Here is a 144,179-nt window from a genome sequence, read left to right on the forward strand (position 1 = left end):
TGAGCAGCCACAGGTTTCGCGTACGAGGTCGGGTAGGCCCTGCCATATGCAGCTCTGCCAAACAATGATGCTATCTTGTTTACAGTACTTGCCGAGTTCGGATTTTTCAATGATATCTGCTTTAAGCTTTTGTCCGTCGTCATGGATGATTGGGCAATCGTGATGGCCTTGCTCAAATCACCACCAGTAGCTTCCGCAGGATCACCTTGTGGTTGATGCCGATTACAAAGAAGTCCCGCAGCATATCTGCCAACGCAGTTTTGAACTTACACGATCCAGCTAGACGTCTTAGGTCGGCAACGAATTCCGATACATCCTGGCCCTCAGAACGAACGTGCGTATAGAATCGATATCTTGAGATGATGATGCCTTCATCTGGTTTGAGATGGTCACGTACCAGAGCATACAATGTTTCATAGTCCTTGTCCGTTGAACTTAAGGGCGAGAGAAGATTTTTCAATGAGTCCATAGATTTTCGGACCGCAAACCGTGAGGAGGACCGCCCAGCACTGAACTGCGTCTGCCTCTTTCTCCATTTTGTTGGCCACGAAGTACTGGTTCAAGTGGGCTACAAAGTCTGCCCAATCTTCTCCCTCCACAAATCGCTCCAGAATTCCAATTGTGCTCATTTTTGCATGTGAAGGTTCTTGTTACCTCATCACCAAATGTTGTGTTTGCAATAACTCAATAACTGAATACTGTAAACTCCGAACAGGTACAAACCTGGCTCTACTTTATTCGGGCCCAAAGTAATTACATTACAAGATGGGTGGCCTTTTATACCTGGGCCGCACACACGTGCGCACAGCCCAATGACCTCCGACAGTGGCGCCACCTGGTGGCTAGTAAACCCAAGCATACATACATGACACTGTTAAAGTGCATCCTGTGGATAGTACACACTGCTGCCACTTGTCAGCCCAAGCCTGTCTGTTGTAGACTGGTTTGGTCTGCTTCCTTATCGGAAGAGTTGTCAATTGTCAACAAATAGCCCCACTCCTGATCGTATGATGCAGGGAAGTTTATTGATGAAACAATTACGAAGGGCTGAGCCAAAGGACTTATGGAGCTTAACACTGCTATGGTGGAGATACCAAATAGAAGTGGTTATACTACATATTTTTGAAAACTGAGAATAAGAACAGCAATGAGGCAGATAGCATGTGCTGTACTTATTTGATTTGTATTTAACTTATAAAGCAACTCCCAAAGGAGTTTTTCATTAACTGTCGCGGGAGATATCCATCAGTGCGAGACAGTCCTACAGTAAGGAGGGTATCCGCCAGCAACATTCAATCTGGCTGCATTTAATAATATTACTGCTAAAGACCAGTGTTGGCATGGTAATGGGCCTTACTCTATGTCATAGGAACCCAATTTGCATGGATTAGTGAGGTATCCACCCGATTCAGGCGGAAGGTCAGAGTTGAAATGGCAGCGGAGCGGGAATAGACCGGTAAATTGATATCCTTGATCAACTACCATCCCGTTTCCTCCAAGTGGAGGGAAAGCAAGATGTGAGAAGGGCAAAGAGTCTGCAAAGGGATATCGATAGGTTAAGTGAGTGGGCAGAAATTTGGCAGATGGAGTATAATGTGGGTAAATGTGAGGTTATCCACTTTGGTAGGAAGAATAGAAAAGCAGAATATTATTTAAATGGAGAGTCTACAGAATGCTGCAGTACAGAGGGATCTGGGTGTCCTTGTACATGAAACACAAAAAGTTAGTATGCAGGTACAACAAGTAATCAGGAAGGCAAATGGAATGTTGGCCTTTACTGCAAGGGGGATAGAGTATAAAAGCAGGAAGTCCTGCTGCAACTGTACAGGGTATTGGTGAGACCACACCTAGAGTACTGCGTACAGTTTGGGTCTCCTTATTTAAGGAGGGATATATTTGCATTGGAGGCAGTTCAGAGAAGGTTCACTAAGTCAATTCCTGGGATGAAAGGGTTGTCTTATGAGGAAAGGTTGAGCAGGTTGGGCCTATATTCATTGGAATTTAGAAGAATGAGAAGTGATCTTATTGAAACATATAAGATTCTGAGGGGGCTTGACAGGGTAGATGCTGAGAGAATGTTTCCCCTCGTGAGGGAATCTAAAACTAGGGGGCATAGTTTTAGAATAAGGGGTCGTCCATTTAAGACGGAGATGAGGAGGAATTTCATCTCTCAGCGGGTCTTGAATCTTTGGAATTCTCTACCCCAGAGAGCTATGGAGGTTGGATCATTGAATATACACAGATTCTTGAACTATACGGGAGACAAGGGCTATGGGGAACGGGCACTCAAGTGGAGTTGAGCCTAAGATCAGATCAGCCATGAACTTATTGAATGGTGAAGGAAGCTCGAGGCACCAGATGGTCTATTCCTGCTCCTATTTCTTATGTTCTTACACAAAATGCTGGCACCAATCTGTCATAGATCTCACGCACAGCTAATTGATTAAAAAAAATCTCAGTCTTAAAAAAAACCCAATGATAATTATAATTAAACCACATCCTAACCGCTGGTACATGAGCAGGTAGAGTGCGATCTCCAGTAGCAGCTCGAGAGGGCCACTTCCTCCAGGTGACTGCCTCAGCTTATGATCTGTAATTCAGCAGTGGAATGATCAGTTACACAATTTAAACAGAAACAGGGACTCTCCCTACAGTGGGAGCCTGGGGGCTTATTATACAGGACGAGTCCAAAACTTCTTCCGACTGTTCCAATAGGACTCTGTCCACAGGTTAGAATGCAGTTGACATGATGATCTCGACTGTGTTTTGTGGGATCGTCCCATTTGGAGATACCCGGAGCGGTGTGTTTCTCCAGAGCTTTCTGTTCTTGAATTCCTCGTTGATTTCGAGCGGTGTCTTCCCCCTCGTTTCCAGGACAATGAAATATGTCAGGATGGTGAGCACCAAGCAGACTCCGCAGAATATCAGGAAGCACAGGTAGCCCAGGCTTTCCTGCAACAGAAAGAGACACAAGCAGTGACAACAGAAATCACAGGGCGGAGGATGCATCAGTGAGGGTCAGAGGGTCAGTGAGGGTCGGTGAGAGTCAGTGAGGATGGGTCAGTGAGGGAGGATCAGTGAGGGTCAGTGAGGGTGGGTCGGTGAGGGAGGGTCAGTGAGGGAGGGTCAGTGAGGGTCAGTGAGGGAGGGTGAGTGAGGGAGGGTCAGTGAAGGAGGGTCAGTGAGTGAGGGTCAGTGAGGGTCAGCGAGGGAGGGTCAGTGAGGGAGGGACAGTGAGGGTCGGTGAGGGTTAGGGAGGGTCGGTGAGGGAGGGTCGGTGAGGGTCAGTGAGGGTGAGGGTCAGTGAGGGTGAGGGAGGGTCGGTGAGGGAGGGTCGGTGAGGGTCAGTGAGGGTGAGGGTCAGTGAGGGTGAGGGAGGGTCGGTGAGGGAGGGTCGGCGAGGGAGGGTTGGTGAGGGAGGGTTGGTGAGGGTCAGTGAGGGTGAGGGAGGGTCGGTGAGGGAGGGTCGATGAGGGTCAGTGAGGGTGAGGGAGGGTCGGTGAGGGAGGGTGGGTGAGGGTCAGTGAGGGAGAGTCAATGACAGAGACATTGGCGGGGAGCGAGGACAGGTATTCTGGTAGGGTGGGAGTAGGTTTATGAAGGAACTGGTGCAAAGGAGTGATGGGAAGTTTTCAGTGAATGTCTATCTGAAAGTGCTGACGGTACTTACAACCATGAAAGAGAAAACCATTCCGACGAGGAAAAGACCGAGCCAGTTGAGGAAGCCGTTCATAACGTAGCCAGCTGGCCGGTCGGATTGGAGAAATATTTCCGAGGGTAATACGATGGTTACTCCACCTGGAAAGGGAAAGGAACTATTTCAATTACAAATCTCCTTAAAAAGGTTCACTATAAGCAACAATCGACCCTTCACCTTTAACTAGGGCTGCCACCCTGTTGGATTGTCCTGGAGTCTCAGTGCTGTGGAAGAAAATCATAGACAAATATTGGCGATGGGAGAAGAGTCCGTTTGCTGTGCAGTTGTTGGGAAGCCATTGTTGCTCGAGGTTGGACGTGTCCAGAGGTTAATGGCGGGAGCGTGGTGCCGGGCGGGGCAGATAGAGGGGGGAGGTGGTGTGATCGAACCTCCTGGAATACATCCAACCTTACCTGTAAAGACCGGTTAGTGTGTGTGTAGGGCCAGTTTAGGACAGATGCCAGAAAGCAGAATCTTAATACGGAGGCTGATTAAACAGCTGGACCAGCAGCCAAGGAGGGGTGTTGGGACTGGGGCCTTTTTTTAATCTGGCGGTGTTTCGGTTGTGATTCGGGAAGACCAGTGCCCTGAGCTGACTCCCCGGTGTTTCCACTGCCAAATCCGGCTCTTGTATTCCGGTGGCAGATTTGTAGCCGGACAAAGAACCAGGTCTACCACTCTGTCACCGAGATTAAGAGCTGGATTTTTGCCGTGTCAACGGCAAGAGTTGAGTCGTAGTCTATTTGGAATTCAAACTAAAACGGCAGCAATATAAGAGCAGCTATGAAGGAGCCGGATACCATTCTAGGAAGAGGGTGGATTGGCATTCTCAAAGAATGAGATTGAATGGGCCAAGGAGCCGCCTTCAGCTCAATGGATTGGAAGAGAAAAGGTTGTAAGAATTCATAAGAAATCTCTATTTCAGATTTCCACTAACTAACATGGACACAATGAAATAAGAATTATTAGTTACAGTTTTAAGTTTGCATTCGAAACATAGAAACATAGAAAATAGGTGCAGGAGCAGGCCATGCGGCCCTTCGAGCCTGCACCACCATTCACTATGATCATGGCTGATCATGCAACTTCAGTACCCCGCTCCCACTTTCTTTCCATACCTCCTGATCCCCTTAGCCGTAAAGTCCACATCGAACTCCCTCTTGAATATATCCAACGAACTGGACTCCACAACTTTCTGTGGTAGAGAATTCCACAGGTTCACCACTCTCTGGGTGAAAAAGTTTCTCCTCATCTCAGTCCTATATGGCTTACCTCTTATCCTTAGACTGTGACCCCCGGTTCTGGACTTCCCCAACATCGGGAACATTCTTCCTACATCTAACCTGTCCAGTCCCATCATAATTTTATATGTTTCTATGACATCCCTGCTAATTCTTTTAAATTCCAGTGAGTATAAGCCTAGCCAATCCAGTCTTTCTTCATATGTCAGTCCTACCATCCCGGGAATTAGTCTGGTGAACCTTCGCTACGCTCCCTCAATAGCAAGCACGTCCTTCCTCAGATTAGGGGACCAAAACTGCACACAATGCTCAAGGTGAGGTCTCACCAAGGCCCTGTACAACTGCAGTAAGACCTCCCTGCTCCTATACTCAGATCCTCTCGCTATGAAGGCCAGCATGCCATTTACTTTCCATACTGCCTACTGTACCTGCATGCCTACCTTCAGTGACTGATACACCATGACACCCAGGTCTCTTTGCACCTCCCCTTTTACTAATCTGTCACCATTCAGATAATAATCTGCATTCCTGTTTTTGCCACCAAAGTGGATAACCTCTCACTTATCCACATTATACTGCATCTGCCATGCATTTGTCTACTCACCTAACCTGTACAAGTCACCCTGTAGCCTCTTAGCATCCTCCTCACAGCTCACACCGCCACCCAGCTTAGTGTCATCTGCAAACTTGGAGATATTACCTTCAATTCCTACGTCTAAATCATTAATGTATATTGTAAATAGCTGGAGTCCCAGCACTGAACCTTGCGGCACCCCACTAGTCACTGCCTGCCATTCTGAAAAGGACCCATTTATTCCCACTCTTTGCTTCCTGTCTGCCAACCAGTTCTCTATCCATGTCAAAACATTACCCCCAATACCATGTGCCTTAATTTTGCATAATAATCTCTTGTGTGGGACCTTGTCAAAAGCCTTTTGAAAGTCCAAATACACCACATCCACTGGTTCGCCCTTATCCACTCTACTAGTTACATCCTCAAAAAACTCTGGAAGATTTGTCAAGCATGATTTCCCTTTCATAAATCCATGCTGACTTGGACCGATCCTGTCACTGCTTTCCAAATGCTCTGCTATTACATCTTTAATAATTGATTCCAGCATTTTCCCCACCACCGATGTCAGGCCGACCAGTCTATAATTCCCTGTTTACTCTCTCCCTCCTTTTTTTAAAAGTGGGGTTACATTAGCTACCCTCCAAACCAAAAGGTACTGATCCAGAGTCCATGGAATTCTGGAAAATGACCACTAATGCATCTACTATTTCTAGGGCCACTTCCTTAAGTACTCTGGGATGCAGACTATCAGGCCCTGGGGATTTATCGGCCTTCAATCCCTTCAATTTCCTTAACACCATTTCCTGACTAATAAAGATTTCCCTCAGTTCCTCCTTCCTGCTAGACCCTCAGTCCCCTAGTATTTTCCGGAGGTTATTCGTGTCTTCCTCAGTGAAGACAGAACCAAAGTATTTGTTCAATTGGTCTGCCATTTCCTTGTTCCCCATTATGAATTCACCTGATTTTGACTGCAAGGAGCCTACATTAGTCTTCACTAATCTTTTTCTCTTCACATATCTATAGGAGCTTTTGCAGTCAGTTTTTATATTCCCGCCAAGCTTTCTCTCAAACTCTATTTCCCCCTCCTAATTAGACCCTTAGTCCTCCTCTGCTGAATTTAAAATTTCTCCCAGTCCTCAGGTTTGCTGCTTTTTCTGGCCGATTTATATATCTCTTCCTTGGATTTAACACTATCACTAATTTCCCTTGTTAGCCACAGTTGAGCCACCTTTCCTGTTTTATTTTTACGCCAGACAGGGATGTACAATAGTTGTAATTCATCCAAGAGATCTTTAAATGTCTGCCATTACCTATCCACCGTCAACCCTTTAAGTATCATTCGCCAGTCTATCCTAGCCAAATCACATCTCATACATTTCTTTAAGTTCAGGACCCTAGTCTCTGAGTTGACTGTGTCACTCTCCATCTTAATGAAGAATTCTACTATATTATGGTCACTCTTCCCCAAGGGCCCACGCACGACCAGATTGCTAATTAATCCTCTCTCGTTACACAAGACCCAGTCGAGGATGGCCTGCTCTCTAGTTAGTTCCTCGACATATTGGTCTAGAAAACCATCCCAAGAAATCCTCCTCCACAGTATTGCTACCAGTTTGGTTAGCCCAATCAATATGTAAAGTCACCCATGATAACTGCTGTACCCTTATTGCACGCATATCTAATTTACTGTTTGATGCCATCCCCAACCTCCCTACTACTGTTTGGTGGTCTGTACACAACCCCAACTAACGTTTTCTGCCCTTTGGTGTTTCACAGCTCTACCCATATAGATTCCATATCATCCAAGCTAATGTCCTTCCTTACTATGCATTAACTTCCTCTTTAACTATTAATGCTACCTCACCTCCTTTTCCTTCCTGTCTATCCTTCCTGAATATTGAATAGCCCTGGATGTTGAGTTCCCAGCCTTGGTTAACCTGGAGCCATGTCTCCGTAATCCCAATTACATCATATCCGTTAACAGCTATCTGCGCAGTTAATTCATCCATCTTATTACGAATGCCCCTCACATTGAAACTCAGAGCCTTCAGGCTTGTTTTTTTTCACACTCTGTGTCCTTTTAGAATTACGTTGTAATGTGGCCCTTTTTGATTTTTGTCCTTGATTTCCCTGCCCTCCACTTTTGCTTTTCTCCTTCCTACCTTTTGCTTCTACCCCCTTTTTACTTCCCTCTGCCTCCCTGCATAGGTTCCTACCCCCTGCCGTATTAGTTTAACAGCACTAGCAAACACTCCGCCTAGGACATAGGTTCCGGTCCTGCCCAGGTGCAGACCGTCTGGTTTGTACTGGTCCCACCTCCCCCAGAACCGGTTCCAATGCCCCAGGAATTTGAATACCTCCTCCTTGCATCATTCCTTAAGCCACGTATTCATCTGAACTATCCTGCAATTCCAACTCTGACTAGCACATGGCACTGGTAGCAGTCCTGAGATTACTACCTTTGAGGTCCTACTTTTTAATTTAACTCCTAGCTCCCTAAATTCAGCTTGTAGGACCTCATCCCGTTTTTTTACCTATATCGTTGGTACCTATATGCACCATGACTGCTGGCTGTTCCCCCTCCCTCTCCCCCTCCAGAATGCGCTGCAGCTGCTCCGAGACATCCTTGACCCTTGCACTAGGGAGGCAACATACCATCCTGGAGTCTCGTTTGCAGCCGCAGAAACACCTATCTGTTCCCCTTACAATGGAATCCCCTACCACTATAGCTCTCCCACTCTTTTTCCTGCCCTCCTGTGCAGCAGAGCCACCCATGATGCCATGAACTTGACTGCTGCTGCCTACCCCTGATGAGTCATCTCCCCCAACAGTACCCAAAATGGTGCTTTTTTTTTGGAGGGAGTTGTCCGAAGGGGACCCCTGCACTACCTTCCTTCCACTGCTCTGCCTGATGGTCACCCATTCGCTATCTGCCTGAGTAACCTTTACATGCGGTGTGACCAACTCACTAAACATGCTATTCACGACATCCTCATCATCGCGGATGCTCCAGAGTGAGTCCATGCACAGCTCCGATGCCGCAATGCGGTCAGTCAGGAGCTGCAACTGGATACACTTCCTGCACATGTACTTGTCAGGGTCACTGGTAACTGTTGGTCAATGCACGCCGATTCTTGAATAGTCATGCTTTTAATCTCATGTAATGTGCCTTGGGTGGACCCAGTTAGATTTTAACATGGAAGACAGAGTCGTTGAGCCCGCTTGACCAAATATTAAAAATGCAGACTTCAACAATCCTTGTTAGCAAAGCAACGGTCAGCATGTGAGAAAAGCTGAGAGAAAGAATGGAATTCCAGAGACTGAGATAAGAGGAAGGGACTGTAAGATTGCTACGAATTACGTTAGTTGATTTTTTGAATGCTCATTATAATATCTTAGAATCATTAATATCTTATAATCATCAGTAATAAATCTATAATCATGTGTAAGGATTAAATGTAGGAGTTTGTAACCATCAACTGCATACAAGTATAACCTGAATTTTGTTTAAAATGTAACCCTTTTTCTTATGCTTAAAAGTCTGCGAGTGAGATGTAACCAGAGAAGGGGGTGAGGAAGAGATTGCCGAATAGACTGCAGCTAGCCTGGGAACCAAGGTTAGCTGCAGTTACCATCGAGCTGGAATGTTCTGATATCCGCAGTGAATTATAAACACAAAGGCCAACAGCAGGGGCCGTATCTTACCCTATGGAGACATGTTCCCTTTGTATTGCCATAGCTACCTCAGATATGAGATTTGATGGTCAAAAACAGACGATGTAAGAGTGTCATCAGACCAAAAACCTGCATAATCCAGTGTGCTACGAACGTGGCATCTTTATGATTGGATTTGGGGTTTGGGTGTCAGGCAGTGAATGGTTCAGGAGTACTCCATAGGTTTTGAATGAGAGTAAGGGTATAAAAAGGGGTCGTAACAGCCTCAAAGTGTAGAAGATTTCAGGAGCAGAAGATTTCAGGAGCAGAAGTTTACAGAGAATAATTGAGACTTATATTACCCTGTTATCCTCTGGGTAGAAGCCGCAACTGTGAACAGGCTGCACCTTTTGTCTCTTGTCTGTCTTTCTCTCTCTCTCTCTCTCTCTCTCCTTGATTCGTCCTGAAATCTTCTACACTTTGAGGCTGTTAAGACCCCCTTCTTATACCCTTACTCTCATTCAAAACCTATGGCGTGCTCCTGAACCAATCACTGGCTGACACTCAAACCCAAAATCCAAACATGGCGGAGGTCATGTGATGAAACCTCCAGGAATACGTCCAATCAGAGTTGGCGACCCTAAGGTAGATGCAGAAACACGGGCTTGGGAATTGGTCAGGGTGTTCTCCCAGTCTCCACAGTAACCATGGTGGAATTCTCAGGGAAATGGCTGTTTCCAAGTGGCTGAGCCATTTCTCTGGCGATTCTGTCGATCTCCCACCAAACTGATGAGAATCCCCCACACCCTCCATGGAATTTTAGGGCCAAGATGTTTTGAAGTGGATCCCAGTACCACCCTGCACCCGCTCCCCCCTCCCCCCCACCGCAATACTGATTTCAGTATTGCCTCTCTGCCCATACAGGGTGCCTTGGACGGCGGCAGTGGTGTATTTCAGTGTTCAGTTTTGCAAGATCAAGTGAAGTGTGTTTCAAGAATGGGACGGCTACTTAGAAGAAAGGGTACCTGTACAATTCGGCTCACCTGGGCCTAGTCCATAGCTGAAGACGTAAGCAAAGATGATGAATAAGCTGCAATACGGCATCCAGCTAACAAGGTGCTGCAGGGAAAAGACAGGATTAGGTGCCAGTTTTGTGAACTGGAACATCCACCAACAATCGCACCCGCCCCCCCCCCCCCCACAAACACACACACACACACACACACACACACACAGTGCCCTTCAATCACTTCATCTCTCTAAAGACCCCTGTGGGGAAACAAGAATATAAGGTGAGTAAAGGCCATTCGGCCCCGCAAAGCTCATTCCTCTAGCATATTAACTCTGCCACCATGCGTATTTTGAATGACCCCTGATACGTCCTTACAACACAGTATAAATGCACACGAGGCCCATGCTTGAGAGAAGGTCAGTCTGTGACCTGTCCTTTATTCCTTAGCATTCAAAATGATGAAGGTGGATGGAGCTTCCCCTTTTATACCTGAAGGCCCAGGTTAGGAGTGTCTCCCACCTAGTGGTCATTGTTCTCACAGTGTACAACTTAGGTCAGATTATACATGGGTTACAATGCTGGTTGAATACATGACATCACCTCCCCCCCCAAAGTCTTATTGGGATCACAGGTTGAGTCTCTCTGGTGGTTTACGCTCCCTTGTAGAGCGCCTGAGTTGGGGCTCCGGTTGTTAGGCGCTGGCCCGAGTGTCTGCTGTTTGTGGTGCTTCAGGCCTATCCAGACTGCCCACAGTGATTGGGCTCTCCTCCCTTTGGTTCCGGTGTTCGGTCACCTGTGGTGGAGTGAACTCTACATCGTGTTCTTCTCTGCTTCTTCTATGGGGTTGCTGAACCTCCTTTTTGTTTGATCTATGTGTTTGCGGCAGATTTGTCCATTGGTAAGTTTAACTACCAGAATCCTATTTCCCTCTTTGGCAATCACAATGCCTGCGAGCCATTTGGGCCCTGCAGCATAGTTGAGGACAAAAACAGGATCATTTACATCAATACATCGCGCCCTCGCATTCCTGTCATGGTAGTCATATTCTGGCTGGCGCCTGCTCTCGACAATTTCTTTCATGGTGGGGTGTATAAGGGATAACCGTGTTTTAAGCGTCCTTTTCATTAGCAGCTCTGCGGGTGGAACCCCTGTGAGCGAGTGTGGTTGGGATCTATAGGTCAACAGGAGGCACGATAAGCGTCTTTGTAGGGAACCCCCTTGGATTCTGAGCATCCCCTGTTTGATTATCTGCACTGCTCGTTCTGACTGGCCGTTTGAGGCCGGCTTGAACGGTGCCGTTCTGACATGGTTAATTCCATTGCCTGCCATGAAGTCCTGGAATTCAGTGCTTGTGAAGCACGGGCCATTGTCGCTGACCAAGACGTCCAGCAGACCGTGGGCGGCGAACATTGCCCGTAGACTTTCTACTGTAGCAGAGGATGTGCTTGAATTTAAAATGTTGCACTCGATCCATTTAGAGTAGGCGTCTACGACAACCAAAAACATTTTTCCCATGAAAGGACCTGCGTAGTCCACATGGATGCGTGACCAAGGCTTGGCGGGCCATGGCCAGGGGCTAAAGGGGGCTTCTCTGGGCGCATTGCCCAGCTGGGCACACGTGTTGCACCTGCGAACACAAAGTTCCAGATCTGCGTCTATCCCTGGCCACCAAACGTGTGACCTGGCAATTGCCTTCATCATGACAATGCCCAGGTGCTCATTGTGGAGTTCTCTGATGAACATTTCTCTGCCCATCTGAGACATGACTACGTGGTTTCCCCACAGTAGGCAATCAGCCTGAATCGAGAGTTCATCCCTGCGCCTGTGAAATGGTTTAAATTCCTCAGGGCATACCCTGTGCGTGGCTGCCCAGTCCCCATTCAGGACACATTTCTTGACTAGAGACAATAGCGGGTCTCTATTTGTCCAGACTTTAATCTGACAGGCTGTCACGGGTGAGCCTTTGCTTCTGAAAGCTTCAACAGCCATGACCATCTCAGCAGCATGCTCGGTAGCCCCTTCAGTGGTGGCTAGTGGGAGCCTGCTGAGTGCATCGGCGCAGTTTTCGGTGCCCGGTCTGTGCCAAATTGTATAGTCATAGGCGGCTAACGTGAGTGCCCACCTCTGTATGCGGGCCGATGTGTTTGCATTTATGGCCTTGTTGTCTGCCAAAAGGGACGTTAGGGGTTTGTGATCTGTCTCCAGCTCAAATTTCCTGCCAAACAGGTACTGGTGCATTTTCTTTACAGCATATACACATGCAAGCGCCTCCTTTTCTACCATCCTGTAACCCCTTTCTGCCTGGGACAGACTCCTGGAGGCATAAGCTACCGGCTGTAACTGACCCTTGGCATTAACATGCTGCAACACACACCCGACACCATAGGATGATGCATCGCATGTTAACACAAGTTTCTTACATGGGTCTTAGTGTTAACAGATTGTTGGAACATAAAAAATTGCGTGCTCTATTAAAAGCCCTTTCCTGGCTGTCCCCCCAGACCCATTCGCGACCTTTGTGTAGGAGCATGTGTAGCGGCTCTAGCAGCGTGCTCAATTTGGGAAGAAAGTTACCAAAATAGTTCAGGAGCCCCAGGAACGAACGCAGCTCCGTCGTGTTACCGGGTCTGAGTGCTCTCTGGATCGCTTCCATCTTGGACGCAGTAGGGCTGATCCCGTCTGCTGCTCCCCTCATCTCCAGGAATTCTACCTCTGGAGCTAGGAAGACGCACTTCGCCTTTTTCAGTCGCAGCCCTACCCGGTCCAGTCTGCGTAGCACCTCCTCCAGGTTGTGAAGGTATTCTTCAGTATTGTAACCCGTGATGAGGATGTCGTCCTGAAAAACCACCATCCCTGGAATCGACTTGAGGAGGTTTTCCATATTTCGTTGGAAGATCGCGGCGGCCGATCGAATCCCGAACGGACATCTGTTGTACTCAAACAACCCCTTGTGTGTCGTGATGGTGGTCATGTAAGCTGAGGTCAGGTCCAATTTTGAAAATAGTTTGCCACCGGATAGCGTCGCAAAGAGGTCCTCCGCTCTCGGTAGCGGGTACTGGTCTTGGAGTGACACCCGATTGATGGTGGCCTTGTAATCACCACATATCCTGACCGACCCATCTGCCTTGAGCACCGGCACGATCGGGCTCGCCCAGTCATTGAATTCAACTGGCGAGATGATGCCTTCCCTCAGCAGGCGGTCCAATTCGCCTTCTATCTTTTCCCGCATCACGTACGGCACCGCTCTGGCCTTGTGGTGTACTGGCCTGGGTTTATGTGAATCACTACCATGGCCCCCATGAAAGTGCTGATGCCGGGTTGAAATAATGAGTCAAATTTGTCCAGGATCTGTGAGCATGATACTCGCTCCACAGAAGAAATTGCATTGACATCGCCCCATTTCCAGTTCATGACAGCAAGACAACTCCTCCCCAGTAGTGCGGGACCGTTCCCTGGGACAATCCAGAGTGGCAACCTGTTCTCCGAATCTTTGTGGATCACGACTACCGTTGCGCTGCCTAGCACCGGAATGATCTCCTTTGTGTAAGTTCGTAGCTGTGCGTTAATCGGCAATAATTTTGGCCTCCTGGCCTTGGACGCCCACAACTTTTCGAACTGTTTGATACCCATCAAGGACTGGCTGGCCCCCGTTTCTAGCTCCATTGATACTGGGATGCCATTGAGGAGCACTTTCATCATTATCGGTGGCGTCCTGGTGTATGAACTGTATACGTGCTCCACATGAACTCGCTGAACTTCAGCTTCCAGCGATTTCCCCCAGCATTCATTTCTGCAATTTCTGCAGGTATTTTGCTCATCTCTGCAAACTCCGGCTGAGTGTGTGCCTCCACACCTCCAACATGAGCTGTTATTGGAAACAAAAGGTCCCTTGCCAGTCGATCGTCCCTGACTGCCCCTGTTATTATCCTTGAGTGCGCCATTAACAGGTGTTGACGGCCCCATTACTGGCCGCATTGTCCCTTGCAATGGTGTGAATCGCCGTTCGGCTTGCCATTGTCTCTGTCGAACTCCCCCTCTGGGTTCGACTACATGTTGGGGCATGCCCGATTGCCCCTGTCTGCCTGGAGAACTGTGACTCAGTGGATAACACACTTGCCTCGGAGTCAGAAGATTGTGGGTTCAAGTCCCACTCCAAGAACATGAACACATTATTCTAGGCTGACACTCCAACGCAGTGCTGAGGGAGTGCTACACTGTCAGGAGGTGCCGTCATTCGGAAGAGACGTTAAACCGAGGCCCCGTTCAGCTGGACATAAAAGATCCCATAGCAATATTTTGAAGAAGAGCAGGGGGAGTTATCCCCGGTGTCCTGGCCAATATGTATCCCTCTATCAACATAACAAAGAAAAAGATTATCTGATCATTATCACATTGCTGTTTGCGGGAGCTTGCTGTGCGCAAGTTGGCTGCCGCGTTTTCCACATTACAACAGTGACTACGACATGGACCATGTACAGTAGGCACATCAAAGCACTGGAGAAGTGCTGCCTCCACAAAATCCTGCAAATTCATTGGCAGGATAGGCGCACCAACATCAGCATTCTCTCTCAGGCCCGAGGCATTGACCGCGCTCGATCAGCTTCGATGGGTGGGCCACATTGTCTGCATGCCTGATACTAGACTCCCGAAACAAGTACTCTACTCCGAGCTATGTCACGGCAGGCGAGCCCCAGGAGGGCAGAAAAAACATGTCAAGGACACCCTCAAAGACTCCTTGAATCCCTGGCCCTAGACTGCTCAAAGTGGAGGAGAAGCATGCGAGAAGGCACCGAACACTTCGAGTCTCTTTGCCGGGAGCATGCGGAAACCAAGCACAAACAGCGGAAGGAGCATATGACAAATCAAGCACCCCACCCACCCATCCCTTCAACCATCGTCTGCCCCACCTGTGACAGAGACTGTAGATCCTGCACTGGTCTTAACAGTCACCTTCGAACTCATTTTAGTGTGCCTAAGAAGAAGAGGAGACAACAGTGACTACACTCCAAAAAGTACTTAATTGGCTGTAAGGCGCTTTGAGACGTCCGGTGGTCGTGAAAGATGCTATATAAATGCAAGTCTTTCTTTCTTTTACAACACAGCAAAAGGTGGCTATTCGGCCCGTCGTGTCCGTGCCGGCTCTTTGAAAGAGCTATCCAATTGGTCTCACTCCCCTGTTCTTTCCCCATTAGCCCTGAAAATATTTCCTTTTCAATTATTTATCCAATTCCCTTTTGAAAGTGGCTGTTGAATCTGCTCCCATCACCCGTTCAGGCAGTGCATTCCAGATCATAACAACTCGCTGCGTAAAAAAATTCTTATCTCATCTCTGTTTTTTTGGCAATGACCTTAAATCTGTATCCTCTAGTTACCGACCCTCCTTCCAGTGGAAATAGTTTCTTCCTTTCTACTCTATCAACACCATTCATAATTTTGAACACTTGTATTAAATCTCCCCTAACCTTGTCTGCTCTAAGGAGAGCAACCCCAGTTTCTCCAGCTTCTCCAGATAACTGAAGTCTCTTATCCCTGGTACATCCCTAGTAAATCTCCTCTGCACCCTCGCCAAGTCCTTGACCTCCCGTGATTAACCTATTTTAATTAAGACATTAAACAGTTTAATTTTCTGCAGAAATAACCAGATTGGCAAAAAACAGAATCACATAAAGTCCCATTTGATTATCCCCCTGTTGGGTGGTTGGTGCAGGATTGAGTGGCCCCTGGGGATTACCGCCGAAATCTTGGTAATGGCACCTCCTGCAGCCTCTCTGTCACTGCCCCGCTCTCCGCTGCCCCGCTTGCTCCATTAACACTGATTTTAAAATAATGAGAGCATGCAACAGGCCCAAACCTCTCATGTGGAAAGAATCCTGGATGCTGTGGAGTCTCAAGAATCAAAATTCAATACGAAAGAACGTGCATTTCTATAGCGCCTTTCACTGCCTCAGGACGTCCCAAAATGCTTTACAGTCAATGAAGTACTTTTGGAGTGTAATCACTGCTGTGATGTAGGAAATATGGCAGTCATTTTGCGCACAGAAAGCTCCCACAAACTGAACTCAGATAATGACCAGATAATGGGGGGAAAATTCCGATCGGAGGCTTCCTTCAGACGAATGCCTCCGACCGAAAAATTTTTACGGAAATACTTGGTGGTCCCGGAAGCACCTTCAATTCCAGTGGGATGCCTTCATTCCATGTGTAGCATATAGGGACAGAACTTACCTGTATGTACAGAAATACTGGAGTCACATGGACCTGGACCACCAATCACGATGCAGTATTCTCATTGATAAAAATTAGAACTCTGTTTTTACGTGTTCCTGTAACTATCAATGAGAATTAAAATAAACTTGCCTCCTAAAACAAGAAACACAACATAATACATTAATAAAACACCTCACATATTTAAAATTAATTAAAATGAAAGTTAATTAAATGTTTTAGAAAAAAGTATATATTTTTGGAATTTTTTAAAAATGTGTTTTAATAGGGTTTAAAATAAACTTGCCTTAATAGACAGGGTTTTTACTATAAAAATGTGTATTCAAATTTAATTTTTATATGGAATTGAATGTTTTAAAACTCTTACGCTGGGAAAAGTAAGCTATGCGCCTGCTTTTACCAGGCGTAAAAGTTTGAAGGACATTCGCTGGGCATGAGTTGGGCAAATAGCCCAATCTCTCCCGTGTGGGTGTCCTTCTCCCGGGGATGCGCATCGCACCCTGAAAACGGCTTTTGCGAGGCCTCGCCGGGTCCGTGTGCACTCCGCATAGTCCCAGCAAGGCCGGAATTTAGGCCCATTCTCCTTTAGTGATGTTTGTTGAGGGATGAATATTGGCCAGGACACCGGGGATAACTCCCTGCTCTTCTTCAAAATAGTGACATCGGAACTTTACGTGGTTTAACATCTCATCTGAAAGACGGCACCTCCGACAGTGCAGCGCTCCCTCCCTCAGCACTAGAGTCAGCCTGAATTTTGTGCACAGGTCTCTGGAGTGGAATGTGCATCTGCAGTTTAATTTACAGAGCCTGTGTAACTATCTGTGCTCACATGTTGTAGGTCTGGGGCTGTTCCTGAACTTTTCCAGGGAACGAGTCACTTTCTTTTGAAGCTGTTGGTCAGCTTTTGCTAGCTTTCTAGGTTGGTAGGTGAGCTGATATGATTTGACACCATTTATCTCATTGGATCCAGGGTTTGGGATGTGGGAGGTCATTTTCAAAGAACATGGAGAACCTCAGTGGATTTCGGAAAACCATGGATGCACTGCCCGTAAATGCTTGTGGTGAGCTGGCACCAACACAGCAATGGAAAATTAGTGTGATGTCTTTTCTCTTTGTTTTTCACGAAGAGAGTGGGTGAGGGCTGTTAAAATCAGTGCCAGTGCCTGCATGGTGATCAGACGACGGCATGAAAGAAACCCAGTGCGCAAGATGAAAGCTGGGTGACACAGTGTCCCCACACTGCAAATAATTATCAACATCTCTGAAACACTGTGTACTCTGATGCTCAGGCTGTTTGTACAGAGCTCAAGCCAGCATGCCACAAATCAGAATCATCCTGTTTATACGACAGGAAGTGTTGTGGCAACGTTGGCCCATTGGGTAATTTGTTGCGGCAGCTGCTGTTCATCGGCATGTGCGGCCCTTGGGAAAAGGAAACCAAATGTAATCAAAGACTGGCAAGAAGTGGAATTATTTTCCTGATTCCCTCTCCATAACACAGTTCACAAACTGCTGCCCTTAGTATCCGGGAGACACGTAGGTCACAGCAACAAAGCCAGCGAAAATTTATTTAAATTGACTTCCCATTTTAAGGCCTGTTAATTCCATAACATCCAGAAGCCCCCCACACTGAACCTCATCAGGAAGGGGAACGTACAACTTCAGAACTTCCCGGGATGAGAGTCCTGAACCTGGAGCTAATTTCCAGGATACCAGTCCTGAGTGTGGTGAATGTGGGTTGCAGCGTGATGAATTGTTTACCACCAGTAGATGCCGTTCCACTGGTGTATCAGAAGCTGGGTGAATTGGCACACTGTAGTACCCCTCGAATAATATGCAGCAGCCTGTGCCCATCCATATTTATTGAGCATCTCCTGAATGATGGCACAGCATCTTGGCCCTGGACTGAAGACTGTGCTGTGAATGGTGAGGCCTCAACTCTACTTTTGAAATTGACAGTAACCATGAGAGAGTCACATGTTCAATGTAGGTACACGTGTAGGCCATTCTGACCCTCAACTGTGTGCTGCCATTCCAATAGATCATGGCTGATCTGTACTTCAATTCCATTAACCTGCCATTGATACCCTTTCCTAACACAAATCTATTGACCTCAGTGTTGAAAGCTTCAATTCACCCAGCATCCACAGCCATTTTTGAGGAGAGAGTTCCAGATTTCTATTACAATTTGTGTGAAAAGATGTTTCCTGATTTCAGTCCTGAATGGCCTGGCTCTAATGTTAAGATTACGCCTTTGTTCTCTATTCCCACCAGAGGAAATAGATTCTCTTTATCTGTCCTATCGAATCATTTTAGCATTTCAAAAACCTCCGTTCGACCACCTTTGTTATGCAACCCATCCTCATCATTGAACCCTTTCCTCCGATAAGTGAGTTCTATTACCTGATTCTTCTGAACTTATTCCCATAAGGCATGGAACTGTTCTTGACACTCTTTCAACCCTTCACTAATGTTGACAGTTCTTGTCTTTTCAACAGAGAGGGTAACAAACACAGTCCTGTGTAATTATTAATGCCAGTTTAAAAGAATGTTGTCAACAATGGCGGCTCCCTTCCCCTTGGTCCCACTCAGATAACACTCACCTGCAGTGAAAAGGTAACTGTCAACAGTGCTGTCCACAGACTCATAAACCCTAATCCTCCACAGAGGAGGGTTTTTCTCCCAGCTCGTTCAACGAAGAATCCCTGTGCAACAAGATTCATAAAAGAAAACATTCAGCAACAGTGAAGCTCTGCTATTGGAAGTCATTGACTTGAGGAGAAGCTGAGATACATTCAGTAAAGGAGCTCCAATGTGCGTTAAAAGAACTGCTCATTGGGTCCATGAGTCTCTAATAGTGGCTTTTGGTTATAAACTCAAGTCAAGAGGACCCAGTTAATAGCAGAGTGCATGATGGCATCATAGAGGTGTCTGGGTATCACTGAGTTTCATGCACCATCATGCCCTGTGAAACTCTCAGTACCTATTGGTACATGCCAGAGAATCCTGGTCAGGTAAGTAACATGGGGCAGCTCTTGAATCTGCTCTCAGCTCTTCTAACTAGGCATTATTGAACTAAAGTGCAATATATCCTTAGTCAGCAAATGGAATAGAAATTTCCTGAGCTTGCTACAGTTGTCCAGTCTCTGGGTACTGTGTACAGTTGCAGCACTGTGTCAGATTGTGCCGGGACCGAGTATTTTGGCTGTGAACACAGCACATTAGTCACCAAGATTCAAGATCTGAGATACAAACTGATTCCGCTATAGTTTTAAACATTTATTTCCCTTTAAAGAGGCAGTAAGACCTCTGCAATGCAGATTGTGGGTGTCACAGTGTGATGAAGCAGATGCATTAGTGTAATGATATCCGACATCTCTGACACAATTTCCTTCCATGCTGCACTTGCAGACCCAGGCGAGTTAGAGTGTCACTCTTTAGATCACTGTCACAGCAGTCTGAACAGTGGCAAAGTGGTGTGGGACCAGTCTGATTGGCAGATAGGAGCTCGTCTGAACTCAATGGGACTGAGAGAGCTGCAGCTCTTTACACACAATAGATACTGTGCATGACCTCAGGCAGCCTGCGAGGATTCAGCCTTCAATAGCTATACCCATTGATAAAAAAACAAGTCACAAACAGGAGGGAGCCCAGCCTGGAGAAAGCAGCTTTTGAACTAACTAACCACAGCTAACTAACCAAGACCTGAAGCTCCTGTAATCTGTGGCTTCTATTCTCCATCACCAATAATCCAGTTCAACATTGTACCTACACAGATCAGCAAGGTGAAAAATTCAATCAGTCCTGTTCCAATGGAAACATATGGTATTGTCTCATGTGGAATTCCTACTGCATGGAAAATCTCAAAAGCATAAGAATAGATCTGGAAAACAAAATTTGTATAAAGGTACTTTGAGAATGGAAGTTTTGTTTAATAATGCATGATCATACAGTGTACAATATTCACTGTTCCTCCTAAACTATCCAACACGTTCCTTCATTGAATCATAGAATGATACAGCACAGAAGGAGACCATTCGGCTCAGCGTGCCTGTGCCAGCTCTTTGAAAGTGATATCCAATTAGTCCCATTCCCCCGCTCTTTCCCCATAGCACTTTAAATGTTTTTTTTTTTAAGTATATGTCAAATTCTCCTCCCTGCCACCACAATGCATTGAAATTAAGAACCATGATGCCTCTTACTCTAACTAAAAACTGTGGAGCTACTTACCTCCCTCAACTGTTCCTTCTCCCTACAATCCGCAGCAGTGACGGGATGTCCAATCCTAAATATGCTCAAAGTGTCAGAGTCACGAATTACAAATAAACAAAACTAGAGAAAGGGAATTAAAAAAATCTGTAACTGTGCCACATTATTCGCAGGCAACCTGAGCTGCTTCCATGGCAGGCCGCACCAGAATGTGCTCACATGAAACTTGCAGGGCTTATCCCTTTGATGACATGGAGCCAACCTCACACAGCTTTTGGAATAAGAAGATCAAAGGCCAGAAACTGAGGGAGAGAGAGCCTGGAATGGGGAGACACAGAGCCTGGAATGGGAGGAGAAAAACCGTGGTGCATGGAACATAGGACCAGGCGGAGGCCATTCAGCCCCTCATTCCATTCAATTAGATTATGGCTGACCTGTACCTTAACTCCATCTCCTTGCCTTGGTCCAGTAACCCTTAATACCCTTTCCTAACAAAAATATAACAATCTCAGTTTTGACATTTTCAATTGACCCCCAGCCTCAACAGCTTTTTAGGAGAGGGCCACAATCCTTTAGTGTGAAGGTGCTTCCTGATTTCACGCCCGAACGTCCTGGCTCTAATTTTAAGGTTATGCTCCCTTGCTCTGGACTCCCCCACTAGAGGAAATTGTTTCTATCTATCTACCCTATCAACTCCTTTGATCACCCTAAATACCTCAATTAGATCACCCCTGAGAGACAAAGCGAGTGTAGGAGTTAAGGGAAGTTTCTCAGACTGGCAGAAAGGGGCCAGGATATCCTGCAGGGATCCGTGTCATGACCACAGTCGTTCACCATATACCTGGAAGCAGATGGTATCAAATAGATAAAAATGTGAAAGACTGCACCAAAAATACAGAAAGACATCAGCAGTTCATTATAGGAGAAGGAATAGGGAGGCCACCTACTCCTTAGAAGTTTAAAAAACAAAATGGAGTAGAGGAGCAAAGAGATCTAGGACTGCAGATTCATAAATTGCTAAAAGTAGCAATACAAGTTGATAAGCACATAATGGTAGATTTTGACTTTGTGCAACAGTGTAAAAAGGGTCAGCATGAGTGGGCAACTGTTTTACATCTCTTTCAACGGAGTTCAATGGAAAAAACGGGCTGTCGATTCGCGATCACTCATTTTACACTATCGCACAAAGTCAAGCTCTACCCCAATGAGTGCACACAAAGTGCTGAAGGTTCCTATCTAAAGGAATGGAATATGAAAGCAGAGAGGTCATGCTAAATTTATATCAAACTTTGGTTAGATTACACTTGGAGTATTGTGTGCAGTTTTGGTCTTCATTGAAGAAAGTGCAGAACAGATTTATAAAAATGTTAGCAGGACTGAGTGGATGCAGTTATTAGCAACGATTGAGCAAGCCTTTCTCTGGGAAAGAGACTAAGAGGAGACCTGATAGAGGTCTTTAAAATTATGAAGGGGTTTGATGGGGTTGCATATATAGAGAAATTGTTTCCACTTGTGGCTGAGTCCAGAACAAATTCAGGAACGAATTTAGTCAGAATTGCTTTACACAGAGGGTGATGAGAACGTAGAACTCATTGCCACAGGGAGTGGTGAAGCAGAGAGCATTAATGCATTTAAAGGGAGACTTGACGATTATATGAGGACAAAGGCAAAAGAGGGATATGGAGGCAGGGTAGGAATTAGAATTACAGAAGGTTTGTGTGGAACATAAACACCGGCATAGACCAGTTAATAATAATAACTTTTATTTATATAGCACCTTTAACAATGTCAAACATCCCAAGGTGCTTCACAGCAGTGTCAACAAGACAAAACAGATAAATGTGGCACCAAGACACAAAAGAAGAAATTAAGCCAAATGACCAAAAGCTTGGTTAAATGGTTAGCTTTTAACATAAGAACATAAGAAATAGGAGCAGGAGTAGGCCATATGGCCCCTCAAGCGTCTTAAAGGAGGAAAGACAAGTAGAGAGGCGGAGAGGTTTAAGGAGGGAGTTCCAGAGCTTAGGGCCCAGGCAGCTGAAGGCATGGCCACCAATGGTTGAGCAGTTATAATGGCAGATGTTCAAGAGGGCAGAATTTGAGGAGCACAGACATCTTGTGGGGTTGTGCAGCTGAAAAAGATTACAGAGATAGGGAGGGGCAAGGCCATGGAGTGATTTGTAAACAAGGATGAGAATTTTGAAATCGAGGCGTTGTTTAACCGGGAGAAATCACAGGCGTGCTGGGTGATCGGGACTTGGTGCGAGTTAGGACACGGGCTGCTGAGTTTTGGATGACCTCAAGTTTACGTTGTGTAGAATGTGGGAGGCCAGCCAGGAGTGAGTTGGAGTAGTCAAGTCTAGAGGTAACAAAGGCATGAATGAGGATTTCAGCAGCAGATGAGCTGAGGCAGGAGCGGAGGCGGGCGATGTTACGGAGGTGGAAAAAGGCGGTATTAGTTATGTCGTGGATGTGTGGCTGGAAACTCATTTCAGGGTCAAATATGACACCTAGGTTGCGAACAGTCTTGTTCACCCTCAGATTGATGCTAGGGAGAGGGATGGAGTCAGTGGTTAGGGAACGCAGTTTGTGGCGGGGACCAAAGATAATAGGTTTCGGTCTTCCCAATATTTAATTGGAGAAAATTTCTGTTCATCCAGTACTGGATGTCGGACAGGCAATCCGACAATTTAGATACCAAACAGGGGTCGAGAGACGTGATGGAGAGGTAGAGCTGGGTGGTCGAATGGCTTGTTACTGTGCTGTAGATTCTATATAATATGTGAAAAAGGGACTGAATTATGTCTGCATTTCCTCTTCGAATTGTCCCTCGCCTTTTAGACCCACTTCACCCGAAGACTGCACTTGATCTTGTCTCCCCCCCACCGTCCTGTATGCAATGTCCACGGATGATCAACAAGTATATATCAACAATTTTGTGTAAGTATTCATGCCCTGTCCAACTTTCTGTTGTCTTGATTTTTGATCATGCTTTTCTGTCAACATTTAACTTCGAAACTGAGTATATAAATCTTGTAGGCAAGCCGTAGCCTGCAGTAGTTGCAGACGTTTGCCAGTAGGTGGTGGTGTGGAGCAAGTTTCCAGGGCCATTGCAGGGAGCAGCGTGCGGTGGCCCAGCTCAGAAATCAGCACGGTCCCGGCCTGCAAGACCATCAGCAGGCCGGGCCCATTACAGGGAGCAGCGTGCAGTGGCATACCACTGCAGGGAGCAGCGCGTGCTGCTGCAGGAGGGCCATGGCTGCAAAGCCAGGTCGCTGATTGCAGTGCGGGCAGGTACAGCAGGAGGGGCGAAGGAGGGGTAAGAGTCCATAGAGGGAAGTGACCGGGGCCCAGGAGAGGCGTGAATCTGGGGCCCAGAAGAGGCGAAGGTCCAGGAGCAGCACAGGCCAGCCCACACTGCGATATGTGTGTGCGCTTGGCCTGTGCAGCAGAGCTGGTCTCCAGTTAGTCTTGGGTAATCCTTGCCACTGGACCAAGACCTTGGATTTAAAAAAAATCCAAGCACAGACATCTTCCATCCTCCAAGATGTAGTTCGGGATCTGGAATATTAGGTCTTTCATTGAAACACCTGTGAACTCATCCCTTTTTGGCGATGAAGCAAGTCATCCTCGCTTCGAGGGACTGCCTATGATGATGATGATGATGATGATGGAGCGAGTTTACGAAATCTCTCCCCAATCCCATCGCTATCTCGTATGTACAAAAAAACATATTTGTCAACTAGCCATGTACAATGTCACAGGAAATCTATTAGTATTAAATAATTGAAAGTATCCAATGTCCAAATTTCCATTTAGAAAACATTTCTGAGTAACAGCAGTTTTTCAAAATGAGTGCAGTTTCCTTAATCTGGAAGTTAAAACAAATCTATTGATTGATTCAACCATGTAGTGATTTGACTCAATTGTCATATTCTGATTGGGTCATAAAATACTAACTTAAAAATGTCTGATTAAAATAGCATGTAAATCTATCAGTCATTTTATATTAACCACCTGCCCCTATTTCTGTCTGTGACTATCAATGATATCAGCTACTGTTGAAAATGCCAGCACTGATGTACATAAAGGAAGTGCCATTGTAGTAGTGAGGGTGAATAAACATGGTTACTATATCTGCAACGGCTTCTCTTCCCGCTCCCGCATCGTTACCTCTGGTATCCCCTAAGGATCTATTCTTGGCCCCCTCCTATTTCTCATCTACATGTTGCCCCTTGGCGACACCATCCGGAAACACAGCGTCAGTTTCCACATGTACACTGATGTCACCCAGCTCTACCTCACTACCACTTCTTTCCACGGTCTCTAAGGTCAGACTGCTTGTCCGACATCCAGTTCTGGATGAGCAAAAATGTTCTCCAATTGAGTATTGGGAAGACTGAAGCCATTGTTTTCGCTCCCCGCTTCAAACTCCATTCCCTAGCCACTGACTCCATCCCTCTCCCCAACTCCTGTCTGAGGCTGAACCAGACTGTTCACAACCTTAGTGTCATATTTGACCCTGAAGTGAGCTTTCGACCACATATCCACAGCACAACTTAGACCGTCTAGTTCTACCTCCATAACATTGCCCGTCCCTTGTCTCAGCTCATCCGCTGCTGAAGTCCTCATCCATGCCTTCATTACCTCTCGACTTGACTATTCCGGCGCACTCCTGGCTGGCCTCCCACATTCCACCCTATGTAAACTAGAGGTGATTCAAAACTCGGCTTCCTGTGTCCTAACTCACACCAAGTCCCGCTCACCCATCACCCCTGTGCTCGCTGACCTACATTGGTTCCCGGTTAAGCAAAATTCTTATACTTGTTTTCAAATCCCTCCATGGCCTCGCACCTCCCTATCTCTGTAATTACCTCCAGCCCCACAACCCCCCCCCCCCCGAGATGTCTGCGCTCCTCTAATTCTGCCCTCCTGAGCATCCCTGATTATAATCGTTCCACCATAGATGGCCGTGCATCCGTTGCCTAGACCCCAAACTCTGGAACTCCCAGCCTAAGCCACTCCGCCGCAGATCAGAATTCCCTATTAACAACAACTTGCATTTATATAGCAGCTTTAATATAGCAAAACGTCCCAAGGTGCTTCACAGGAGCATTATAGTTAAAGCATTTTTGACACCGAGGCACAGAAATTGTAAAATGTGTTTTAATAAGGGACCAGCAAGCATTTTGGGGGCCAGGCAGAAACTGTACATACAGTGATAACACCATTTTTGTGAGCATTCCTCGCTAATCCAACCCAACCTACCTACCCAACCTGCATGTACCTATAGGTGTGAATTTGTAGGGGACTGCGTTGGACTGGGAAGCCTTCAGTACATGCTCACATCCTGGAGTGCAGCTTAACCCCATGATGTTTTTACCCGCATGAAATAGTTGTACAAACTATGAGGAGAGGAGAATGTAGGTAAATGCAAGGGCATCAGAAAGAAAGAACTTACCTTTATGCAGCGCCTTTCACAACCTCAGAGTGTCCAAAAGCACTTCACAGCCAATTAAGTACTTAAAACAATAAGACAAGTACGGTAGCATAGTGGTTAAGTTACTGGACTAGTAATCTTGAGCTGGTCTCCAGTTAATCTTGGGTAACCCTTGCCACTGGACCAAGACCTAGCTCTGTCAAGCCCGTGTGGTGGCTGGTGTGCAACAGCCACCACACGTTAAAACAATCCACGCACAGGCATCTTCCACCCTTCACGATGTAGTTCGGGATCCGTAATATTAGGTCCTTCATTGAAACACCTGTGAACTCATCCCTTTTTGGCGTGGAAGCAAGTCATCCTTGCTTCGAGGGACCACCTATTATGAGTAATCCAGAGGCCTGGACTAATAATCTGGGGGCATGAGTTCAAATCCCACCAAGGCAGCTGGGGAATTTAAGTTCAATTAATTTTTTTAAAAATCTGGCTAGTATTAGTAATGGGGACCATGGAACTACTGGACTGTCATACAAACCCATCTGGTTCACTAATATCCTTTAGGGAAGGAAATCTGCCGTCCTTACCTGGTCTGGCCTATATGTGACTCCAGACTCACAGCAATGTGGTTCACTCTTAACTGCCCTCTGAAATGGCAGCTCATCATCACCTTCTCAAGGGCAATGAGGGATGGGCAATAAATGCTGGCCTTGCCAGCAACGCCCACAACCCATGAACAATTTTTTTTAAAAGTTGCTATAAAATAAAAACTGGAAATACTCAACAGGTCAGGCAGCAGAGAGAAACAGAGTTAATGTTTGGAGTTTTGGGTGAAAGGTCATCGAACTAAAACCGCTGAGTGTTTTCCAGCATATTCTGTTTTCATTTCAGATTTCCAGCATCTGCAGTGATTTATTTTTGCTTCAGCTGTTATAAAATACCCAGTCACTTCCTCTATGTAAGTCCTGCAACAACCACTAGGGTGTGTTCTAAAGTCAGACTCTTATGGGGAGGCTGACTTTTTCTCCCTGACTATGGAAAGTTTGGTTTTTCCCTTGACAACATTCCTGAGGATGGAAGCTCAATATATGTGCGCACCAATCTACGTCCTACTCCTTTGCGCTTTACCAGTCATCTGTCAATACTTACAGCATTGATTCCACTGAGCTGTATAAAAAGCGACATCATCATGTTGATGACAAGTTGGCTTCGTACGGAGGGGTCCCTGCACAGCTCCCACACACTCCTTGCCCTTTCACCCCTTATCGCTGTCCGTTCAGCCTGCATTTCCTCAAGCTCTTGACTAAAATCACGCTTGCCCCATAGTCTTTGAAGTGCTGTGAGTAAAACAAATGGAAGCAAGGAAGATGTAAGCTTAGTGTAGGGAAACACGTAGAGGTGCATTGTGTTTGCCTGCTGCTCTAAGGCACTGTTTGTATTTCAAGAGGCCATGAAAGTAGACAGAGGTCTCCTTTCAATCACAGCTGGATATGCTCGCAGCAAAATCTTAATGTGACCTTCATGAGTTGAAGATGGTTAACTGGTTTAGCAGGCCCAGTCCTGTGCATCTTGAACGTATTAGGACTGAATTGTTGGAGTTATTCTATTTCAAGCCCTTTCCCAACACACTAACAACCAGTTCAGCTTCTGTTATCGGAGTTTGCCCAGAGGGTCTGGGCCAATCAAAAACCAACAGCGGCTCCTGTCAGTATCGCTATGACCAAGCAAATTGGAGCTAAAAGCCTCTAAGGTCTACAATTAAGGGCCAAGTAATTGATAGAGGTGCTTTTTTAATCACAACTATATTCTGCACAGCACAGGGAGAATTCATCCTGAAATTACAACACCATTTAGAAACATCTTGGGAAAAGCATCATTGTAAGAAAGGTTTCTTATTAAATAGGACCTTAGAGTTTGACTCATTAGCAGACATGGGTATCACAACAAAGAGTGTTGTTCCAATATGAGGCGTTTAATCTATTCAACAGTCCCAATACAGTTCAAGTGCATTATGGAACGATACAACGGAGCCCAATTATACTGCTATCATCCATGTAGAGCAGAATGGCCAGTAATTACTCCCATTATTCTTCTTCGTGGAAGGCCACAGTGGCCTACTTCTTCTGTCAATGCAAGAGGACTGCATGGCTGTGTGAATTGAGTACACAATCAGTCATGGCACTCTGCAAACCTTTTATCCAATGACTGGCTACTCAATGTACGACTGCAGACCAGACCAAGGCTGAAATTTCAGATGTCTACTTTCCTGAACTGTCCACTCCCGATAAACACATACCAGCTTGAAGCACTGAATTGCAATGGACCAATCCTCTTCCAATTACTTAAGCCTTCTTGGCAACTAGTACCATGGTTACCCGGATTCAACTGTACTGTTGAGTGTTACAAATAATTGGCTCTTTATGTCCACATTATAGCTACAGAAATTGACTAAAACTTTAAAGTATCACCCAGGAGATAAACTGTTGTCACTTGCCATTCATGGACAAAGCCCTGTTTCCTTTGTCAATCAGGAGGTATCTGGGGCTCTCGGGAAACCAGGGCAGGGTAACAAGCTGTATAAAGGCAGGTATGGCATTGAAGGCCATCAGTAAAGGCCATGAACTTTCACTGCCTAAAATCTCTCTGCAGAAACAAAAAGAGCACATAACACAAAGAGTCGAGATATAGTTAATAATTCTAAAAGTTTTTCAGATACATTTATATCTAGAAAAAATCGGCCTGTTCAAGTCAAACCAATCTTGCAGTTCGGATGGAACATTAAATTTACCAGCTAGCCTGGAGTGAGATACTCTCCAGGCCGGAATGATACACCCTCCAAGCCAGAGTGAGATACCCTCTAGTCTGGTGTGAGATAAAAGTGCAACATATGAGCAAACTGATCCCTCCATCTTTACTCCTTCATTGTTGCTTTCCGTCGCTAAACCGGTCAGGGAAATTGAATCCTAAACAGGCACATGGTGTCCAATATGGCGGCAGGAAGCACAGTGTCATTAGGAGCCAGAACTGTGCTACCCGCCACAATGGATCGGGCTTCTCTGTAGGTGCCAGGGCACTCACCAGAACTACTTAAAGGAATAAATAATGTTTGTAAATAAGGGTCCTAAGCTTGTTGTAGGACCCTTTTGTGATATTGGACTGTCCCAGTGCCTGACTCGCCACATGATAAACTTGCCCAGCAACTCCTGGCACTAACAGGCAGGAAGGACTCTTCCCCGGCGTGGTTTAAATGGATCATGCAGTACTTACAGGTTTGCTAATTTGTTACTTCAGACTGCGGGTTAACCTTGCCAGTTTTTTGGCCTGTTTTCTGACTCTGGAAGATTAACTTCGACTGCTGAGGAGAAGATTTTGCTGGTGTTGCACTGTTTATGGCTGCCTTCTAAACAATTTGACTGCAGAGTTTTGGGGGCAAATATTTGGGGTGCTGAAGCATTACTTCAGGTGCTTGCAATGTTCCAGGGAGTCCTTATACATTCCCCACTGAAGTGCCTAAAATCATTAGAGCGAGCTGCATGTCGCATTGGACAGAGGTCTCACAACGGACTTCATTGAGACAGCAGGAAGACATTATGGAGCAGGAGGCAAACAGTGCTTTTGCTTCTTCTGCTGAGTGCTGCAGATGTTGAACTTAGATATCTGAGGCTTCACTTTCTGCTTAACAAAATGATGGCACGATGTGACATGTAGTTGGAATTATTTTTATTTACAATTTCTTTGGATACAGTGCCAAAGTGTACATGTTGTATTTGTTCAATTTCCTACTGTCCCTTTCAGGACAGTCGTGGGCTTCTGCACAAGATTGAGATTCCTGGTCCTGGTACACTTGGCCCTCTCGATGACGGTCCAGAAGAGTTGGGTGTCTGCGGCGTCAAAGTGCTACGTGTGTAAGAAACACGGGCTGATTCCATAGTCAGGCACTCTCAGTATGGAATGGCGTCCAAAGGGATCGCAAACTGGGAAATCCTGGGCCAGCAGTGCCTGATTTCCCCTCTGTTGATTTAAGTAGCAGGGGATCTCAATGAGATTTTGGAATCCCTCTGTGCTTGTTCGGGCGGAGTCTAAAACGAGCTGCAGGTTCACTATTGCCCCTTTTGCACTATTGCCTGAGATAACTTTATACCCCAGTGTCTCGTGTTACTGTGGTGACCACTGTAATGGCAATAAATGCTGCTCCCTCATCTGTGGCAGACTGCTGGTCATCCATCTCAGAGGTCTGTAAGGGGCTTCTCGATGTAGTGCACGTGCTCAGTAAGCCATTGCTGGGGTGCAGATGTTGGTGAGCAATTGCATCCTAATAAACGTCATCAGGTCACTCAGCAAGCCTGACATCCACCCTCCTGGCTGCTCATGAATGGTGTCAGCTGTGGTTCAGTTGGTGAGTAGCACCCTCACTTCTGAGTCATAAGGTTGTGGGTTCAAGTACCACTCCAGAGACTTGGGGGGGGCCCGAAATTCCCTTTTGTGCGCCTCCTGTTAGCACCTCCGGGGGCGCTAACGGGGCACAAAACTGCTTTTGCCCAGGCGGAGGGTGTGGGGGAGAGGGGGGGCACTACCGACTCCTGTGAAATTGGGTGGGGGTTAGCGGGGGTGTGAATGCAGTAGCATCACGCCCCGCTGGTAGCTCCGGGCCGCCGTGCGGGCGATGATGACGAACCGCGGTGGCTCCTTTCCGCACCAGTCTCGCGGGTCGCGAACTGGTCCACACAGCCACCATGGGGCGAAAGTTAAAGGGGAGGTGCGCTGCGCCGCCCGCCGCCATCTTTTTCCTCAGCCACTCACCGGTCGGGCCGTTGTGCATCGATGTCGCGGGGTCCGGACCCGCCATCGTGCAGCCCCGCATTCCGTCTCTGGGCCGGGCTGCGGCCACGGCACCTCACGTCCCTGGTGGCCCAGTGGAGGCCATCAAAGGGGCCTGCTGAGCTCGCAGCATCCCTCCCCTTTAACGGAAGGGGAGGGAGTGCTTGAAACACGTTAGTGCTCTGCGATGCGCCCAGGTAGCATCCGCGATCACGCCCCAAAAGGATTGCGCTCCACTTCCTGTGAGGGGCGGTACCGCGAGTTTCGCTTCCGGGGCGGGACTTCTGTGTCGGGCGTAGAACGTCTGACCTCGGAGAGATTACTGCCCCCAACTGGGGCAAAGGCCAATTTCGCCCCCTTGATCTGTCGGAGGTGCCATCTTTCAGATGGGACGTTAACCTGAGGCCCTGTCTGTTCCCTTAGGTGAATGTAAAAGATCCCATGGCACTATTTCGAAGGAAAGCAAGGGGGTTCTACCCAGTGTCATGGCAAATATTTATCCCCCAATCAACATCACAAAAACAGATTATCTGGTCATTATCTCATTGATGTTTGTGGGACCTTGCTGTGTGCAAATTGGCAGCTGTGTTTCCTACATTACAACAGTGACTACACTTCAAAAATGTACTTCATTGGCTGTGAGTGACTTAGGACATCCTGAGGTCATGAAAGGTGCTATATAAATGTCAGTTCTTCTTTTTCAACACCTTTCTGCCCCTCATCACCACTGTGTCAGAGTAAAGCCAAGTGATCCCTTATGTCCCTCATTATCTATGAGCTTCGAGATGTTTGAATATGGGCTGGCATTCAGTGTAGGTGTGAATGGTGACATGTGGTGCTTTGGCACAAGGTGCTCTTCAGTTTATGATGCAGATCCTGTTATCCTCCATCTGTAATGAGAGCACGGGCTACATTTCTGAGCACGTAGCGGACTTCTCTTTGAATGTGACAAACTGTAAAACTGGTAAACACACCCCGTGGGTATGTTGCCTGCTTGGCAGACCTGAGGAGAAAGCATGAATTTGGTTCATTCCTGCTCCTCCCTCCCACCTCCTACTTGAAGAATGCTCGGGTCCTCTGTATGGACAGTCTGTCACTAGTGCAAACCCTCGTCCTATAACCTACGAACACGAGTACAGATTTCTGACTAACCATCTGTATGTAAATAATGAAAAGCTGCAACTTGTCTCCCTTGAATCTTCTTTTCTCCATTGAAAATGTTAAATTTTATGCATCTCTCCTCACAACTCAAGGCCCCAAGTCCCAGAATAACTCTCGTCACTCTTCTCTGAAGCCTCTCCAATGTATCTTTAACCTTTTGAGGCTAGGATGCTCCAAAACTGTGTCCAGGGGAGAAGATTGCCTCACTATCTGAAAAACATGTCTAGCACATAGAGCAAATCTTTTCCCATATTCCAAGTGTGGCTTCGTCAAGATTAGAATAATTTGTCTTGATTTATAGTGAAATGCCCTTGAGTTGCACCCAGCACATGGTTAACTCTGTTGACAGTAGATTCACCACGGACAATAAAAGGACAATAATGACATCCAGGTTTGTTTCCACCTGTGCTTCAGGATATTCCTTTATTGCAATGTCATAGGTTTGTTTGCTGTAGCAATCATCTCTCTTGTTGATGGGACTTGAGACTCTTCCAAACCCACCATAGTCAGCTGAAGCTATACTGAGGATAACATCAGGGCGCCACCTAGTGGAGCTGTGGCTAATATGCCAGTCCAATCTGAGGGTGACTCAGCGGCGACCTCCATATCGTATTCCTCTGAAAGCTGATGTGAGTCATCTGTAAATGTACCGACAATATTTAGCATTATTAAAAGTTGCTTTTATAATCCTATCATGTATCTATCTCACAGATTTTGTTCTACAGCCACATTTGAAGTTTAAAGTTGCACTAATCTATACTATAGTACTTTAAAATAATGTTACTGCATTCAAGTGCTGATAGGTGCCATTTAAACTTACCAATTAGGTAGCGAATACAATATTGTTTAGCTTTCATGACATTTGCAATCTAAATATTTTTCTACTTATCATAAGAATGTTTCCAGTTTTGTGGAATAAAAGTATTTTTTTAATATAAGAGATCACTTCGTTGTCCTGTACCTGCTTTTCTTCACCCAGCGGAACTTTCCTCTTAAATTCAGACAAAGTACGAGATGAGTCCTCACTGGGCCATGTAATCGGAAGCTTAGCTGTCGAAGACTTCCTGCGAATCAGCATCCTCAAACTGCCCCACTTTCCCCACTGGGTTCGGTCTTTATTTACACATTAACATGGCGCGTGGTTCCCACTGCCCCATACAGGCCGCTTTAATCACACATTTTCTGAAGGGCATCTGCAACGATCTGTCTCCAGGTAACAAAATACTGAGATGCAATTGTGTTGTGACCTATCAGCACTCACCTGTGGAGGCCAGGGACAAGGGTCCAGGGACATGGGTTTCCTGCTGTAAGTGTTTGTAATGGAGGAATTATGTTAAACAATATTATGAATGTAACATCTGAGAAGATTCTCTATTGCTGGGCGACAGTGCTTTCATTGTAGTGAAACATATTTATCATGAGCGAGTCCAAGGTAAGGTTGGGGGCAGCATAGAATCCATTTACCAGGTCTATGAGTGACAGGACTAGAGATGAAGCCCCTTACTGGGGTAACTTTCTCCTTCACCGCCCATTATAGAACATGCCCAAATTTCATTTCCATTGACGATTCACTAGCGCTTGTTTTACGCTATAGCACAGCGTCGATATTAACCCCAGGGTCCCAGCTGATGAATTTACTAATTTCATCCAGATTGGCAGTAGGGACACTACAGTTGGATTCGCCTCTGAGTTACGGAGCAGAAGAATTGGCCAGTGTTCCTCATCACTATCCAATGAGCCTTGTAGGAAGTGCTTTGTGTGAATATTGGGCAAGGACACGAGCAAGCTAGGTAGCGATGTCCTGCACGAACACATTGTCACCATTTACTATCTGTGGTCACACATGAAGAGGTACCAGACAGCAACTGTACCCTGCAAGGAGTCAACATCTACAGAGAGCAGAGGAAAGAAAATTGGCGGAATAAGGAGGGAAAGTGTTTTGATAAAAGCATCAGTGGTGGATATCAGTTATCAGATACATAGACTGTAAATCCCTCTTCAAGGGGAGGCCTATTTGATAGCTCAGTGACCACTGTAGAAGCAGCACCTTGGAGGGAGAGGATGCAGGTTTGATTCATCACTCCACTCAGCTGTGTATCTGAGCTGTGGTGTACATTGAGACACTGAAGCAGGGGAAGAGGCAGCAAAACCCACTGACATGTCCTCAATGGGCATGACCCTGGAGCATATCTTGGATCAAGCCACCCACCAATGACAGCATGACCTCTGACAGGAATAAAAATGGTAATGAATTGCAAAAAAAGTGGGGAATTTAAGCACTCCAGTCACCATACAATCCTGAATGCTCGAAAAGGAGGTATCTGTACATTTGCTGAGGCACCTCAATCCTCTCTTTGTCCCATATTTTATGCCTGAGAACAGATAGTTTCCTGTAGTGACATTGTGAAGTATCACTGTGGAATGGAAAGGACTGCCTGCAGCTCTCTCGCTCCTGAATGAGCTCCACTCCCACACTGGTGGTCACACTGTGACAATGTAAGCCTCCATGTGTGATTGTCGTACACATTGCAAATAGACTGACCTGAGTCCAATGATCTGTCCTAAGCATTTACCAACAGAAATGAATATTGCTGTGGTGATGGTCACAACCCCTCGCAACTTCTTCGGCGAACACTCCATGAGGTACATGCAGTGAATATTCATACCAATCCCTTCAAACAGAAAGGAAATAAAATACCAATGTTAATTGTTACATTTGTTGGAAGATTGAAGGAACATGAGGTACAATTCTCCTTCAGTACAATTCTCTCTTTAAACAGAGTTACAGTTCTGTTTAGTGGACAGGAAATGGACTGACCCAGGACAGGTAGGGGACTGACCCAGGACAGGAAATGGACTGACCCCAGACAGTTAGGGGACTGACCCTGGACAGGAAAGAGACTGACCCTGGACAGGTAGGGGACTGACCCTGGAGAAAAATGTTTGAAAAATTATACTTCTAATCACCTTGAAAGAAAATGTTGCAGTAACTAGAGGCGCGCGAGAGACACCAATAAACATAGAAACATAGAAACACAGAAAATAGGTGCAGGAGTAGGCTATTCGGCCCTCGAGCCTGCACCACCTTTCAAGAAGATCATGGCTGATCATTCACCTCAGTACCCTTTCCTGCTTTCTCTCCATACTCCTTGATCCCTTTAGCCATAAGGGCCATATCTAACTCGTTCTTGAATATATCTAACGAACTGGCATCAACAACTCTCTGCGGTAGGGAATTCCACAGGTTAACAACTCTGAGTGAAAAGGTTTCTCCTCATCTCGGTCCTAAATGGCTTACCTCTTATCCTTAGACTTTGTCCCCTGGTTCTGGACTTCCCCAACATCGGGAACATTCTTCCTGCATCTAACCTGTCCAGTCCTGTCAGAATTTTATATGTTTCTATGAGATCCCTCTCATTCTTCTAAACTCCAGGCCCAGTCGATCCAGTCTCTCCTCATAGTCAGCCCAGCCATCCCGGGAAGCAGTCTAGTGAATTTTCGCTGCACTCCCTCAATAGAAAGAACATCATTCCTCAGATTAGGAGACCAAAACTGAACACAATATTCCAGGTGAGGCCTCACCAAGGCCCTGTACAACTGCAGTAAGACTTCCCTGCTCCTATACTCAAATCCCCTAGCTATGAAGTCCAACATACCATTTGCCTTCTTCACCGCCTGCTGCACCTGCATGCCAACTTTCAATGACTGATGTACCATGACACCCAGGTCTCGTTGCACCTCCCCTTTTCCTAATCTGCTGCCATTCAGACAATATTCTGCCTTCGTGTTTTTGCCACCAAAGTGGATAACCTCACATTTATCCACATTATACTGCATCTGCCATGCATTTGCCCACTCACTTAACTTGTCCAAGTCACCCTGCAGCCTCTTAGCATCCTCCTCACAGCTCACACCGCCACCCAGCTTATTGTCATCTGCAAACTTGAAGATATTACACTCAATTCCTTCATCTAAATCATTAATGTATATTGTAAATAGCTGGGGTCCCAGCACTGATCCCTGCGGCACCCCACTAGTCACTGCCTGCCATTCTGAAAAGGACCCGTTTATCCCGACTCTCTGCTTCCTGTCTGCCAACCAGTTCTCTATCCACGTCAATATATTACCCCCAATACCATGTGCGTTAATTTTGCACGCCAATCTCTTATGTGGGACCTCGTCAAAAGCCTTTTGAAAGTCCAAATATACCACATCCACTGGTTCTCCCTTGTCTACTCTACTAGTTGCATCCTCAAAAAATTCTAGAAGAGTTGTCAAGCAGGATTTCCCTTTCATAGATCCTTGCTGACTTGGACCGATCCTGTCACTGCTTTCCAAATGCGCTGCTATTTCATCTTTAATAATTGATTCCAACATTTTCCCCACTACTGATGTCAGGCTAACTGGTCTATAATTACTGGTTTTCTCTCTCCCTCCTTTTTTAAAAGTGGTGTTACATTAGCTACCCTAGGAACTGATCCAGAGTTGATAGACTGTTGGAAAATGATCACCGATGCATCCACTATTTCTAGGGCCACTTCCTTAAGTACTCTGGGATGCAGACTATCACGTCCTGGGGATTTATCGGCCTTTAATCCCATCAATTTCCCTAACACAATTTCCTGGCTAATAAGGATTTCCTTCAGTTTCTCCTTCTCGCTAGACCCTCGGTCCCCTAGTATTTCCGGAAGTTTATTTGTGCCTTCCTTCGTGAAGACAGAACCAAAGTATTTGTTCAATTGGTCTGCCATTTCTTTGTTCCCCATTATAAATTCACCTGATTCTGACTGCAAGGAACCTATGTTTGTCTTCACTAATCTTTTTCTCTTCACATATCTATAGAAGCTTTTGCAGTCAGTTTTTATGTTCCCAGCAAGTTTCCTCTCATACTCTATTTTCCCCCTCCTAATTAAACCTTTTGTCCTCCTGTGCTGAATTCTAAATTTCTCCCATTCCTCAGGTTTGCTGCTTTTTCTGGCCAGTTTCTATGCCTCTTCCTTGGATTTAACTCTATCCCTAATTTCCCTTGTTAGCCACGGTTGAGCCACCTTCCCCATTTTATTTTTACTCCAGACAGGGATGTACAATTGTTGAAGTTCATCCATGTGATCTTTAAATGTTTGCCATTGCCTATCCACCGTCAACCCTTTAAGTATCATTCGCCAGTCTATTCAGTCAATAAATATTTAACAGTTAGAATTCAATGCCAATAAAGTCACAGGAGGAAGGAGTTTAATGTCACAGGAGGGGGGAGTTTAATGTCACAGGAGGTGGGGTGAGTTTCACACATTTGCCTGCTGCCTCTCATCAAATGTTTCAGTAACTAGGGGAAGCCAGGAGATAGCGATAAGTGTACAGGTATTTAACAGTTAAGGCAGATTGTACATCGCCTTTTGTTTCTACGGGGTCAGATTTGCTCTGGTCACTAAAAATGCATTGCAACATCTTAAACACAGCACAGCATTGCCTTTGATCCCTATTCCTAGAGAAATCAGGGATACCCTGGGGTTTTATCCCATGCAATAACAACTGTATCAGAAATAGCAAATAATCAAAATCTTTCACCAACACTTACAAAGTCCAAGAAACATTCCTCGTACCTGCATTTACTCCATAGAGGAACCTTGCCATCAGGATCATCTCAAAGGATCTAGCCATCCTGCTGAAACCCACTATCAAAGCCGCCACTATTACCAATATATTGTTGAACACCAGACAGTTCTTCCTAAAACACAACACATTTGATTTGAACGGATCCATTCACAGAATTGAATGCACCATGATGGGTTATCTTGGGGTGAGAGGGGAAGGGGTTAACTAGTACTCTTTGAGGTTGAGGTAGCTTCAAGATGATGTGGCCGGTGATGAAAGTTCAGAATCAAGTCATCACATTTTGGTGGACCAGGTACCGGAGCCAGACAGGTCCGCGGTAATCTATGGTGCTGTTGATAACTGAACAGCCAGTCTGGCTCATAAAACTTGAAAGTATGGTGAACAGTGAAGAGGATAGTGATACACTTTGAAAGGACATAGACAGGCTGGTGGAATAAGCGGACATGTAGCAGATGAAGTTTACACGAAAAGTGCAAAGTGATACATTTTGGTATGAAGAATGCGGAGGCAATATAAACTAAAGGGTACAATTCTAAAGGGGATTCAGGAACAGAGAGACCTGGGGATATATCTGTACAAATCATTGAAGTTGGCAAGGCAGGTTGAGAAAAGGATTAAAAAAGCATGCAGGATCCTGGGCTTCATAAGTAGAGACATGAGTAGAAAAGCTAGTACGTTATAATGAACCTTTATAAAACACTGGTTCGACCTCAACTGGAGTATTGTGTCCAATTCTGGGCACCGCACTTTCGGAAGGCTTTAGAGAGGGTGCAGTAAAGATTTACAAGAATGGTTTCAGGGATGAGGGACTTCAGTTACATGGATAGGCGGGAGAAGCTGTGGTAGTTCTCCTTAGAGCAGAGAAGGTCGAGAAGAGATTTGATAGAGGTGTTCAAAATCATGAAGGGTTTGACAGAGTAGAGAAACTGTTCCCATTGGTGGAAGGGTCACAGACGTCACAGATTTAAGGTGATTGGCAGGAGAACCAAAGGTGAAATGAGGAAAAACTTTTTTATGCAGCGAATGGTTAGGATCTGGAATGCACTGCCTGAAAGAGTGGTGGAGGCAGATTCAATCAAGGCTTTCAAAAGGGAGTTGGATAAGGACCTGAAGGGAAAAAAAATTGCAGGGCTATGGGAAAATGGAGGGGGAGTGGAACTAGTTGAAGTGCTCTTGCAGAGAGCTGGCACAGGTTCGACAGGATGAATGGCCTCCTACTGTGCTATAACCATTCTATAATTCTATTCTATAAATTGGAACCTGGAGATGTAGACCTATCATTGGGGCTTGGGATTGTTCCCACTCAGCTTCCGATGACCTTGCCAGGCAATGCCCAATGGATACGGTGGTCCTAGTTGGACAACCAGTACACAATTTACCAGTTCTCTGGGCTGCACTGTTTTACTGGTTAAACATGTGCATCACCTCAACACACAGTTGGAGATCCCTAAAACTCAGGTCTGTAACTCTGTGCCTCAGCATTCTGGATTTTGGTAAGTGGGCTGTGTCCTTATGGATAAACACCAGAAGATTGAGAATTTTTTAGAAACTAGCAAAGGATGACTAAAAATATAATAAAGATGGAGAAAATAGATTTTACAGTAAACTTATAAGAAATATAAAAACAAACTATAAGAGCTTCTACAAGTATATAAAAAGGAAGAGAGTAGCTAAAGTAAACATTGGACCCTTAGAGAATGAGACTGGGGAATTAATAATGGGAAACAAGGAAATATTTCAACAAATATTTTGTATTTGTCTTCAAGGTAGAAGACATTAAAAGCATCCCAATAACAGTGGAACATCAGGGGGCAAAAGGGAGGGAGGGAGGAACTTAAAACAATTATTATCACTAGAGAAAAAGTACTGTGCAAACTAATGGGACTAAAGGCCCTCTTTTCTTCAGAAAAATGATTGGGGCGGTGTTTGGGGCGGCAGAAGGGTGGAAGCAAGTCGGGAACGGGGCAGAAGGCAGGCGGTGTCGTCAGTGCCCTCACTTAAAAAGGAGGGATGCTGCAAGGCCTATTGGTGCCCATTGGGCCACCAGGGATGGCTTTATCTGGGGTAAGTGGGCCGGCACCCAAGAGGGGGGTGCCGAACCTGTTGCCACCATTCTCGGGCCAACTGCAGAGTCGGCCGACAATTAAAATAAAATGGCGGCCGCGGCAGTGCCCTTTAAGGGTGGACGCGCCACCCAACCATTAGCAGCTTCCCGCCACATGAAGCTGTCGGGAACACCGACAAGCGGCCGATCGATTATTTGAGGGCAATGTCGCTTCCGGGTGGGGATTAGATGGTGCAGGAGCGGGGCAGATACCCTCTCCGCCTCAAAAAGTCAGGATGGCAATGTCCCAATCATCGGAGAGTCTGCCGCGTTACCGCCTCTTTGGATAGGGGTGGAGAAAGCACGACTGAATTGGTGAGTGCACCTACTTTATGGTCGGGGGGCAATTTTGGCCCCAAGTTATGTTCTTATGGATCCCCTTGACTTTTAGTTTTCTCTCTCAATACTCTCCTTTTGATATAGCACTGGAACAATGTTTTTGGCAATATATTATTCTGCCAGCAACATCTTCCAAGTTTTCTGATCACCGTTTTATGATACTTGTATTAATAGCACTTGCATGTAAATACCACCATGTTATGTTGCAAGGTCTCAAATACTTCCTGCAATGAATTATTTTTGATGTGTAATAACTGTTATGTAGCCAAAGACAGCTGCCATTCAGCACCAACCTTCTACCAAAAGCCATGAGATGAATGGCCAGCTCTTGCTTCCCAGTTAAAAGCTGGACAGAGAAACAAGGGGTGGCGGGGAGGGAGGGTGGGCGCGAGGGGGCGAGAAATCTGACTTGCTCCCAAAACTGGTGCACTGATGCTGGCGAGCTGCAGGGTCCACACAGGCCAGGTCTGTGGGGGAGGCGATCCCGAAAAGGGTCTCGAATGGATCGGAGTTTGTTTGTGGGCCCAGGAGGTGCACTCCCGCTTCTCTGGGCCCACACAAATAAAAACTGAAAGTTTCCTGGGCCTTTGTTTTGAGCAGCCGCCAGTGGTCCCTTTAACGATGCCTGGTTCGTTCGACCACTCAACCAATCAACACTTCGTATAACTAGGCGGAGCAAGCACGAGCCAAGCTCTTCCCATGTGCACCTGAATTTCACATTCGTCTTCCTACAGGACCCCCAATTTGCACATTTAAGGAGCCCACCGCTTATCTCAAGCGGAAACCTTGCATGACTAAAGGTCGTCGGAACCAACATGACAACCGGCATATTTTCGGTACAATTCGAGAAGGCAAAATTCAGAGGTCTAACACAGATTTTACAGCAGATAATCGGGCGGTTGTGAGCTGTATTTCTGCCACAAGAACATCAAAGCCTGAATGATTCTCCTTTCACAAATTTATGTGCTCTTACAGTCATGTATCCTACATGTTTACTGCTTGTACTATTACATATGATGTGTCACCAGAGGGCACTAAAATGGGAGACTTGTAGGTTACCTGTACAGGTGTTCCAGGCCTAGTATAAAAGGCAGGCCACCAGGTGTGATCCTCACTCTGGAGATACATTAAATGGATTAAGGTCAAGTACAACACATTGCCTCGTGGAGTCATTATCAGGGCCTCCAAAGACATAACATTTACCTTCCATATTTTACTGAGAGATGTCCAGCGATCGGTGCTCCAAACACAGCTCCAACTGGATACATTGACACAATGACCGTCCAGATCACTTTTATTGTCTGTTCCTCCATCGCTGTGCCGTGACGCTCCACCCACGTCTCATTGATAAAATACTTAATGTACTGGAATTAGAAAGTGTAGTGTTAAAATCAATATTTGTGGTGGGAGGTTTCTTTGTGCTGAGGGTAAACTGTATTCTACACTCGCCCAACTTCCTGTTTCTGTTGCCTGCCCTGTTCTAATGCAACATCCCTGGCCGGGCAAGCAGCCTGTTCCAAGGCCTTTATCAATGTTTTTCTCAAACCGCTCGCTAGAAGAACAACCCAAGGGGTGATTTGCCAATTTTTTTATGTGAATTGCCAGGTCTCAATGTATGGAGCATTATAAGCACAGATCCACACCCTCCCCCTCTGTTGTGCTATTATGCAGCCCCATTCCCTACACACACATTTTAAAATTGTTTCTTTATTTTCTTTGCCTTATTTTCTCGCCTATGCTTTGTCCTTTTGTTTCTCGGCACTCGAATTGTGCACCACTCTCCAACCAAGGGAGCGAGTGGGTGACCTGTGCACTGAATTCTATCAGCGTGATTCCCTTCAGCCGCTGTGAGGGAAAGAAAAAGGACTTGGATATATAGAACACATTTCACCCCCTCAGGATGTCCCAAAGTGCTTTACTGCCAATGAAGTACTTTGCTGAAGTGTAGTCACTGTTGTAATGTAGGGAACGCGGCAACCAATTTATACACAGCAAGATCCCACAAACAGCAATGTAATAATGGCCAGATAATCTGATGTTGATTGAGGGATAAATATTGGCCAGGACCCCGCGGATAACTGCCCTACTCTTCTTTGAAACAGTGCTGTGGGATCTTTCATGTCCATCCGAAAGGCTTAAAATCTCATCTGAAAGACGCTGCCTCCAACAATGCAGAACTCCCTCAGTGCTGCACTGGAGTGTCAGCCTGGATTATGTGCTCCAGTCTCTGGAGTGGGACTTGAACCCACCACCTTCTGACTCAGTGGTGCAAGTGCTACCCACTGAGCTATGGCTGACACCTATGCACAGATTCAGCGTGCAGATTCGGTCTCAGCCATGTCCTCAGGGGCAGCATCCTATCACCATTCATTGCCTCTTCAACACAGCATGAACCAAAGTCGTCATCCTACAATCATATCGACACCTCACCATTTGGTGACCAACAAAGATGTTCTATATTTAAATTCCCAGAAAGCAGCAGACCTCTGGAACACATTGCCGGCTGGTGTGGTGAGCGCTGACTCTCTGTATGTCTTCACAAGGGAGCTGGACCGGTTCTTGACGAGACAGAGATCGCATCATATTGAAGGCATTTGTCTTTATACACAATACTTAGTCTGTGTGATATCTTAGACTGGTTTCAATCGTCTGAGGTGATCAGAGACAAATTATCTGGAGTATTTTTTCCTTTATTGGCCCTGGATTTTTTCTCTGGGTTTTAACCTTTCCCGGGAGATTGTATGGCGTGGCAGAGTGGAGTGAGGAAGTATTTAGTCGTGATGCTCCAGCCATCATTATGAAGGGGAAGTCATGTTTGACAAATTTGCTGGAGTTCTTTGAGGTTGTAACAAACAGGGTGGATAAAGGGGAACCAGTGGATGTGGTGTATTTGGACTTCCAGAAGGAATTTGACAAGGTGCCACATAAAAGGTTACTGCACAAGATAAAAGTTCACGGGGTTGGGGTAATATATTAGCATGGATAGAGGATTGGCTAATTAACAGAGGACAGAGAGTCGGGATAAATGGTTCATTCTCTGGTTGGCAACCAGTAACTAGTGGGGTGCCGCAGGGATCAGTGCTGGGACCCCAACTATTTACAATCTATATTAACGACTTGGAAGAAGGGACTGAGTGTAACGTAACCAAGTTTGCTGACGATACAAAGATGGGAGGAAAAGCAATGTGTGAGGAGGACACAAAAAATCTGCAAAAGGACATAGACAGGCTAAGTGAGTGGGCAAAAATTTGGCAGATGGAGTATAATGTTGAAAAGTGTGAGGTCATGCACTTTGGCAGAAAAAATCAAAGAGCAAGTTATTATTTAAATGGAGAAAGATTGCAAAATGCTGCAGTATAGCAGGACCTGGGGGTACTTGTGCATGAAACACAAAAGGTACAGCAAGGCCAATGGTATCTTGGCCTTTATTGCAAAGGGGATGGAGTATAAAAGCAGGGAAGTCTTATTACAGCTATATAAGGTATTGCTGAGGTCACATCTGGAATACTGCGTGCAATTTTGGTTTCCATATTTATGAAAGGATATACTTGCTTTGGAGGCAGTTCAGAGAAGGTTCACTAGGTTGATTCCAGGGATGAGGGGGTTGACTTATGAGGAAAGGTTGAGTAGGTTGGGCCTCTACTCATTGGAATTCAGAAGAATGAGAGGTGATCTTATCGGAAACGTATAAGATTATGAGGGGGCTTGACAAGGTGGATGCAGAGAGGATGTTTCCACTGATAGGGGAGACTAGAACTAGAGGGCACGATCTTAGAATAAGGGGCCGCCCATTTAAAACAGAGATGAGGAGAAATTTCTATTCTCAGAGTGTTGTGAATCTGTGAAATTCGCTGCCTCAGAGAGCTGTAGAAGCTGGGACGTTGAATAAATTTAAGACAGAAATAGACAGTTCCTTAAACCATCTGCTGTATGTGGTAAGGGGATACGGGATTATGGGGAGCGGGCGGGGAAGTGGAGCTGAGTCCATGATCAGATCAGCCATGATCTTATTGAATGGCAGAGCAGGCTCAAGGGGCCGTATGTCCTACTCCTGTTCCTATTTCTTATGTTGTTATGTTATTTTTCCTGGTTTCCCTGTTACTTGGCTGAAGGCTACCTACTACTTGGCCTCTACTGATGCTTTCAGCAATCAACTGTTGGGACACATGGAGGAGAGGCCTGGATGTCCAACAAGTCCTCTTTCCATTTGCACAGAAGTGTTTGGTTTCTACCCAGCACTGCTCCCTGTGAGCAATCGTGGACACAAGCCCACATGATGCTCCTTCATGGCACAGCGCTTCAGTCCTCCAACTTACAGACCTCCAACTCACCACTGATCTTATTGAATGGCGAAGCAGGCTCGAGGGGCCATATAGCCTACTCCTGTTCCTATTTCTTATGTTCTTATGTTCTTATGTGTGGGACAGGCTTGATGGACCAGTTGGTCTTTTCCTGCCCAGCAATTTTGGAGGTTCATATGTTGACACAATTCAACAAATGGAGACTTGGACTTAAACGGTGTCATGTTCCACTTGGGGTTATTTTGATGTTCCTTCACCAGACAGAAAATGGCTGCTTGTTGTAAGCCCACCATCATGGTTGGTATTTGCACTGGATTGCAAATTGCAACATACGTTTAATATAGGTACAACGTCTCAAATCCGGCAACTTCAGGACCAAGACCGTGCCGGTTTTCGGATATTTCCGGATTTCGGACAAGAAAAGCAATTAAAATCAGTAGCCTATCTTAGGCTTATTTGAATGGATAAGAGAAACAAGGAACACATGAAGTAGAATAAAGTCTATTATTGTAAGGTAAATATAAGGATAAAATAATATGCATTTAAAGTAAATTAAATGGCAAACAACACAAATTCACAATAAATCACGATAAACACCAGAGTGTCCGAAGAGCGTATGTATGCTACCGAGACAGACAAAGTACTCATGGTGGCATGGGTCAGGTCGGATCGGGCCGGGTCGAGGGTCATTCGGTAAGGCTCGGCAAGGCTCGGCAAGGCTCGGACCGATCGCACGCCATTCAAAACACAGAGGCAAAGCCGATAACTAGTCTGGCCCGCCGGTTTTTGGACAATAATTCTGGATTTTATTTTACTTAATATCAAATGGGATTTTCTCAAAAATGTCCGGTTTTGGGACAATTCCGATTTTCGGACAGCTGGGTTTGAGACGATGTACCTGTATGGTGATAAAATCTTATGCCCAGGGAGCTATTCAACAATCCCTTCCAGAACCATGATCTCTACTGCCAACAGCGCTGTGGGAGTACCTTCACCACACAGATTGCAGTGGTTCAAGAAGGTGGCTCACCACCATCTTCTCAAGGACAATTATTGATGGGCGATAACTGCTGGCCCTGCCAGCGACGCCCACATCCCGTGAACGAAAAAAAAAAGAAGAGCTGCAATGTTCTGGGAACTCCATCACCTCTAAGTTCTCCTCCAAGTCACACACCATCCTGACTTGGACCCATATCACTGTTCCTTCATCATCGCTGGGTCAAAATCCAGGAACTCCCTATCTTAACACCATCATGGGAGCACTATCATCGCAAGGACTGTAGTGGATCAAGGAGAACACCCACCATCTTCTCAGGGCAACTAGGAATGACCAAAAAATGAGGCTTTGCCAACTTCACCCACATCCCAAGAGCAAATCATTAAAAAATATTATTGGGGGAAAGGACAGAAGAATCCAGCTAAATTCAGCAACTCTAACTTCCAATTAATGTGCACTGTAAGCTGTGACATTTGTTGAACTTTAATGGGGGTTTTTGCTGACATATTTTATGCATAAGTTCAACCTTCTGGAAGAGGGAGCATTATTTTGGTCTCAAGAGAAGCATCATTTATAAACTTTCCTAGTAAAATAAAATGTAGATCTGTCTCCTTCTGGACTACATTTTGCACCATCACCTCCGGTGGCACATGACATCAGTTGCTTGTTGGAAGCAATGTTCCTGCTTGAATGCTGAATGAAGACACTCACCATCACTCAAATCTATAAGGACATTAATGTTGGCCTCTATCACCCCAAAAATAAACCTCACTATAAACCGTATCATTTTCTTAACGTCTCAATAATAGAGCATTTTAAAGGTATCCGTTACTTACAGCTGATGGTGCATTAATGAGAGACATATTGAGTCCATGCTGGAGTGTTCCTCCCATTCCCGAGACAATGATCAGCAGCAAAAGAACCTTCAGGTGGAACTGTATTTGGAGAAAATGTTACTGTTCATAAATACAGCCAGTGCTCTATATTATAGTTACTATTTGTTAAGATCACAAGTCCAAGATCAGATCACCCATAAATGGCAGTGCAGGCTCAAGGGGCCAAATGGCCTATTCCTGCTCCTATTTCTTAAGTTCTTATGTTCAGCTGAAGGAGGACATGGGGGTTCTTTTGATCTGAAATTTGCAGAATACCGACCCTTCCTATTACAGCACCTAGCTGTTTCTTAAATGAGTCTTGTATCCTGGCCATAGCCACACTTCCTGGCATCAAGTCCCAGATGTTGATCAACCTCTATGTAAATAAATGATTCCTGGTGTATAGTTCCAGGCTTACTTTATCTATAAAGTCCCCTCTGGATTTTTTTTGAGGCAGTAGAGCTCTAGTTCATTTTGCTGTTCCCTCAAGGTCTACCTTTCAACACTGTTTCTCTCCTGTCTGGCACCTCTTGGGACTGAATGATCCCCTTAGAAACATTAGAACAGGAGTAGGTCATTCAGCAACTCAAGCCTGCTCAGTCATTCAATTAGATCAGGCTGATCTATATCTCAACTCAATTTACCCATCTTAGCGCCATATTCCTTGATAAGCTTACCTAACAAAACTCTATCCTTTACAGACTTGAAAGCTTCAATTGACCCAGCATCCACAATCTTTTTGGGGAGAGAATTCCAGATTTCCGCTACTCTTTGTGTGAAAAAATGCTTCCTGATTTAACTCCTAAACGGCCTAGCTTTAATTCTAAGATTTGACAGCATTATGTCATGGTGATTAGAACTGTATTCAGTGCTTCATGTATGGCCAATGTACAGCTTGTGGAGAATAATGGATTATCAAGCAATGAATGTCTTAAGTTGTAGATAGTCCTTCACACACATACATACAACTCTAAATTCACAGCAGGAAGAACGTCCCTTTGCCCCTTGATCCTACTATTTTTGTGCTCATCAAAGTTGAAAGAGAGGAACATTATTGCTGAGATATGGAATATTTTGCCACTCCTTTCAGTGTCAGTTGGCATTCAGCACTTCTAGTCAGGTGCAGCACAGGTTATCTGTGGAATAAAGTTCTCTCTGCACTGCTCTATCAATGACTCCCAGGTCAGGTACAACACAGATAAGGTACAGAATGAAACTCCCTCTGTTCCCTCGATGAATTAATCTGTGGACGACTCAGATACAGGGACCAGGAAAAATTACAACTTCAATCCCAACTCAGTGCTGAGATAGCTGATCTCAACTGGGAGGCAAGAGGGTTGCTACAATTGGTATAAAGACCCATGTACTAGGGAGGGGAATAATCAGTCCTGTTCTCAATCCTCTCTACTGTTCAGTCCCTGAAATATGTGGATTCAGGTAAGGACATAACTGGGCAAGGCTGTGATAAAATATCCTGCCAATGCTTGCTACAAGTCTCACAAATAAATAATGATGCATTAATATTGATTCAAAATTTTGAACACCTCTATTAAATCTCTCCTTAACCGTCTATGCTCTAAGGAGAATAATTCCAGCTTCTCTAGTCTTCCCCAAAAACTGAAGTCACTCATCTCTGGTACCATTCTACTAAATCTCTTCTGCACCCTCTCTAGGGCCTTGACATCCTTCCTAAAGTGCGGTGCACAGAATTGCACACAATACTCCAACTGAGGTCTAACCAGTGAATTATGGTTAATATTAAATTATGAAAATATGCCTATCACTCAGCCCCAGGCGTTATTAAATAATTGTCAGCTGCAATGTAGAATGAAAATGCTGCATTGCAAAGAGCACGTTTAATTATCTCGAAATTATCTGTGTTTGTTTATTACTAGTAGACACACAGTAACAAATACCTTTGCTGTGGCATGGCATCGGCTGTTAGTTAGACTTGCCCTTGCACATTTAGGTGTTCACATTTTTTGCATGGCAAGTTGCTGAAAGTGTGAGCTAATAATGTCACAGCAACAGAAACTGGGCATTTGGGACCTGAGTGAACAGGAAAAGCAACTATGCATCTCCCTAACCAATCAGATTGAAGGATTGAGAGCTAAACAGAGGAAGGACAGAGGTGTAGGTGTAGGTGAATTTAATGCCAAATCAGGTACAGAAAGAGGAAGAAAGAGAGGGAACAAAAGATTGAATTAAGAGAGAAAAAAGAGACAAAAAGGAAAAGTAACAAAAATTCATTTTTAAATTTTACTGCTGCGAAATTGGGTGGTATAACACCACCCGTTAAGGCCGGTTTTGCTGAAAAATGGCGGCTGCCTTGCTTCCACCCACGTCGGCCACCATTTTGGGCAGGTCAGCTGCCATTGCCTGCCTCGCCGCCCAAATGTAAATGATGCAAATCGTGACGTCAATCGATGTGCAACGCCTGAATTGACACACGATCCGTGATTTTGGACATCCCGCTCTTGATATCGCCCTCTTCAAACCATGCACGAAAGAACATGCATGCAGCAGTACAACAGAAACGCTGCCAAAGCTTGTTAAAAGGGACACATACATCTTACAGGTAAGTTTAGAGTTTAGCTTTTGGACTGTTTTTTTCATATTTTATTGGAGTAGTGGTTTGGTGCAACGCATTAAAAAGGTTGTTAAAGTATGCAAGGAGTGCTGCTGGACATTTGCAAGGCTTCGGATGTTAAAGGAAGGCTTCTGACAACATCACATGGGGGTGACGCAGAGGCAGCAAGGGGGACAAGCGGAAGGGAGGAGGCAACCCAGACACCCCTTCTTGACTGGAATATCCCGGGATCAATTCATCCGCCTGTGATACCCGTGAACAGTCCTCAATTCCCCTTTCAACATTTGCCCCACACCTTACTTCCCTGTTACTGATCATCACAGTGGCCTCTTGGCCAGAATGTTGAAATAAAAGCCCCCACAAAGCAACCTTTCCGATCCAACTTTATCCATACACGCGTCCAATGCATCAAAAAATCAACTAATCATCCTTGTGTATTTCTTTAATGACTGTCTTGCTTGTGCCTTTGCCTATCTTCGTGATGTTATGCAGTGCTACCCCAGCAGCTGCAGCATGGCTGGTGGAAGACTGCTAGCTTTCAGTGGGGGACACTGCAGATGGCCTTACAGAATGACTTCGAGGAGCTGGTGGTTGGGAGTGTTAAATCGAGTAACGGTGTTTCTTTATCTTCTTCACTCTCCTCTCCCTCTTCTTGCTCAACCACTGGCTGGACAGGCTGGATTTCTTGGGTGTCTGAAATGAGGAAGGCACAAGGATAGGGTTGTGGTGAGGGATGGGGATTAAAGCAAGAGGTGTATGTTTACACCCTGTGCAGCTTGTAAATCAGAAGATATTGTGTGATGAGGGAGAAGTGTGATGTGAGGAGGAGGATAATGTATGAGGATAGCGGCATCTTGTATTCTTTCAGCCCTACCACTGGCCAAGGGCTCAGCCATGCCCCTGCCAAGAATGGCCAGTGTCCTCCAAGAGGGGGAGGTGAAGCTAGGATTGTGAGGTGTGCCTCATGTTTGGTACAGATTATTGATAGGTGAGTGATAGGGGGGATTGTGCATTGAGCAGTGTGTGAGGCTTGTGGTGTAGTTGGTAGAAGACAGATTTTGAAGATGCGTTCATTGACCTTGACCACATGTCTGAGGTCATGAAACTTCTCTGAGCACTGGAATCAGGTCCTGGCGGGGGGGAGGGGCCACACTGCTGTCAGTGATGGCATCGGCTATCTAGTCCCACATCCTTCTTTCTAAAGGGCCTCCTGGTGCCCTGTTGGTAGTGGACCTCTCTTTCAGTGTTGGACCCTGCACAAAGCTGGAGTGCTGCGTCTGAGACCCTGGGTGCCCTTTCACTGGCCTGTTGAGCCATTTGAATTAGTGCTGAAGCAATTTTAGCATTTTTTATGTGCAAATCAGCCTAAAGAGTTGCAGATCGCCTAGTTCTGAAGGATTTTTAATTTTATCTTTTGCAGAAGGCAGTTCAGCTTTTAGAGCTGCAGAATGCCTAGTGCTGAAGGATTTAAATTTTTTTGCAGAAAGCAGTTCAGCTTTTAGAGCTGGAGACTGCCTTGTAAAGGAGCAGGCTAGCTGTAAGTAAAGCCATGCTCGTTCCAGTGACGCAAACTTAGGCCCCTGTGGAGTGCACAGTCTGTCTTCAGCGCGTTGTGCGCTACAATCATGATAATTAGCAGGCAGCACCAAATTGATGTGCTGCCTGCACTTTCTGAATGGACGTGCCCGTTTTCAAACCTTATCGAATTTCAGCCCCTACATTTATAAAATTTCCAACAACAATTAATGCCTGAAAGAATGAGACTACACACTTATAATAGTTAATTTTCAGTGACAGAGAGGTTGTTTGGCAGTAATTAACAATTATCATGTCAGTCAGATTGAAATGGACAATACTTAATTTTCTAGGGCACGTTTAATTCGTATCTACCGCGCAAATACAGCTATTCAATGCATTTCAATGGTGAGGCACACAGTAAGATGCGGTTTTCGTGAAGCTAACTGCGGAGAAACTGAGGCAGCAACTTTTGGATATCCGCATTTAATCGCGCATCTGCCTATAGCCTGAAGCTGTTGTACCATCTGCCTATCGCCCGAAGTTGCTGTACCATTTGCGCATAAATAACAGCAAGTGCGAGTATCCTTGCCATTATTTTGATCTAATTACAGTGTCAGACTGAGATTCTACATTTACAAGTTTAGGAGCTGCCATGATACCGTCTCGTGTTAGTTGCATATCACTCAGGTAAGTGGATCCCAGGCTCCTTGCGACCCGGAGTTGACTCACGCTATCCAATATTTATTTCTGAAATAGCGCAATCCGAGGGGATGCAGCAGTATGTCGCCCTAGATGTACAAACTGGATTTGTGTCTTTCAGACATTCCCCCTCCCCGTGACTCTCCAATCTTTTCAAAGGCAGATGGAGAAAACAACTAGTGGCCAGAAACAAATAATTGAACTACTTTACTTCACAGACAGCAAGGGAATGCACAGAGCAAGTTATGATCTCACTTAAGTACAACAACATAATGACCACGCCACGCTTCCCCAAATCATTGACTTGAACAAAATGACTTCTAGCTACTTTCTTGTACTCTAACCTTCTTGCGGCCTTTACTGGGCCTGACTGCCCTGGCAGCAGATATCAGTTTCACAAAAACCTGACAGTGTATATTTCTGGCCCTGCCAAGGCTCGCTCAGTCCTGCCCTGTGAGTCCGGTGGAACCCCCAGAGAAAAATGGCATTATCTTCCTGTGTTCACCACCCGAGGGAAGGTCCTATGTCAGACACCCTGTTGCCGAGCGGCTAGGAGCAGGGACCTCCGAACACAATGGGACGTCCGTTATAGAAACCGCCTAATTTTCATTTCTAATGATATGAAGGGAAAGGAAAATCAGGCGGTTACTATAACGAGCAGCTCAGCTGCAAAACCTGTATTACATCCGACTGGCAAGTTAAAAAACCCACCCCAATGGGTGTGAGATGTTTATTGATTACCAGGACAGCTTAACATGAAAATCAGCGTTTAAAACCCCTTTCGTCTCACTGCCTTTTTTTTTAGTATCATTTACGCAAATATAAATTACCTTGGAACACGATCCTTCAAAATGTGCTCTTGCTGGAAAAACATAAAATGACAGATAATTCAGCAGGTAATCGGACCTGTTTCAAATACTACGGTATTAAGTCATATCTTATTGAGGAGCTGACAAATATCAGAATTCCTGCAGGCAGAGAAGGCCTGAAAACTCCGGATGGTCTTCAGTTTGCGACAGGTGAAGACAAGATGTTCTTGCCAAGAAAGAAAGGAAGAACTTGCATTTATATTCACGACCTCGGGAAGTCCTAAAGCACTTTATTAAGTATTTTTGAAGTGTAGCCACTGTTGTAACGCGGCTGCTAATTTGTGCACAGCAAGGATCCACAAACAGCAATGGAATAAATATTGGCCAGGACACTAGAGAGAACTCCCCTGCTCTTCTTCGAAAAAGTGCCATGGGATCTTTTACATCCACCCGAGGGGGCAGACGGGGCTTCTGTTTAATAACTCATTCGAAGGACGGCATCTCCGACGTGCAGCGACTCCCTCAGTACTGCACTGGAGTGTCAGTTTAGATTTTGTGAAAGTTTATGAACACTGGAGTAGATCTTCACTCTAACCACCTGGGCGGAACACTGAATGGAAAATCTGGTATGGATAATCGCATATTCCCCAAAAAATGACCGGATTTACTTCCCATTGAAATGAAATAAATGGAAAGAAAACCGTGAGTTTTGTTACGGCTGGACGATCCTTTGTGCCAGATTTTCCTCTCTGCTCTCCACCCAGGAGAAGGGGTAGAGACATCTTCAACAATGTGGATCAGGCAAATAGGGTCACATGCAGTGGGCCTCCGTATTCTTAATCACAGCCTGCCATCAGAGGCTATGGTGGAAAGCCAATCAGAGACACAACAGTTATTAACACTGTGGCACTGTTACAAGAAGCAAAAGTAATATCGAAAGCTTTTACCGACATATGTGAATCTCGTGAATCGGACAGGAAAGCTACCAAAAGAAATAAGTCTCTGGGAGGAAATGCAGCAACAAGCAAAGGTAAAGGAGAAGGGGATGGGGGGCCTAAGTTTCCAAAAGCTGTCGAACTGATTGTGAATGAAATTACGTCAAACAGACAGAAACTTGTCCTGTGTAGGGTCAGAAGTACATGTTTTGAACAGAACCATTTCTCAGGCAAATGTCTGAAGCCAATCTCTCAGAACAGAAGCTGACAGTGGCTATATACTATAAACTGAAGCTGCTGGGGGCTCGGACGGACACCACATCCTCTTGCCTGAAGTTGTTACATCAGTATTCGGGTACGGCAGTGCAGTGGATTGGTAATCCAGAGGTCTGGAGTTAATAATCTAGAGAGCGTAAGGTCAAATCTCACCATAGCTGTTTGAGAATTTGTATCAGTTTTTGTAACTAAACAACTGGTATCAGTAAAAGTGGCCATGAAGCTGTCGGATTGTTATAAAAACCCAACTGATTCATTAATGTCCTTTAGGGAAGGAAACCTGCCGCCCTTACCCAGTCTGAGTCACGTGGTTGGCTCTTAACTGCTGTCTGAAGTGGTCAGGCAAGCCATTTAGTCGGATCAGGATAACTAGGGAATGGGCAATAAATGCCGACATTGCCAGCGATACCCATATTATACCAGTAAACTGTAGGCAGCGTATTCAGAAACACTAAGTCAGACTTCAGCTCGACTGTGGTGCTATAGTTAATGTTTTATCTCAGAGCCAACACCTCTGTCTGATGATCCAATTGCCAGAAAGCTACAGGTCTTTTAACAGTTCACTGCTCATGTTCAACAAAACAAAGATGACATCAGCAGGGAATTGAGACAATCGTGTCAGAACACCAGGCACCACGCAAAGTACAGCATAGCCTTTGATATAGTGTCAGGTGGGCATAGACCAATTCTAGGTGTCCAAGTCACTTAAACATAGAAACATAGAAAATAGGTGCAGGAGTAGGCCATTCGGCCCTTCGAGCCTGCACCGCCATTCAATAAGATCATGGCTGATCATTCCTTCAGTACCCCTTTCCTGCTTTCTCTCGATACCCCTTGATCCCCTTAACCGTAAGGGCCATATCTAACTCCCTTTTGAATATATCCAATGAACTGGCATCAACAACTCTCTGCGGCAGGGAAGTCCACAGGTTAACAACCCTCTGAGTGAAGAAGTTTCTCCTCATCTCAGTCCTAAATGGCCTACCCCTTATCCTAAGACTATGTCCCCTGGTTCTGGACTTCTTCAACATCAGGAACATTCTTCCTGCATCTAACCTGTCCAGTCCCATCAGAATCTTATAACTTTCTATGAGATCCCCTCTCATCCTTCTAAACTCATGATTAAAGGCCAAGTTGATCCAGTCTCTCCTCATATGACAGCCCAGTCATCCCTGGAATCAGTCTGGTGAACCTTCGCTGCACTCCCTCAATAGCAAGAACATCCTTCCTCAGACTAGGAGACCAAAACTGAACACAATATTCCAGGTGAGGCCTCACTAAGGCCCTGTACAACTGCAGTAAGACCTCCCTGCTTCTATATTCAAGTCCCCTAGCTATGAAGACCAACATACCATTTGCCTTCTTTACCGCCTGCTGTACCTGCGTGCCCACTTTCAGTGATTGGTGAACCATGACACCCAGATCTCGTTGCACCTCCCCTTTTCCTAGTCTACCGCCATTCAGATAATATTCTGCCTTCATGTTTTTGCCCCCAAAATGGATAACCTCACATTTATCCACATTATATTGCATCTGCCATGCATTTGCCCACTCACCTAACCTGTCCAAGTCACCCTGCAGCCTCTTAGCGTCCTCCTCACAGCTCACACCACCACCCACTTTAGTGTCATCTGCAAACTTGGAGATATTACACTCTATCCCTTCATCCAAATCGTTAATGTATATTATAAAGAGCTGGGGTCCCAGCACTGAGCCCTGTGGCACTCCACTAGTCACTGCCTGCCATTCTGAAAAAGATCCGTTTATCCCAACTCTCTGCTTCCTGTCTGCCAACCAGTTCTCTATCCACGTTAGTATATTTCCCCCCCTATACTATGTGCTTTGATTTTGCACAACAATCTCTTGTGCGGGGCCTTGTCAAAAGCCTTTTGAAAGCCCAAATACACCACATCCACTGGTTCTCCCTTGTCCACTCTGCTCGTTACATCCTCAAAAAATTCCAGAAGATTCGTCAAGCATGATTTCCCTTTCATAAATCCATGCTGACTTGGTCCGATCCTGTCACCGCTTTCCAAATGCGCTGCTATTTCATCCTTCATGATCGATTCCAACATTTTCCGCACTACTGATGTCAAGCCAACCGGTCTATAATTACCCGTTTTCTCTCTCCCTCCTTTTTAAAAAAGTGGTGTTACATTAGCTACCCTCCAGTCCATGGGAACTGATCCAGAGTTGATAGACTGTTGGAAAATGATCACCAATGCATCCACTATTTCTAGGGCCACTTCCTTGAGCACTCTGGGATACAGACTATTAGGCCCCGGGGATTTATCGGCCTTCAATTCCATCAATTTTCCTAACACAATTTCCCATCTAATAAGGATATTCTTCAGTTTCTCCTTCTCACTAGACCCACTGTCCCCTAGTATCTTCGGAAGATTATTTGTATCTTCCTTCGTGAAGACAGAACCAAAGTATTTGTTCAATTGGTCTGCCATTTCTTTGTTCCCCACTACAAATTCACCTGAATCCGACTGCAAGGAACCCACGCTCATCTTCACCAATCTTTTTCTCTTCACATATTTATAGAAGCTTTTGCAGTCAGTTTTATATTCCCTGCAAGCTTCCTCTCGTACTCTATTTTCCCCCTCTTAATTAAACCCTTAGTCCTCCTCTGTTGAATTCTAAATTTCTCCCAGTCCTCAGGTTTGTTGCTTTTTCTAGCCAATTTATATGCCTCTTCCTTGGCTTTAACACTATCCTGAATTTCCTTTGTTTGCCATGGTTGAGCCACCTTCCCAGTTTTATTTTTACTCCAGACAGGGATGTACATTTGCTGAAGTTCATCCATGTGATCTTTAAATGTTTGCCATTGCTTATCCATCCACCGTCAACCCTTTGAGTATCGTTTGCCAGTCTATTGTAGCCAATTCACGCCTCATACCGTTGAAGTTACCTTTCCTTAAGTTCAGGACCCTAGTTTCCGAATTAACTTTGTCACTCTCCATCTTAATAAGGAATTCTACCATATTATGGTCACTTTTCCCCAAGGGGCCTCGCACAATAAGATTGCTCATTTGTCCCTTCTCATTACACATCATCCAGTCTAGGATGGCCAGCTCCCTGGTTGGTTCCTCGACATATTGGCCTAGAAAACCATCCCTAATACACTCCAGGAAATCCACCTCCACCGCATTGCTACCATTTAGGTTAGCCCAATCAATGTGTAGATTAAAGTCGCCCATGATTACTGCTGTACCTTTATTGCACACATCCCTTATTTCATGTTTGATGCTGTCCCCAACCTCACTACCACTATTTGGTGGTCTCTACACAACTCCCACTAGCATTTTCTGCCCTTTGGAATTCCGCAGCTCCACCCATACCGATTCCACATCATCCAGGCTAATGTCCTTCCTTACAATTGCATTGATTTCATCTTTATTTTGCTGTAATGTGGCCCTTTTTGTTTTTTGCCTTGGGTTTCTCTGCCCTCTCTAACTATTCTCCTTTCTATATTTTGCTTCTGACTCCATTTTATTTCCCTCGGTCTCCCTGCATAGGTTCCCAACCCCCTGCCATATTAGTTTAACTCCTCCCCAACAGCACTAGCAAACACTCCCCCTAGGACATTGGTTCCGGTCCTTAAAGTTTACTAACTTGCGACAGTGAGTCACAAGATGAATAAAACAAGGTTACAGGCCAAATACTAGAAACTCAACAGAATTAGAAAGTGCCCTGTTAACCTTTAAGTTAACCGTAAAGCCTCACAGATGCCATTCAGAGACTGAGCTTTATTGTTGAATAACTCACCAAGAAGCATATTAACAAACTATGGAAAGCTTTGCATCGGTCATTGTCCCTGGTTCTCTTCGGTGGTGATAAATGGGAATGATAAAGTGCACCTGTGCATTGATCCAAAGGCAATTAACGCTCTCCAAAATAATGGGCTGGATAGTGGCTCAGGGGAGGCGGGGGTGGGTGGGTGGGGAGGGAGAAGGAGAGGAGGAGTGGGGGCAGGGGCTGGATTGAGGAAACCCAGAAGAACTGGTCTCCCTCAGGTCCTACCGTCAGGTAAAGAAGATGGGGATTCCTGAACCGGGGAGATGGGGAGGCCTTGGAGGGAAGAAGATGGGGAATCCTGAGCTGAGATCGATCAGAGGCCAGGGTGATCGAAGTCCGGAGGCCACAAGGGAGATCGGAGGGCAGAGTAGGTGGGAGATCGGAAGGATCCAGGGAGCGTGTCCACTTGCAGAGGTTGGGTGAAGCAGGTAAGTTGGATCCAGCAGATAAGTAGAAAGGCACTTACCTCCTGGATCCAGCAGATCCTCACCTCCCTTTAGCCACTGAGTTTCTCGAGCCTCGGGAAACCGGCCGGCCAGGGTTAAATTTAAAATGGTGGTTAAATGTGTGGCTCCCAGCCTCAATCTAAGATGTAAATTGTCAATCCGCAATCTGGGAGCAGGTTGGTCGCCCACCCATTGGGGTTGGGGTTGGGATTCAGATTTTTTACATTTTAACATCCCATCGGACCCCAACCCGCCTGTTTTTGGGAGTTCAAAGCTCCCCCCCCCCCCCCCATAATGGTTTTGTTCGCCTGCCCGTAGGGCTGGGACAGGAAGCTTCTGGGCACTGCTGCCAGCTCTGTGATGACGCCAACTGCTGCCGCTGAGAAGCGGGCCCTGCCTCAGGGTGACTGGAAATGAAACGGACTGGAGCAGAAACAATGGGGAGCATTAGGGAAGAAGAGAGATGGAGCGGGGTCCACCGAGGTCGGAGAGAGGTGGGGTCTGTTAAAAGTGGCATTGACTGAGAAGCTTGACTGCACCTTGAACAATACAGAGGGACTCTGGCTGTAGTTACAGGGGCTCAGTTATTGGGTTACTATTAGTCACAGGTAGAATATTGGGGCAATACATCTATTACAACCTGTTACATATAGACTTTCAGGGAGTTATTGTGTTCCTGTTACTAGTAAGGGGAATCGGAGTGTCACCAGTATTACTATTAGTTTCCAGTTCAATTTCAGTGAGTTACTATTCATTACTGGTGGAACCAAAGTTCCTTCCAACTCTGGTTCCCCCTCTGTGAATCGTTCCCCCACCTTCAGTTTTTCCTCTTCTCTGCTCTCGGTTTCCTTCTTTGCCTGCTTGCCGGTAGCTCCTGGTTCCGCCCTCTATCTGTTCTGTGTGGATTGGAGCTGAGGTGCCAGAGATGAAACCCACCATTTTCCATAGAAGGAGAGTGAAGGTCAAGCTGGTGCTCCCTCCACGGAGCGATGTGACTCCGTTCTCTTCTATCCATAGGAATGTCGCTTGTGGAATGCAGCAAGACTGGGTAATGTTAGGTTGATACTCTGCCATTTTACTCTGTTACCTTCAGGTAAGAGATTGCGGAGTTGTCTCTACTAGAATTATTTTCTCTGCAGATATTCACTTTCCTCAGGAGAATAAGTAAGTGGTTAAGTTACAGGACTAGTAATCCAGAGGCCTAGACTAATGATGCGGAGATGTGAGTTCATGGGGAATGTAAATTCCGTCAGTTAAATGAATCTGGAATAAAAAGCTAATATCAGTAACGGTGACCATGAAACTATCGGATTGCTGTAAAAACCCAGCTGGTTCACTAATGTCCTTTAGGGAAGGAAGTCTGCTGCCCTTACCCGGTCTGGTCTATATGCTACTCCAGACAAACAGCAATGTGGTTGACTTTTAACTTCCCTCTGAAATGGCCTAGCAACCAAACTGCTACTGTGGGAGTAGCTTCACCACAAGGACTGCAACAGCTCAAGGCGGCGGATCACCATCACCTTCTCAAGGGAAATTAGGGATGGGAAATAAATGCTGGCTTTGCCAGTGACGCCCACATCCCATGAACGTATAAATAAATAAAAAAGTTTCAAAACTTGATGTATAAATTGTACATGATCTGTGCAAGAAGCAAATCAATGGAATTGATATTCCAACTCATTTTTCATGGATGGACTTGTGCATGAGAAGTGTTTTGGTGTAGGACAAAAGGAAAAAAATGCAGGACTATGGGGAAACAGCGGAGGAGTGGGACTAATTGGATAACTCTTTCAGAGAGCCAGCACAGGCACGAGGGGCCAAATGGCCTCCTTCTGCGCTGTATTATTCTATGATTCCATGATATGCCTGATTCCAATTGTAACACAGGTCCAGTTTCCAAGATATTAAGTACAATCCAAGTTTAATCAGAAGCAATCAGTAACATTACATATTGTGGTCACAAATCTGGAAAAAATATCAGCTCACATAAGTATGGAATCCACCAAACCTGGAAACCATGGAAGGTTGTTTCTTTTTTCACGAAATAGTTTTTGTGAAATCAACATGTTACAGAACATGAATGTCTCTCGAATATAAACACTAATTGTCCTCACTTGCACACGTTGTCAGGGATGATGCACTGGGCAGTGCAGGTTAATAATCAAGGCATGGGTAGGAGGGTGAGGCACTGTCACCAATAGCTACTGCCTGCTTATTCACCTCACTGCCCTCAGTGACAGGGGCTGAGTGATATCCAACAGGTTGAACATTTTCAATTAATAATTCCTTCGAAGGAGGATTATCCTGAAAGGTGACTGCGGATAATTTGGTAGGTCCAAAGTCTTACTCAACTTTCATAATTAACCATTAAATGATCAGCCGGTTGAAAATAAACAAATACTTAAGGCCGACATGCATCGCAGATGTAACCATCTGAGCAACTAACTTGCTTTAGATAACAAGAGCAGACGGATTAAAGATTAAATTAATACACTGTGAAATTTAATACTTGTCTGGAATTGGCCAACAAAATAGAATAGTAAGAGAAGTAGCTGAGGTTTTACAAGATCAAAGTGCAACCAAATGCTTTAACATTCAGCTCTTTTACCCAACAGTACACACACACACACACACACACACACATACACACACACGTTTGTACACACAGGTACACAGACACACATACAGACATACAGCTCATGACAAGAAATTCAAAATTTAGAGCAGAGGTTTTACATAGGAACTGGGGCTCAGTTAGCCAAATTTCTTATCAGAAAGACAAGATTTAATGGTGATTCTAATAGCATTGATGGAGGAGTGCAGTCAGCTGCCCGGATGGAACAAGAATAGATTGAGAAAGAATAATGAGGTTGAATTTTGCGATGTGACCCCCACTGTATATTTTGCACTATTCCTGGCTGGCATTTCACCTTGCACCCTCTGTAAATCTGAGTTCATCCAAAACTCGCTGCTCGCATCCTAACTTGCACCAAGTCCTGTTCACCCATCACTCCTGTGCTCACTGACCTACTTTGGCTCCCAGTCTGGCAACGCCTTGATTTTAAAATTCTCATTCTTGTGTTCAAATCCCTCCATGGTCTCACGCCCCCCTATCTCTGTAAGCTCCTAAGTTGGGTCGCCAACACTGGTCGGGCAAATGTCTGGAGGATTCATCACATGACCGCCCACCTCCAACCAGTCAAACATTCTTTTTCCCAATCTCCAACATTGTGCCAACTAATAAATGAAAGTGTTCAATTTTGTTTAACGCCCTATGATTACTGCAAGCAACTGGTTGGAACAGTGTCCAGGAGACCAATCTTTCATTCCTGGAGACACCAGCATAATTCTGGAGGGCTGGTAACCCTATACCTGAGTGGGAAGTTTTTGAGCCACTTATGGCTGCACTGCCCCAGCGCCTGGTACAAACCTTACAATTGGAGTCAAGAATAGCCAAGCAGCTCGCTCCTGTCTGCGAACATGGTTCTTTACCATTGTGCTGGAACAAGGCTTTCAGGAAAGCTCCCGTCGCTGAGGGAGATAGTCAGTCAGTGATGCGCACTTGTTTTAAATTCAATCTGGTTACCTTAGAAACACGCCTACTGTAGGGTTGCCAACCCTCAGGATTGTCCTGGAGTCTGCAGGAATTAAAGATTAATCTCCTGGACACTGATTCCAGCGATCCTGGAGAAAAATTATTCGGGACATTAAACTTAAAAAAAAACATTCTTTTTGAACACTTTCTTTTATTAGTTATAAAATTATTGGAGATGGGCTAAAAGACAGTCAAGAATGATACAATCAGGAAAAGGAGAGTCTGTTCACTTTCCAATTGGCCATGGGAATGCGATGTGTGGTGAGGTTGGTTGTGTCGGGGAATATATCCAATCAGAGTTGGCAGCCCTCAGCTTCAATGAGTGAACGGCATGGGTTTTAGAGCACCCGGACATATAAGCCTTGAGATTACTGGTTCCCGATATTAGCTGCCCAATGCTTAACCTCTTGGCATGATATTGGGCCGAAAATAGCGGCCTCTCCGGGTGCGTACAAAGTGCGCATGCACCCGAAGAGGCCTCACAAATGCCGGATCTCAGCACGCGATGCGTGTGCACCGAAAACCAGCTATTGGTACTATACAGTCATTAGAGGTTAGCTTAGGGCACAGGTTTGCACTGGGTGATGCACAGGGGCCTAGCAGGCCGCAGCACGGTCAAGCGGAAAGCGAAGCTCAGGAGCCATCTCCCTGGAGGGTGCGTTTGCACGTATGTTCTGCTGCACAAGACTTGGATGAGTACCTCGAAGGGCAAACATTCACGCAAGGGTGCCCGAGAGCCTGTCGCAATTGGTAAGGAATGTGGAGGAATCTGGCTCCCGCATTGTAGACAGCTCTGTGCACAACATGGAGCCCAGCATGGCCAATGTGCGAACGATGGTAGACTCACAGACAGACCGTGCAGATCCAGACCGCATGACGTATCATGGGCGATGTGGCAGCTTACATTGCGGCACAGGCGGAAACGACGCAACATCTTGGTGCTGCAATAGAGTCAATGGCTGCTCGCATGGATGCTCACACTGCTCTCATGCAGTCTCAGCTTGATGCTACGCAATGTCATGGTGATGTATGCAGTCGCCGTGCAAGCCCCGACTGCTGCCATCGCCGCTGGCTTCACCAGTTGACCGGGGATCACACAGTGTTGCAGCAGCCCAGCAATCTGTGCTGCATCAGACTGGTGGGGATGCCGAGGTGCTGCCCTGGGGGAGTGACACTGAGAGAACCTGCTGTCCTTACTCAGGATGACAGCATTCCTGATCTCACCACTGCCGCTCCATCATTGCACTTGTCTATGCCTGTCACCCAGCCAGTCTAGACTGCTGCCACCCAGGCTGAGGTGGTGCAGTCTGTAGCCGGGCCTTCCAGGCCCAGAGGTGGTCGAGGGAGCCCTACAAGTCCCTCTGTAATCTCTGGGGCTGACACACACCAGCCATGCTACAGCCACAGGGAAAAACACTGCGGAGAAGTTGTAGAATAGGTGGAGGACAAAGAGGTGTAGTCAGGCCTGCAGGAAGAATGCATTTAACTTAAAGTAAGTCGACAGTTAAAGGGTTAACAGGCTGTACTGTAAAGGCAGCTTTGTAAATTGACCAGTGTCGTATGAATTTTTACAAACAAGCTGTCAGCAGGAACGAAATGCAGGAGGCGATTACTCAGACAGAGACACAGACACGATTGATTGCCTTTATCGGATCACACAATGAATGTGTTTGTTTAAATCTAAAGGACTACCTGTCGATTGACTTCCCTGGTGAGGCTGTTGACAAGTCCGGACAGGTGATGATCACGGTCTGGAGTCAATGGGCGCTCACATGGTCACCTCACCCTTTTGAAAAGCTAATATCAACCTTGTTGCAGGAGTGAAAAACTAATTTGCCATGTTGCTGGACCCGAAACTCCCCATCAAAACAATAGTGTGATAATCATTGAACATCAAACAGAAGGAGAACATTTCTTTGTGACAATGGACTATACACTGACCCAGGATGGGGAGGTGATCAAGTGGTGCATCAAAGGGGGGGATTGCGTCATTCATTGTCACGGGCAGGATCTTTGTATTATAAACAGGGTGCGTTTAGGGATAAAGTTCAGCAACATGCAAGTGTACTATGGGCGGAGTTGATCAACCACACATATGGAAACATGCTCCTCTGAATGGGTGAGTGTTGTTTGAAGTTAGAGAGAGTTACTGTTAGAAGTTAAAGGGAACAGTGAAGTAATGTTTGTTATCCATAGTATAATAAACAGTTAAAAGAATACTGAGTTGTGAGCCTTGACCATTTTTATCCCACCCAGACGGGTTCAGGTCAGATTCTGGAATTAGAGGACAGAGAAAGGTGTCTTCAAAAATAGCACCCACAGGGACTTGATAGGGGAACAATGGAAAATAGGGTAGAGCAGTATTTGGGTAAAAAATTAATGTTGAAAGATGGATGGATACAAGTCATCGCTTTCTGCATCCGATCCTCTAAAAGAAGCTGAGGAATGGGAGGAACAGTATAGTCTATTGCTGGCTGAATTGGAATAAGTGATATGAAGGTAGATGTTATTGTGAGCATAGTGAACTTGGGAATAATGTAACAGGAAAGAGTGTGAGTAAAGAAGAAGTAAACCATCAAAGCATAATAATGTATCAGCTAAAAACGGCACCAAAGAATACAGTGGTAGGAATAGTATTGAAATTCCTTCTCATAACTCCAAACCATCAGGGATAGCTCCTGTTTAGAGTAGAAAACATTGGACATGTATTGTATAGGACGCAAATAGTAACGGAGCACTGAGACAATGCTCCTTATGTAGCTTATAATGCCTCCGTGGGTGGAGCAGATAGGTGGATTCCCACAGACCTGGTGGGATGTCAGCAAATGGGAGAGACAGTAATTTATCCCTATAGACTACATGACCATGAAGGATTAGCATGTGGATTCTCTGGGAAGAGGGAAAATTGTACCATGCAATCTACATCAGGAGTGGTTAACTCTGCTTATAGAGGGAATGGAATGTATTGTGTAACCACAGCTGTAAAATCTTTTATATACGGAAATAATTTGACGTGGGTGCAGTCAATGGCACCCTGCACCATGGGGAAGCCCGCTATCCGGGCAAAGCCACATGCCGCTCATGCTGCTTCTCCCTGCTCATGGGAAAGGAGATGTAGTCCCTACTCCTTCTGTAGCATCTGTGACCTCGCGGATGGTGCAATGGACACCAAACTGGTTGGAGATGTCTACTGTTGCTCCCTGGAAAGATCCATTGGCATTGATATTGAGAGCGATGGTGACCTTGACTGCCAGAGAGAGCCGTCCTCACCTTGGTGTGAGGCTCGAGGTCTGGTGGCAGCAGATGGCAGACACTGTGACCATGTCCTTCCTGAAATATGGCCTTCACACACTGATGTAGGAGAGCTGCTGCCAGAATACCCTGGGAGAGTAAGGCCTTCTGTTGCCAGCCCTGTGGTGCCTTCTTCCCCTGGCACCATCGTGATGTGCTTGTCCCTGTGCTGGATGTGCTTGTCTGTGCCTGTCCCAGTGTCTGTCCCTTTCCCTTTGTCTTTCCCTCACCCTTTTCCTCTCCCTTTCCCTCTCCTTGTGCCTCTCCCTGTGGCATGCTCCATGGGCTTACCAATAAGCTTCTCCATGGACCTCTCCCTGTGCCTCTCCCTGTGAAGCATCCTCTGGCGGTGAAGTCAAAACAGGCAGTCGAGTGCCAGCACAGACCCCACGAAGCAACAGAAATGATAAAACGTCGAAAGTGCTGTGAATGATACCGGGGAAAGGGTAGGAGGCAGAAGAATCTATAAGCATAAAATCGCTGCTATCGGTCCACCAGCCACTCTGCTTAACTGTTGGAACCCAGAAACAAGTAATGGGCGACAGAAAAAACTTTTCAAGATGGTGCCTTTAAAAAGCGCTGCCGCATCCAGTTCCCGACTGCAACACGAGAGCTCAAGCCGTCGTTGTCATCATCAGGTGCTGGTAGGTTGCGCGGGGCAATTTCACTTCTGGGGCGGTAAGGGGGCGATGCGCACGGTGATGATATCATCACAGTGCGCCGCCTCGCAGGGCACTCCCTGCAGGAGTGTGCCTCCGCAAAACCCACGGGGGGAGAATTTTGTGCCGCGCCCGGCCGAATTCTATTTTGCAGCCCATTATCACCTCCCGGGGCACTAACGGCCGTCGCTAAAAGGGGCAATTTTGTGTGTCTGTGTATGTGTGTGCAGTTATCTGTGTCTGTATTTACATGCTCATATGTATAAGCATGTGTCTATATGTGTGTGTGTGTGTAAAAGCCCCACCACGGTGGCATTACTTACTGTACAAATGATTGCTGCTTGATCGACACCTTTTTTGGCCAAGACTCCAACCACCATCATCTTTTGCTGATTTCATTATGGGTTTGCCAATTACTTAACAGCTCTGCTTATTACCACTTGCGTGCTGATCATCTTGCGCTCATTAAAACATAAAGCATTATTGCTACTATCCTCTTTCTTTTTTCCTTTCTCTTCATTGATTCTACATTCCTCTGTTGCTTTAATGATTCCACTTTCCAGTCTCATAAGGACATAAGGGCATAAGAAATAGGAACAGGAGTAGGCCACCTGGCCCCACAAGCCTGCTCCGCCATTTAATAAGATCATGGCTGATCTGATCATGGACTCAGCTCCACTTCCCTGCCCGCTCCCCATAACCCTTTACTCCCTTATCGATCCAAAATCTGTTTTATCTCAGCCTTAAATATATTCAATGACCCAGCCTCCACAGCTCTCTGGGGCAGAGAATGCCATAGATTTACAACCCTCTGAGAGAAGAAATTCCTCCGTATCTCTGTTTTAAATGGGCGGCCCCTTATTCTGAGACTATGTCCCCTAGTTTTAGTTTCCCCTATGAGTGGAAATATCCTCTCTGGATCCACCTCGTCTAGCCCCCACATTATCTTATATGTTTCGATAAGATCACCTCTCATTCTTCTGAACTCCAATGAGTATAGGCCCAACCTACTCAATCTATCTTCATAAGCCAACCTCCTCATCTCCGGAATCAACCTAGTGAACCTTCTCTGAACAGCCTCCAATGCAAGTATATCCTTTCTTAAATACAGAAACCAAAACTGCATGCAGTACTCCAAGTGTGTCCTCACCAATACCATGTACAGTTGTAGCAGGATGTTCCTGCTTTAATACTCTATCCCCCTTGTAATAAAGGCCAACATTCCATTTGCCTTCCTGATTACTTCAGCATCTGCATACTCACTTTTTGTGTTTCATGCAAAGGACTTCCAGGCCCCTCTGTACTGCAGCACTTTGCAATTTTTCTCCATTTAAATTGTAATTTGCTTTTTTATTTTTTTCAGCCAAAGTGGATAACCTCACATTTTCCCACATTATACTCCATCTGCCAAATTTTTGCCCACTCACTTAGCCTGTCTATATCCCTTTGTAGTTTTTTCGTGTCTTCACAATTTGCTTTCCCACCCATCTTTGTATCATCAGCAAACTTGGCTACATTACATTCAGTCCCTTCATCCAAGTCATTAATATAGATTGTAAATAGTTGAGGACCCAGCACCGATCCCTGCAGCACTCCACTAGTTACAGTTTGCCAACCGGAAAATAACCCATTTATCCCGACTCTCTGATTTCCGCTAGTTAGCCAATCCTCTATCCATGCTAATATATTATCCCCAACCCCGTGAACTTTTATCTTGTGCAGTAACCTTTTATGTGGCACCTTATCGAATGTCTTCTGGAAAGCCAAATACACCACATCCACTGGTTCCCCCTTATCCACCCTGCTCGTTATTCAAAGAACTCCAGCAAATTTGTCAAACATGATTTCCCTTTCATAAAACCATGCTGACCCTGCTTAATTGAATTATGCTTTTCCAAATGTCTCGCTACTGCTTCCTTAGTAATGGACTCCAGCATTTTCCCAATGACAGATGTTAGGTTAACTGGTCTATAATTTCCTGATTTTTGTCTGCCTTCTTTTTTAAATAACTCTTTATTCCCGTATCACTCAAAAATCTGCTATCTCTGTCTTAAATGTATTCAATGTCCCAGCCTCCACAGCTCTATGGGGAAGAAAATTCCACAGATTTACAACCCTCTGAGAGAAGAAATTCCTCCTCTTCTCAGTTTTAAATCGGCATCCCCTTATTCTGAGACTATGCCCCCTAGTTTTAGTTTCCGCTATGAGTGGAAATATCCTCTCTGCATCCACCTTGTTGAGCCCTCGCATTATCTTATACGTTTCAATAAGATCACCTCTAATTCTTCTGAGTTCCAATGTGTATAGTCTCAACCTATCTTCATAAGTCAGCCCCCTCATCTCTGGAATCAACCCAGTGAACCTTCTCTGAACAGCCTCCAATGCAAGTATATCCTTCCTTAAATACGGAGACCAAAACTGTACGCAGTACTCCAGGTGTGGCCTCACCAGTACCCTGTACAGTTGTAGCAGGACTTCCTGCTTTTATACTCTATCCTCCTTGCAATAAAGGCCAACATTCCATTTGCTTTCCTGATTACTTGCTTTACTGTACTTTCTTTTATTTTCTATTTTGACTGCCAATCCTCTACCTTTTATTGATTTCTGTACTGTCCTTTCTTTCCTGGCTCTGTGTGTTTGTATATTCCTGGCACTGAGCTGTGATTTTCACCAACCCTTTACTAATGCAGTTCTTTTTCATATTTACTGGCCCTCTACCTGTCCCTATCTGCTGGTTCTATGCCTTGCTCCATTTACCATCCCTGTGTTTCTCTCCCTATTTTATACACTCTCTATTCACACTCTGTTCTTCCTTCTCGCTATTTTCACACACTCTGCTTCTCTCTCTGTTCACACACTCTGTATTTCTCTCTATTCGCACATTCTGGGCTGTTTTCTATCGCTCCATTTGTAATATATTTTAAACACGCTCACACAAGATGACTCCTGAACCAGAACTGTGTCATATGACCTTGCCACATGAAATTTATTGTTATTACATCAGTAGTTGTTATGACATTAGTAGTCCACTAGCTAGAGCTATATTACACTTCTCCCTCCTTGTTGAAGAAGTTAATCATAACAAAATAATCATTATACATAACTTGGATGTTATACACAACAAAATATATTAATTTATTTTTCCATATTTATAACTCAAATTTAGCCACTTGCTTTCTGTTTCGAAGAGGATACCTTCATTCTTGAACAGAACTTTCCACTCATGTTGTAGAACTTAGATTCATTCTAGGCTGAACCTGAGAGAGTTTTTCACCAAGGGCTGACCTGGATCTACATTTTGACTCTCTACACCTTCAGACTGTTTGTCTGCCTGACTCGGACTCAGATTTAAATTCTGACTTTCTCTAGGACTTGTTTCTAGTACATCTGATGTAGGATTTGCTACTGGTACTCAGTCTGGTTACAGGTAGTCTGACTTATCAGAATAAATTAAACCATCCCAACATTCAAATCCTTCCACATCTGTAGGTAAAATACGATCAATGTGAACAAACCTAACCTTTCCATGATCAAACTTCTCGAGAAAATATGTGTGAGGGCCACATATCATCACTAAACTTCCTGGTAACCACTTTAGTTATTTATGATGATGGTTCTTCAATCTAACCTTCTGATTCAATTTCACACTTTCTCTCATACTCTACCTCTATCATGACTCTATTCTGCCTTGATTGTGCCAAGTTTGGCTTTAACAATGACAACCTGGTTTGTGGCTGTCGTTTGAGACACAACTTTGCTGGTGTTCTACCAGTAGTTGTATGAGGAGTATTCTGATAAGTAATCAGACAATTTACCAGTTTGCGATCCAACATTTGCTTGCTGAGGGCACGTTTCACAATTTGTACTGTGCGCTCTGCTGCAACATTTGAAGCAGGGGTATGGTGGAACCTTAGTATGTTTCACATTGTTTATGCTCATGAACTGTGCAAATTCTTCTGAACAAAATTGTGGCCCATTATCAGACACAATTTCTTCTGTGAGTCCATATGAAGAAAACTATCTTCGCAAATTGTCTAGTGTTTTACTTGTTGTTACTTTCCGCATTGGTAACACCTCTATCCACTTCAAATGATTATCTATCACTATGAACAATTGATGTCCTTCTAGCTCAGCAAAATCTACATGTAGCCTTTGCCACTCTCTGGGAGGCCATTTCCATGGCTGTAAAGGTACAAATTGTGGTTTCTTGCTCACCGAATCACATATTGTACACTGACTGACGATGTGCTCTATATCTTTATCTAAACCTGGCCACCATAAGTAACTGCGTGCAAAACCCTTGGTCAGGCACATTCCCAGGTGCTGGTCATGAAGATCTCCTAACAATTCAGACCTGAACTTATTTGGGATAACCACTCTTGCTCCCCAGATGATACAATCTTTATCCACTGACAACTCATTCCTATGAACGAAGTATGGATAAATATTTTCCTCTGATACCTGGTTTAGCCATCTATTTGCTATATAATCATACACCTTTGACATAACTGGGTCATGTTTGGTTGCTTTACCAATCTCTTCAGCTATAACTGGCAGCTCATCAATGTATGAAAAATAGAACGCATCTTCCCTATTGGGTGTAACTTGTGGTGAAGATGGTAACCTGGACATAGCATCAGCATTAGTGTAATCAGCTGATCATCTGTTCTCAATGTCATACATATATGCTGACAAAATCAAAGCCCATCTCTGCATTCGGTTTACGGTTACTTTCCAATCACCACACAACTTTACCTTACCATCTGACATAGGTACAACAACAATGGGTGTAGCCCAATTACTTAGTTCTACCTTAGAGATAATGTTCTCAGTTTCTAGTCTTTTGAGTTCTTGCTCAACGTTCTTGAGTGCGTATGGTACGGGACGTGGCTTGCAGTAAACAGGTCTTGCGTACTTCTGCACTCTGACACTCACCTTGAAGTCTTGCATCGGATTGCCTGTTTCGCGGAACACCTTCGGATACTGCTTGATGATGTCATCTTTCAATGCAAATCCCGTTTCTACACAAAAAGTCTCATCCCAATCCAGCTTCAGTAATCCCAACCAATTTCTAGCTATCAAGGTAGGTTTGTCTCCTGCCACAACTATGAGAGGCAAACTCTGAAACTGCTCCTTGTATTTCAATGTTATGGTCATACTTCCTACAACATGGATTTGCTCTCCTGAATAGCTCTATCTTCAATTTCTCCAATTGTAAATCATGCAACTTGTCGAGATATAGCGATTCCGATACTATGCTTACTGATGCACTGGTGTCGATTTCCATGGGTATCCTGCTTCCTGCAACGTCTACTTGGATGACAATACTTTGCGAATCGCTGTCAGATACCTTTGTGCTCCTGGTGATGTATAACTCCAGAACCTCGTTGTCCTGTTGCTTCTTTTCAATGCCAAGTAGTGTCTGCCGATTTCTACTTCTAGCATTGAAAGTCAGTTTACTCTTCAGTTGGCACGCTTTTGCACAATGCCTTGATTGCTTGCAGTAGAAACATGCTGCCTTCATATATGGACAGCTTTGAGCAATGTGCTGTCCCAGGTACTGATAGCATGACTTCAATGCCCTGCTACCTTGCCAGCTGTAGAGGCCTTGTGGCCAAATTGTCTTTTACTTTTAGTCTGCAGCTGATTCACTTCGGTTGTCTGACGACTGGAAATGGCGTGAAATTCTCGGGAGTATTGGTCGGTCATATCCATCGACATAGCAGTCTGACAAGCTAAATCAAAAGTCAAGTTAGGGGTTGTCAACAATTTCCTTCTGATTCCTTAATTTTTCAACCCACAAACAAAGCGGTAACACAATCCTCGGTCCTGAATGTTTCCAAAATGAGTGTGAAAGGATAGCTTTTTTAAAGCTACAATGTACTCACTGATACCCTCATCATTTAATTGATATTGTGTTCCAAAATGATAACTTTCAGCAATTTCCAGGGACTCAGGACAGTAGTGCTGTCTAACTTGGTTAGAATCTCCATTAGTGGCGTGTCCTTTGGCTTGGTGGGAACAAGCACATTTTACAGGGTTTACAGAAACCTTGGGACTTGCTTCAGTCAAGAAAATAGCTCGTTTCCTTACTAAAACCATCCAGTTACGGCTTAGATAATTAGGGACTTCAATGATACTATTCGCAGTGAAAAACATTTCTAGCCGCTCCACATACGCTTCGAAAGTCTCTCGGTTACGAAAGAACTCACCCAAGCGCCCTATTATTTCTATCGGTGCGGCCATCTGGACTCTGGAAATGTCGACAGTTCAAAGTGTGCTTGAAATTTACCTTGGATTTTTTTTTAGCTGTTCTGCAAAACAAATAATCTCTCAAAATCTTTCCGTTGGTTGGCAGTATTATCCACCAACAAAAATATCAGCTAGGGAATCCAACAACCTGATCCTCGTCACCAATCTGTTGTATCTTTAAGACACCACTTACAACCACAAACACACAAGATAACTCCTTAACAAGAACTGTGTCATATGACCTTGCCACAAGTCCTTTTATTGTTATTACACCAGTAGTTGTTATTATGTCAGTAGTCCACTAGGTGGAGCTTATTTACACTACTCACACACTGTGCATTTATTTCTCTATTCACACACTCTGTATTTCTCGCTCTCTACACACTCTGTGCTACTCTCTCTATGCACACACTCTGTGCTACTCTCTCTATACATACACTCTGCTTCTCTCTCTCTCTATTCACACTCTGTTCATCATTCTTTCCATTCATACACTCTGTCATCCTCTCACTCTATTCACAAACTTTCTGCTCCTCTCTCTCTACTCACACACTTTTTGCTTTTCCCACTCTATTCACACACTATGTTCTCTCTCTCCTTTCACACACACTGTCCTCTCTCTCTCTATTCAGACATTGTGCTTCTCTCCCTCCATTCACATGCGCTGTGTTTTTCTCTCTATTCACGCACTCTCTGCCTCTCTATCTCTCTATTCACACACTGTGCATCTCTCTCTATGCACACACATTGCATCTCTCTCTCTCTCTCTATTCACATATCCTGTGCTTCTTTCTTGCTCTATTCACACACACTGTTATTCTCTTTCTATTCAAACACTCTGCCTCTCTATCCCTCTATTCACACACTCTGTGCTTCATTCTATCTATTCACACACCCTGTGCTTCATTCTATCTATTCACACACCCTGCGCTTCTGTTGCTCTCTCTCTATCTTCATACATTCTGTCCTTCTCTCTCTTTATTCACACAAACTGTTCTTTTCTCTCTCTATTCACACATTCTGTGCTTCTCGCTCTCTACTCACATTCTGTGCTTCTCTCTCTCTATTCACACACTCTGTTTTCTCTCTCTATACATACACACACTCATTGCTTCTCTCTCTATTCACGCACTCTGTTTCTCTCTCTCTATTCACATATCCTGTCCTCGTTCTCTATTCACACACTCTTTGCTTCATTCTATCTATTCACACACCCTGTGCTTCATTCTATCTATTCACACACCCTGCGCTTCTGTTGCTCTCTCTCTATCTTCATACATTCTGTCCTTCTCTCTCTTTATTCACACAAACTGTTCTTTTCTCTCTCTATTCACACATTCTGTGCTTCTCGCTCTCACTCTACTCACATTCTGTGCTTCTCTCTCTCTATTCACACACTCTGTTTTCTCTCTCTATACACACACACTCATTGCTTCTCTCTCTATTCACGCACTCTGTTTCTCTCTCTCTATTCACATATCCTGTCCTCGCTCTCTATTCACACACTCTTTGCTTGTCTCTCTATTCACACTCTGTGAATAGAGAGAGAGAGAGAAAACACAGTCTCTGCTCTCTCTCTCTCTATTCACACACTGTTCTTCTTTCTTTCCATTCACACACTTTTTTCTCACTATTCACTTACACACTGTTTTCTGCCTCTCTATCTCTCTATTCACACACTCTGTGTTTTTCCCTCTTCACACACTCTGCTTCTCCCCCTTGCTATTCACACACTCTGTTCTCTCTCTCCATTCACGCACAGTCATTCTCTCTCTCACTCTCTCTCTATTCACACACTGTTTTCTCTATCCCTATTCACACACTCTGCTTCTCTCTCTCTATTCACACACTCTGCTTCTCTCTCTCTATTCACAAACTCTGTTCTTCTCTCCCTCTCTCTCTATTCACACGCTCCGTGCTTCTCTCCCTCTATTTACACATCCTGTGCTTCTCTCTCACTCTATTCACACATTGTCTTTCTCTCTCTATTCACACAACATCTCTCTCCCTCTCTCTATTCACACACCCTATCCTCTCTCTCTATTCACAGTCTTTGCTTCTCATCCTCGCTCTATTCTCACACTCCCCGATTCTCTCTTTATTCTCACACTCCCCGATTCTCTCTCATTCTCAATTCACACTGTTCTCTCTCTCTCTATAAACACATTGTGCTTCTCCCTCTCTATTCACACACTCTGTTCTTCTCTCTCTCTCTTCACACATTTTGTTTTCTGCCTCTATTCACGCACTCTCTGCCTCTCTATCTCTCTATTCTCACACTTGATGTTTCTCTCTCTCTCTATTCATACATTCTGTGCTTCTCTCTCTCTATTTACTTGCTCTGACTCTATTCACACACACTGTCCTTCACTCTCTCTCTCTCTATTCACACATCCTGTGCTTCTCGCTGGCTCTATTCACACATTGTTCTTCTCTCTCTTTACTCACACACTCTCTGCCTCTCTCTCGCTCTCTATTCACACACTCGGTGCTTCTCACTCTCTCTCTATTCACACACTCTGTTTTCTCTTTCCTTCTCTCTCTCTATACACACATTCTGTTGTTCTCTCTCTCTATTCACACACCCTGTCCTCTCTCTATTCACACACTCTGTGCATCTCTCTGTCTGTTCATGTACTGTGTTTCTCTCTCCCTATTCACACACTGTGCTTCTCTCTCTCTATTCACATACCCTGTGTTTCTATCGCTCTCTCTCTATTCACACATTCTGTCCTTCTCTCTCTCAAATTACACACTCTATTCCTCGCTCCCTCTATTCACATACTCTTTCCTCTCTCTCTATTCACACACTCTGTGCATCTCTCTCTCTGTTCACATGCTCTGTGCGTTTCTCTCTCTCTATTCACACACTCTGTTCTTTTCTCTCTCTATTCACACACACTGTTCTCTCTAATCGCACACTCTTTTCCTCACTCTCTCTCTATTCACACACTTGATCCTGCTATCTCTCTATTTACACACTCTGTGCATCTCTCTCTCACTCTACTCACACACTCTGTTCGGCTTTCTCTCTCTCTCTATTCACATACTCTGTTCTTCTCTCTCTCTCTCTATTCACACACTTTGTCCTTCATTCTCTCTATGCACACACTGTTTTCTCTCTTTCAATTCACACATTCTCTGCTTCTCTCTCTCCATTCACACACTCTGTTCTTCTCTCGCTTTATTCACACACTCTGTTCTTCTCTCTCTCTCTATTCACACACTTTGTCCTTCACTCTCTATGCACACACTTTGTCCTTCACTCCCTCTATGCACACACTGTTTTCTCTCTTTCTATTCACACATTCTCTGCTTCTCTCTCTCCATTCACGCACTCTGTTCTTCTCTCGCTTTATTCACACACTCTGCTTCTCTCTCTCTATTCACACACTCTGTGCTTCTCTCTCTCTAGTCACACACTCTGTGCTTCTCTCTCTCTAGTCACACACTCTGTGCTTCTCTCTCTCTAGTCACACACGCTGTGCTTCTCCCCTCTCTCTAATCACACACTCCATTCTTCGCTCTCTCTATTCGCACACTCTGATCTCTTTCTCTCTCTCATAGCAAAATAGAAACATAGAAACATAGAAAATAGGTGCAGGAGTAGGCCATTTGGCCCTTCGAGCCTGCACCACCATTCAATAAGATCATGGCTGATCATTCCCTCAGTACCCCTTTCCTGCTTTCTCTCCATACCCCTTGATCCCTTTAGCCGTAGGGCCATATCTAACTCCCTCTTGAATATATCCAATGAATCTGCATCAACAACTCTCTGCAGTAGGGAATTCCACAGGTTAACAACTCTCTGAGTGAAGAAGTTTCTTCTCATCTCAGTCCTAAATGGCCTACCCCTTATCCTAAGACTGAGTCCCCTGGTTCTGGACTTCCCCAACATCGGGAACATTCTTCCCGCATCTAACCTGTCCAGTCCCGTCAGAATCTTATAACTTTCTATGAGATCCCCTCTCATCCTTCTAAACTCCAGTGTATAAAGGCCCAGTTGATCCAGTCTCTCCTCATGTCAGTCCAGCCATCCCTGGAATCAGTCTGGTGAACCTTCGCTGCACTCCCTCAATAGCAAGAACGTCCTTCCTCAGATTAGGAGACCGAAACTGAACACAATATTCCAGGTGGGGCCTCACCAAGGCCCTGTATAACTGCAGTAAGACTTCTCTGCTCCTTTACTCAAATCCCCTAGCTATGAAGGCCAACATACCATTTGCCTTCTTCACCGCTTGCTGTACCTGCATGCCAACTTTCAATGACTGATGAACTATGACACCCAGGTCTCGTTGCACCTCCCCTTTTTCTAATCTGCCGCCATTCAGATAATATTCTGCCTTCGTGTTTTTGTCCCCAAAGTGGATAACCTCACATTTATCCACATTATACTGCATCTGCCATGCATTTGCCCACACACCTAACCTGTCCAAGTCACCCTGCAGCCTCTTAGCGTCCTCCTCACAGCTCACACCGTCACACACTCTGTTCTTGTCTCTATCTCTAAATCACACTCTCTCTCTTCACACACTCTGTGCTTCTCTCTCTCTCTTCACACACACTTCTCTCTCTCTCTACTCACACACTCCGTTCTTCTCTCTCTCTCTATTCACATACTCTGTGCTTCTTTCTTTCTCTATTCACACACTTCGTTCTTCTCTCTCTCTATTCGCACATTCTGTTCTACTTTCTCGCTCTATTCACACACTCTGTTCTCTCTCTCTAGTTACACATTCTGTCCTTCTCTATCTCTTTCAGACACTCTGTTCTCTCTCTCTCTTCACACACTCTGTTCTTCTCTCTCTCTATTCACACACTTCGTTCTTCTCCCTCTCTATTCACACATTCTGTGCTTCTCACTCTCTTTTCCCACAATCCATTCTTCTCACTCTCAACTTCACACACTCTGTCCTCCTCTATCTCTTTCAGGCACTCTGTTCTTCTCTCTCTCTTCACACACTCTATTCTTCTCTCTCTTTCTTCATATACACTGTTCTCTCTCTTTCTCTCTCTTCACACATTCTGTGCTTCTCACTCTCTCTTTTCTCACACTCCATTCTTCTCTCTCTCTTCACATACTCTGTCCTTCTCTCACTCTATTCACACATTCCATTTTCCGTCTCTCTATTCTCACCCTGCGTCCTCCTATTTCTCTATCTGTGATTCTCTCTCTCTATTCACACACTCTGTGCTTCTCTCTCTCTCTCTATTCACACACTCTGTCCCTCTCTCTCTTTTCACACACTTCGTTCTCTCTCTCTCTCTCTTCGAAAATTCTGTTCTTTTCTCTCCCTCTCTATTCACACACTGTTCTTCTCTCTCTATTCACAAGCTCTGTCCTCCCGTCTCTCTATTCACACACACTGTGCTTCTCTCTCTCTCTCTATTCACACACTTTGTTCTTCTCCCTTTCTATTCGCACATTCTGTTCTTCTCTCTCCCTCGCCATTCACACACACTGTCCTTCTCTTCTCTACTCACTCTATTCTTCTCTCTCTCTCTACTCACACACTCTGTGCTTCTCTCTCTCTATTCACACACTCTGTGCTTCTCTCTCTCTATTCACACACTCTGTGCTTCTCTCTCTCTCTATTCACACACTCTGTCCTTCTCTATCTCTTTCAGAAACTCTGTTCTTCTCCCTCTCTATTCACACATTCTGTGCTTCTCACTCTCTTTTCCCACACTCCATTCTTCTCTCTCTCCCTTCACATAGTCTGTCCTTCTCTCACTCTATTCACACATTCCATTTTTCATCTCTCTATTCTCACTGTCTGTCCTTCTATCTCTCTATCTGTGATTCTCTCTCTCTCTATTCAGACACTCTGTGCTTCTCTCTCTCCCTCTCTATTCACACACTATCCTTCTCTCTCTCTTTTCACAACTGTGCTTCTCTTTCTCTATTCACACACTTCGTTCTTCTCTCTCTCTATTTGCACATTCTGTTCTTCCCTCTCCTCTCTATTCACACACTGTTCTCTCTCTCTCTCTATTCACACACTCTGTCCTTCCATATCTATTTCAGACACTCCGTTCTTCTCCCTCTCTATTCGCACATTCTGTTTTTCTCTCTTTTCACACACTGTTCTTCTCTCTCTCGCTCTTCACACACTCTATTCACAGTCCGTTCTTCTCTTCTCTATTCACACACTCTGTTTCTCTTTCTGTCTATTCACACACTCTGTGCTTCTATGTCTCTATTCGTGCAGTGTTCTCTCTCCCTCTCTCTATTCACACACTGTTCTTCCCTCTCTCTCTACGCACACACTCCATTCTTCTCTCGCTCTCTCTTCACATACTCTGTCCTTCTCTCACTCTACTCACACACTCCATTCTTCTCTCTCTCTATTCACACATTCTGTGCTTCTCTCTCTCTATTCACACTCTCTGTGCTTCTCTCTCTCTCTATTCACGCACTCTGTCCTTCTCTATCTCTTTCAGACACTGTTCTTCTCCCTTTCTATTCACACATTCTGTGCTTCTCACTCTCTTTTCCCACACTCCATTCTTCTCTCACTCTCTCTTCACATACTCTGTCCTTCTCTCACTCTATTCACACATTCCATTTTTTTGTCTCTCTATTCTCACCCTCTGTCCTTCTATCTCTCTATCTGTGATTCTCTCTCTCTATTCAGACACTCTGTGCTTCTCTCTCTGGTCACACACTCGGTTCTTCTCTCTCCCTCTCCATTCACACACTCTGTTCTTCTCTCTCTCTATTCACACACTTCGTTCTTCTCTCTCTCTATTTGCATTCTGTTCTTCTCTCTCTCTCTCTATTCACACACTGTTCTTCTCTCTCTCTCTTTTCACACACACTCTGCTTCTCTCTCTCTATTCACACACTTCGTTCTTCTCTCTCTCTGTTTGCATTCTGTTCTTCTCTCTCTCTCTATTCACACACTCTATCCTTCCCTATCTCTTTCCGTTCTTCTCTCTCTCACTATTCACACACTGTCCTTCCCTATCTCTTTCCGTTCTTCTCTCTATCGCTATTCATACACTCTGTCCTTCCCTATCTCTTTCCGACATTCTGTTCTTCTCCCTCTCTATTCACACACTATGTGCTTCTATCTCTCTATTCGTGCACTGTTCCCTCTCCCTCTCTCTATTCATACACCCTGTTCTTCTCTCTGTCTACTTACACACTCCATTCTTCTCTCACTCTCTCTTCATATACTGTCCTCTCACTCTATTCACACATTCCATTTTTCGCTCTCTCTTCACACACTCTTCTCTCTCTCTCTCTCTATTCACGCACTCCATTCTTCTCTCTCTATTCACACACTGTCCTCCTTTCACTCTCTGTGATTCTCTCTCTCTATTCACACACTCTGTTCTTCTCTCTCTCTATTCACACATTCTGTGCTTCTCACTCTCTTTTCCTACACTCCATTCTTCTCTCTCTCTCTCCCTTCACATACTCTGTCCTTCTCTCACTCTATTCACAAATTCCATTTTTCGTCTCTCTATTCTCACCCTCTGTCCTTCTATCTCTGATTCTCTCTCTCTATTCAGACACACTGTCCTGCTCTCTCTCTCTCTCCATTCACACATTCTGTTCTTCTCTCTCTCTATTTGCACACTCTGTGCTTCTCTCTGTTTTTTCCCACTCTGTCCTTCTCTCTTTCTATTCATCCACTCTGTTCTTCTCTCTCTCTGTTTTTCTATCTCTCTATTCACTGACTCTGTGATTCTCTCTCTCCATTCAGACACTCTGTGTTCTCACCTCAAGTTGCTGGAGAAATAACACCAGCGATGTCTCCGTAGATCCTGCAAATCCCCTGGGAGGACAGGCACACCAACATTAGCGTCCTCGTCCAGGCCAACAGCTGCAGCATTGAAGCACTGACCACACTTGATCAGCTCCGCTGGGCAGGCCACATAGTCCACATGCCAGACACGAGACTCCCAAAGCAAGCGCTCTACTCGGAACTCATCCACGGCAAACGGGCCAAAGGAGGGCAGAGGAAACATTGCAAGGACAATCTCAAAGCCTCCCTGATAAAGTGCGACATCCCCACTGACACCTAGGAGTCCTTGGCCATAGGTTGCCCTAAGTGGAGGAAGTGCATTCGGGAGGGCACTGAGCTCCTCGAGTATTGTCACCGAGAGCATGCAGAAATCAAGCGCAGGCAGCGGAAGGAGCGTGCGGCAAACCAGGCTCCCTGCCCACCCTTTCCCTCAATGACTGTTTGTCCCACCTGTGACAGAGACTGTGGTTCTCATATTGGACTGTACAGCCACCTATGAACTCATGCTAAGAGTGGAAGCAAGTCTTCCTCGATTCCAAGGGACTGCCTATGATGATGATGCTTCTCTCTCTCTCTCTCTATTTGCACACTCTGTCCTTCTCTCTCTTTTCACACACACTGTGCTTCTCTCGCTTTCTATTCACACACTTTGTTCTTCTCTCACTCTAGTCACACATTCTGTTCTTCTCTCCCCCTCTCTATTCACACACTTTCCTCTTCTCTCTCTCTCTCTCTCTCTCTATTCACACACTCTGTCCTCCTCTTTCTCTATTCACTCATTCTGCGATTCTCTCTCTCTATTCAGACACTTCGTTCTTCTCTCTCTCTCTCTATTCACACACTCCGTTCTTCTCTCTCTCTCTATTCACACATTCTGTCCTTCCCTATCTCTTTCTGACACTCGGTTCTTCTCTCTCTCTCTTTTCACACACTCTGTGCTTCTATCTCTCTATTCATGCACTGTTCTCTCTCCCTCTATTCACACACTCGGTTCTTCCCTCTCTGTCTACTCACATACTCCATTCTTCTCTCTCTCTCTATTCACACATTCTGTGCTTCTCACTTTCTTTTCCCACACTCCATTCTTCACTCTCACTCTCTCTCTCTTCACATACTCTGTCCTTCTCTCATTCTATTCCATTTTTCGTCTCTCTATTCTCACCCTCTGTCCTTCTATCTCTCTATCTATGATTCTCTCTCTCTATTCACACACACTGTTCTTCTCCCTCTCTAGTCACACACTGTGTTCTACTGTCCATTCACACATTCTGTTCTCTCTCTCTATTCGCACACTGTGCTTCTCTCTGTTTCTTCCCACTCAGTCCTTCTCTTTCTCTCTAGTCACACATTCTGTTCTTCTCTCTTTCTATTCACACACACTGTCCTCCTCTCTCGCTATTCACTCACTTTGTGATTCTCTCTTTCTATTCACACAATCCATGCTTCTCTCTCTCTCTCTATTCTCACCCTCTGTGCTTCTCTCTTTTGACACACTCTGTGCTTCTCTCTCTCCATTCACACACACTGTTCTTCTCCCTCTCTATTCACACATTCTGTGCTTCTCACTCTCTCTTTTCCCACACTCCATTCTTCTCTCTCTCTCTCTCTCTCTTCACATACTCTGTCCTTCTCTCACTCTATTCACACATTCCATTTTTTGTCTCTATTCTCACATTCTGTCCTTCTATCTCTCTATCTGTAATTCTCTCTCTCTCTATTCAGACACACTGTGCTTCTCTCTCCCTCTACATTCATACACTCCGTTCTTCTCTTCTCTATTCACACACGGTTCCTCTTTCTCTCTATTCACACACTCTGTCCTTCTCTCTCTCTATTCACACTGTGCTTCTCTGCCTCTATTCACACACTCTGTTCTTCTCTTTCTCTCTACTCACACACACTGTTCTTCTCTCCCTCAACTCACACACTCTGTTTTTATCTCTCTCTATTCACACACTCTGTTCTTCTCTATCTCTTTCAGACACTCTGTTCTTCTCTTTCTCTATTCCCACATTCTGTGCTTCTCACTCTCTTTTCCCACACTCCATTTTTCTCTCTCGCTCTCTCTTCACATACTCTGTCCTTCTATCTCTCTATCTGTGATTCTCTCTCTCTATTCAGACACTCTGTACTTCTCTCTCTCTCTCTATTCACACACTCTGTCCTTCTCTATCTCTTTCAGACTCTGTCCTTCTCTATCTCTCTCCATTCACACACTCCGTTCTTCTCTTCTCTATTCACACACTCTGTCCTTCTCTCTACTCACACACTCAGTCCTTCTCTCTCTCTCGATTCACGCTGTTCTTCTCTCTCTATTCACACACTCTGTCCTTCTCTCTACTTACACACTCTGTCCTTCTCTCTCTCTCTCTCTCGATTCACGCTGTTCTTCTCTCTCTATTCACATACTCTGTTCTTCTCTCTCTCTTTCTATTCACACACTCTATGCTATTATCTCTATTTGTGCACTGTTCTCTCTACCTCTCTCTCTATTCACACACTCTGTTCTTCCCTCTCCGTCTACTCACACACTCCATTCTTCTCTCTCTCTATTCACACATTCTGTGCTTTTCACTCTCTTTGCCCACACTTCATTCTTCTCTCGCTTTCTATTCACACACTCCATCCTTCGCTCTCTCTATTCACACACTTCGTGCATCTCTCTCTCTATTCACACACTCTGTGCATCTCTCTCTCTCTCTATTCACACACTCTGTCCTTCTCTCTCTCTATTCACACTGTGCTTCTCTGCCTCTATTCACACACTCTGTTCTTCTCTTTCTCTCTACTCACACACACTGTTCTTCTCTCCCTCAACTCACACACTCTGTTCTTATCTCTCTCTATTCACACACTCTGTTCTTCTCTCTCTCTCTATTCACACACTCTGTCCTTCTCTATCTCTTTCAGACACTCTGTTCTTCTCTCTCTCTATTCCCACATTCTGTGCTTCTCACTCTCTCTTTTCCCACACTCCATTCTTCTCTTTCGCTCTCTCTTCACATACTCTGTCCTTCTATCTCTCTATCTGTGATTCTCTCTCTCTATTCAGACACTCTGTACTTCTCTCTCTCTCTCTATTCACAAACTCTGTCCTTCTCTCTACTCACACACTCTGTCCTTCTCTCTCTCTCGATTCACGCTGTTCTTCTCTCTCTATTCACATACTCTGTTCTTCTCTCTCTCTTTCTATTCACACACTCTATGCTATTATCTCTATTTGTGCACTGTTCTCTCTACCTCTCTCTCTATTCACACATTCTGTTCTTCCCTCTCCGTCTACTCACACACTCCATTATTCTCTCTCTCTATTCACACATCCTGTGCTTCTCACTCTCTTTTCCCACACTTCATTCTTCTCTCGCTTTCTATTCACACACTCCATCCTTCGCTCTCTCTATTCACACACTTCGTGCATCTCTCTCTCTATTCACACACTCTGTGCATCTCTCTCTCTCTCTATTCACACACTCTGTGCTTCTATCTCTCTATTCACACACTCTGTGCTTCTATCTCTCTATTCACACACTCTGTGCTTCTCTCACTCTCTATTCACACACTCTGTGCTTCTCTCTCCCTTTCTATTCACACTGTTCTTCTCTCTCTATTCACGCTCTGTCCTTCCCTATCTCTTTCAGACACTCTGTTCTTCTCTCTCTCTCTCCATTCACACACTCTGTCCTCCCGTCTCTCTATTCACTCATTCTGTGATTCTCTCTCTCTATTCACACACTCTGTTCTTCTCTCTCTCTCTCTATTCACACACTCCATTTTTCTCTTCTCTATTCACACACTCCATTTTTCTCTTCTCTATTCACACACTCCATTTTTCTCTCTCTCTACTCACACACTCTGTCCTCCTCTCACTCTATCTGTGATTCTCTTTCTCTATTCAGACACTGTTCTTCTGTCTCTCTCTATTCACACACTCTGTCCTTCTCTCTCTTCACACATTCTGTTCTTCTCTCTCCCTCTCCATCGACACACTCTGTTCTTCTCTCTCTCTCTGTCTCTCTACTCACACACTCTATTCTTCCCCCTTTCTATTCACACACTGTTCTTCTCTCTCTATTCACACACTGTGTGCTTCTCTCTCTATTCACACATTCTGTTATTCTCCCCCTCTCTATTCACACACTCCGTTCTTCTCTCTCTCTCTACTCAAACATTCCATTCTTCTTTCTTTTTTCACACACTCTGCTTCTCTCTCTCTCTTTATTCACACACTGTTTCTCGCTCTCTATTCATACACTCTGTTCTTCTCATTCTCTATTCACACACTCCGCTCTTCTCCCTCTTTCTATTCACACACTCCGCTCTTCTCCCTCTCTCTATTCACACACTCCGCTCTTCTCTCTCTCTATTCACACACTCTGTCCTTCTCTCTCTCTCCATACATTCTGTTCCTCTCTCTCTTCACACTCTGTTCTTCTCTCTCTATTCACACACTATGTTCTTCTCTCTCTCTATTCACACACTCTGTTCTTCTCTCTCTTTATTCACACACTCTGTTCTTCTCTCTCTCTATTAACACACTCCGTGCTTCTCTCTCTCTATTCATGCTCTCTGTTCGCTCTTTCCATTAACACATTTCGTTCTTCTCTCTCTCTATTCACACACTCCGTGGTTCTCTCTCTCTATTCACACACACTGTCCTCCTCTCTCTCCATTCACACACTGTCCTCCTCGCTCTATTCAGGCACTCTGCGTTCTCTCTCTTTATTCGCATTCTGTGCTTGTCTCTCTCTCTCTATTCACACACTCTATTCTTCTCTCTCTCTCTCTCTATTCACACACTCCATTCTTCTCTCTCTCTCTCCCTCCCTCTCTATTCACACACCATTCTCTCTCTCTCTCTCTATTCACACAATCTGTTCTCTCTCAATTCACACTGTTCTTCTCTCTCTCTCTCTATTCACACACTCTTTCCCCCACTCTCTCTCTGTTCACACACTGTTCTCTCTCTCTCTCTGTTCACACACTGGTCTCTCTCTCTCTGTTCACACACTATGTTCTCCGCGCTCTCTCTATTCGCACAATCTGTTCCTTTCTCCCTTGATTCATTAATGTATATTGTAAATAGCTGGGGTCCCAGCAGTGAGCCCTGCGGCACCCCACTAGTCACTGGCTGCCATTCTGAAAAGGACGCTTTTATCCCGACTCTCTGCTTCCTGTCTGCCAACCAGTTCCCTATCCACGTCAGTACATTACCTCTAATACCATGTGCTTTGATTTTGCACACCAATCTCTGGTGTGGGACCTTTTGAAAGTCCAAATACACCACATCCACTGGTTCTCCCTTGTCCACTCTACTAGTTACATCCTCAAAAAATTCCAGAAGATTTGTCAAGCATGATTTCCCTTTCACAAATCCATGCTGACTTGGACCGATCCTGTCACTGCTTTCCAAATCGCTGCTATTTCATCTTTAATAATTGATTCCAACATTTTCCCCACTACTGATGTCAAGCTAACCACTCTATAATTACCCTTTTTCTCTCTCCCTCCTTTTTTAAAAAAGTGGTGTTACATTAGCTACCCTCCAGTCCATAGGAACTGATCCAGAGTTGATAGAATGTTGGAAAATGATCACCAATGCATCCACTATTTCTAGGGCCACTGCCTTCAGTACTCTGGGATGCAGACTATCAGGCCCCGGGAATCTATCGGCCTTCAATCCCATCAATTTCCCGAACACAATTTCCTGCCTAATAAGGATATCCTTCAGTTCCTTCTTCTCACTAGACCTTAGTACTTCCAGAAGGTTATTTGTGTCTTCCTTCGTGAAGACAGAACCAAAGTATTTGCTTAACTGGTCTGCCATTTCTTTGTTCCCCATTATAAATTCACCTGAATCTGACTGCAAAGGACCAACGTTTGTCTTCACTAATCTTTTACTCTTCACATATCTATAGCAGCTTTTGCAGATGACACTAAACTGGGTGGCAGTGTGAGCTGTGAGGAGGACACTAAAAGGCTGCAGGGTGACTTGGACAGATTAGGTGAGTGGGCAAATACATGGCAGATGCAGTACAATGTGGATAAATGTGAAGTTATCCACTTTGGGGGCAAAAACACGAAGGCAGAATATTATCTGAATGGCGGCAGATTAGGAAAAGGGGAGGTGCAACGAGACCTGGGTGTCATGGTTTAGCAGTCATTGAAAGTTGGCATGCAGGTACAGCAGGCAGTGAAGAAGGCAAATGGTATGTTGGCCTTCATAGTTAAGGGATTTGAGTATAGGAGCAGGGAGGTCTTACTGCAGTTGTACAGGGCCTTGATGAGGCCTCACCTGGAATATTGTGTTCCGTTTTGGTCTCATAATCTGAGGAAGGACATTCTTGCTATTGAGGGAGTGCAACGAAGATTCACCAGACTGATTCCCGGGATGGCAGGACTGACATATGAGGAGAGACTGGATCAACTGGGCCTTTATACACTGGAGTTTAGAAGGATGAGAGGGGATCTCATAGAAACATATACGATTCTGACGGGACTGGACAGGTTAGATGCGGGAAGAATGTTCCCGATGTTGGGGAAGTCCAGAACCGGTGTCACAGTCTTAGGATAAGGGGTAGGCCATTTAGGACTAAGATGAGAAGAAACTTCTTTACTCAGAGAGTTGTTAGCCTGTGGAATTCCCTACCGCAGAGAGTTGTTGATGCCAGTTCATTGGGTATATTCAAGAAGGAGTTGGATATGGCCCTTATGGCTAAAGGGATCAAGAGTTATGGAGAGAAAGCAGGAACGGGGTACTGAGGGAACGATCAGCCATGATCATATTGAATGGTGGTGCAGGCTCGAAGGGCCAAATGGCCTACTCCTGCACCTATTTTCTATGTTTCTATGTTTCACATTCTATGCTTATCTCGCTCTTTTCACACATTCTGTGTTTCTCTGTTTCTATTCGCATAATCTCTGTTTCTCTCTCCCTCTATCTCACTATTCACACACTCAGGAGGGTGTGACTACAATTGTGGCAGGTATGGGGACATGTAGTGATGGAGCAGCCTCAGCTCTTGAACTTGTCGGAAAAATACAAAGTTTTTGCTCCCTGTGTGGACGAGAGCAAGGACTGCAGGGAGGCTGATCAAACTGACCACAGCACCGTAATACAAGGGCTATTCAAGTTTGGGGTGTAAAAAGAAATGTGGTAGTTGTAGGGGTATAATATTTAAGGGGATACTGTTCTCTGCAGCCAAGAGCGTGAGTCCCGAAAGCCATGTTGTCTGCCCGGTGCCAGTGATAAGGACATCTCCTCTGGGATGGAGAGGAACTTGGAGCCCGAAATTGGTGAAGGCCCCCGCCCGCCCAACTGCCGCCCAAAGGTCCGCCGATGGCCGCTGTGGTACCTGACGGTACTTTGGGCGGGATATTCATCGTGAAGGTTCTTCAAAGTTCAGTGGGCAGAAAATTAGGGGTTTACGCTGCCAATCTGGGCGGCAGCGGGAGGGAACTCTCATTCTCGGTGGCAAAGGTGCTTGCCACCCAATTGCCACCGAGGATGGAGACGGTCCCACGGAGGGTCGAAGATTTTCAAAAAATGCATCAGGAAAGAAACAAACCATCGGAAGACCTTCAGGGGACCCCATTGAGGTAAGTCGCTGTGGAATAAATACGTAAAAGATGTTTGCTAACCTTTTTTTCAACACCTTAATACTTACCGACAGGGACAGACCAGCCTCCAGCCAGCGGTCCTTCCCCGTTCTGGCACCGACTCTCGCCCGCACCAATCTGGCATCTCGCCGGAGGGAGGTCAGTTGCGCCATTAGGCCATCCGTTGATGTCAGCGGGCGGTTCCTGGCAGCTCTCCTCTCCCGCCCACTCCAGCCCGCCTCGAAAGTGGCACTGGGCAGATCTTCCAGAGGAATGTTGGCGGCAGTGGGCGGCAGTCGGCAGCATTGGGCCGTGCGTTCATCAATTTTGGGCCCTTGGAATGGGAGGGGAAAGATCCAGTTGTCGTGGTTCATGAAGGTACCAACGACATAACAAAGAAAGTGGTTCTGCTGATGGCGTATGAGCAGCGAGGGGCTAAATTAAAAAGCAGAACCACAAAGGTAATAATAATCTCTGGATTACGACCTGAGCCACGAGTAAATTTGCATAAGGTAAATAAGATCAGAGAGTTAAACACGTGGCTCAAAGACTGGTGTGGGATTAATGAGCTTCAATTCATGGGGCACTGGCACCAGTACTAGGATAGGAGGAAGCTGTTCCGTCCGGATGGGCTTCACTTGAACCAAGCTGGGGCCAGTGTCCTGGTGAATCAAATAACTAAGGCTATAGATAGGGCTATAAACTAAATAGTGGGGGGGAGAAGGGATCCGGTGAGCGGAAATTTAAAAAGTCAAAGAGAAAGGAGAAGGCAAAAGTGCAGGGTAGCAATAGGGACAATAGGGGTAATGATAACCAGAGTGTGACAAGAAGGGACAGAGCGTATACACACAAGACAAAATTAAAAGCTCTATATCTGAATGCATGCAGCATTCGTAACAAGATAGATGAGTTGATGACACAAATAGAAATAAATGGGTATGATCTGATTGGTGACTAAGGCTGGGAACGGAATATTCGGGGGTATTTGCCATTTCGTAAGGATAGGCAGAAAGGAAAAGGTGGTGGGGTAGCTCTGTTAATAAGGGATAAGATCAGTGCAGCAGTGAGAAATGATATTGGCTCAGAAGATTAAGATGTAGAATCATTTTGAGTGGAAATAAGCAATAATAAGGGAAAGAAGTCACTGGTGGGAGTGGTCTACAGGCCCCCAAACAGTAGCTACACTGTGGGACAGAGTATAATTCAAGAAATGATGGAGTCTTGTAAGAAAGATATGGCAATAACCTTGGGTGATTTTAATCTTCATTTGATTTGTTCAATCAAATTGGCCAAGGTAGCCTTGAGGAAGAGTTCATAGAGTGAATGCAGGATGGTTTCTTGGAACAATACGTTGTGGAACCAACCAGGGAGCAGACTATTTTAGATCTGGTAATGTGTAACGAGTCTGGATTAATTAACAATCTCGTAGTGAAGTGACCATAGCATAGTAGAATTTCAAATTCAATTTAAGGGTGAGAAAGCTAGGTTTCAAACTAGTGTCCTGAAATTAAATAAAGGTAAATACAAAAGTATGAAGGCAGAATTGGTTAAAGTGGACTGGGAAAATATACTAAAGCGTAAAACTATAGAAAAGCAGTGGCAAACATTTAAGGAGATATTTTATAACTCTCAGCAAAGATATATTCCAGTGAGAAAGAAAGACTAAGAGAAGGATGAACCATTCCTGGCTAACTAAGGAAGTAAAGGATGGTATCAAATTGAAAACAAAGGCATACAATGTTGCGAAAGACAGCCCAAGGCCAGAAGATTGGGAAATTTTTAGAAACCAGCAAAGGATGACTAAAAAAAGGATTAAGAGAGAGAAGATAGCTTATGAGAGTAAACTAGCAAGAAATATAAAAACACAGTAAGAGCTTCTACAGGTATATAAAAAGGAAGAGAGATGCTAAAGTAAACGTTGGTCCCTTAGAGGATGAGACTGGGGAATTAATAATGGGGAAACAGGGAAATGGTGGTGACTTTGAACAAATATTTTGTATCGGTCTTCACGGCAGAAGACACTAAAAGCATCCCAATAATTGATAATCAAGGGGCTATTCGGGGGACAGAGAAACTTAAAACAATCACTATCACTAGAGAAAAAGTACTAGGCAAACTAATGGGACTAAAGGTAGACAAGTCCCCTGGACCTGATGACCTGCATCCTAGGGTCTTAAAATAAATGGCTGCAGAGATAGTGGATGCATTGGTTGTAATCTACCAAAATTCCCTGGATTCTGGAAAGGTTCCAGCGGACTGAAAAACCGCAAATGTAACTGCCCTACTTAAGAAAGGACGGAGACAGTAAGCAGGAAACTATAGACCGCTAATATAAAAGCAAAATACGGCTCCCTCTCCACAGATGCTGCCTGACCCGCTGAGATTTCCAGCATCTTCAGTTTTTATTCCAGATTCCAGCATCCGCAGTATTTTGTTTTTGTATTAGTGTTTAATTCACTGCCACTTCTTTTCTAAGAATGCTCACCTTGAAGAAGTTCTGCTCTTCCCTCAGATGGGATTTCCGTTTGTCTCTTTTATCTTGTTCATTTTCTTTGTTTTCTGTTTCCCTTCTCGTGTTTGATCAATTATCTGCCAAGACTCGCTTTCACAGCCACATCTCTTTCCTCAGTATCTGTCTTCGCCTCCACCTTAATCCATGTGGATTCCAACTGAAATTCCACCCTTCATGTTTTGGATCCACCCAGGATTACAGATATCTCCGAGATATTCAGCGTTCCTCCAAACACTGCTCTCGCCACATCCTGGGATCCACACTCAACGCTATGCACCACCACACACACACTCTCGACCTCTCTCTTCAGCAGCACCGACTCACTCTATCTCTAAGCTGTCCTGGTCCACAGCTCCATTTCATCCTTCACCTCATCCGGCGCTTTAACCAAAAACTTTTTTCCTTCCTTTCAGATGTCAAGGATCGTAAACTTCAACAACTCTTGGACACCAACGCCCCTCCGGAACCTTCTTCCCCCACAATTCCCTCTGATCCCATCCCTTCTTCCAATTTCACCCCCTGACCTTTCCCTCTCTGACCCCAAACGATCAGTTCTCAGCAAAGGCCTGAGCTTCATCCCCTTATGCCCCCACCTCAATAAATTTCGAGCTCGGCACGATGCTGAGCTCTTTTTCCGCCGCCTTTGCTTCCGTGCCCACTTCTTCAGACAGAAGTCTCCCCCCCACCCCCCTCCCACTCTCCTGCACAGCTGACCCTTCTCCCATTTTCAGAATTCTCGCTCTACCTGCACCCCTTCCTCTGGCCTCTTACTCTCTCTAGACCTCTTCATTGCAAACTGCCGACAGGACATCGGGCGTGTTAATTTCTCTGCTCCCCTCACTCACTCAAACATACCTCCCTGTGAACTTGCAGCACTCCGCTCGCTCAGATCCATCCCTAACCTTGTCATCAAACCTGCTGGCAAAGGTGGCACTGTTGTTGTTTGGCGAACCGATGCAGAGGCTGATTGCCAACTCTGTGACACCTCCTCCTACCTCCCCCTGGACCATGACTCCACCACTGAACATGAAGCCATCATTTCCCAGACTGTCACTGACCTCATCTTCTCTGGAGATCTTCCCTCCACAGCCATCAACCTCATAGTTCCCCAACCCCCCACAGACCACTTCTACCTCCTTCCCAAGATCCACAAACAGGACTGCCCCGGTAGACCCATCGTTTCAGCCTGTTCTTGCCCCACGGAACTTATTTCTTCCTATCTCAACTCTATTTTTTCTCCCCTTGTCCACTCTCTTCCCACCTGCATCTGCAACTCCTCCGACGCCCTCCATCACTTTAATAGTTTCCAGTTTCCCAGCCTCAACCGTCTCTCTTTCACCATGGACGTCCAATCCCTCTACACTTCCATCCCCCACCAGGATGGCCTGAGGGCACTCCGCTTCTTCCTCAAGCAGAGGCCCATCCTCCATCACCCTCCTCCGCCTGGCTGAACTTGTTCTCACATTGATTAACTTCTCCTTTATCTTCGCTCACTTCCTCCAAATTAAAGGTGTTGCTATGGGAACCCGCATGGGTCCTAGCTATACTTGCCTTTTCGTGGGATGCGGAACATTCTTTGTTCCAGTCCTACTCAGGTCCCCTTCCTCACCTCTTTTTCTGATACATTGATGACTGTATCGGTGCCGTTTCCTGCTTTCGTCCTGAACTTGAAAATTTCATTCACTTTGCATCCAATTTCCATCCTTCCCTCACCTTCACATGGTCCATCTCGGACTCTTCCCTTCCCTTCCTCGACTTTTCTGTCTCCATCTCTGAGGATAGGCTTTCGACCAGTATCCACTATAAGCCCACTGATTCCCACCCCGCATTCTGTAAAGACTCCATTCCATTCTCCCAATTTCTCCCGTCTCCATCGCATCTGCTCTGACGACGCCACCTTTCACACTAGTGCCCCTGACATGTCTTCTTTTTTCCTCAACAGAGGATTCCCCTCCGCTGTGTTTAACATGGCCCTCGACCGTGTCTGTTCTATTTCCCGCGCCTCTGCTCTCAGAACCATGACAGGATTCCCCTTGTCCTCACCTTTCACCCCACTAGCCTCCACATTCAACGGATCATCCTCCGCCATTTCCACCACCTCCAGCGTGATTCCACCACCAAACACATCTTCCCTTTCCCTCCCCTCTCAGCATTCTGAAAGGACCGCTCCCTCCGCAACACCCTGTTCCATACAGCATCCCCTCCCCTTCCCATGGCACCTTCCTGTGCAAGCGCAGGAGATGCAACACCTGCCCTTTTACCTCCTCCCATCCCACTTCCAGGGCTCCAAATATTCCTTCCAGGTGAAACAGCGATTTACTTGTACTAATTTCAATTTAGTTCACTGTATTTGCTGCTCACGATGTGGTCTCCTCTACATTGGGGAGACCAAGCATAGATTGGGTGACCGCTTTGCGGAGCACCTCCGTTCAGTCTGCAAGTGTGACCCTGAGCTTCCGGTCGTCTGTCACTTTAATTCTCCACTGCATTCCCACTCTGACCTCTCCTATACTGTTCCAACAAAGCTCGACATAAGCTCGAGGAACAGCACCTCATCTTTTGTTTAGGCACTTTACAGCCTTCTGGACTCAACATCGAGTTCAAAAATGTCAGAATGTAACCACTGCCAATCTTTGGCTCCCTTCACCCTTCCCCCCTCAGAGCCTGTTTCTTTCTTTTCTCTCCTTGTCTCTAATGGCATCTGGTCATAATCCCATCATCCACACCCTATCTTGACTAATGTTTTTCTAACTCCTGGCATTACCATTTGAATTCGGCCCATCATCCCTTTTGTCTCTCTAATCTCTCCTGTCTTCCAACCTATCACAGACCTTCCCTTTTGTTCTTTCTTCCCCTCCCGCTTTCAGTGCTTGTTAAGAATCTGTTCTTTCCGAACACTCTCCCGTTCTGATGAAGGGTCATCGACCCGAAACGTTAACTCTGTTTCTCTCTCCACAGATGCTGCCTGACCTGCTGAGATTTCCAGCATTTTCTGTTTTTAAACTATAGACCAGTTCGACTAACATCTGTCATTGGGAAAATGCTGGAGTCAATCATTAAGGAAGTAGTAGCAGGATATTTAGAAAATCATAATGCAGTCCAGCAGAGTCAGCATGGTTTTATGAAAGGGAAATCATGTTTGACAAATTTTCTGGAGCTCTTTGAGGATGTAACGAGCAGGGTGGATAAGGGGGAACCAGTGGATGTGATGTATTTGGCTTTCCAGAAGACATAAAAGGTTACTGCACAAGATAAAAGCTCACGGGGTTGAGGGTAATAGGTCAGCATGGATAGAGGATTGGCTAACTAACAGAAAACAGAGAGTCGGGATAAATGGGTCATTTTCAGGTTGGCAAACAGTGACTAGTGGGGTGCCACAGGGATCAGTGCTGGGTCCTCAACTATTTACAATTTATATTAATGACTTGGATGAAGGGAGCAAGTGTATTGTAGCCAAATTTGGTGATGATATAAAGATAGGTGGGAAAGCAGGTGTGAGGAGGACACAAAGAATCTGCAAAGGGATTTAGATAGGCTCAGTGAGTGGGCTAAAATTTGGCAAAAGGAGTATAATGCAGGAAAATGTGAGGTTATCCACTTTGGTAGGAAAAATAAAAAAGCAAATTATTATTTAAATGGGGAGAGATTACAAAATGCTATGATATAGAGGGACCTGGGGGAACTTGTGCATGAAACACAAAAAGTTAGCCTGCAGGTCCAGCAAATAATTAGGAAGGCAAATGGAATGTTGGCCTTTATTGCAAAGGAGATGGAGTATAACAGCAGAGAAGTCCTGCTATACTGTACAGGGTATTGGTGAGGCCACACCTAGAGTATTGCGTACAGTTTTGGTCTCCTTATTTAAGGAGGGATATACTTGCATTGGAGGCAGCTCAGAGAAGGTTCACTCGGTTGATTCCTGAGATGAGGGGGTTGTCTTATGAAGAAAAGTTGAGCAGGTTAGGCCTGTACTCATGGGGTTCAGAAGAATGAGAGGTGATTTTATTGAAACATATAAGATAATGAGGGGGCTCAACAAGGTAGATGCAGAGAGGATGTTTCCACTCATGGAGGAATCAAGAACTAGGGGGCATAGTCTCAGAATAAGGGGTCGCCAATTTAAAACTGAGATGAGGAGGAATTTCTTCTCTGAGGGTTGCAAATCTATGGAATTCTCTGCCTCAGAGAGCTGTGGAGGCTGGGTCATTGAATATATTTAAGGTGGAGATAGACAGATTTTTGAGCGATAAGGGAGTAAAGGGGTTATGGGGAGCGGGCAGGGAAGTGGAGCTGAGCCCAAAATCAGATTAGCCATGATCTTATTGAATGCCGGAGCAAGCTCGAGGGGCCAAATGGCCTACCCCTGCTCCTATTTCTTATGTTCTTATTTTTTAGTGACCACTCGGTTTTGGTTCTTAGAATTAGGAACAGCAGAGTTAAGATCAGTCCAGGAGTATGGATTTTAAACAATCAGTACCTGAAAGAAATTGCTTATAAAGAAAGGATTTTAAATATAATAAAGAATGCTCGTAAGGAACCTTTATTCTTGAAACAAAAAAAGAGTTTGGTGGGAGAATTTCAAATATGAGGTAAGGTTTTTTTCAGTACGTTATGGGAAAGAAAGGGCAACAGCTAACCGGCATCAAGAAGAGAATATAAACAGAAGATTTACAGATATCTGTAAAGCAGTTGACAGAGGGGATAAGGGAGCAGAGACTAAATGGAAGGTTTTAAAGGAAGAGTGGGAATTATTGCAAGCTGAAAAATGCAAAGGCTAAAGATGCGTTAAAGAGAGAAATTAGAGAGAGAGATTAGAGCAAGAGAAGTTGCGACAAAGGTTATCATTAATTGGAGAGTTGAAGGTTGGGGAAACTATCATTAATGAAAGCGGGGAGATTATGGAGGCGGCTAGTAGCTTGTATCAAGAGTTATATACAAAAGAAGACATTTCCAAATTGGCGATGGAGAAGGTTAGTGTTTTTATTGAAGATGGTTTAAAGGAGGTTGAGAGAAGCATGTATGACAAAGAAGTAGGAATAGCGGAAATAAAAGTAGCAATAAGTGGAATGAAGGGGTGGAAAAGCCCAGGGTCTGATGGACTAAGTGCAGAATTTTATGAAGAATTTTTAGAGATTTTAAGTTCATTGCTCTTAAGAGGTTTTTAAGGAGATTAAAACTGAGGGAAGCCTGGCCCCATCTATGAGGAGAGGTATCAAAGAATAGCTTATAAAAATAAAGGGGATAGAAGAGATCTGAAAAATTGGAGGCCCATCACATTATTAAATGTGGATTCTAAGATCTTGGCACGGGTTATAGCAAATCATATGAAGGAGGTGATGCCACAGATAGTTTCGCCCTCTCAGTCCTATGGAGTCATAGGCCGGGACATCGCTGACTCTGTGGTCTCAATCTGAGATGTGATAGAGCTCATGGAAGAGAGTGGGAGGGAAGCTTATGTGCTAAAGATAGATCAAGAGAAAGCCTTTGATAGAGTCTCTCGTGAGTTGTTGTTGATGCTTTTGGAAGCATTTGGTTTTGGGGAAAATTTAATTGAGTAGATAAGGATTTTTTATTCAAACATATTTAGCTGTGTTAAATGTAATGCTTTTCTATCGAAGTATTTTCCAATATAGAGATCAGTGAGACAGGGTTGTCCCTTGTCCCCATTGTTGTACACATTGGTAGCAGAACCATTAAGTTACATGATGCGAAAGGAACAAGGCGTCATCGGGATTGCGGTTCACAGTTCAGGGCAGGTGTCGGTAATACACAGATGACACGTTGAGAGATGGGGAGTCAGTGAGAAAAGCTATGGGAGGAGTGGAGGAGTATTGTAGAGCTTCAGGAGCCAGAGTAAATTATAGTAAGGAGTAGGGGGGAGTGGTTGGAGGAAAGCCCTTTTAAGATGGTGGAGGTTTTGGAAGTTCTGGGGGTGCATATGGGGTGTAAGAAGGATCGGGATCAAATGGATCGATGAAATTGGGAACCGAAGGTTGTGAAATTTAAAAAGATTTGGGAAAGAAGATGATTGAAAGTGCAAGGAAGAGCGACAGTGGTGTCAGCTCTCCTGCTATCTAAACTATGGTACTTATTGACTGTGGAGGACATTACTGAGTGGGCAGAAAAGTCCATTTGAGAAGCTTGTGTGAGGTTTTTATGGGAAGGGAAACCAGCCTTGGTTGCTTACAATACCATCATTGGATGGAGAAATCAGGGAGGACTCAATGTCCCAGATATTGCTTTGAAGATCCTTTAGAATCGAATGGATGAAGAGATTTCTTCAGAAGCCAAATACTAGTTTTTAGAGAAGTTGTTTTGAGCATTTTTTTTTAATTAAGTGGGATGGGAGAACACGGGTATTTTATATGGAATACAATAATATGTTTTTGAAATCGTTTAACCCGCTCCCTAGGTTTTATAAGGGGGTTGTAGAGACTTGGGCCCAATTTTTTTTTTTAAGTTTGCAGTTTATGCCCAAAGGGGCTGATGAACTTTTAGAACAGCCCTTAATTTTGAACAGGTGGATCAACATTGAAGGAGAGGTAACTGTGTGAAAGATATATTATTTGAGATAATTCCAGGTTGGTTGCCAGAAGCGGTAGTGAGAGATATGGTTTGGGAGGAGGATCAGGAAATAGAGGAAAAAGCAATTATAATCATGTATGAGAAGTTTGTGAGGATAATGCCACAGGATTGGATGGAAGAAATAAATGTGCAAATCTCCAAAGGAGCTATAATGCGTCCCGCTTTTCCAAGCTTTCTGCTGGAGAAAGGGGAGGAGTTGGTCCAACTTGCAAACTGTAATACTCGAAATTTCTATGGGATATTTAGAGAATGCAGATTCAAGACACCTGCTGGTCAGGAGTTTTGGCAGAGTATATACCCACAATTGGACTTCAACACGATTTGAAAGAGAGTGTGGGCAAATTTTAAATATCTAGAGTGGATTGAACTGGATTTCAAATTGATTCATAAACATGATAGTCTTACATAAGATTGGGCGAGTAGAGGTGTCAATATGCCCAGTGTGTGGGACGCGGGATGAGACTCTGTCCCATTTACTGGTGTTATGTCCACAGTTAAAGGATTTTACAGACTATGTTCGACAGTTGTGTGAGATTTTCTTGCTGGGTGAAGACCGAAGAGTGAGTATGAGAATCCCGTGGGACTCAATTTTGAGATGGGGATTGCAGGAGAGTCTGCCCGAGTCTAGTGGAGCAGCAATTAATATAATGGCCCTGAAATTCTGGCCTCCCCGGGTCCGTACGGAGTTTCTACAGACCCGGGAAGCATCAGAAAATCTGGTTTTCAGTGCACAATGTGCAATGAGCTTGACAGATCTCACTCATATCGGGAGCGAGGACATTTGCAAGGACAAGATTGTGGTATTTACCCATATCTTGCCCAGCAAATGTCCTCAAAGTTCTTGCGCCTGATAAAAGCAGGCACATAGCCAACTGTTACAGGCGTAAGAGTTTTAAAATATACAAAAATATAATTAAATTACATTAAAAAAACACATTGGCCCTGAAATTCCGTTCGACCTCTTCCCGCGGGGAAAAGACCAGAAAGGGCAGAAAGATATGCACTTACCTGCTGCTGCTGCGACTGTCCGAACTTCCGAGCCTGAGGCCCAGAGGTGACTACGCACGCAGCTCGTGCATGTGGGGACGTGCGCAGGCCGGGATCTAGTGACAGCAGCCAATCAGGTACAGTATAGTTTCTCATTCACAGCAATAGGAGTTCTGTAAGTACAGAACTCCTATTGCTAGGAATGAGAACCCCCTCCCCCGCCCCAAACACTTAAAAACCAATAAAAAATAGAAAATAAAGTACACAATTAACATGCATTTAAATAAAAGTTGTTATTTTAAAAAATTGTTTTCCGACTTGAAAAAACATTTTTTTTATTAACACTTAAAATAAACTTACCGTAATGGGGAGGGTTTTTAAACGTAAAAAGTGCTCTTCTAACTTTATTTTTTATTTGTATGTGTATTTTTAAAACAGTTGCGCCTGTAAAAGTAGGCTATACGCCTGCTTTTTCAAGCGCAGGATTTTAAAGGACGTTTGCGGGGCAAGATATTCGTAAATATCGGAAATCTTGCCCTGCAAGTGTCCTCACTCCAGAGATGCGACCATCTGTCAAGACCAAAAACTTGACAGATCGGAAATGTCGATTTCCAGCGCATGCGCATTGCGTGCTGGAAACCAGCTTTTCCGATGCCTTCCGGGGTCCGTAGGAACTTCTTACAGACCCGGAACATCGGAATTTCAGGGCCAATATTTTTTAAAACCCTATATTTATTTTTAACCATAATTTAAAAACTTTTTAAAAACTCACGAAAAAATGTTTTCTCTCAGATATTTATTAACTTTAATTTCAATTAATTTTAATTATGTGAGGTGTGTTTTTTATTTTTTATTACGTGTATAGTGTCTTTTGTTTTTTTTCTTATTAATAGCAATGAGAACTGGTAGATATGGAGTTCGCATTTCTATTAATGAGAAAGCTGTGGAATACTGTACCTGATTGGCTGAGCAGTCACACAGTCGCACCTTCTGCGTGGGAACCTGGAGGACGGGAGCACGCTTCGCAGCGCGGGAAGAGAAGGCCTCCCCACCGGAATCACAGGCTTCTCCTGGACCACCGGATAAATTCGTAGAAATGTTTCAGGTCGGAGGCAATTGCCCGCGGGAAGCCTCCGACCACAATTTCAGGGCCAATGTTCAGATTGGCTAGGTTTGTGATTGTGCAAAGAAATACTCTGTTTTTTATGGGGAGGAAAATAATCCTAAAAGAGTATTTTAAAAATAATCTAAAAGATTATAAGGCTGTGTGGCTGTTTTATTCAGAAAAGTATTTAAAGATAGTATTTTATAACCAATTTTTAAAGTAGAATAGATTAATATGTTACAGGAGCCAAATTAAACATCAGGTTTTAATGTTAATATGTGCATAGGGGTGAAATGGATTTGTATGACACAATGGGATGATCATAATATTGTAAATGTTTTTAATGTTCAATAAATATATATATTTTTTTAAAAGGTGGGTAGCACTCTTGTCTCTGAGTCAGAAGGTTGTGGGTTCAAGTCCAGCACTGAGGGAACACAGCACTGTCGGAGGTGCCATTTTCGGATGAGACATTAAACCGAGGCCACGTCTGCTCTCTGAAGTGGACGTCAACAACATAACAAAAAACGGATTATCTGGCCATTATCACATTGCTGTTTGTGGGTGCTTGCTTGTGTCAAATTGGCTGCCGCGTTTCCTACATTACAACAGTGACTACACTCCAAAAGTACTTCATTGGCTGTAAAGTGCTTTAATGCATCCGGTGGTCGTGAAAGGTGCTCTATAAAACCAAGTCTTTTCTTTTTCTATTCGCACACGCTGTGCTTCTCTCTCTCTATTCACACACTCGGTGCTTCTCTCTCTCTCTCATTGAAACATACAAGATTCTGAAGGCGATTGACAGGGTAGATGCTGAGAGGTTGTTTCCCCTGACTGGAGTGTCTAGAACTAGGAAGCACAGTCTCAGGATAAGGGGTAGGCCATTTAAGACAGAGATGTGGAGGAATTTCTTCACTCAGAGGGTTGTGAATCTTTGGCATTCTCTGCCCCACACACTCTACTCTCTCTCTATTCACACACTTGGTGCTTCTCTCTCTCTATTCACACACTCTCTGCTTCTCTCTCTCTATTCACACACTCTCTGCTTCTCTCTATTCACACACTCTCTGCTTCTCTTTCTCTCTCTCTCTATTAACACACTGCATCTCTCTCTATTCACACACACTCTATGCATCTCGCTCTATTCACACACACTATGCTTCTCTCTCTATTGACACCTTCTCTGCTTCTCTCTCTTCATTGACACGTTCTGTGCTTCTCTCTCTCTCTATTCACACGCTATGTGCTTCTCTCTCTCTCTATTCACACACTCTACTACTCTCTCTATTCACACTGTGTTTCTCTCTCTCTCTATTAACTACTTCTCTCTCTCTATTCCCACGCTCTGTGCTTCTCTCTATTTGTTACCAACTGTGATGTCTGTTGCAGAATGCTGAATACTTTGTTCTAGTACAGTAAAGTACTCTTCTGAGGCTGGAGTTAACATGCATTTCCCCTGGAATTACTTTTTTTCAATAATAATGTCGGAAGGTTACCACCCTTGGGGGAGATTCTTTTGTCCACCACTAACCTGTCTGAAGTAATAACAGACTATTGTTAGGAAGAGTGTGCTGGGAACTTTACTTGCTCTTAACCTGTGCAGTACCTGACCTGATGGGTGAGTAGAGGGGGTTTTCCCCAGCATGGAACCCATGCTATACCTGACCTGATAACCTAGTGATATACTGCTCCATTCCCATCATGCTCATCCTGATGAGCAGAAAAAAAAAGTCACCAAAGAATATGAATTAAAGTCAGAAAAAGCCTCGCAATCAGGAGAATGACAAAATTACAAAACTTTTTACTTGCTGTTAACCGTTCTCTTACAGTCGTTCCCTCTGTGCTGAATGACACTGTCTGGTAGACAGTTTAAATTAAGTTCCCAAGCACTGTGGGGGCAGTTATGCTCCTGAGCCAGTTCCCCAGCAAAGTCGTTAGCTCTCGTGAGTTAAAGAAAAATATATAAGAAAACGGGCAAAGCAAAATGGAAGGATGTTAATTGGAATTGTGTCGAAGCATTGTACAAAGAAGGAGGCCCGGCAGAGTTTCCGCAGATACGAAGTCCCAATCTCTCTCTAAAGACAAATGGCTGCCAGTGTTCGAAGGTCTATGCCCATCGCCCAATCGACACTGAAACCATCTGCACCAGTGTCCGCTGTGGAGCAAATTTTGGAGAGTGAATTGGTTTCCACTATTAATCAACTTTCTATCGCCTGCTTCTCTTGTCTTCTGGTGGATAATTAAGTGGTCAATGTGTGAGTCTGCGCTGCCGAGAGAATCCAGAAAGCGTGCGCCGAGGTTTCCCGTGAGCTCTGCCCCTGGGTGAGGCTCCCCACGGACAGCACAGCCTGGCAAAATGGCCCCATGGTTTTATCACTAGATTGCTTCTGCTGAATAACAATATAAGCTACAAATTACAAAATGACCACCAATAACAACAGCACAAATTATACATACACAGTATTAAAATTCAGTTAATAAACTGGAGAAGATGTAACAGGTTCATACCAGCTCCTTCAGGATATTTTCCATTAGATGTTTGATCCCAAATCACTCCCTACTCCCAATTTCTGCAACGCTACGAAAAGTTACAAAGGGAGCAAAGCCTGGACAAGTTTAAATTGAATGACAGAAGGGAACTGAGGAGCACTGGGAGTCCAATGCTGTCTCGTTCCAGGAGGGGTCTCATATATAGTTTGTGCAAGAACAGCACCGTTCCAGAATATCTCTTCATGGTCTGTTAATTATCCTAAAAATACCTGAATTGCATTTTCTTCATATTCATGATGAGAAGTCCAATTGACCTTTAGAAGAACTGAACTTTCTTAATGACAGTGCTGTCCAGGTGACGGTGACGCAGCAATCGCCCTTCCATTGAAATCTATGTGTGTGTTCTACATTGGACAGGTTGGAAATCACAACCGATGCCTCCAAAGTCCCAGAGGTGTCTTTGGTGGGCCCCACAAGAGATTCTATATTGTGGGCACCACAGTGGCATAATGCAATGTGCTGCGGTGCGACCTCCCCATGGTCATGAACCCAGTTCTCTGACCCCCACTTCCCCCAGTTGATGAGTTCTTAACCTCAGCCATGGTGTGCGAAGTAGGGACAAGATGAAAGTAAAACAAATGCCATGATTGCCATCTAGTTGTCACGTGACAGCTTTGGGTCAGTGTCATGTATTCAACTGTCATTGTAATCCATGTATAAACTGACCTAAGTTGTACACCGTGAGAACACTGACCACTAGGTGGTGAATTTATGGGAGACACTCCTAACCTGGACTTTCAGGTATAAAAGGGGAAGCTCCACCCACCTTCATCACTTCAGCGCTGGCTAATAAAGGACTGGTCACAGAGTGACCTTCTCTAGTATGGGCCTCGTGTGCATTTGTACTGTATAATAAGGCCACTAGCAGCACAGACGAGAGGTAGTGTTGGTGATGATTGGGACGATTTTATTGAGAGACTACAGCAATGTTTCGTCACTAAGGAATGGTTGGGACAGGGTTCGGCCAACAAACGCAGGGCTCATCTCCTGACGGTTTGTGGATCCAGGACGTATTCCCTGATGAAGGACCTTCTAGCGCCATGAGAAGCCGGCGGACAAGACTTTTGAAGAGCTCAGTAAGTTGATCAGGGAACACTTTAAACCGGCGAGAGGCATGCACATGGCGAGTCACCGGTTTTACACGCACCGGTGGTGAGAAGAGCAAAGCGTTACAGATTTTGTGGCAGACCTCCGGCGACTGGCAAGCCTATGTAAGTTCCCAGATGCATGCAGAGCGGAGATGCTGCGAGACTTTTTTTATTGAGGGCATCGGGCATGCTGGGGTTTTCAGGAAACTGATTGAGACCAAAGACTTGACCTTGGAAGCGGCGGCTTTGATGGCCCAGACATTTATCTCAGGGGAGGAAGAGACCAGAATGATGTTTGACAAAAATCTTGGTTTAAATGCAGCAAATGGACAGGGAGTCAACATTGTTAAAGCGGCACACAGTTCTCCAGGCAGACAGGGGCAATCGGACATGCCCGAGCATATAGTCGAACCCAAAGGGAGAATTCAACAGAGACAATGGCAAGCTGAACGGCGATTCATGCCATCGCAAGGAACAATGCGGTCAGTAATGGGGCCATCAACACCTGTCAATGGTGCGTTTAAGGACAGTTACAGAGACAGTCAGAGACGATCGACTGGTAATGGACCTTTTGTTTCTAACAACAGCTCATGTTGGAGGTGTGGAGGCAAACACACAGCCAGAGCTTGCAGGTATCAGCAATATACCTGCAGAAATTGCAACGTCAGCAGTCACTTGGCGCGTATGTGCAGGAAGCCTGCAGTCAGGTTGATGTACGAGCAGGACGGGCCCGATGTAAGCCCTACGAGGCCAAATGGACACTGGGGGAAATTGCTGGAAGCTGAAGTTCAGCAAGTTCATGGAGCAGGTATACAGTTCATACACCAGGACGCCACCGATAATGATGAAAGTGCTCCTCAATGGCATCCCAGTATCAATGGAGCTAGACACAGGGGCCAGCCAGTCCCTGATGAGTATCAAACAGTTTGACAAGTTGTGGGTGTCCAAGGCCAGGAGGCCAAAATTATTGCCAATTGACGCACAGCTACGGACATATACAAAGGAGATCATTCCGGTGCTAGGCAGCACCACGGTAGTCGTGACCCACAAAGATTCGGAGAACAGGTTGCCACTCTGGATTGTCCCGGGGGACAGTCCAGCACTGCTGGGGAGGAGTTGGCTTGCTGTCATGAACTAGAAATGGGGCGATGTCAATGCAATTTCTTCTGTGGAGCGAATATCATGCTCACAGGTCCTGGACAAATTTGACTCACTATTTCAACCCGGCATTGGCACTTTCATGGGGGCCAAGGTAGTGATTCACATAAACCCGGACGCCAGGCCAGTACACCACAAGGCTAGACCGGTACCGTATGTGATGCGGGAAAAGATAGAAGGCGAATTGGACCGCCTGCTGAGGGAAGGCATCATCTCACCAGTCGAATTCAGTGACTGGGCGAGCCCGATGGTGCCGGTGCTCAAGGCGGATGGGTCGGTCAGGATATGTGGTGATTACAAGGCCACCATCAATCGGGTGTCACTCCAAGACCAGTACCTACTACCGAGAGCGGAGGACCTTTTTGCGACACTATCTGGTGGCAAACTTTTTCAAAATTGGACCTGACCTCAGCTTACATGACCCAGGAGTTGGCGAGTGAGTCGTAGAAGCTGACCACCATCACGACACACAAGGGGTTGTTTGAGTACAGCAGATGTCCGTTCGGGATTCGATCGGCCGCCGTGATCTTTCAACTAAACATGGAAAGTCTCTTCAAGTCGATTCCAGGGACGGTGGTTATTCAGGATGACATCCTCAACACAGGTTGCGATACTGAAGAACACCTCCACAACCTGGAGGAGGTGCTACGCAGACTGGACCGGGCAGGTCTGTGACTGAAAAAGGCGAAGTGCATCTTCCTAGCTCCAGGGGTAGAATTCCTGGGGATGAGGGTAGCAGCAGATGGGATCAGACCTACTGCGTCCAAAACGGAAGTGATCCAGAGAGCACCCAGACCCCGTAACACGACGGAGCTGCTTCGTTCCTGGGGCTCCTGAACTATTTTGGTAACTCTCTTCCCAAATTGAGCACGCTGTTAGAGCCGCTACACATGCTCCTACGCAAAGGTCGCGAATGGGTCTGGGGGACAGTCAGGAAAGGGCTTTTGATAGAGCACGCAATTTGTTATGCTCCAACAATCTGTTAACGCTATATGACCCATGTAAGAAACTTGTTTTAATGTGCGATGCACGTCCTATGGGGTCGGGTGTGTGTTGCAGCATGTCAATGTCAAAGGTCAGTTACAGTTGGTAGCTTATGCCTCCAGAAGTCTGTCCCAGGCAGAAAGGGCTACAGGATGGTAGAAAAGGAAGCGCTTGCATATGTATATGCAGTAATAAAATGCACCAGTACCTGTTTGGCAGGAAATTTGAGCTGGAGACAGATCACAAACCCCTAACGTCCATTTTGGCCAACAACAAGGCCATAAATGCAAATGTGTCGGCCCGCATACAGAGTTGGGCACTCACGTTAGCCACCTATGACTACACAATTCGGCACAGACCGGGCACTGAAAACTGCACCGATGCACTCAGCAGGCTCCCACTAGCCACCACCGAGGGGGCAACCAAGCATGCTGCTGAGATAGTCATGGCTGTTGAAGCTTTCGAAAACGAAGGCTCACCCATGACAGCCTGTCACATCAAAGTCTGGACAAATAGAGACCCGCTACTGTCTTTAATCAAGAAATGTGTCCTGAATGGGGACTGGGCATGCCCTGAGGAATTTAAACCATTTCACAGACGCAAGGATGAACTCTCGATTCAGGCCGAGTAGTCATGCCCCAGATGGGCAGAGAGGCGTTCATCAGAAAACTCCACAATGAGCACCCAAACATTGTCATGATGAAGGCAATTGCCAGGTCACACGTTTGGTGGCCAGGGATAGATGTAGACCTGGAACTTTGTGTTCGCAGGTGCAACACGTGTGCCCAGCTGGGCAATGCGCCCAGGGAAGCCCCCCTTAGCCGCTGGTCCGCCAAGTCTTGGTCACGCATCCATGTGGACTACGCAGGTCCTTTCATGGGAAAAATGTTTTTGGTTGTCGTAGACACCTATTCCAAATGGATCGAGTGTGACATTCTCAATTCAAGCACATCCTCTGCCACAGTAGGAAGTCTGCGGGCAATGTTCGCCGCCCATGGTCTACCGGACGTCTTGGTCAGCGACAATGGCCCGTGCTTTACAAGCATTGAATTCCAGGACTTCATGGCAGGAAATGGTATCAACCATGTCAGACGGCACCATTCAAGCCGGCCTCAAAAGGCCAGGCGGAACAAGCAGTGCAGATAATCAAACAGGGGATGCGCAGAATCCAAGGGGGTTCCCTACAAAGCCGCTTATCACGCCTCCTGTTGACCAATAGCTCCCGACCACACTCGCTCACAGGGGTTTCACCTGCAGAGCTGCTAATGAAAAGGACGCTCAAAACCAGGCTATCCCTTATACACCCCACCATGAAAGAAATTGTTGAGAGCAGGCGCCGGTCACAATGTGACTACCATGACGGGAATGCGATGTATTGATGTCAATGACCTTGTCTTTGTCCTCAACTACTCTGCAGGGCCCAAATGGCTCGCAGGCACCATGATTGCCAAAGAGGGGAATAGGATTCTGGTAGTTAAACTTACCAATGGACAAATCTGCCGCAAACACATGGATCAAACAAAAAGGAGGTTCAGCAACCCCATAGAAGAAGCAGAGGAAGAACACGACGTAGAGTTTACTCCACCACAGGTGACCAAACACCGGAACCAAGTGGAGGAGAGCCCAGTCACTGCCCAGTCCGGACAGGCCTGAGGCACTGCAGCAGACACTCAGGCCAGTGCCCAACAATCAGAGCCCCAACTCAGGCGCTCTACAAGGGAGCGTAAACCACCAGAGAGACTTAACCTGTGATCCCAATAAGACTTTGAGGGGGAGGTAATGTCATGTATTCAACTGTCATTGTAATCCATGTGTAAACTGACCTAAGTTGTACATCGTGAGAATACTGACCACTAGGGTGGTGAACTTGTGGGAGACACTCCTAACCTGGACTTTCAGGTATAAAAGGGGAAGCTCCACCCACCTTCATCACTTCTGTGCTGGCTAATAAAGGACTGGTCACAGAGTGACCTTCTCTCTAGTATGGGCCTCGTGTGCATTTGTACTGTATAGTAAGGACATATCAGGTACCACTCTTACCTCTGAATCAGAAGGTCGTGAGTTCAAGTCCCGCTGCAGGGACCCGAGCACAAAATCTAGGCTGACACTTCAGTGCAATACTGAGGGGGTGCTGCACTGTCAGAGGTGGCGTTTTTTTATGATGAGATGTTAAACCCTGTCTATCTTCTCAGGTTTGATTTTTACAAAGAACAGGGGAGTTATCCCCGGTGTCCTGGCCAATATTTATCCCTCAACCAACATCACTAAAACAGATTATCTGGTCATTTATCTCATTGCAATTTGCGGGAGCTTGCTGTATGCAAATCGGCTGCCGTATTTCCTACATGTATTTATAAAGGGAAGGTCATGTCTCACTAACTTGATAAAATTTTTCGAGGAGGTAACTAGGAGGGTTGATGAGGGCAGTGCATACGATGTAGTGTATATGGATTTTAGCAAAGCTTTTGATAAGGCCCCACATGGCAGACTGGTCACAAAAGTAAAAGCCCATGGGATCCAAGGCAAAGTGGCAAGTTGGATCCAAAATTGGCTCAGAGGCAGGAAGCAAAAGGTAATGATTGATGGGTGTTTTTGTGACTGGAAGTGGGGTTCCACAGGACTCAATGCTGGGTCCCTTGCTTTTTGTGGTATATATCAATGACTTGGACTTGAATGTTGAGGGTATGATTCAGAAGTCTGCAGATGACACTAAAATAGGTTGTGTGGTTGATAATGAAGAAGACAGCTGCGGATTGCAGGAAGATATCAATGTACAGGTCAGGTGGGCAGAACAGTGGCAAATGCAATTCAATCCAGATAAGTGAGTGATAATGCATTTGGGGAGGTCCAACAAGGCAAGGGAATGACACTGAAAAGTGTAGGAGAACAAAGGGAGCTTGGAGTGCAGGTCCACAAATCCCTGAAGGTAGCAGGCTTGGTAGATAAGGTGGTTAAGAAGGCATATGGAATTCTTGCCTTTATTAGTCGACGCATGGAATACAAGAGTAGGGAGGTTATGCTTGAACTGTATAAAACACTGGTTAGGTCACAGCTAGAGTACTGTGTGCAGTTCTGGTCACCACATTACAGGAAGGATGTAATTGCACTGGAAGGGGTGCAGAGGAGATTTACAAGAATGTTGCCTGGACTGGAGAATTTTGGATATGAGGAAAGATTGGAGACGCTCGGTTTGTTTTCTTTGGAACAGAGGAGGCTGAGGGGAGACCTGATTGAGGTATATAAAATTATGACGGGCCTGGATAGAGTGCATAGGAAGGACTTGTTTCCCTTGGCAGAGGGGTCAACAACCAGGGGGCATAGATTTAAAGTAATTGGTCGGAGGTTTGGAGGAGATATAAGGGGAAACTTCTTCACCCAGAGGGTGGTGGGGTCTGGAACTCACTGCCTGAAAAGGTGGTAGAGACAGAAACCCTCACCACATTTAAAAAATACTTGAATATGCACTTAAAGTGCCGTAACCAACAGGGCTATGGACCAAAAGCTGGAAAGTGGGATTAGGCTGGGTAACTCTTGGTCGGCTGGCGTGGACACGATGGGCCGAAATGGCCTCCTTCCGTGCTGTAAATTTCTATGATTACAACAGTGAGTACGCTTCAAAAGTACTTCATTGGTTGTAAAGCGCTTTGGGACGTCCTGTGGTCATGAAAGGCGCTATATAAATGCAACTCTTATTTTCTATCTTTTTACTTCACTAGTGCAATAAATTTCTAGTGCACTCCCTGCAGCAGGATTGCCAGTGCTGTCTTCCCCACTGGGGAGACTGCCTGGGGCCCAAGTGGCTAACTGCTGCTCAGTACTTAGCACTAGTTGTTCTCAGTGACTTCTTCATTCATTTCACAATAGAAAATCATTCTGACAATACACGATTGTGTCAGTCTTTGCAACACAAAGCCTCCTAAAGGATGATGCAACTGTGCTCAGGGACTGGTCACAAGGATGAAGAATTTCACAAAGTTTCCCATGGGAGTGTGATGCCACAAAAACACACTGGACTAGATTGTATGATATGTAATGTACAGTAATACGGACTTTCTGGAGTTTTCCTTATGCTCTGTAGAACCTTTCAGAGGATACAAGATGGGTTGAGTAGAATGTGCAACAGGCCAGATTACATACAGTCGAGGAGGAACCTCTGATGTACAAAATGGCCCTTTCTCATTTCATCTATTCTTACGTTCTGGAAACAGTGGAGCCACAAATATGATCGGGAATTGGTGCGTCCTATCCCGACCTCGAGCTGTTACAGCCCCACAAGTTATGTATATGTAACTCTCCAGCATACAAAACCTTACAGTCCTTATTGAAGAGTAACTGATGCTTTGCCCTGTTATGTGGATCAGCAGCCTGAGGTCCTGTGAACTGCTTCCTCTCATCAGTACCTATGGAAATACAATAGGAAGCTGCAGAGATTACAATGTCCCTTGTGTAATGTATGGCCCTGTGAGTATGCTCACAGATTTGTAGAGCTGTTGCATTGAGTGGCTTAGCCAGTCACGTGATGTTTACAAGACTCAATAAAACCCCAGTCAGTTGAGTCTATGGGCTAGACTTACCTATGGGCTCCTCAACGCCCAATTTCCCGCTGAGAACAACCGCTAACGTTCAGCGAGTAACACTGGTGAGAATTTCCATTTTTATGATTAAAGTAATTAAAACTAATCGCCCGGCGAGAAAATGGGCGTAGCACACTCATTGTCGGCAGTTTTCTCAGCGGTTAAGTGGAAACTTAGTAACATGGGCAGTTGTTACATGGACGGTAAGTATTTAAAATTTAGTCCGAGGCTGCCGTTGGGCCTAGGGAGGGGGGAAAACTTTTTATTTAAAGTTTCAATGAAAAAAAAATTAAAACGTACAAAACATTCCCAAGAAACTTTTATACCCAATCGTCGTTTTAAAATTAAAAAACAAATAAAGAACCTTTAACTTACCTTTCTTTGCAGGGTATTCAGCTACCGCCCTCTTTAAGCAGCTTTTACAGGGCAGTTCCCTCAGCGATCTGGATGTCGGCGGTTGAGGCCAAACTTATGCCCTAGCGGTTGTTCTCGGCGTTTCACGTGGACGGTTTGGTCCCGGTGGACGTCTTCAGATGTGGGCAATACCATGAAAAAACTTAAGGGGAAACTTCCACCGGGTGGAAAAACAGCTGTACCGCCGAGAAAATCACCGAGAAATGAGAGGAAAATCTAGCCCTGTGTCATGCACGATGAGGTATGCAGTTGTGAGCCTCGTGGATGAACTGGTAAGGTGTAGTGTGATTGTTAAACCTTTGTTAATAAACCAACTAGTTCTTAATAGCAATGTGTTGCTATGGATTCTTGAGCAAATAACCCATGAAGCAAATACATTATACCTTGTAATATATTTTACTACTCAACACACGCCATATTGTGTGTGTCTGCTTCATCCAAAACTCTGCTGCCCGTATCCTAACTCGCACCAAGTCCCAATCACCAATCACCTCTGTGCTCACTGACTTACATTGGCTCCTGGTCCTGCAATGCCTCAGTTTTAGAATTCTCATGCTCATGTTCAAACCCCTCATGACCTCGCCTCTCCCTATCTCTGTAACTTCCTCCAGCCTTACAACCCTCTGAAAACTCTCCTACAATTCTGGCCTCTTGTACATCCCTCGCTTCCATCACCCCACCATTGGCGGCCGTGCCTTCAGCTGTCTAGGCCCAAGGCTCTGGAATTCCCTCCTTAACCCTCAACACCTCTCCACCAACTCTTCCTTTAAGACCCTTCTTAAAACCTACCTCTTTGACCAAGCTTTTAGTCACCTGTCCTAATGGTTCCTTCTTTGGCTCGGTGTCAATGTGTATCAGATTGGGCTCCTGTGGAGCGCCTTGGGACATTTTACTCTGTTAAAGGCACTATATAAATGCATGTTTCTGTTGTGGTGCTCGATAAGTTGCCTATTGATGAAATGTCTGAGTCTGTGACAAATTCGTTGAGGAAAGAAAAAGTTGCAAGAATGGCTATTAGTCTGGAGGTGTAGCCAGGATCTATCATTTAAATGTGTCAAGGTGGTCAAGACATGAGCGTCCAAGAGGGATGACAACTATCTAATACCCAATTTAGGGTTTGGGTTTTGGTAGTCGACCTTGTTATGCATGTTAATATATATACTGTAACACTAGACCACTGAATGCATCTTCACACTGTATACAACATACCTGTACCACCAGATGATGCTACTGGTGGAGACCTAAGGGTCACTGCACACTGCAGGTAACCAAGTATAAAAGAGAGCTCATCTCATTGTGTCCTCACTCTAGGAGCTGCAATAAAAGGACTAAGGTCACTACAGTTCAAGTACAATACCCTTACTTCATGGAGTCGTTATTAGAGTACTTGCATATACTACAGACCTCTTGTCTCATTTTCCCTGCTGTAGATCCAATATATTGCGCAAAATCATCATGATATGGCCATGGAAAATCCAGTCTATAGACTCTAAAATAGCAGAATAAGCCCATATTGCTTAAGCTCAAAACCAGACTAGTTAGCTTAGGAACAATCGACTTAAATGCACATTCTCACCTAGAATGGCAGTGGAAGAAGCTGTATTCTGTTCATTTATGTGCTTTATATAAAATAAACCAGTTTGTTGGTTTGCATTCATTTCAATTCTGAATAGAATGCTTTTTAGTCTGCATTCCAAAGAGGCAGGAGAACGCACATGGCACCAGTGTGAGATTACCATAGTTGATGTATGCAACGAGGGTTCTGTGTTACAATCCCTGGGTCACACTATCATTTCATTAGAGATTGGGCAGTACAGGCACTCTCTGGATTGTAGGGGGACTCAAGATCCTCTTATACCCAAAATATACACAGGGCTAGAAATTGCATAGCAGCCCGTTCGGGGCGATAACTTTTCAGCGAGCGCAAAAGTATCGCCGGGCAAAAAAGAGTTGCAGCTGATGGCAACTTCCGCTTAGCGCTCCAAGAGGGAAGTGGAGCACTAAATCAAGTGCCTTCATTTCCCTTAGAGCGCTAAAGGGAGTGAGAGAAGCGATGTCGGCAGAGTGTTGCACAGTGCTCAGGGCAGCGCTGTTTGTTTTACAGACTCCTTCCCTCACTTAAAGGGAGGGGCCAATGCTGGGGTGAATGAGTTTTCGTGCTATCTGTGTTGGGCCATGACACCTGCACTATGTGCACAGCAGCCCCAAGCACTCAGAGAGAGCAAGGCTGAGCAATCGCAGGGGCAAAGGAAATCAGGAGGCACCAGAATGGGGAGATAAATACATTTTGTCCGACCTGACCACCACTGCCTTTAATTCGCGCTCCCCAAGCGGCCAGCCGAGGTGATGACAACAGCCAGTGATGCTGCAGGGGGCGGGAGCAAATATTACATTTGGGGAGGTAATGGCGCGCTGCACACCGGATAATGTCACGATTTGCGAGGCGCAAGAGAGTGAGATGGTAAGTGTTAGCGCCAGCGCAAAACCGCCTGGGAAGTTTCGGGCTTCGGTGGTTTTGCCACGCCCGGTCGGTAATCCCTTAGGATAGGTGCTAACGGGAGGCGCAAACCAGGCCAATTTCTCCCCTATGTGTTATTAATCAATAATATACACTGGGTGTTGTTGCCCAGTGGTATACATTGTGTATTGTTAGCCATTACTACATAGATAAAGTGAAATTATTGTACGTGTCAATGGACTCAATCTTAGACTACTCACGTTGAACTCAAAAGAACATGGATTGAAAAACCCACAAAATTTATATTATCTATATATATAATATATGCACTGTGTATTAATACACAGTAATAATGTGTTGTTACCCAATAACATACAGTGCATTAGCCATTAATATACCTTGTGCGTTATTATCCATAGATGGAAGATTAAAGCATCCCGATCACGAGCTCCTAGTCAGACCCTGGAGCAGATCATTGAGCTCTGCCCTAGGGGAAATTAACAGGCAGCTTCCAAGATATCCATGCTGTTAAACCGGAAGCTTTGGTCTGGATATCTAACATAGATATTGACATTTGATTTGCTTTGCCACTAGGAGGAAGAAGACCCAAAAATATACATTATGAGTTATTAATCAATAATATACACTGGGGGGCCAAAATGCATCACTCACCACCCGCTGTTGCCAACATTCCTCTGGAAGATCCGCCCAGTGCCACTTTCGGGGTGGCCTGGTGCAGGCGGGAGGGAGAGCCGCCGGGGCCCGCTGACATCAGCGGACGGCCGAGTGGCACAACTGACCTCCCGCCCGCCGAGCTCTCAGATTGATGCAGGCGGGAGTTGGTGCCAGAACGGGGGTGGACCGCTACGAGGAGGCTAGTCTGTCCCAGACAGTGAGTACAAAGAACCTGAAAAAAAGGTAAGTGAATATTTTAATATTTTTTTCAACAGCAACTTACCTGGATGGGGTCTCCTGAAGGTCATCGGATACTTTTTAAAATTTTTTTTACTGTGTTTTTTTTCAGGTCTTCGACCCTCCGTGGGCCCGACTCCATCCTCGGCGGCACTTGGGCGGCAAGCACCTCTGCTGCTGAGAAACATAGAAACATAGAAAATAGGTGCAGTAGGCCATTCGGCCCTTCGATCCTGCACCACCATTCAATAAGATCATGGCTGATCATTCACCTCAGTACCCCTTTCCTGCTTTCTTTCCATACCCCTTGATCCCTTTAGCCGTAAGGGCCATATCTAACTCCCTCTTGAATATATCCAATGAACTGGCATCAACAACTCTCTGCGGTAGGGAATTCCACAGGTTAACAACTCTGAGTGAAGAAGTTTCTCCTCATCTCAGTCCTAAATGGCTTACCCCTTATCCTTGAATGAGACCTCCCGCCTGCTGCCGCCCAGATTGGCGGCGTACGTCGTCCATTTGCCACCCGCTGACCTTCCAGGGACTTCGGCCATGAATATCCCGCCCAAAGTGCCGTCTGGTACCTCGGCAGCCATCGGCGGCACTTTGGGCGGGCGAAGGCCTTGATGAAAATCGGCCCCTGGGTGTTGTTGCCCAGTGATATACATTGTGTATTGTTAGCCATTACTACATAGCTATAGTGAAATTATTGTATATGTGTTAGAGCTAACCCATGTCTCGTAAATTAGCACTTTAGCATGAAACATTCTTGCCCTTGCCAACCCTCCCTACAGTGTAAGGACAATTTAAAGGCTAACACGCAAATTTGTTCATGTTTGCATTCGGTCACATTTATGAAACCTGCTATAAAACTGACATTAATGAAGAGTCAGCGATTGTATTTAGTAGGCCTGAAAATTTGTGACGCTGATCCACTGCCATAACAATGGTGGAGTGCGACTTCTGCATTACACAATTACTCACTGACACCATTGGAATTCTTGGGTCAGGCCATTTAAGTAGAATGTGTGGGTGCCTGTGCCAGTAGCAGCTCAGCGGGGGTGCGCTCTCGGTTGGGGTGGAAATAGTAGGATTGGCCAAGCACTGAGAACCAGTGTCAGCCGGTCCGGCAGCAGAATGTAGAAATGATCAAACTTCCCTGATGAAGGGTCATCGACCTGAAGTGGTGTTTGTTTCTCTCTCTGCTGATGCTGCCTGACCTGCTGACTGTATCCAGTATTTTCTCTTTTACTCCATTTGTAATGAACCTTGCCTCTCTAAACTACTCAAGTGTGTCATAGTGTCTCAGCTCCATTCCCATCATTTCTGAAGCACCCTATTTAAATCCCTCCAGTCAAGCTTGTCACAGCATTGAAACAACCTTCGTCAAAATCACAAATTACATCTTTTGTTGTGTTGCATTTCCAGTTCTCATTCTCCTGAATGGATTGTGTGTAATTAGGCAGTAACACATACTGTAAGTGTTATAAGTCAGTGATACTTACCGCATGGGTCATTTAAGAGTACAGTAGCACAGTGGTTATGTCACTGAACTAGTAATCCAGTGGCCTGGACTAATGATCCAGAGGCATGAGTTCAAATCCCACCACGTTAGCTGGGGAATTTAAATTCAGTTAATTAAATAAATCTGGGATAAAAAGCCAGTATCAGTAATGGTGACCATGAAACTATTGGATTGTCGTAAAAACCCATCTGGTTCACTAATGTCCTTTAAGGAAGGAAATCTGCCGTCCTTACCTGATCTGGCCTATATGTGACTCCAGACCCACCGCAATGTGGTTGACTCTTAACTGCCCTCAGAAATGACCTAGCAAGCCATTCAGTTGTAACAAACCGTTACGAATAACAATCAGAATAAAACTGGATGGACCACCAGGCATCGACCTCGACACTGGCTACAGACACGACACTGGCAGAGCCAGTCCAGTCGACCCTGCAAAGTCCTCCCTCAGCTGATGAATCAGTACTCCTCCATGTTGAACACCACTTCGAAGAAGCATTGAGAGTAGCAAGGGCACACAATGTACTCTGGGTGGAGTACTTCAATGTCCACCACCAAGCATGGCTCAGTAGCACCACTACTGACCGAGTTGGCCGAGTCCTGAAGGACATAGTTACCAGACTGGGCCTGCAGCAGGTGGTGAGAGAACCAACACGAGGGAAAAACCTACTTGACCTCGTCCTCGCCAATCTATCTGTCACAGATGCATCTGTCCATGACAGCATTGGTATGAGTCACTACCGCACAGTCCTTGTGGATATAAAGCCCGTCTTCACACTGATGACACCTTCCATTGTGTTGAGTGGTACTATCACCGTGCTAAATGGGATAGATTCAGAACAGATCTAGCAGCTCGTGAGATGCTGTGAGCTATCAGCAGCATCAGAATTGCATTCCACCACAATCTGTAACCACATGGCCCAGAATATCCCTCACTCTACCATTACCAACAAGCTAGGGGACCAACCCTGGTTCAATGAAGAGTGTAGAAGAGCATGCCAGGAACAGCACCAGGTGTATCTAAAACTGAGGTTCCAGCCAGGGGAAACTGCAACACGGGACTACATGCATGCTAAACAGTGGGAGCAGTATGTTATAGACAGAGCTAAACAATCCCACAATCAATGGATCAGATTAAAGCTCTGCAGTTCAGCCACATCCAATCATGAATGATGGTGGACCATTAAACAACTAATGGGAGAAGGAGGCTCCATGAATATCCCCATCCTCAATGATGGCAGAGCCCAGCTCGTGAGTGCAAAAGACAAGGCTGAAGCGTTTGCCAACATTTTCAGCCGGAAGTGCCGAGTGGATGATCCATATTAGCCTCCTCCTGAAGTCCCCACCATCACAGAAGCCAGTCTTCAGCCAAGTCCATTCACTCCACGTGATATCAAGAAATGGCTGAATGCACTGGATACAGCAAAGGCTATGGGCCCCGACAACATCCCGGTTGTCGGGCTGAAGACTCGTGCTCCAGAACTAAGCATGCCTCTAGCCAAGCTGTTCCAGTACAGCTACAATACTGGCATCCATCTGACAATGTGGAAAACTTCCCAGGTATGTCCTGTCCACAAAGCATCAAGGCAGCATTTGACCAACTGTGGCTTCAAGGAGCCCGAGTAAAACTGAAGTCAATGGGAATTGGGGAAAACTCCACTGGCTTGAGTCATACCCAACACAAAGGAAGATGGTTGTGGTGGTTGGAGGTCAATCATCGCAGACCCCGGACATCGCTGCAGGAGTTCCTCAGGGCAGTGTTCTAGGCTCAACCATCTTCAGCTGTTTCATCAATGACCTTCCCTCCATCATAAGGTCAGAAGTGGGGATGTTCGCTGATGACTGCACAGTGTTCAGTGCCATTCGCAACGCCTCAGGTAATGACACAGTCCATGCCCGCATGCAGCAAGACCTGGACGACATTCAGTCTTGGGCCGATAAGTGGCAGGTAGCATTCGCGCCACACAAGTACCAGGCAATGACTATCTCTAACAAGCGAGAGTCTAACCACCGCCCCTTGACATTCAACAGCATTACCATCGCTGAATACCCCACCATCAACATCCTGGGGGTCACCATTGACCAGAAACTTAACTGGACCAGCCAAATAAATACTGTGGCAACAAGAGCGGGTCAGAGGCTGGGTATTCTGTGGTGAGTGTGTCACCTCCTGACTCCCCAAAGCCTTTCCACCATCTACAAGGCACAAGTCAGTAGTGTGATGGAATACTCTCCACTTGCTGGATGAGTGCAGCTTGAACAACACTCAAGAAGTTCAACACCATCCAGGACAAAACAGCCCGCTTGATTGACATCCCATCCATCACCTTAAACATTCACTCCCTCCACCACTGGCACACCGTGGCTGCAGTATGTACCATCTACAAGAGGCACTGCAGGAACTCACCCCAAGGCTTCTTTGGCAGTACCTCCCAAACCTGCGACCTCTACCAGCTAGAAGGACAAGGGCGTTAGGTGCATGGGAACACCATCACCTCCAAGTTCCTCTCCAATTTACACACCATCCTGACTTGGAAGTATATTGCCATTCCTTCATCGTCACTGGGTCAAAATCCTGGGACTCACGACCAACACTGGGAGTACCTTCACCACATAGACTGCAACGGCTCAAGAAGGCGGCTCACCATCACCTTCTCAAGGGCAATTAGAGATGGGCAATAAATGCTGGCCTTGCTAGCAATGCTCACATCCCATGAAAAAATAATTTAAAAAAAAATTAGTCTGTAATTCATACCGGGGCTGATTATAGTTTTTATTTTGCTCTGGTAACAGGCACAGAAAAAGCACAAAAATGGGCAGAGGTCATCTTGACAGATTTGTCCTGATTTTTCATGGCTTGAGTTTCCTGTGGGTGGGCAGGGGGAAAAGTTCCCATCCAAAACAGGCTGGAGCTTCATAAGGATATGGAAGTGGTGTCATTTTCCAGCCTTTACACTGGTACAGCACCAGATTGGAATCAAACCCATAGTTGCTGGGCACTGAGCTGTATATGGAAAAGCTTAAAGGGTCCAGTAAGAACCAAAAGGAAGAACGTGCGTTTATATAGTGCCTTTCACACCCTCGGAACAGCCCAAAGCTCTTTTGCATTACATTTCAGGTGTAGTCACTGCTTTTATGGAGGCTCACAAACAGCAATGAGATGCAAGACCAGTTATTCTGCTTTTGGTAGTGTTGGTTGGAATGCTGCGTCTTTTTCTTCGACAAAGTGTCACTGGATCTTTTGTACCCAATTCAACAGGCATTCGTACATATAAGAACATAAGAACATAAGAAATAGAAGCAGGAGTAGGCTATTCGGCCCCTCAAACCTGCACCACCATTCAATAAGATCATGACTGATCGTCTACCTCAGAAGGATGAGGGGTGATCTTATAGAAACATTTAAAATCATGAAAGGGATAGACAAGATAGAGGCAGAGAGGTTGTTTCCATTGGTAGGGGAGACTAGAACTAGGGGGCACAGCCTCAAAATACGGAGGAGCCAATTTAAAACCGAGTTGAGAAAGAATTTCTTCTCCCAGAGGGTTGTGAATCTGTGGAATTCTCTGCCCAAGGAAGCAGTTGAGGCTAGCTCATTGAATGTTTTCAAGTCAAAGATAGATAGATTTTTAACCAATAAGGGAATTAAGGGTTACGGGGAGAGGGCGGGTAAGTGGAGCCGAGTCCACGACCAGATCAGCCATGATCTTATTGAATGGCGGAGCAGGCTCGAGGGGCTAGATGGCCTACTCCTGTTCCTAATTCTTATGTTCTTATAACTCCACTTTCCTGCACTGTCCCCATATCACTTGATTCCCTGAATATCCAATAATCTATCGATCTCTGTCTTGAATATACTCAACGATTGAGCCCCCACAACCCACTGGGGTAGTGAATTCCAAAGATTCACCACCCTCTGTGTGAAGAAATTTCACCTCATCTCAGTCCTAAATGGCCGACCCCTTATTCTGAGACTGTGACCCCCTGGTTCTAGACATCCCAGCCAGAGGAAGCATCCTCCCTGCATCTACCCTGTCAAGCCCTGTAAGAATTCTGTATGTTTCAATGAGATCACATCTCATTCTTCTAAACTCTAGAGAATATAGGCCTAGTCTACTCAATCTCTCCTCATATGACAATCTCCCCATCCCAGGAATCAGTCTGGTGAACCTTCATTGCACTCCCTCTATGGCAAGTAAGGTAAGGAGAGCAAAACTGTACACAATACTCCAGGTGCGGTCTCATCAGGACCCTATATAATTGCAGTAAGACATCTTTATTCTTGTACTCAAATCCTCTTGTAATAAAGGCCAACATAGCATTTGCTTTCTTCATTGTTTGCTGTACCTACATGTTACCTTTCAATGATTCATGTACAAGGACACCCAGGCGCCTCTGAGCACCAACATTTCCCAATCTCTCACCATTTAAAAAATACTCTGCTTTTGTATTTTTCCTACCAAAGTGGATAACTTCATATTTATCCACATTATATTCCATTTGCCATGTTCTTGCCCACTCACTTAGCCTGTCTATATCCCCTTGAAGCCTGTTTGCATCCTCCTCACAGCTTACATTCCCACCTAGCTTTGTATCATCAGCAAACTTGGATATATTACATTTGGTCCCCTTATCCAAATCATTGATATAGACTGTGAATGGTTGGGGCCCAAGCACAGATCCTTACGGCACCCCACTAGTTACAGCCTGCCAACCTGAAAATGACCCATTTATTCCTACTTTCTGTTTTCTGTCCATTATCCAGCCTCAATCCATGCTCATATATTACCACCGATCCCATGAGCCTTAATTTTGTTCAATAACCCCTTGTGTGGCACCTTATCAAATGCCTTCTGAAAATCCAAATACACCACATCCACTGGTTACCCCTTATCTATTCTGCTAGTTACAACTTCAAAAAACTCTAACAAATTTGTCAAACATGATTTCTCTTTCATAAATCCATGTTGACTCTGCCCAATCCTATTACTATTTTCTAAATGCCCTGTTACCACATCTTTAATAATAGATTCGAGCATTTTCCCTACTACTGATGTCAGACTAACTGCTCTGTAGTTCTCCGTTTTCTCTCTCCCTCCTTTCTTAAATAGTGGGGTTACATTTGCTTCCTTCCAATTTGCGGGAACCATTCTAGAATCTATGGAATTTTGGAAGATGACAATTAAAGCACCCACTATCTCTATTATTATATGTGTATTTAACCTGCAATACATATTATGGGTGTATTTAGCCTTTAATACATATTATCGGTCTATTTAGCCTATACTACATATTATGGGTGTATTTAGCCTGTAATACATATTATCGGTCTATTTAGCCTATACTACATATTATGGGTGTATTTAGCCTGTAATACATATGATAGGTGTTCTGTGCCAGTAATGCATATTATGGATATTAGCCAGTAATATATGTTATAGATGTTATTGGCCTGTATTACATATTATGGACATTAGCCAGTAATATATAATAGGTTAGAAAACATTATTTCTGATATTAATGTTCATTATTTTATGAAGATGTTAAGGTTGTTTTAAACAGGATAACACTTACATTAATGTAGCAGGCAAATGATTGCCATAGCAATAAGTTCCACTGGGGGTCTATGGTGGAGGGTATTGCACAGAGCAGTACCGTCCAATAGGTTTTTAAGTCACTTCACTGTTACTTCTGCGGCATGGATGAGGCAGTGGTCACTCTGGCTGCCTGCCTCTCTTCCGTGGCTATGTCCGTGCCTGGGTGGCCCTGGAGAAGGAGCACGTGGTGTCCGCTGGTACGCGTGAGGTTTTCTGCTGCCAATGGGCACCACAGGGTCTGGGGTGTATAGTAGACTCGGGTAATAGTATTATTTCATTTGATAAGATTCCTTTGTTTTTTTATGATTTTGTTTTCTATTAGTTTTGCCCCTTGAAAAGGGGGCACTTTTGCTTGTTTTTGTTTGAGGACATGTGCCTCCTTATCGATAATTAAAGAAAAGGCAACCCAGTTAGTTCCTTGTTCATACACTAATTCACAGACAGTAATTTCTAGGTGTGTGTTATTGTGATGCAGTATATTACAATTAACTGCAAGGTTGGCATTTGGAATGAAATCGTTCTGGGCTTGCTTCTGTTTATTCCCCAAGTACCAGTCGAGCCCAGTGGAACGCGGCACACACACAATCATCGATCACATGCGGTTTGTAGCTGCCTGCATCACTCGGAAGAATCCCAATTCACTTCAAAGAAAACCTCGTCCTTTGCCAGGTGCAAGTTTGAATGTCGGCGCACCTGGCAGCTATGAAGTGCGGACACCGTGTACCCTCCATAACCACATCCTGCACCCATTACCTCAAGCAGCTTCCAGCAATTCGCTCAATCACCAAGATGACTTTGTACAGCTCGTCTTGGTAACTATAGACCACTCAACCATTTCTGAAGTGCCTTTGCTTTAAGACGGCAGCTATTCCGTCTTGTATGAAACCACGCCGTGAATCTCGCAGACTGGGGACAGGAGAGCACTTTGCTCGGATCTCACGCACTTTTGGTTGCTCCCCGTTTCCCACCCGCTCCGCAGCGGAAAATTCACCTTCCCAGCGGAAGTCAGCACCAGTTATTTCAGTGTGCTGCCTTAAGCACTGGTATGGAGCCACTCAACCTGAGCAAATGACTGCGTTTCCCACTCCACCCAGCTGCTAGAGGAAAGTGGCACTGACACAAGGCACCTGCTGGAAACCCATTCTTCCCTGTGGCCCTGACTTAAAATGTTCAGGTTGAAGCCATTCACAATGTTTCAAAATGTATTTTCAGGCACTAAATAAAGACACTTCTATCAGACAGGCCCATCGGCAGGTCGGGATAGTATTGATAAATGGGAATTCATTGCGAAAAGTTACACTTTAAGTTGTAACTGGACACAACCGCTTTTAATAAAACTGCAATAATATTGTACTGGCCGGGGGGGGCGGTGCTGGAGGAGAATGACTTGAACAATGCGAGGGAAGGGGAATTAAGAATTCCTGTTTTCTGGAAGACTCCACTACTTTTGGGGTACAGTAGGCCAGATCATAGTACTGAACCAGTCGCTCAGAGCTTGTGAATTTGAATGTAATTGATCTGGTAAATGTGTGGGCTGGCAATGGGGGGGAAGACATGATATGAAAGTTGCCAAAATCCAACTGGTTCACCAATGTCCTTCAGTGAAGGAGACTTGCACCCCCACATTCCCCGTCTGGATCTACATGTGTCTTCAGTCCCACACCAACTCGTTGATTCTTAATGCCCTCAAGACTGTCAGATGGGCAACACTGTATTGCCAAGAGCAACCAATATAAAATAAATTCTGCTGAGTGCTATGTTATTTTAACAAACCATGTTGTATTACTCCATAGGCAGCACCTGCAGCTGCCATTGTTACACACCTGTATAACATTCTTTGCAATAATGCACATGCAGGTGCTTTGGAAGACATGTAGGCCCACAATCATTTGCTTTTTCATAAGTTCAAATCAGTAATGATGGGTTTTCAAAGTTCTTGCTCCGTTTTATATATGGGGTTTGGCCAACACTGGCAAGGTTGCATTTATTGCCCATGTATAGTTGCCCTGTTAGCTGAGTGTCTTCAGTGTTAACCACATCATGCGGGACATCGAGTCACATGTAGACCAGACCATGTAGAGATGGAAGTTTCCCTTCTCTGAAGGACAGCAGTGAACCAGTTGGGTTTTGTGCCACAATCCAGCAGCATTCACTGTTACGTTTACCATCCCACAAATGACCATATTTAGTACATTTAATTTCACAGATTATCATGTTGGAATTTGAACACATAGTCTCTGATGATATTAGATCTCAGAAGGTACAACTATCAGGAATGACTGAACAGTCAGGTGCTCTTTTCGCTAGAAAAGAGAAGACAGAGAGGTGACCTGACAGACGTCATTAAAATTATTAAGGTAGATAGGGTAGATGTAGTGAAGATGTTTCCACTTATGGGGCAGGCCAAAACTAGGGCCCATGCATATAAGGCACTCACTAATATATCCAATAAGTAATTCAGGAGAAACTTCTTTACTCACAGAGTTGTGATAATGTGGAACTCACTACCACATGGAGTGGTTGACGTGAATAGCATACATGCATTTAAGAGGCAGCTCGATGAGGGAGAAAGGAATAGAAGGATTCCTTTGATGAAGGTGGGAGGAAGCTTGTGTGGAGCATAAACACTGGTAACTTGGTAACTCTTTCTGTGCTGTAAACTCTATGTCATTTTATGTAAGTACCCTTTTTATCAATAATAACTGATCAGGAACACCCAACATAACTTCATCTTAGAACGTAAGAATTAGGAACAGGAGTAGGCCATCTAGCCCCTCGAGCCTGCTCCGTCATTCAACAAGATCATGGCTGATCTGGCCGTGGACTCAGCTCCACTTACCCGCCCGCTCCCCATAATCCTTAATTCCCTTATTGGTTAAAACTCTATCTATCTGTGATTTGAATACATTCAATGAGCTAGCCTCACCTGCTTCCTTGGGCAGAGAATTCCACAGATTCACAACCCTCCTTCTCAACTCGGTTTTAAATTGGCTCCCCCGTATTTTGAGGCTGTACCCCCTAATTCTAGTCTCCCCGACCAGTGGAAACAACCTCTCTGCCTCGATCTTGTCTATCCCCTTCATTATTTTAAATGTTTCTATAAGATCACCCCTCATCCTTCTGAACTCCAATGAGTAAAGACCCAGTCTACTCAATCTATCATCATAAGGTAACCCCCTCATCTCCGGAATCAGCCTAGTGAATTGTCTCTGTACCCCATCCAAAGCTAGTATATCCTTCCTTAAGTAAGGTGCCCAAAACTGCACGCAGTACTCCAGGTGCGGCCTCACCAATACCCTGTACATGCTTTTGTACTCTCGCAATGAAGGCCAACATTCCATTCGCCCTCCTGATTACCTGCTGCACCTGCAAACTAACTTTTTGGGATTCACGCACCAGGTGGGCACCCTGTGCGGAGGGGAGCGGGTAGGTCCGAGGGCCTCCTCGTAGGACTGCTCCTGGGCACGGCCAAGGGTGCCAGCAGCCGGTCCAGGCAGCGGGCGGTCGAGGGGGTCGTTCAACCTGACTGCCTGCCTCTCTTCCGCGCGTACATCCGCGCCAGGGTGTCCTTGGAGATGGAGCACGCGGTGTCCACCAGTACGCTCGAGGCCTTCCGCGAGAGGTGGGCACCGGAGAGACTGGAGTGCATCGTCACGCCCAGCAACCAAATTTTAATTTGATTTTATGTTTTTAAATTAATTTGTTTTAATTGCCGGTGCTTTTAGTGTCCCCCTCCCCTTTTATAGGGGGCACTTGGAAAAAAAAAAAGAAAAAAAAAATTCGATTCTGTGCCCAAAAAAAAATGGCATTGTAAATGTTGGTGTTTCCCCCAGATCGGGGGGCACGGTTTAATGTTTTTCTGTTAACTCCTAAAAGAGTTTCATGCACCAGGACCCCCAGGTCCCTCTGCACTGCAGCATGTTGTAATTTCTCCCCATTCAAATAATATTCCCTTTTACTGTTTTTTTTCCAAGGTGGATGACCTCACATTTTCCGACTGTATTCCATCTGCCAAACCTTAGCCCATTCGCTTAACCTATCTAAATCTCTTTGCAGCCTCTCTGTGTCCTCTACACAACCCGCTTTCCCACTAATCTTTGTATCATCTGCAAATTTTGTTACACTACACTCTGTCCCCTCTTCCAGGTCATTTATGTATATTGTAAATAGTTGTGGTCCCAGCACTGATCCCTGTGGCACACCACTAACCACCGATTTCCTCCCGAAAAGGACCCATTTATCCCGACTCTCTGCTTTCTGTTAGCCAGCCAATTCTCGATCCATGCTAATACATTTCCTCTGACTCCATGTACCTTTATCTTCTGCAGTAACCTTTTGTGTGGCATCTTATCGAATGGCTTTTGGAAATCTAAATACACCACATCCATCAGTACACCTCTATCCACCATGCTCGTTATATCCTCAAAGAATTCCAGTAAATTAGTTAAACATGATTTCCCCTTCATGAATCCATGTTGCGTCTGCTTGATTGCACTATTCCTATCTAGATGTCCCGCTATTTCTTCCTTAATGACAGCTTCAAGCATTTTCCCCACTACAGATGTTAAACTAACTGGCCTATAGTTACCTGCCTTTTGTCTGCCCCCCTTTTTTTTAAAAAACAGAGGCATTACATTAGCTGCTTTCCAATCCGATGGTATCTCCCCAGAGTCCAGAGAATTTTGGTAGATTATAACGAATGCATATGCTATAACTTCCACCATCTCTTTTAATACCCTGGGATGCATTTCATCAGGACCAGGGGACTTGTCTACCTCGAGTCCCATTAGCCTGTCCAGCACTACCCCCCTAGTGATAGTGATTGTCTCAATGTCCTCCCTTCCCACATTCCCATGACCAGCAATTTTTGGCATGGTTTTTGTGTCTTCCACTGTGAAGACCAAAGCAAAATAATTGTTTAAGGTCTCAGCCACTTCCACATTTCCCATTATTAAATCCCCTTTCTCATCTTCTAAGGGACCAACATTTACTTCAGTCACTCTCTTCCGTTTTATATATCGGTAAAAGCTTTTACTATCTGTTTTTATGTTTTGTGCAAGTTTACTTTCGTAATCTATCTTTCCTTTCTTTATTGCTTTCTTAGTCATTCTTTGCTGTCGTTTAAAATTTTCCCAATCTTCTAGTTTCCCACTAACATTGGCCACCTTATACGCATTGGTTTTTAATTTGATACTCTCCTTTATTTCCTTGGTTATCCACGGCTGGTTATCCCTTCTCTTACCGCTCTTCTTTTTCACTGGAATATATTTTTGTTGAGCACTATGAAAGAGCTCCTTAAAAGTCCTCCACGTTTCCTCAATTGTGCCACCGTTTAGTCTGTGTTCCCAATCTACTTTAGCCAACTCTGCCCTCATCCCACTGTAGTCCCCTTTGTTTAAGCATAGAATGCTCGTTTGAGACACTACTTCCTCACCCTCAATATGTATTACAAATTCAACCATACTGTGATCACTCATTCCGAGAGGATCTTTTACGAGGAGATCGTTTATTATTCCTGACTCATTACACAGGACCAGATCTAAGATAGCTTGCTCCCTTGTAGGTTCTGTAACAGACTGTTCTAAGAAACAATCCCGTATGCATTCTATGAATTCCTCCTCCAGGCTACCTCATGCGATTTGATTTGACCAATCGATATATAGGTTAAAATCCCCCATGATTACTGCCATTCCTTTTTCACATACCTCCATTATTCCCTTGATTATTGTCCGCCCCACTGTGAAGTTATTATTTGGGGGCCTATAAACTACGCCCACCAGTGACTTTTTCCCCTTACTATCTCTAATCTCCACCCACAATGATTCAACATTTTGTTCATTAGAGCCAATATCATCTCTCACAACTGCCCTGATATCATCCTTTATTAATAAAGCTACCCCACCTCCTTTCCCTTCTTGTCTATCCTTCCGAATTGTCAGATACCCCTGTATGTTTAATTCCCAGTCTTGGCCACCCTGCAACCACGTTTCTGTAATGGCCACCAAATCATACCCATTTGTAATGATTTGTGCCGTCAACTCATTTACTTTATTTCGAATGCTGCGTGCGTTTAGGTAGAGTGTTTTAATACTAGTTTTTAAACCATGATTTTTAGTTTTGACCACTCCTGCAGCATCTTTATATTCATACATATTGTCTCTTCCTATCACCTTGTGGTTTACACTTACCCCAATGCTACTCTGCTCTGTTGCCTCCTGCCTTTTGCATTCTTTCTTGGGGTCCTGTTCATCTGAGCTCTCACCCACTCCAACTAGCTCAGAGCCCTCTCCTGTGTTCCGAATACTCCTCGCATTGAGGCACCGAGCTTTCAGGCTTGCCTTTTTATTACACTTTGACCCTTTAGAATTTTGCTGTACATTGGCCCTTTTTGTTTTTTGCCTTGGGTTTCTCTGCCCTCCACTTTCACTCCTCTCCTTTCTGTCTTTTGCTTCTGTCTCCATTTTGTTTCCCTGTCTCCCTGCATTGGTTCCCATCCCCCTGCCATATTAGTTTAACTCCTCCCCAACAGCACTAGCAAACACTCCCCCTAGGACATTGGTTCCGGTCCTGCCCAGGTGCAGACCGTCCGGTTTGTACTGGTCCCACCTCCCCCAGAACCGGTTCCAATGCCCCAGGAATTTGAATCCCTCCCTGCTGCTCCACTGCTCAAGCCACATATTCATCTGAGCTATCCTGCAATTCCTACTCTGACTAATGACAAGCTGTTAATGACAAGCTGAGATTCTTCTTTTAGAAACTGCACATAACCAAACCTGGTATCAACACATATCTGACCCGAATTGGATTGCAACCCTCACGCCAATTTTATTCAAATAGGAACCTTGTAAACAGAGGAGGCTTTTATCTCTTGTTCTGAGTCAGATTTGAATTCAGGTCCTAACGGTGAAAAGAGCAAGCCATTCTACCACCAAGATGATGGCCTGGCAATGCAGAATATATGAGTCATATGTGTCACGCAGAACGTCAACAAAGCAAAATCCACTGAACATCATGATGTCACATATCCTGGGATACATCAGTGCTGCTGTTTACACTTACATACCTGTAGAAATCTGACTCCATGGGTTGACAGACGAGGCACCAGAGAGAGACATGTTCCAGACAGCTTAGACTGAGTACTCTGCACTTCAAGCTCCAAAGCAAGCTAGAGCTGAGTGTGTGTGACCGGTATAATCTGAACATGTTGATCACCCTCCCAGTCAGAATTTATAACCAAGGCATGGCAACCACTGATGCCAATAAATAGAATGAGTTACTGAATTTCAGTTCACATCCCAGTGGGAATTATTCCAGGGCACAAACGTGCTGTCATTAGCACTTCATTTAACAGCACAAGCCTCTATTTTTGAATCAGGGCATCCCATTATTGGTGTAAATTAGACTGTCTGCACCAGAATTGGGCTGAAGTTCCATTCTGCTAGAACTCTGCCCACATTAGCACTGCCCTATTTTCCACTGTTATTTCCAGCTGCACAGTGATATCCTGCATCCCATTCCTATCTCATCCATGATCATTCCTGTTCTGGCTTAAACAAAACTGGCCTGCAGGGTCAGTCGCCTCCGTATAAAAGGCAGGAGTGAGCATTTCGAGCTCAGTTGATGTTGTAAGATGATGATAGTAGAAACTTTGGGGGTAATTTTAAACCTCGCCTGCCGGGAAACTGAGGGGACCAAGTGGAGCACTGGTGTAACAGCCTGCCTAATATTGCTCTCCATTGACTTCAAATTCTGACTTGAGTTTTGGTGCCAATGACATTCCCAGCTATTTGTGTGTCATATACTGTGAGGCTGCCATTTCCACCCCTCCCCCTCTCCAATACCCTCACCGCCCCCCTCCCCCCCACCCCCACCCCTTCATTTCAAACAGGGAGAAAATGGACTTCCCATTGGGAAATTCACCTGCATTTTTGTTTTATGGAAGAATAGGAAGAAGCAATGGGGGGATACCAGGCCTTCAGGCAGCACTGGTCGTACTCAGCACTCTTCCACCAGTACCCACCCACCAAAGTATATAGGCAGAAGTGTACATGGCTTTTTAAAAGGAGGCATGAAGCATAAAGGCAAGGAAGTTATGATAATCTTTTGTAAATCACTGCTTAAGTGCTGGGACCCCAACTATTTACAATCTATATTAACAACTTGGAAGAAGGGACAGAGTGTAACGTAGCCAAGTTTGCTGATGATACAAAGATGGGAGAAAAAGCAATGTGCGAGGAGGACACAAAAAATCTGCAAAAGGACATAGACAGGCTAAGTGAGTGGGCAAAAATTTGGCAGATGGAGTATAATGTAGGAAAGTGCGAGGTCATGCACTTTGGCAGAAAAAAATCAAAGAGCATGTTATTATTTAAATGGAGAAAGATTGCAAAGTGCTGCAGTACAGCGGGACCTGGGGGTACTTGTGCATGAAACACAAAAGGTTAGTATGCAGGTCCAGCAAGTAATCAGGAAGGCCAATGGGATCTTGGCCTTTATTGCAAAGGGGATGGCGTATAAAAGCGGGGAAGTCTTGCTACCGCTATATAAAAGGTATTGGTGAGGCTACACCTGGAATACTGCATACAGTTTTGGATTCCATATTTACGAAAGGATATACTTGCTATTGAGGCAGTTCAGAGAAGGTTCACTAGGTTGATTCCGGGATGAGGGAGTTGACTTATGAGGAAAGGTTGAGTAGGTTGGGCCTCTACTCATTGGAATTCAGAAAAATGAGAGGTGATCTTATCGAAACGTATAAAATTATGAGAGGGCTTGACAAGATGGATGCAGAGAGGAGGTTTCCATTGATGTGGGAGATTGGAACTAGAGGGCATGATCTTCGAATAAGGGGCTGCCCATTTAAAACAGAGTTGAGGAGAAATTTCTTCTCTCAGAGGGATGTAAATCTGCGGAATTTGCTGCCTCAGAGAGCTGTGGAAGCTGGGACATTGAATAAATTTAAGACAGAAATAGACAGTTTCTTAAACGATAAGGGAATAAGGGGTTATGGGGAGTGGGTAGGGAAGTGGAGCTGAGTCCATGATCAGATCAGCCATGATCTTATTGAATGGCGGTGCAGGCTCAAGGGGCCATATGGCCTACTCCTGTTCCTATTTCTTATGTTCTTATGTCTCAGCTAGAGCATCGTGTCCAATTCTGGGCACTACACTTTAGAAAGGATGTTGAGAACTTAGAGAGGGTGCAGAGGAGATGTACCAGAATGGTAGCAGTGATAAGGGAATTCAGTTATCTGGGGTTTTGATAGAATAGATAGGGGGAAACTGTTTCCAGTAGCAGGAGGGTCAGTAATCAGAGGACACAGATTTAAGATAACAGACAAAAAAAAAAGAGGGGAGCTGAGGAGAATTTCATTTTACTCAATGAGCTGTTATGATCTGGAATGCACTGCCTGAAAGGGAGGTGGAAGCAGATTAAATAATAACTTTGAAAAGGGAATTGGTTAAACACATGAAAGGAAAAACATTGCAGGGCTGTGGGGAAAAAGCAGGGGAGTGGGATTAATTGGTATCTCTTTCAGAGAGTCAGCACAGGCCAGATGGGCCGAATGGCCTCCTGCTGTACTGTATGATTCTATGATAACTCCATTTGTCCCAGTAGCAGTGTTTGCAGGAATGTTGCTGTACAAGGAAAGCCATCAGTAAGTTTAGCCACATTCTGCAACTTGACCTACAACCCACCTCCACCACAGGTATCGCACTCGCTGCTAATGTCTACAACTGTCACAACTGTTTTTAAATTCCGTGCTATGGTCTCATTCCAGTTGGTCACTGTGGCCATCAGTCATACATGTCAGGAGTGTGATGGAATGCTCTCCACTTGCCTGGATGGATACAGCTGCAACAAACTCTCAAGAAGCTCAACACCATCCAGGACAAAGCAGTCCGCTTGATCAGCAGCCCATCCATCACTTTAAACATCCACAGTCTTCATAATTGACGAATTGTGGCTGCAGTGTGTACTGGCTACAGGATGCAATGTAGCCATTCACCAAGTCTCCTTCGACAACACCTCCCAAACCCGTGACCTCCACCATCTAGGACAAGGGCAGCAGGCGCATGGGCACACCATCACCTCCAATTCCTCTTCAAGTCTTGCATCATCCCGACTTGGCTATATATCGCCTTCATCGGTGCTGGATTAAAATCTTGGAACTTCCTATCTATCAGCACAGTGGGAGCATCTTCATCACACTGTCTGCAGTGGTTCAAGAAGGCAGCAAACCACCACCTTTTCAAGGACAACTAGCAAAGAGCATAAATGCTGGTCTTGCTCGCAATGGGGGCTGAACAAGGCTCTGAACACTGAATTATCACTTCCTCAACATTTGTATTCCTTTCTTTTGTATTCCGGCCCCCTTAAGAGAAAGGCTAAATTTGCAGTAACCTTTTGGATTGCTTTTTGTACCTGTCTTCTGGCTTTTAGTGATTTGTGTACCTGGACTCCCAAATCTCTCTGTTCCTCTACAGTCCCGAGTACCTCCCCATTTAGAAAAACTCTGATTTATCTTTCTTGGGTCCAAAGTGGATGACCTTACATTTGCCCACATTGAACTCCATTTGCAATAGTTTTGCCCATTCAGTTAATCTGTCTATGTCCCTTTGCAACTTCTTGCTCCCATCTGCACTACTTAATGTCCTTCCTAACTTAGTGTCATCCATAAACTTGGATAGATAACACTCTATTCCTCCATTGAAATCTTCAACAAACAGATCCCTGGGGAACGCCACTTGTCACATCCCGCCAATCAGAATGCCTACCCTTTATTCTCACTCTCTGGGGCCGAAATTGCCCACCGCCCAAAATGAGGCGTACCAATCATTTTCTGGCAGCCCCAATGCATGGGGCGACCTAACTGTCGAAATTTAGCACTTCGGGGATTTTTTTGGAGCGGGCCGGAAGTGGCCTCATCATGGGGGCGGAACAGAGTAGTCAAGGCTGTCAGTCATCAGCGCCAACCTGATGACATTATCATGCTGGCTCGTCACGTCTGCCCCCCTTCAATTAAAGGGGAGGGCTGCTGCGAACTCTGCAGCCACTTTAGTGGCAAACACTGGGCCACTAGGGAGGGTTTTGGCCGGGCCAGAAGCCTGGCACCCTGCGGCCATAATTGTCGGCCGACCTGGTAGTTGGCCGACAAAAAAAAAAAGAAGATGGCGCTGCACAATTTCGCTGCACCACCCAGCCACAGAGTGTACCAACAGCAAAAGCTGTCGGGGGCACCGATCGGTGGTGGGACCACTCCCACGGGGCAATTCCAGGAAAGGGGCAAATGAGTCCCCGCCAGTCGGAAAGGGATTGGCGCGTGCACGCCGTGGCGGGAAAACAGGTGCAGCGGTCCCGGACACCGCTCCAAATCTGAGGAAGGGCAATTTTCAAAAATGGCGGCCCCTCCGCGGAGACTCAGTAGCCATTCCGCACTTTCAGGCGGCCAGAGGCCTTACAGAAAGGGGCATTTTCAACCCCTCTATCTCCTACCTCCCAACTAATTTTCAACCCAAGTCAAAAGGCTACCTCCTAACCCAAGCCCTCTCAATATTGCTAATAATCTCTTGTGTGGAACCTTACTGAATGCCTTCTGGAAGTCTATAAAGATAACATCCATACACACTTCCTTACCTACCTTATTAGTGAACTCCTCAAAAGATTCAACTAGAGTAGTCTGACATGAGTTACCTTTAACAAAGCCATGTTGGCTCTCTCTGATCAGCTCATACTTATTCGAATGCTCAGAATCTCTATCCCTAATGATAGATTCTAGTAACTTCCCTACAACTGATGTTAAACTGACAGGCCTGTAGTTACTTGGTTTCTCTCTCTCACCTTTCTTAAATAATCGAGTGACATTAGCAAATTCCAATCTAATGGCACAATTCACAAATCAAGAGAGCCTTGAAAGATTATAACTAACGCTTCTGTAATTCCCTCACCTGTTTGTTTTAATAACCTGAGGTGGAAACCATGCAGTCCTGGAGTCCCAGCATTTTCTTCATTACCACTTTGTAACTTATACTGAATCCAATAAGACCCTCCCCTTGATTTATGTCTAATTTCCCTTCTATCACTGGTGTTTTATCCTCTTCCTCTACTGTGAAAACACACACAAAGTGCTTGTTTAATAAGTCAGCCATTACCTTATTGTCTATTGCAATATCACCTACATCTGTCATTAATGGACCCACATCTCCCTTAGCCACTCTCTTATTCTTAATATATTTATAAAAACTTACTATTTGCCTTTATATTACTTGCAAGTTTTTTTGTGTTTCCTTTTACAGCTCTTAATATTTTCTTTGTGTCCCTTTGATGTTTTCTGCATTTCTCCCAGTCCGCTGGATCACCACTTTTCTTGGCATTTGTAATAGTCACTTCTTTTAGTTTTATACTCCATTTTACCTCATATGTCGACCATAGTTGCTTAGCTGTACAAGTGGAACTTTTGCTCTTTAGAGGTTTATATTGGTCTTGTACTAAATATTTCTTTGAATACCTCCCACTGTTTTTCTGTAGGTTTACCTGTTAACAGCCCAGCCCAGTTTAATTTATTCAGCTTACGTCTCATTCCTTCAAAGGCAGCCTTACTTAAGTTTACCACCTTGGTTTGTTGTGTGATCTTTATCCTTCTTGAGCTTAATGTCAAACTCTATCATGTCGTGGTCACTTATTAATTTGTTCTGGCTCGTTACTCATCACTAAATCTATTATGGCCTGTTCCCGTGTCGGTTCAGGATGCACTCTAGAATTCATTGACTTTATGATTTGAGCTGTTTTGCATCTCCCAATATATGTGAAAATGAATATCTCCCGTTATAATTGCTTTGCCTTTGCTACATGCTTCTCTGATCTCTGCATTTATGCTTCTCTGATCTCTGTATCACTGCTGTCAGGAGATCTGTAGACAAGGCTCACCAGAGTCTTGCATCCTTCACTGTTTCTTAATTCTAACCAGGGTCTTTCTACTGCCTGCTCACCTTTACTGATATCCTTTCTTCTAACTGATGTAATATTGTCCTTTAGCAATATTGCTCCTCCTTCCTCTATTTCCCTGTCCTTTCTAAAGACCTTATAACCTGGAACAGTAAGCTCCCATTCATGGTCGGCTTATAGCCAGGTCTCTAATGGCTACTGCATCATACCCTTTGAGTTGAATCGATGCTTCTGATTCGCTTGTTTTATTCCATCTGTCATGTTCATTTGTGTAGAGAATTCTGATTTGGTTACCAGCCCGTCATCAGCTTTGGCTAGTTTCTAGTTTGACATGTGTGCTCACTATTATTAGCCAATCAACTATTTTCAGGTATGTTGAGCAGGTCACTAATGCACCATTTGCAACAAGCAAGTAAATTCATCTCCTTCCCCATGGTCAATTGACGGCAGCATCAAAAGGTTGTCAATGATGTCAGATTAGAGTGAGCCCATACCACACAATTTCAAAGCAGTTATGATCTTTACAGTATGGTACCTTTGGAGAGGTTGGGCTATAGCTTAACATGCAACATGTGGTATAATTGCGTGACGTCTTCCTTTGTAAAGTGAAGCTTCCACAAACTGCTCCTCAGACAAGGCAAATGGTGGTTTTAAATGGGGCATCTTTCCATTGAGATCCAGTCACTAGTGCGGTACCCCAGAGATTGGTGCTGGTTCCCTTCCTGTTTATTAATGATCTGGAGAAGGACATAGAAAGTACATTCATTAAATTCATGCATGATACTAAATTATGCACTAGAATCAGACCCTTAGAAGGGAGAAACAGATTACAATGGCATTTAAATAGATTGAGGAAGTGGGCCCAAGACGACAATGACACCAAGAGGTCGAAATTCGTTTGCCAACGCCTGCTGATACCACCAGTGTTAAGTGGGCATAAGGCAGTTCAGACTGGCGCTGGGTGCTGTTGACACCGGCCGCAAAATTCGGTGGTCATTTTTTAAGGGCGTTAAAACGTAACATACCGCCGGCTAACGCCATGGAAACGATGACGTCAGTACATGTACAACGCCTCTTTGGCACCCTTCTCGCTACATTCACTTTTGCCACCTCACTGTCTGACCCTTGTAAATGTTTGACTGCACAAGGCGGAGAAACTAATCCGGTGTGTTATTTAAAAGGAAGTTGCAGCTGGGGCTCAGAGGTTTCGGTCAGTGCTGTGTTTGATGCTCGCACAGACAGTAGGGTGTTGGCGCAGTACTGCTGTTGACTCGTCAGATTGGGTACCAGTATCTGGAACACATTGCTGGTTGAAAGTTGCATTTCGCTATGAGCCCTGCAAAGTTATGGGAACATTGATGGCACACCACATGGTCCTGCGGCGATGACTTGAAAGGCGCCGGCTCTAGAGACAGCTTAGGGCAAATGTGGATCCTCCCCAGAGGAGAGGCCCTAGATGGCGGGGCAGGCGGTTGCACAGACGCAGGGTTTACCGTGCGCATTACTCTTATCTTGAGACGTCCGAGGAGCAGTGTTTAAGAAGCCGGAGGCTCCACAAGGAGGTGGTCACGGAGCTTTGCAACTTTCTGCAGACATACCTGGCAGCTGACGTCGGCACCAGGACCTCGCTGTCAGTGCCAGTGAAAGTGACTGCACAAGGCGGAGAAATGAATCGGGACGTTAAAAGGGAGTTGCAGCCGGGTCTCAGAGGCCTCGGTCAGTGCTGCGTTTGGTGCTTGCACAGAGAGTCTCCTGTAGGCGATGTATGCAACATCTCAGTGTGCAATACATTGCTGTATTCGCCAGGTGACCAACGCTCTCTACGGCAAATGAATGGATTACATCAAGTTCAGCTTGTCCAGGGAAGAACAGGATGAGCGCACCCGTGGCTTTGCCAGGATAGCGGCCTTCCCCAGGGTTCAGGAAGCCATTGATTGTACACATGTGGCATTGAGGGCCCCGCCCCACAATGGAGAGGTATTTCAGAATCGTGAGGAATTCCACTCCCTCAACGTTCAGCTGGTCTGCAACCACAGGCAGATGATCCTCGCTGTCAGTGCCCGATATCCTGGCAGCTGCCACGATGCCTTCATCCTGCGGGAGAGCACTGTGCCAAGCATCTTCCAGTCACCGCATTAAGGCCGTAGCTGGCTCCTGGGTGACAAAGGATATGGTGTGGCCCTCTGGCTGATGACACCCCTCTGCAAACCCACCACCCCTGCCGAGCAGTGCTACAACACCAGCCATACCACAACCCGGGCCATTATCAAGCAAACTATCGGGGTTCTGAAGCAGCGTTTCCGCTGCCTTGACCGCTCTGGAGGGGCATTGCAGTACTCACCTGATAGTCTCCATGATCACCGTTGTCTGCTGCATGCTGCACAACCTGGTCATTATGAGGGGCCAGCCATTACTACCAGGGATGGATGATCCACCTCAGGAGGATGGCGGCGATGAGGAGGAAGACGAGGAGCTTTGGCCAAGGAGGAGGCAGCCTGACACTGCTGCGTCTTGGAAGGGCTGCTCATCGGAGACTCATCGCTCAGCGATTCCAGTGAATGACTCTTGACGTGCCAAATTGCCAGCCTATAAACCTCAGCATCAACTCAACACATCCCTACACACCCTGCAGCCCGCTGTCTTTAATAATCACTGCATAATCATGTGACCAATCCAAACTTGCTATATTGCAAACATAAATCATGTGTGCTGAAAACAAGCACAACACAGCAACTTCATCCCCAACACATCACCGTATCCACAAAATCCCTTCAAACATTTGCAGAGACATCCAAGTACAACTATTGACATCAGTTCATTTTCGAATAAGGTAGTCATCTCTGGTGACTACCAAACAATTATTTTTTCGTTCATCCAAGTGCAACAATTTACATGAGCTCACATTCCAACAAGGTAGCCATTTCTGTTGACTATCAAGCAAGTGTTTGGTGGGTCATAGAAGTGCAACTAGTTATAAAAGCTCATATCATAACAAGGTCAGCATATGTGGCCACCTTCCCACAGGTCTTTACTTTAGTCTTGAAGAGTGCTTTACCACCCCTCTCTTCCCCCCCCCCCCCCCCCACCCACCTACCAGGCCTACTGCTCCTCCTCAAATGGGGTCTTAGGGCCTTCAGCAAGGCTAGTGGTTTGTAGCTGACTTGGAGCCGCAACCACACATGAAGGTCTAGCAGGACGTCCCCTACCAGCTCGGGCCCTGGAAGACCCGGCTGTGGACTACCATAACCTCAGAATGGGCGGCAGCACTCTGTTGTGGATGGGTTGCAGAGAGTGACAGCTGCGAAGGTGGAATGATGTCTGCAGCAATCTGGGTCAGGTCAGATCCCCGTTGAACTGATAGGATGGCAGTGGTCAGTGCGTCCATTGAATTGATTTAACTCTGCATCAAGAGTGACTGCGACTGCAGTACACCAGAGAGCTGACGACATTTGAGTATTTAGGCCTAAAAGAGCATCGGCCTGGATCTCAATGGCCACTGCAACGTCAGCCATAGCCCATACCACCATGTCTGGAACCACATGGTCATTGTTTGCATCCAGCATCCGACCACATAAGAACATAAGAAATAGGAACAGGAGTAGGCCATAAGGTCCCTGGAGCCTGCTCCACCATTCGATAAGATCATGGCTGATCCAATCCTGGACTCAGCTCCACTTCCCTGCCCACTCTCCGTAACTCCTTACCCCTTATCGTTTAAGAAACTGTCTATTTTAGTCTTAAATTTATTCAATGCCCCAACTTCCACAGCTCTCTGAGGCAGCGAATTCCACAGATTTACAACCTCAGAAGAAATTTCTCCTCATCTCTGTTTTAAATGGGCGGCCCCTTATTCTAAAATCGTGCCCTCTAGTTCTAGTCTCCCCCATCAGTGGAAACATCCTCTATATATCCACCTTGTCAAGCCCCCTCATTATCTTATACATGTCGATAAGATCACCTCTCATTCTTCTGAATTACAATGAGTAGAGGCCCAACCTACTCAACCTTTCCTCATAAGTCAGCCCCCTTATGACTCCGGAATCAACCTAGTGAACCTTCTCTGAACTGCCTCCAAAGCAAGTATATCCTTTCATAAATATGGAAACCAAAACTGCACGCATTATTCCAGGTGTGGCCTCACCAATACCTTATATAGCTGTAGCAAGACTTCTCTGCTTTTATACGCCATCCCCTTTGCAATAAAGGCCAAGATACCATTGGCCTTGCTGTACCTTTTGTGTTTCATGCACAAGTACCCCCAGGTCCTGCTATACTGCAGCATTTTGCAATCTTTCTCCATTTAAATAATAACTTGCTCTTTCATTTTTTCTGCCAAAGTGTATGACCTCACACTTTCCAAGATTATACTCCATCTGCCAAATTTTTGCCCACTCACTTAGCCTGTCTAAGTTCTTTTGCAGATTTTTTGTGTCCTCCTCACACATTGCTTTTCCTCCCATCTTTGTATTGTCAGCAAACTTGGCTACGTTACACTCAGTCCCTTCTTCCAAGTCGTTAATATAGATTGTAAATAGTTGGGGTCCCAGCACTGATCCCTGCGGCACCCCACTAGTTACTGGTTGCCAACCCGAGAATGAATCGTTTATCCTGACTCTCTGTTTTCTGTTAGTTAGCCAATCCTCTATCCATGCTAATATATTACCCCCAACCCGTGAACTTTTACCTTGTGCAGTACCCTTTTAAGTGCCACCTTGTCAAAAGCCTTCTGGAAGTCCAAATACATCACATCCACTGGTTCCCCTTTATCCACCCTGTTCTTTACATTCTCAAAGAGCTCCAGCAAATTTGTCAAACATGACTTCCCCTTCATAAATCCATGCTGACTCTGCCTGACCAAATTTTGCTTTTCCAAATGTCCTGCTACTGCTTCTTTAATAATGGACTCCAATATTTTCCCAACTACAGATGTTAGGCTAACTGGTCTATAGTTTCCTGCTTTTTGTCTGCCTCCTTTTTTAAATTGGGGCATTACATTTGCAGTTTTCCAATCTGCTGGGACCTCCCCAGAATCCAGGGAATTTTGGTAAGTTACAACCAAAGCATCCACTATTCCTGCCGCTACATCTGCAGCAAGTGCCTGCAGCTCGAGGAACTTTGGCTCCGTGTTGATGAGCTGGAGTCCGAGCTGCAGACACTGCGACACATCAGGGAGGGGGAGAGTTATCTGGACGCTATGCTTCAGGAGGCAGTCACACTCTTAGATTAATTAATTCAAATTTGGTCTGTGGTCAGGGACAGGAGGGTGTGACTACAAGTGAGGCAGATATGGGTACTCAGGAGGTAGTGATGGAGGAGCCTAGGCCCTTGCTCTTGTACAACCGGGTTCGAGGCTCTTATGGACGAAAGCAGAGACTGCAGGGAGGATGAGCAAACTGACCACAGCACTGTGATACAGAGGGTCATTCAAGTGGTGGGGGGGAGTGAAAAAAAACATTGTAATGGTGTCAGGGCCAAGTGTCCTGCAGTTCGCTGCAAAGGAACTCAACATACCATCACTGTCCCGAGGGGGTTCAGCCACACCCACCACCATCGCATCAACTTGCCCGCCCATCAGGACAGCGATCCATTCCTCCAACGGACTGAGCATGGAGGTCTGGCTGCTCTCCACCAGTCCGCATTTACTCCCGTCGGTTGTATGCAAGCTTCACCTGTAACATTTAACAGAAGGCCTCTAACTCCGACTTTCTAACAGTGTGTCCCAAGTGCAGCTCGATGTAACTACCATTCGCGGCGTGAACTTGCTGTGGCAATGCGCAAATTAGGGGGCCAGGACCCAACAGTAATAGGGAGGCTACCATCTTCGACACGCATATGAAGACTGAGGAGTAAACAACATGAGGGGTGGGTTTGCAGAACCGAGTAACAAGGTTAACAGCACGTGCAGGTCCTTGCAGTGGGTGAGGCTGCAAATGGGAACCTTGACTGTGGCCTCACCCACTTAGAGCATGGGAAAGACTACATCGAGCAGAGATTGCACATTGAGGTCAGAGCACAGCATGTTGAAGTTTGAAATTAAAGGTACTCACCCTCACTAGCCGCATCAGGTCATTCCACTTTTGTCTACATTGCATTGCTATCCTTGGCACCGTGTCACTCGCAGACACTCGCCCTGCTATCTCCCTCCATAGCCTTCGGTATGTTTGGGGTTGTGGCCTCCTCCCAGCCTCTGCCCTCAGCACCTGCCGACGCCTCTCCAGGGCAATGAGTGCATCAAGTGCACCGTCCGAGAACCGACGGGCACGCCGACAAGCTGCTGCTGGGTCTGCCATGTTCACCGTCTGAGCGAGTGCGTAGGAAGCGAATATACCCACAAGGCATTGAGGCGCCCAATCAACGCCGCAATGGAATCCAGGTGGTGCCACTATATCCGTGGCGCAGCTCCAAATACTGCCAACTCGCTGATGCTGAGGCCACGCTTATCAGCCCACTTAGCACAGCAGAGCACATCCAAGTAAGTGTGCAACGCCATGATTTTACGCTGCTATCCACTCTTTAGGCAGTAAAACTGAATTTCGCATTTGTGGTCTGCACCTAATGCCTGGCATTAAAAATTTCTCTCAATCGATGACGACACCTCAAAAATGACGGAACCGAATTTCAACCCCAAATGTCTCTTGCTCCCAGTTGAAGCCTCAGTTTAACTTCTGGGCCATGATACACTGCTGTCCAACTGAAGAATAACATATGGCGCACAGAGAAGCATCATTTGTCTTCCATTCCCGCAAAGATAAGATCCAAACGCCAGTAACGGTTGAGATTTGGACTCTGACCCAGTGAATGGGACTCTTGATGCTGCCGATAAATTGAAATCACTATCCAAGCAATGTATTACACACAGATTATTTTGAAAGTTAATACAGTGAGCATGGCATTGTGTGTCTGTGATTTACAAGCTTAGTCCTGGAATAAAGAACACAGGATATTAAATGCAGTGGCACAGGCAGCATTTGGTAAAGCAAAAGCAAAATACCGCCGATGCTGGAAATCTGAAATAGAAACAGAAAATGCTTGAAATACTCAGCAGGTCAGGCAGCATCTGTGGAGAGAGATACAGAGTTAACGGGGCAATTTTAATCCTCAAAAACAGGTGGGTTTGGTTCGGGTGGGAGGTTAAAAAGTAAAAAATCTACACAGGAACCCAACCTGCCTTGAACCCGTCCACTTCCGGTTATAACGGAGGGGCGCACGACCAATACACTGCGAGGCTGCTTGCCTCCATTTTAACAGTGTTTCTATTTTTAACTACAGTCAGCCGGGTTTTCCAGGCTGCAGGATACTCGGCAGATAAAAGGAGGTGAGAAGGGCTGGATCCATTAGGTAAGTGCCTTTACAGCACTGCTTGTGGGCCAGGAGGAGCAGGAATGTTTCTTCCAGGTGCAAAAGCTGACCTGTCACCCCCCGCCCTCCCCCAATCTGGTCAGGCTCTCTCTCCCATGATCAAACCCCTCGGCCATGATCTCGCTCCTCCAAACCACCATCTACCACCCCCCCTAGCGATCGGACCCCTCCACTGTAATGTATACCTGCGAGAATGCTCATCGGTTTGTAGAGTTGCATTGTGAGTGGCTTAGCCAGTCACGTGATGTTCACAAGACTCAATAAAACCCCAGTCTATTAGGTCTAGGTCATCCACGATGAGGTATGCAGTTGTGAGCCTAGTGGATGAACTGGTAATGTGTAGTGTGATTGTTAAACCTTTGTTAATAAACCAATTAGTTCTTATTAGCAATGTGATGTTATAAATTCTTAAGCAAAGAACCCATGAAGCAAATACATTGCACCCACCACCATCTGCTCCCCCCGACCATGTTCCACCCCCAACCACCAACTATCCCCCACACTGCAACCCTGACAGCCTTCTACTACAGGCTTTCCTGCTCGACAGGCAACCAACATATAGATTGGCCAAACCAAATTAGTAATAATACTGTGGCAGATGAATTCCTGGAGTGTGTACAAGATGGTTTTTTTAGACCAGTATGTTGAGGAGTCTACTAGGGAACAGGCTATCCAAGATTTGGTATTGTGTAATAAGAAGGGGTTAATTAACAATCTTGTTGTGCGGGGTCCTTTAGGGAAGAGTGACCATAACTGTAATATATTTATGCTTGGGGTCACCCAAAGTGGGAATAAGAGCGATCGGGTACACACCTGAGGCAATTTATAATTACAGGACTCTTGTGTTATTACATTGGCGATGAGGTAAACTAAGAACTTTCCTATTTACAATGGGCATTATTGGAATTCTGCACGAATTCGTGGATGGACGGGATTGGGCGGATTTTGTCGACCACCTGGATCAATATTTTGTTGCCAACAAAATGGAGGGGGAGGCTGATGCAGTCTGCCGCAGGGCCGTTCTCCTCACCGTCTGTGGTCAGAAGGTTTACGGCATCATGAAGAACCTTCTCTCGCCTTTATGTCCACCCGCCAAGACTTACGAGGAATTGTGTGATTTGGTGAGTGACCATCTAAAGCCAAAGGAAGGGATCATCATCTCACGCTATCGCTTTTACATGCATGTCCATGCTAAGGGCCAGGACGTGTCAGGATTTATCACCGACCTACAACGTCTTGTTGAGCCGTGTAAGTTTGGGAACACGCTGGAAGACATGTTGAGAGACTTTTTCGTGATGGCCATCAACCATGATGTGATTCTTCGGAAGTTATTGGCCAAAGAGAAACTGGACTTGATAAAGGCCATCGCGATTGCCCAGGCATACATGACAACTGATGAGAACTTGAGGCAGATATCATTCAAAGGTCGGAGCTCCACGGCAGGCTTGTCAGGTACTGTAAACAAGATTGTGTCGTCTTCTGGCAAAGCTGCTCATGGCAGGACCAAGTCAACTGGTTATGTGAAACCTGTAGCTGCCCAGAGCCCGACAACTGGTACGAAGCTGAGTTCACCCTGTTGGCGTTGTGGGGGCAATCATTGGCCTCATCAGTGTCAGTTTAAACAATACTCTTGTAATGGCTGTTCGAAAGTGGGACATCTCCAGAAAATGTGCCCACAATTGAGCAAGCGTGCTGCTGCTGCTCATCATATTGTTGCTGATGACCAGTCCAGTGCTGATTTTGATATACAAACTATAGGTTGTGTTCGTTCTCGTCAAAGAGACAGCCAATAACTGTTAATGTGAAGCTGAATGGCGTGCCTGTATCAATGGAGCTGGACACGGGTGCAAGTCAGTCGATCATGAGCCAAGTGACATTTGACAAGCTGTGGGACACTGAGGCCGTGAAGCCTAAGCTGAGACCAGTCAAGGCCAAGTTGCGTATTTATACGAAGGAACTCATACCTGTGATTGGCAATGCAGTAGTCAAGGTGTCGTATGATGGCGTGACCCAAGATTTACCATTATGGATCATCCCAGGTAATGGTCCAATGCTGTTCAGTCGGAATTGGCTCAAGAACATCAAGCTGAACTGGAGTGATGTCAAAGCGTTGTCCTCGGTGGACAACACTTCTTGTGCTCAAGTGTTGAAGAAGTTTCCTTCTTTGTTTAAGTCTGGCATTGGTAATTTTACTGGAGCCAAGGTGCAGATTCAGCTGGATTCTGATGCAAGGACTGTATCACAAAGTACGGTCTGTCCCTTATATGATGAGGGAGAATATTGAGATTGAACTTGAACGTGAAGGGGTCATATCACCTGTCGAGTTCAAATGAGTGGGCCAGTCCTATTGTTTCTGTGTTGAAGAGTGATGGCACTGTCAGGATTTGCGAAGACTATAAGATAAGATTACGATTAACCGATTCTCAAAACAGGTTCAGTGCCCATTACCGAAGGCTGATTACCTATTCGACATGCTAGCTGGTGGAAAGTCAGTCATTCACTAAGCTAGATCTGACGTCGGCCTACCCGACACAGGAGCTCGTCGATAATTCGAAGAAACTGACCTGCGTCAACACCCATAAAGGGCTGTTTGTCTACAACAGGTGTCCTTTTGGAATTTGTTCGGCTGCAGTCATAGAGGAATATGGAGAGTCTATTGAAGTCCGTTCCTAGAACTGTCGTGTTCCAAGATGACATTCTGGTCACAGGTCGCGACACTGCTGAACATCTGAACAATCTGGACAAAGTGGGACTCAGGCTGAAACGTTCGAAGTGTGTCTTCATGGCACCTGAAGTTGAATTTCTTGGTAGGAAGATTTCTGCTGTTGGAATCAGGCCCACTGATTCAAAAACCAAGGCCATCAAAAATGCACCCAAGCCTCAGAATGTGACAGAGCTGCGTTCATTCCTTGGGCTACTCAACTACTTTGGTAATTTCTTACCCAGATTGAGCACTTTATTAGAGCCACTGCATTTGCTACTCAGAAAAGGAAACAATTGGGTCTGGGTTATGTCGAAAGATGGAGCCTTTGAGAAAGCTAAGAATCTGCTCTGTTTAAACAAGTTGCTTGTTCATTATGATCTGTGTAAGCATCTTGTATTAGCCTGTGATGCTTCATCATATGGTGTTGGCTGTATACTCCAACAAGCCAATGAGTCGGGTAAGCTACAACCTGTTCTGTATGCTTCGAGAAGTTTATCAAAGGCGGAAAGAGCTTACAGCATGGTAGAAAAAGAAGCTTTGGCCTGTGTGTGTGGTGTAACAAAGATGCATCAGTACCCGTTGGTCTCTGTTTTGAACTCAAAACGGATCACAAGCCACTCATTTCATTGTTTTCTGAAAACAAAGGTATTAATACCAATGCATCGTCCCGTATTCAGAGGTGGACGTTGACGTTGTCTGGCGATAATTACATTATTCATCATAGACCCAGTACTGAGAATTGTGCTGAAGCACTGAGTCGTTTGCCTTTGCCTACACCTTATGTGAAAATGCCTCAACCCGCAGATCTAATGTTGGTAATGGATGCTTTTGAAAGTGAATGAACTCCTGTCACTGCCCAACAAGTTAGGATCTGGACCAGCCATGATCCTATTTTGTCGGTTGTGAAACGTTGTGTCCTCAGTGGTGATTGGTCTGAAATACCTACGGAGATGTGTGAAGAGACCAAACCTTACACCCATCGCAAAGATGAGCTGTCCATTCAGTCAGATTGTTTACTGTGGGGTAATCGTGTCATCATGCCTAAGAAAGGTAGAGAAAGATTTGTACATGAGCTACATAGCACTCATTCAGGTATTGTTATGATGAAAGCCATTGCTTGGTGGCCTAGAATTGACTCTGATCGGGAATCATGTGTGCATCAGTGTAAAGTGCCAGCAGAATCTCCGTTGAGTTTTTGGTCATGGCCATCTAAACCATGGCCGAGGATCCACATCGATTTTGCGGGTCCATTCCTTGGAAAGATGTTTTTTGTTGTGGTGGATGCAGATTCAAAGTGGATAGAAACATAGAAACACAGAAAATAGGTGCAGGAGTAGGCCATTTAGCCCTTCGAGCCTGCACCACCATTCAATAAGATCATGGCTGATCATTCACCTCAGTACCCCTTTCCTGCTTTCTCTCCATACCCCTTGATCCCCTTAGCCGTAAGGGCCATATCTAACTCCCTTTTGAATATATCCAATGAACTGTCATCAATAACTCTCTGCGGCAGGGAATTCCACAGGTTAACAACTCTCTGAGTGAAGAAGTTTCTCCTCATCTCAGTCCTAAATGGCCTATCCCTTATCCTAAGACTGCGTCCCTGGTTCTGGACTTCCCCAACATTGGGGACATTCTACCCGCATCTAACCTGTCCTGTCCTGTCAGAATCTTATACGTTTTTATGAGATCCCCTCTCATCCTTCTAAAGTCCAATGTATAAAGGCCCAGTTGATCCAGTTTCTCCTCATATGTCAGTCCTGCCATCCCGTGAATCAGTCTGGTGAACCTTCGCTGCGCTCCCTCAATAGCAAGAACATCCTTCCTCAGACTAGGAGACCAAAACTGAACACAATATTCCAGGTGAGGGCCTCACCAAGGCCCTTTCCAACTGCAGTAAGACCTCCCTGCTCCTATACTCAAATCCCTTAGCTATGAAGGCCAACATACCCATTTGCCTTCTTTACCGCCTGCTGTACCTGTATGCCAATGTTCAATGACTGATGAACCATGACACCTAGGTCTCGTTGCACCTCCCCTTTTCCTAATCTGCCGCCATTCAGATAATATTCTGTCTTCATTTTTCTGCCCCCCCCCCCCCCCCAAAGTGGATAACCTCACGTTTATCCACATTATACTGCATCTGCCCACTCACCTAATCTGTCCAAGTCACCCTCCAGCCTCCTAGCGTCCCCCTCACAGCTCACACCGCCACCCAGTTTAGTGTCATCTGCACACTTG

The 144,179-nt window shown here is 45.3% G+C and overlaps 1 protein-coding gene across 1 annotated transcript; it reads right to left on the reverse strand.

The window, feature by feature from the left end:
- Positions 1-696: 696 nt before the first annotated feature.
- LOC139269233 (solute carrier family 2, facilitated glucose transporter member 11-like) lies at positions 697-70,036 on the reverse strand. Its single transcript, XM_070888323.1, has 12 exons — positions 69,815-70,036; positions 46,219-46,317; positions 41,288-41,448; positions 37,629-37,753; positions 34,571-34,700; positions 28,544-28,692; positions 27,199-27,386; positions 20,176-20,286; positions 19,007-19,108; positions 10,210-10,285; positions 3,671-3,798; positions 697-2,952 (listed from the first exon to the last, which is right to left on the reverse strand). Exons 1-12 carry the CDS (start codon positions 70,034-70,036, stop codon positions 2,731-2,733), a joined length of 1,713 nt encoding a protein of 570 aa, XP_070744424.1. The 3' UTR covers positions 697-2,730.
- Between the last annotated feature and the right edge of the window lie 74,143 nt (positions 70,037-144,179).

Source organism: Pristiophorus japonicus, chromosome 8 (assembly GCF_044704955.1).
Source record: "Pristiophorus japonicus isolate sPriJap1 chromosome 8, sPriJap1.hap1, whole genome shotgun sequence".
Lineage (NCBI taxonomy): Eukaryota > Metazoa > Chordata > Chondrichthyes > Pristiophoridae > Pristiophorus > Pristiophorus japonicus.

What these genes read in the sequence shown, in the direction of transcription:
- LOC139269233 (XM_070888323.1), bottom strand. Translation starts at nt 70,036, where the DNA reads ATGACCATAACATTGAAATACAAGGAGCAGTTTCAGAGTTTGCCTCTC. An exon ending in CAGGGCTTTGTCCATGAATG is followed by an intron (nt 27,387 to 28,543) that starts GCAAGTGACAAC and finishes TTTTACTCACAG; the next exon opens with CACTTCAAAGACTATGGGGC. An exon ending in AGCTCAGTGGAATCAATGCT is followed by an intron (nt 20,287 to 27,198) that starts GTAAGTATTGAC and finishes TTTGTTTTCCAG; the next exon opens with ATCTATTCTTATGCTTTTGA.